This window comes from Styela clava, chromosome 8 (genome assembly GCF_964204865.1).
Source record: "Styela clava chromosome 8, kaStyClav1.hap1.2, whole genome shotgun sequence".
Taxonomy (NCBI): Eukaryota; Metazoa; Chordata; class Ascidiacea; order Stolidobranchia; family Styelidae; genus Styela; species Styela clava.
The window spans coordinates 21,966,285-22,109,810 of NC_135257.1; the positions used below are offsets into that span (position 1 = coordinate 21,966,285).

General features: G+C 36.9%; 14 protein-coding genes and 2 long non-coding RNA genes across 17 annotated transcripts; 7 read left to right on the plus strand and 9 right to left on the minus strand.

Moving 5' to 3' along the window:
* The first annotated feature begins 2,957 nt into the window (after positions 1–2,957).
* Positions 2,958–5,645, plus strand: LOC144425885 (uncharacterized). The gene is made up of 6 exons (XM_078115655.1): positions 2,958–2,964; positions 3,063–3,155; positions 3,349–3,453; positions 3,714–3,797; positions 4,334–4,548; positions 5,205–5,645. The coding sequence occupies exons 1-6, from the start codon at positions 2,958–2,960 to the stop codon at positions 5,391–5,393; spliced, it is 693 nt and encodes a 230-aa protein (XP_077971781.1). The 3' UTR covers positions 5,394–5,645.
* Positions 5,646–10,866: 5,221 nt separating this feature from the next.
* On the plus strand, positions 10,867–13,084 carry LOC120346041 (uncharacterized). The gene is made up of 4 exons (XM_078115656.1): positions 10,867–10,930; positions 11,118–11,237; positions 11,814–12,031; positions 12,593–13,084. Exons 1-4 carry the CDS (start codon positions 10,867–10,869, stop codon positions 12,773–12,775), a joined length of 585 nt encoding a protein of 194 aa, XP_077971782.1. The 3' UTR covers positions 12,776–13,084.
* Positions 13,085–17,439: 4,355 nt separating this feature from the next.
* Positions 17,440–20,851, plus strand: LOC144425819 (uncharacterized). Its single transcript, XM_078115516.1, has 6 exons — positions 17,440–17,718; positions 18,423–18,569; positions 18,761–18,865; positions 19,323–19,442; positions 19,967–20,193; positions 20,599–20,851. The coding sequence occupies exons 1-6, from the start codon at positions 17,517–17,519 to the stop codon at positions 20,791–20,793; spliced, it is 996 nt and encodes a 331-aa protein (XP_077971642.1). The 5' UTR covers positions 17,440–17,516; the 3' UTR covers positions 20,794–20,851.
* A 1,739-nt stretch (positions 20,852–22,590) lies between these two features.
* Positions 22,591–27,558, plus strand: LOC144425887 (uncharacterized). The gene has a single exon (XM_078115657.1). It carries the CDS (start codon positions 22,591–22,593, stop codon positions 27,556–27,558), a length of 4,968 nt encoding a protein of 1,655 aa, XP_077971783.1.
* Positions 27,559–30,696: 3,138 nt separating this feature from the next.
* On the plus strand, positions 30,697–32,685 carry LOC144425888 (uncharacterized). The gene is made up of 5 exons (XM_078115658.1): positions 30,697–30,833; positions 31,392–31,538; positions 31,730–31,834; positions 32,284–32,403; positions 32,546–32,685. Exons 1-5 carry the CDS (start codon positions 30,716–30,718, stop codon positions 32,683–32,685), a joined length of 630 nt encoding a protein of 209 aa, XP_077971784.1. The 5' UTR covers positions 30,697–30,715.
* A 222-nt stretch (positions 32,686–32,907) lies between these two features.
* Positions 32,908–34,000, plus strand: LOC120325458 (uncharacterized). Its single transcript, XM_078114894.1, has 2 exons — positions 32,908–33,155; positions 33,561–34,000. Exons 1-2 carry the CDS (start codon positions 32,955–32,957, stop codon positions 33,753–33,755), a joined length of 396 nt encoding a protein of 131 aa, XP_077971020.1. The 5' UTR covers positions 32,908–32,954; the 3' UTR covers positions 33,756–34,000.
* Positions 34,001–35,480: 1,480 nt separating this feature from the next.
* LOC120346302 (uncharacterized) lies at positions 35,481–40,377 on the minus strand. Its single transcript, XM_039416010.2, has 6 exons — positions 40,174–40,377; positions 39,026–39,155; positions 38,255–38,501; positions 37,584–37,624; positions 37,414–37,513; positions 35,481–35,940 (listed from the first exon to the last, which is right to left on the minus strand). Exons 1-6 carry the CDS (start codon positions 40,290–40,292, stop codon positions 35,777–35,779), a joined length of 801 nt encoding a protein of 266 aa, XP_039271944.2. The 5' UTR covers positions 40,293–40,377; the 3' UTR covers positions 35,481–35,776.
* Positions 40,378–41,038: 661 nt separating this feature from the next.
* On the plus strand, positions 41,039–56,070 carry LOC120345960 (ADP-ribosylation factor GTPase-activating protein 1-like). Its single transcript, XM_039415577.2, has 9 exons — positions 41,039–41,199; positions 45,607–45,774; positions 46,255–46,368; positions 47,503–47,606; positions 48,602–48,720; positions 49,586–49,731; positions 51,488–51,637; positions 53,103–53,173; positions 53,999–56,070. The coding sequence occupies exons 1-9, from the start codon at positions 41,140–41,142 to the stop codon at positions 54,429–54,431; spliced, it is 1,365 nt and encodes a 454-aa protein (XP_039271511.2). The 5' UTR covers positions 41,039–41,139; the 3' UTR covers positions 54,432–56,070.
* A 1,641-nt stretch (positions 56,071–57,711) lies between these two features.
* On the minus strand, positions 57,712–70,560 carry LOC120325622 (nuclear inhibitor of protein phosphatase 1-like). Its single transcript, XM_078115466.1, has 10 exons — positions 70,330–70,560; positions 67,936–67,996; positions 67,010–67,163; positions 65,049–65,159; positions 63,677–63,765; positions 62,971–63,097; positions 62,216–62,280; positions 61,545–61,647; positions 60,629–60,744; positions 57,712–59,757 (listed from the first exon to the last, which is right to left on the minus strand). The coding sequence occupies exons 1-10, from the start codon at positions 70,395–70,397 to the stop codon at positions 59,623–59,625; spliced, it is 1,029 nt and encodes a 342-aa protein (XP_077971592.1). The 5' UTR covers positions 70,398–70,560; the 3' UTR covers positions 57,712–59,622.
* A 5,444-nt stretch (positions 70,561–76,004) lies between these two features.
* On the minus strand, positions 76,005–77,069 carry LOC120325528 (uncharacterized). The gene is made up of 2 exons (XR_013477710.1): positions 76,697–77,069; positions 76,005–76,210 (listed from the first exon to the last, which is right to left on the minus strand). It is a non-coding gene; the product is annotated as an uncharacterized LOC120325528 (long non-coding RNA).
* Positions 77,070–79,721: 2,652 nt separating this feature from the next.
* LOC120345978 (uncharacterized) lies at positions 79,722–84,667 on the minus strand. The gene is made up of 7 exons (XM_039415600.2): positions 84,214–84,667; positions 83,135–83,227; positions 82,524–82,607; positions 82,156–82,239; positions 81,936–82,055; positions 81,162–81,379; positions 79,722–80,202 (listed from the first exon to the last, which is right to left on the minus strand). The coding sequence occupies exons 1-7, from the start codon at positions 84,473–84,475 to the stop codon at positions 80,017–80,019; spliced, it is 1,047 nt and encodes a 348-aa protein (XP_039271534.2). The 5' UTR covers positions 84,476–84,667; the 3' UTR covers positions 79,722–80,016.
* A 3,727-nt stretch (positions 84,668–88,394) lies between these two features.
* Positions 88,395–93,197, minus strand: LOC120346140 (uncharacterized). Its single transcript, XM_039415800.2, has 7 exons — positions 93,160–93,197; positions 92,757–92,819; positions 91,328–91,474; positions 90,717–90,800; positions 90,143–90,262; positions 89,360–89,586; positions 88,395–88,875 (listed from the first exon to the last, which is right to left on the minus strand). The coding sequence occupies exons 4-7, from the start codon at positions 90,724–90,726 to the stop codon at positions 88,690–88,692; spliced, it is 543 nt and encodes a 180-aa protein (XP_039271734.2). The 5' UTR covers positions 90,727–90,800; positions 91,328–91,474; positions 92,757–92,819; positions 93,160–93,197; the 3' UTR covers positions 88,395–88,689.
* Positions 93,198–101,763: 8,566 nt separating this feature from the next.
* LOC144425889 (uncharacterized) lies at positions 101,764–102,693 on the minus strand. The gene has a single exon (XM_078115659.1). The coding sequence runs from the start codon at positions 102,691–102,693 to the stop codon at positions 101,764–101,766; it is 930 nt and encodes a 309-aa protein (XP_077971785.1).
* An 11,934-nt stretch (positions 102,694–114,627) lies between these two features.
* On the minus strand, positions 114,628–118,242 carry LOC120346318 (uncharacterized). Its single transcript, XM_039416028.2, has 7 exons — positions 117,967–118,242; positions 117,571–117,633; positions 117,161–117,307; positions 116,528–116,611; positions 115,948–116,067; positions 115,491–115,699; positions 114,628–115,086 (listed from the first exon to the last, which is right to left on the minus strand). The coding sequence occupies exons 1-7, from the start codon at positions 118,226–118,228 to the stop codon at positions 114,901–114,903; spliced, it is 1,071 nt and encodes a 356-aa protein (XP_039271962.2). The 5' UTR covers positions 118,229–118,242; the 3' UTR covers positions 114,628–114,900.
* Positions 118,243–119,800: 1,558 nt separating this feature from the next.
* Positions 119,801–122,298, minus strand: LOC120325765 (uncharacterized). Its single transcript, XR_005567373.2, has 3 exons — positions 122,194–122,298; positions 121,080–121,169; positions 119,801–120,203 (listed from the first exon to the last, which is right to left on the minus strand). It is a non-coding gene; the product is annotated as an uncharacterized LOC120325765 (long non-coding RNA).
* A 9,450-nt stretch (positions 122,299–131,748) lies between these two features.
* LOC144425588 (uncharacterized) lies at positions 131,749–135,117 on the minus strand. Of its 2 annotated transcripts, XM_078114895.1 has the most exons (7): positions 134,843–135,117; positions 134,447–134,509; positions 134,037–134,183; positions 133,395–133,478; positions 132,815–132,934; positions 132,357–132,565; positions 131,749–131,941 (listed from the first exon to the last, which is right to left on the minus strand). In XM_078114895.1, the coding sequence occupies exons 1-7, from the start codon at positions 135,102–135,104 to the stop codon at positions 131,756–131,758; spliced, it is 1,071 nt and encodes a 356-aa protein (XP_077971021.1). In that variant the 5' UTR covers positions 135,105–135,117; the 3' UTR covers positions 131,749–131,755. The 2 variants fall into 2 exon arrangements, with proteins under 2 accessions (XP_077971021.1, XP_077971022.1); XM_078114896.1 differs by lacking the exon at positions 133,395–133,478.
* Positions 135,118–143,526: the final 8,409 nt, after the last annotated feature.

The window sequence follows — 143,526 nt, forward strand, 5'->3', positions numbered from 1 at the left end:
GCAAAATACTGAAATTAATTCTGCGATGTCATTGTTTATCACATAATGGCCACGCGTCGTCGCTAGTCTGATTAGGTTCTGAAACTGCGTCACGACATAAGTGCATGAAATTTTCTATATATATCCAAATGAGGTAAATTTTTAGGCATAAAAGCGAAGCGGAAAAACATATCAGTATAGTTTGATATCGATTACATAAAAACAAGTAGCTAATGGAACAGTTAGCTAAGTTTTCGAAGTTTGAAAGAAAGTGCTTTGAACTTGGTAATTTTTAGACGTGATTCAAGGACATTTTTAAAAGTAGAATAGTTGCTGTTAAAGTTATACGACTACTTTCGAAGCTTAAAAGACTAAACTATAGGTATATATATATATTATATGTATATGTGTGTGCTATATCAAGAATGTGAGATGCGAAGAATAGCCAAACTTGGTTAAATTCAGACCAAAACTTTAAAAACATCGTCACGTAAGAATTAGTAAGATTGCTATTTCTAGTCTTATGTTGCGTTTGCCTCAGGCGATGAAATCAAACGAAACGATCGGCGTCGTGGTGTACGGTACAGATAGACGGCTGTTTTAATTTATTATTGTTCACATGGCCTGGTCTATAAATGGTCAGGGTCGGCTATAACTACACCGACACACTCTGTGCTATCCGGATTGTCTTTTACTTAAACACAAAATTACGATGTTATTTGTTTACAACCTTCACGAGTCCAGGTATACAGTTTATTAGGAACGTTACGAACCTATATTGATAAAATTTATATAAAGTAAATTTATTAATTTAACCTAGAATCAGCGCCGACCTTATGGGCCCGTTGCGGACCCACAGTTTGCAGTGGCTTATAGCGTGACCTTTAAATGTTATTTGAACATACGCAAAGTTCATCAATTTCCGATTTTAATCTCCAAAACTGCGATCCCACGGGTACTGACATAGGAAAATTCAAAATACCTAGCCAAAAACAATCCAACCAACATTCAACACAATACTTTGAACCACGTTAACAACAGATGAACGTAACATCAAATCGAGTTAAGACAATTAGAAATGAATTCCCAACATTAAATATTTTCAGAACGAGATCTAGGCGATTACTAGAAAAAGTATTGGACATACATAAAAATTTTAGTCGTCAAACTCTCAGATTTTATCCGTAATTGTTCGCTCCACTATTTTATCATCTCAGTGGCCCTTTGCACTTCAACGGTCGCCCACAATTTTGATTAGAGATTAGTTACCTTTGTTTTCAAATGAAATATCATAAGATTAATTTGAGCAAAATTTCCTAAAAGTGATTTTCAAGTTTTAGAACAACTAAAGAGTTAGCCAGTATCGTCATTTAGAACAACAGCAAGCTCGTAGTTTCAACGAGATTTCTGCATTTCCTGACATGTTCAGGGTTATACGTTGAAATAAACAAAAAAATTATTCAACCATTCAGTTATAACGTAAATATCCTGAAACCTTGAGATGAAAATCTCAATCGTTTTTATCTTAATTTACGTCATCGACGCATCCTGGTGTCAAGATGAAACAGTGTTTCACTGCTCTCCCAAGCCTGGTTGCCAGATCGCACAATGTGATCCGGTTGCTGTAGGTTGGGACAGACCAGGCTTCAACATTAATGAACATATGCACGACAAAGAATTTCCGATTACATGCAAATCGAAGAAAACGACAAAGTCCGGAAATAATGGAGACTTGCTTCCTATCATATCTAGAAATATCTTAGGCAAGTATTTCTTACTCGTAACAAAGTCTTGTTGGTCGTTCTTGCAAATATTCTAGACTGCTCAATTAACAAAAGCGAGGTTGAATCTGCTCCAAATTTTGTATGTGCATTCATCATAGCTCGGATCAGAAGCCTATTGATTATGGATGAGTTATGTCGTATATTTAGCGAGTTATTAATTAATTAGTGATGAAAAGATTTGGATTTTTGCAAATCGAGAAAACGATTTTTGCAAAGCGAGAGATACTATGAAGTAAGAGCGGGTGAATCGAAACGTCAGTTTCTGTTTTGGGGATCCCCTGACTTTCGATCGATAAGTCTTCGGTCTCCGACCGATATTCTCGTTTTTAAATTATTTCAATTGGAAATAGTCTTTTCCAATCCCGATATCGGGATTCATGTTTGTAAAATCACGGAATTTCAATGTTTTATCTATAAACGTCAAGACGGTGCCAATATGGGAGGGAATGACGTCCTGTGACTGTTACAAGGAGACTGGATTGTTTTGTGCATCAGGACCAAGCCGATGATGGTAAAACCACTCCTCTATTTTCATGGTCATGTGACAGCAGTGAAGAACCGCAGAGCTGACTTAGCGCAGCGCGATCTAGTTTTTTCATCTGGGTCCGGAGTCCCAACTTAGACGGACTTCGTTGTTCATTGCCGATAGCACCAGGCCTGCCCAAGCGACCAGTAATAAAACGAGAATATCGGTCGGAGACATAAGACTTATCGATCGAAACTGCGGTTTCGATTCATGACTCTATAGTGACACCGCGTGTCCCATCACTAATTAAAAAATAACTCGCTAATTATACGACATAATTCATCCAAAATCAATAGGCTTCTGGTCCGAGATATGATGAATTATATGACAAAATTTGGAGCAGATTCAACCTCGCCTTCTTGAGATATCGCGTTCATCTAACAGACATACAAAGAGACATACAGACAAATACCTATCAACATACTTACCGATCTTAAGATCGATGAGTAATTAGTCAAATATAACAATTCATTAAAAACAAAGAGTGTAAAAAAGGTGACCGAGGTAAACTGTGAGGAAACGTATTTTTTCAACCTACAACAACGTCAAATCACAGTGTCTGGTGTGTTTTCAAGTAATATTTGCCACGAAAGAGGCCCGCGAGACATCCTCAAAAGTTTTTGCGGACCGCCAAGCTCGCAATCTTGACCACCCTGTTACAAACTATCATGGAACGTAAACTCCAATCACCAAAAGTCTGGTTTGATCTGGTATTTATTCGAGCAACTGAGAATTTGTCTATATTTTAAATTTATTGTACTTTTTTCACTTAGATATAAATAACATCAAATCAGAATTCAAAGAGTTGGAGAAAAACGTTGATGCAAAAATGAAAAGCATTCATAGCTTTGATAAAGAAATCTCAAGTTAGTATTAATGATACGATTATTCGTTATCCGAACTTCCTTCTAATGGAGTATTCTCTTAACTTGACCAAAGGTGGCATGAAACAGTTTTATAGTTGGAATAAGTTGAATTTTAACGATAAATTTGAAAACTGTTTTGATGCTTAGTTATTATTGCCAAGATTGTCAATTTCTAATCATATATACCACGTAGAAATTAGGGAGATACAGAATGAAAATGCATGGCACACTTCCGAAATAGCTGCTTTAAAGCAGAGCCGTAAAGAACAATCAACTGAAATCAATGAATTGAAGAAAGGTTTGTTTGATATTTTTTAATATGACATTTGATCCAGTAAAATAAGAATTATTTTTCTGTGTGAAGTCTAAGAAATGGGCACTGGTGTAAACGTGCTTCTATAATATTGACTTGCAAACTTGAAAAATACGCATTGGAGATCGACACTAGCAACAGTACCAAGCAACACAAAATTTCAAATCTTTATAGGAAATGAAAACAACTTGGATTAGATATCAATCAATAATTTAATTATTGATCTACATGTGAGTTTTTATTAGATCTGCTCCGACTTGAAACAATGAACAACAAGCTTCTGGAAGAATTGGACAAACAAATGCAAACAAACAATGAGACGAAGAAAGGTAAAATTACGCAAATATAGCTCAGCAAATGTATCTTAGACAAAATGAAATCATGCCAAGAATTTCACATTATTAAATCATATTTTACAACGGGAATAGAAATTTCCTATTCTCAAGGGTAATGTTAAAAGTTAAATTTACAGAAACTCAAGTTTACTAAGCTCTATGGCTTGCATACCTTCATGTCTTTATCAACAAAATTAGCATTTTTGTGGGTTCGAAGCTGCAGTCCGAGTCAAAATTAACAAATTTCGATTGTAAATTTTCCCAACTTTTCAGCCCTGTCCCGAAAAATACAGTAATAATAACTTCATAACTGTCGTATGAGTATGTCTATAGTTAGCAAGAGTAATTTACTTCTTCCAAAACCTAGCGATTTGTGCTCTAAGAAGAGACACATATTGTGATGTTTGGTGAAATTGCATTGTGTAAATTAGATATGTGATAGAGGCAAAAAGTGCATTTTCAACGGTGGCGGGAGAGTTTTTACACTTTTCAAATTTGTAAAACTGCAAACAAAAATCATTAAATTTTAGAAAACTGCGATCTGAAGATTAGAAATATCTGTTATTATGTTGTGATACGAGCTAAAGAAGATACCAACTACGACAAAGCAGTTGATATTTGTAAGAAACGTAACGCAGATGCTGGTTTGATTCGAGATGAAGAATCCTTCAATGCGGTTATAAAATACTTGGGAAAGGGAGACCAGAGGATATTGATATGGACAGGAATCCGCATTGATCCAATGGTTGGTATCTCATATGGCTGTTCTATTTATACTCGCGAAAAATAAGAATCTGTTATTAGACGGATGAAGGGAGGGAAGGCCGCAGATACAATACGGCAACAGAGATTTGGAAATATTATACGAGCGATTTCAAAACGCAACGATGACATTGCTACCAATCCGGACTTTTTACACATCAGTATAGTTGGACTTGCTGGTTGAAGGAAACCATCAGTCCTGATGATTGTGAAGGAATTATGTGAGCCAAGTGAATTAGGAATCTGTCAAAAGTCTTGTTTTTTGGTTCATTACTGTAGATTGCGCCTATTACCACGGATGCTTTGAGCACAGGGGGCAGACTTGGTTAAGAGTTCATGCTTTTCACATGTTACACGTATGTATGACTGATAACAAATATCCTAATCATCGTTTTAATTAATAATAGTTGTGCAGCATGAACATAGAGTTGTAATTGACAAACATTTAAAGACTAAATGCATTTGAAACTTCAACACGTCTACAAACGAATATTCAAATCAGACTTTACTTTTTATATTAATTATGAAACCATACGAACATGGAGATAAACAGCACTTGAGAGACTAGTGAGAGTTGCATTTGATCAAACATAATCTAATGAAAGTCTTCATCTAATCGTTTTTATTATTTGTTCTCAGACCCGTGACGTCACTCCTGCAGATTCCTTCATTAAATGGCTTCCAAGTCTTCCAAATACTGGAATTATTTATAAAGATTACACAAATGTTATTCTCTATGTTGATCTCAAACGGAGATTGAAAGGAATGGGTAATGCTCTTCCCACTGGGGAAATGAGTGGAGTTATTTGTGAGATCCAGATCTTATAAACGTCTTTGTGGTTTTATTCTAATCCTTTGGATCTATCATATATAAATCATTGATTCCCAATTTGAAATTGATGTCGAAAACTTTATTGATAGTTTGAATAAAAAAAGTGAGCATTTTATAACAGTATAGTTGATCTGTTTACATAGTTGTATCCGTGAAATTGTTCTGTTTAGCCAGTTTGATTACTTTGCATAATGAAAATTTGGTTTTGAAATTCAGAGATTCCAATGTTTAATTTACCAAATTTTAGATATTTGGAAATGAAATATATTACGAACTTGCTTTAGCTCACATGTGATATCTTTTTTGTCATTTTTATGTCTATTTCTCAGAAGAATCCAGATGAGCAAGAATTAGTTTAAATTCATTGAATTGAGATAGCCCATTTAGTTACAAAACAGCTGATAACGTTTCTTTGTACTTTTGATTTATGAAAAAAAAAAGTATGTTCCTGGGGTGATCAATATACTATTTGCGATCAAGTTTCTAATACAATGGGAAATGCTCCTCCTACACGGGAGTTTCAAATGAGATCTAATGAACGTCTGCTTGGTTGAGTTTTGTTATTCAGGATCATTTTATCTGTTAGATTATTTTGACTTTGTCGTTCTAACATTCTTGAATTATGAAGGTAAATATGAAAAATTTAGAGGCTTTAATTCTTAATTTGCGTAATTTTAGAAATCCAAGAATGGAAAAAAGAACACAGTTGGCAGGGGCTCAAGATCTTTATAAATGAACGCAAAGTTCAATTTCGCTTAGAGATCAGTTACTTTTGATTTCGAAGGAAGTCTCGTGAGTGTTTTTTAGGTTTTAGCACCAATTTTAGGGTTAGCGAGCAGCGTAATTTAGAACAGTTGTAGGATAAATAGAATATTTTTTGAAGATTTTAAAGATTATTTCAGACGAAGCTGGTGTAGACAACTGAAACTGTAATATTTTCTGCCAGAAATCCGAGAGAATCGTAACAGAATTGTAGAACTATCAAACGAAACAAATGATTTTCGTAATAACACCCTTCAGCAATCTCGTCAAATTGAAACTCTATTGAAAGAAAAAACAGAACAAAACTCTGTGATCAATGGATTAAAGAAATGTTAGTGACGGTATGTTGTTGTGATTGATATTTGACATCAAATCCGGTGATTTATGCCGTGTCGAAAAGATTCTGTCTTTTCAAAAAGCAGCTTCAGTGTGGCTTGATGGACACAATTTGGACCTGTGAATCGTTTTGTTGCTATGTTGATTTTTTCTTGTTATTGTCGTGAAAAAAACAAAATGATTTTTATTTACCTACTGGACCGATTGATTCAAAATGTTCAGTGGTTAAAGATTGTTGCTATCGGCAAAAGGCTATAACTTTTTGTTATTTTAAATATGTCAGTGTGCTGTAACCCGTTTCCCAAATTGCAGGAACAAATTCCTTCGGAACAAAACTGTTGCGCAAAGCGTCCCAAATTACTGGAAATTTTTGGTGCAATCAGACACTTTTTTACTCAGAAAAGAAATATAAGCTGAGATAAAACAGGCAGATTATTGCATAAAATTTATACATTTCGTATCCATTAAATAATGTTGCATCTCTAACAAACCTGTAGGATCGATGACGTGTTCCAGCATCATAATGAACTTTCAAACATAGCAGCATGATGCTTTTTTAGATTTGATTGAAGTTCAAGAAAGAAATGATAAGTTGATGGAGGAATTGAATAAACAACAGAAAACAAATAATGAGATGAAGAATGGTAATAACTGTTATATTAGTTTATAATTTAGGAGCATTGCGTGGCGCAAAATGGCCGTTGGAGTTAAATGTGAAATATGATATGAAAATATGATCTATGTCCTATATTACTCTGAATATTGCTATATTCAGCGATATCTCGAATTGAACAAATACTTGTTATAATGGAAAAGCCTCAGCCTCTTCAAAACAAACCCGAACTGATCACCAGACCAACAACAAAGCCTCAAACGGCATTAATACCAACTCCTTCTCCAGGTGAATGTTTGAGTCTTTCGACGAAAATTGAAAATAAAAATAAAGATAGCGTTATAGAATCAGTAGACCCGAGTCATGTTAGATACTTTTCCGACAATGCAATACCGAGCCATGTGAACATAAAGATTTTTTTACAGCACATGAGAGGCGAGTGAGGGTTAACCCAACGATAATCTTCATCAAATCCTTTTATTTTTTTGTTCTCAGACCCGTGATGTCAATCCTGCAGATTCAATCATAAAATGGAGTCCAAGTTCTCTATTCACCGGAATTAATTATAAAGATAACACAAATGTTTATCTTTATATTTATTCAAACCCGATATATGAAGGAATGGTGAACGCTGATCTTCACACAAGGCTTGCTGGGGTTATTTGTGAGATCAATATTTAATGAAAAGTCTGCCCGGTTGCATATTGTTCCTCGTGATCTATAACCAATGAAATACAGACCATTGAATCCTACTTTAGTGTCCATACGATTGACGTTTTAAATCAAATTGTTGTTAAAAATCCGCCAAAAGTTAAATTAAAAATAGCAACAATTTAAACAGTCATTCAACTGTTAGTTTAGTTTGTCTTTGTCGATCAACTTTTTTGAATTATGGAGGTAGAGATGAAAAATTTAGATGCTTCAATTCTTAATTTGCGTAATTTCAGAAATTCGGAAAATTTTTATTTTACGAATTTGCCTCATAAACTCGAAATAAATTTAGCATTCATGTGATATTTTTTTTGTTGTTTCACCTGTTTATAAATAGAATAGGGTTGAACAAGAAATAGTTCAGTCATTGGTTTGAGGTAAGTTATCACACGATAATAGAGATTGTCTTATCACATTGATTAGATAAATGGAAATTCGCTCAATTTTTATTTAACATTCATAGGTAAGTTTTCAATATCTCTTACCATCGGTGAGCAAGAAATCATCCAATATTATTCGGGCGTTCATTCTAGATTGAGTTAAGCTAGAATCATTTGTATGACCAAGAGACCTTTGTAACATGGGTGGGGGGATGGGCTGTGAGGAATAGAGCTGTGGGTCGAGGAGAATTTAGAACAGTTGTAGGATAAATAGAATATTTTTTGAAGATTTTAAAGATTATTTCAGACGAAGCTGGTGTAGAAAACTAAAACTGTAATATTTTCTGCCAGAAATCCGAGAGAATCGTAACAGAATTGTAGAACTATCAAACGAAACAAATGATTTTCGTAATAACACCCTTCAGCAATCTCGTCAAATTGAAACTCTATTGAAAGAAAACACAGAACGAAACTCTGTGATCAATGGATTGAAGAAAGGTTAGTGACGGTATGTTGTTGTGATTGATATTTGACATCAAATCCGGTGATTTATGCCGTGTCGAAAAGATTCTGTCTTTTCAAAAAGCAGCTTCATTGTGGCTTGATGGACACAATTTGGACCTGTGAATCGTTTTGTTGCTATGTTGATTTTTTCTTGTTATTGTCGTGAAAAAAACAAAATGATTTTTATTTACCTACTGGACCGATTGATTCAAAATGTTCAGTGGTTAAAGATTGTTGCTATCGGCAAAAGGCTATAACTTTTTGTTATTTTAAATATGTCAGTGTGCTGTATAGAACCCGTTTCCCAAATTGCAGGAACAAATTCCTTCGGAACACAACTGTTGCGCAAAGCGTCCCAAATTACTGGAAATTTTTGGTGCAATCAGACACTTTTTTACTCAGAAAAGAAATATAAGCTGAGATAAAACAGGCAGATTATTGCATAAAATTTATACATTTCGTATCCATTAAATAATGTTGCATCTCTAACAAACCTGTAGGATCGATGACGTGTTCCAGCATCATAATGAACTTTCAAACATAGCAGCATGATGCTTTTTTAGATTTGATTGAAGTTCAAGAAAGAAATGATAAGTTGATGGAGGAATTGAATGAACAACAGAAAACAAATAATGAGATGAAGAATGGTAATAACTGTTATATTAGTTTATAATTTAGGAGCATTGCGTGGCGCAAAATGGCCGTTGGAGGTAAATATGAAATATGATATGAAAATATGATCTATGTCCTATATTAATCTGAATATTGCTATATTCAGCGATATCTCGAATTGAACAAATACTTTTTATCTCTAAAATTAAAAGAACCCCGATATTAGTTGATAAATGGCGCGACAACTCTTTCAATTGTCATGGTGCATTTCATCTATTCGTCTGGATCACCAGACATTGTATAATCGTGTTACTTTGTAGACGTTTGTTTATGATCAATGTTTAATATGTATTGTTGCTTTGTGCCAATGTTAGCAACGAAACAAGGTGTCAAAAGTGGGATTCGAACCCACGCCTCCATTCAGAGACCAGAACTTTACCTATCAGAGTTTATGAAAAGTTACTTTCAAATTTTCTGTAGCTTTAGGTTATTCCTTCCAGATATCTGTTCAGAAAACAGAAAATTTATTTATTTTTCATCAGAAAATCGCGACTCTAGCAAAATCAAAGAACAATCTGCAAGATACGCAAATGTTTTTTTAAATTACGACAGCCGCAGCCATTTGAAACTTTTCCATTTCATGTTACTATTGACTGACTGTTTGGGTGATGAAACTACTGATGCTACAACCACTAAAATTAGATTAAGCCATTCGAATGTTATTGTAAACTACCATGAATCGTAAACGCCAATCACCAAAAGTCTGATTAAATCTGGTATTCATTCGAGAAACTGAAAATATATCAAAATGTCAAATTTATTTTACTTTATTTCTCAGACATCAGTAACATCAAATCAGAATTCAAATGGTTGGAAGAAAACGTTGATGAAAAAATGAAAAGCATTCATAGCTTTGAGAAAGCAATTTCAAGTTCGTAATATTGATACGATTATTCGTTATCCGAAGTTTCTTCAGTGTTTCTAACTTGACCAAACTTTGCATAAGTACGTTTGATAACTAAAGGAGGTGGAATTTAAAAAAAATCTACTTTGAAATCTTGCTTTAAGGTATTACTGCCATGATTATTACTTTTAACTGTATATGTCACGCAGTAATTTGTGAAATACAGAATGAAAATGCGGAGCAATTTGCCGAAATAGCTGACCTAAAACAGAGCCGTAAAGAACAATCAGCTGAAATCGTTGACCTAAAGCAGAGCCGTAAAGAACAATCAGCTGAAATCAGGGAATTGAAGAAAGGTGTGTGTGGTTTATTTTAATCTAGTGAAATAGGAACTCTTTTTCTGTATGAAGTCTAGAAAATGGACGCTATTGAAAACATGCTTCTATGATTTTGACATTGAAATTGAAAAATCCGCATTGGAGACCAACACTTAGCACAATACCATGTCACACAAAATTCCAAATATGTACAACGAACGAAAACGAGTTGAATTAGAAAAATGAATAACAATGAGTAGACTCGGCAATTCACATGCATCCAGTGTTTTATGTAATATTTCTTTCTTTAGATTAGTCCGACTTGAAACGATGAACAACGAGCTACTGAAAGAATTGAACAAACAAAAGCAAACAAACAATGAGATGAAGAAATGTAAAATTGCGCAAATATACCTCAGCTGATGAAATAAAATCATACTAATAATTTCAAATTTTTAATTCATAGATTTACAACAAAATGGAGTACCATATGTACGTGAAAATTAGTACAGATAGATCTTAAAGACTTTTTGCTGTAATGCTGGAAATAGACTCTAACTTATGTATATTCTTCTATTCAGCAATGGAGCGGATTGAAGAAAAACTCTCTGCAACGGAGAAGCCTCGACAGGTTCAATCTGGAAACCAACAGATACCGACGACAACAACCAAAACTACATTGAAACCGACTCCTTCCCCAGGTAAGCAATTATAATCAGAGGCGCTGTGAAGATCTTATTCAGGAGTTTGGAGTCGAACTTGGTTTCACCGGAGTCGAGACTTGGGTAACATTTTTAAGCTTCCGGATTTCCCCGAAATTCGGGATTAGAAAATTCATTATTTCAATGGCAATAGTGAAAAGTCTAATTTTACAGAAACTCAAGTTATCAAGTTTACTTACCGTTGTTAACTTGACTATGCCCATGTCTTTCAACTCAAAGTCAAATTTTATTTGACGCTGCACTCGATTGTGAAGTTTCCTACCTGCACATCCCTGTTCAGAATACCACACTAATAACAACTTCATAACTGTCGTAAGAGTTTGTTTATAGTTAGCAAGAGTAAGATACTTTCTCTAACACCTAGCGATCTGTGTTCTAAGAAGATGTCTAACCAGACACCTATTGAAGTGTAATTTGCAATGTGTAAATTAGATATGGGAACCAATTATGGAGACAGAAAGTCCACGTTGATCGGTGCGGGCAAAATTTTTATTATGATCAATAATAACACTGTTTGAGTATGTAAAACTGCAAATGAAATTTCCTACATTTCAGAAAACTGCAAATTGAAGATTAGAAATATCTGTTATATTTTCGTGATACAAAGAGTCAACTACGACAAAGCAGTTGATATTTGCAAGAAACGTAACGCAGATGTTGGTTTGATTCGAGATGAAGAATCTTACAATGCGATTATGGATTACCTGAGAAAGAATATTCTAAAGAGAAGGCCGTGGATCCACATATGGACTGGAATCCACTTTGATCCAATGGTTATTGTCATATGCCTGTTCTATTTATACTTTCAAAATACAATGATATGCTATTAGATGGGTAAAATGAAGGCAAATGCAATACAACAACAGATATTTGAAAGTATCACACTAGCGATCTTAAAAGGCAACGATAACATTGTTACCAATCCGAGATATTTTATACATTAGAATAGTTGGACTTGCTGATTGAAGGAAACCATCTGTCCTGATGATTGTGATGGAAATATGTATGTCAAGTGTATAAGGAATCTGCTAAATGCTTGGTTTCTTCTTTTTCATTACTGTAGTTTGCGCTCATAACACATCAGATCCTTTGAGTACAGGGGTCACTGTTTGAGGGTCCGTACTTTTGAAATGTAATACGTATGTACGAGTGATAACGAATATCTTAATCAGTGTTTAATTTTCTAAGAATTGTGCTGTTCCTAACAAGTTAATACCCAGCCACATGAACCTAAAGTTTTTTTCACAGCATATAAGAGACTATTAAGAATTACAGTTGATCATGAATAATCCAACGATAATCTTCATCTAATAATTTTTACTGTTTGTTTTCAGACTCGTGAAGTCACACCTGCAGATTCCTTTATTAAATGGCGTCAAGGTTCTCCACTCACGGGAATTCATTATAAAGATTCCACAAATGTTTATCTCCATATTTGGCACATGTTTGGATTACAAGGGATGGACAATGCTCCTACCTTTAAGCATCATGGAGTTATTTGTGAGATCCAGATCTAATAAACGTATGCCTATGATATATAAACCATTAATTCCCACTTTGAAATTGATGTCGAAAATTTATTGAGAGTTTGAATAAAAATAGCAAAAATTCTATAACAGTATGACCTATGTGTTTACATAGTTTTATCTGTCATATTGTTTCGTTTTACCAGTCTGACTACTTTGCATTATAAAAATATGGTTGTAAAATTCAGAGATTTTGATATTTGATTTATGCAATTTTAAAAACTCGAAAATGAAAAGTATTACAAACTTGCCTCATTAATTCGAAATAAATTTTGCTCCAATGTAACATATTTTTCTTTGTTTTTTTCGTCGTCTTTCTCAAAGGAATCGGGTTGAGTTAAAAATAGTTCAGACTCGTTTAATTAAAAGAGCTTATCACATATAAATAGTAAATATATTATTGGGACAATCCGCCAAGAATGTTTGACTTTCCCATAAGTTAAATAGGATTCGAAGCTAGACAATACATAGGAGGGATGGGGGAGGTAGGGCATTAGGTCGGGGATAGGAAGTCTGGAGGCGATAGGGCAGTTGGTGGAGGAAAGGGAGGCTGAGGGAGATAGGGCAGTGGGTGGAAGGCAGATAGGGCAGTGGGTGGAGGAAAGGGAGGCTGAGGGAGATAGGAAAGTGTGTCGAAGACAGATAGGGCAGTGGGTGGAGGAAAGGGAGGCTGGGGAGATAGGAAAGTGTGTCGAAGACAGATAGGGCAGTGGGTAGAGGACATGGAGGCTGAGGGAGATAGGGCCGTGGGTGGAGAATAGGAAGGCAAAGGGCAGTGGTTCGGGAATATGAAGGACGGGAGAGATAGGGCGGTAGGTCGGGGATAATAGGGCTAAGGAAGTAAGGAGCAGTGGGTCTAGGATGTGAAGGCTGAAGGAGATAGAGCAGTAGGTTGTAACTGAGAAGGATGACAGGTATAGGGCAGTGAGCAGAAGATATGGAGGAGATAAGGCAGTGAGTTAAAGATAGGAGAGCTTAGGGAGTTAGGGTAGTGCGTCGATGATAGGAAGCCTAAGGGAGATAAGGCAGTGGGTCGAAATCGGAAGAATGAAGGAGATAGGGACGTAAATCGGAAGGACTTGGAAGATAGGGTAGATTATAGAAGATAGTAAGGTTGAAAGAGATAGAGCAGTGAGTACAAGATATGAAAGCTGAGGGAGATAGGGCAGTGAGTCAAAGACACGAACACTGATGGAGATAGGGCAGAAAGAAACACACGCGTGGAGTTGATAGCAAAGAACGCATTGTTCGCTACTAATTAATTTTCGTATGTAGTTGGAAATAAATTACGTGCACGACTAGTAATAATTAAATATATCGTATAAAACTATATTTTTCATACATTTGCCTATTCGGGAGTTACATGCCTTGTTTATTTCAATATTCGATCTCATCATATGATGATAATTTGGGCGCTCCAGAAGTATGTGCACCATGATGGCGGTGGACACCGGAATGTCGCATGTGTACCAGGTTAGAGACAGCCATAATTTTATTTCAATTTTCCTTAATTTAGTTCTAGTGCGAGTTCGGTGATTAGCCAAGTGACTCCCGTAATAATTGTACTTAAAATTATGGCCTAAACCTAACCTGGTACACATACGACGTTCCGGTGTCCGCCATCTTGGTGCACATACTTCTGGAGTACCATAATTTGTGCATGCTAATATAATATCGAGATTGGCTGTTCATATCATTACTATTACAAACTGACCGCCAATAGAAGTCATGTGTCATCTTAAATATATCTTGGCAATTCGATTTATTTCTTGTATATACGTATTCGGCTATATCTGCTTTTGCAATGCAATAACTCGGACTTGAGAGGTGATTGTAAACGAAAACGATTTTTTGACAGCCCTGCCTAGTTTTTATTACTAAATCTCCGCTATAGGAGACCCTTATTATCGTTTTTTTTGTCTGTCTGTCTGTCTGTCTGTCTGTCTGTCTGTGTGTCTAAGCAGTACCGTCTAAACGGCTGGGCCGATTTAGATGAAATCTCACACGTGGGTTATCTTGTCACCCTAGTAATGTGCGTTTTATAGAAAGTCCGGATTGGATATTCGTTTCCATGGCAACAGCGAAAAAACGCGCCAATCGTTTGGTACACTGGTACACGGCGCGGCTCATTGTGCTAAGCGTTAGGAAACGCTCGCCACCGCATCTCTAATTACTCTGCGTGGGTTCGCAGGTTCGAATCCCATGCGGTTATGTGCGAGAGGATTGCTGGACTCCTCGCCGTCGTAGGGTGGTTTACTTAATCGCTGGACGGTTACGGCTTCCTCCACCATCAAGTACATGCTTGACTAATCCCATACCCGACATGGACTGGTAACCGGACGAGAGGCCGTGGTTCACCATATGGTTAAGCCGTCTTATGAGCTTTCCCCTCCCCCGGGATAAATATGTAAATCCTATCCTATCCCACTTTTCTCGGTACAATGACGTCACCGTATTATCCTTTAGTAAACTGAAATTACGCGGGCCTCAAGTAATGGCGGAGATCCATATTGGGCGCCTACCGGCTTGTTATAATAAGCAATACAAAGCACTTATAGCAGAAATAGCATTTCGAGCTGAATTTTAAAAAATAGGTCACCGAAATGAGATTAAAGAAAAAAGACTACAAACTATTCTATTGTTGTAAAATTGCACACACTAAACCACTTGTTGTCAAAGAAATCTACCACCTACTGAGCCAATTCAATGACAACTTCGGATAAACCAAATTTCGAATGCGACTCCAGTATAAAGATAATTTTGGGTCAAACTCTAAATAAGCAGGCGGTAAAAACAAAAACTTTGTAATTGAAGTCTTCGTGAATTATCTGTAGCTACTTTATACTGCCTTGGAGTTTCTGTAGGCTACATTTCTCTCCTTTCAGTAACTAACTACGTCTAAGTTGCCATTTCCACAGAGGTTCAAACATCCTTGTTCACAAAATTACCTACAGAAATAATAAATGATATATTACCTAAAAGTTTGGTAAGTTTGATGTCCGCTTTAGCAGTGTACGTCAGCTTGTATAATCATTCAACTTTTCCATTCTCTCTTAACTTACAAATAATTTTAAATAGCTTTGCGTTGAAATTTAATAGCATATGAAACTCACTGCGATTTCTCTGAAAATAGAATATAGCAAACAACTAAAATTGACTCTGCGATGTCATTATTTATCACACGACATCGGTAATCCGAACTGCGTCAGGAGATAATTATGTGTATTCTGCTATATATATCCGATTGCGGTAAATTTTTGGGCATAAAAGCGAGGCGACGAAAACATATCAGTATAGTTTGATATCGATTGCATGGAGACAAGTAGTTAATAGAATAGTTAGCATGATAGAAAGGGGTTTGAACTTGGTAATTTCTAGACGTGATTTACTACGATAATACCTTTCTGAAAGCAGAATTGTTGCTCTTCAACACATTTGTTTGCTTTCGAAAAGTTAAAGACTGAAATATGAGTTTATATATATGTATTATATCTAAATTATGAAGCGACAAAAATGGTCAAACTCAAAAATAGACGAAGCGACAGGTAAGAATTAGTAAGTTTGCTATTTCTAGTCTGATGTTGCGTTTGCCTCAGGCGATGAAGTCAAACGAAACGATCGGCTTCGTGGTGTACGGTAAAGATAGACGGCTGTTTTAATTTATCATTGCTGACATGGTCTGGTCTATAAATGGCCAGAGACGACCCTTACTATAATTGGCCCTTTACGAAACGGATTGCGCGGGCCCAATCTAAGTGGAGACAAGAAAAATAACCGAAAACTAAAGATTTTGTAAAGGAGAGCAATATAGTGCTTACGTCCTGTTACTTTTTAACTGTGTATGGAAGCAGAATTCAACCTATTTAGCCCTAGCATGAGCGCGAAGGCCATGGAGCATTGCGGACGTATAGTTTGCAGTGGCCTAAAGCCGGACATGGATGTGGTCTATAAATATGTGCATGGTTGAAGTGATTTTACTTTCTCAAGTTGCGAGTACACATAAATTGCCCTGAAGAAACTGAGAACCAGTGGTACCTTATAGGTGGTGAACACCTCCATCCTCTGAAATTTGAAAAAAAAATTCATTCTAATTTTCAGGTGTGGCACCAAACTCCAATTCTTGGGTAAATAAAAATGTATACGAATATTCGGAAAGTGGCTCATATGGCGGTGAAGATCATTCCAATAACACATTTTTATCAGTTACAAATAGTTTTATCACTAATAGCAAAATATTTACTACCCTCTAAATTTCGATTAACAATTAAAATATAAAGCTGGGGAACGTACTAATAAGAAGTAACTAGAAAAAAACACGATCCAGTCAACACACTTACTTTGAACCATGGTGCTCCGCTGGCTTTCCGAGCGTGCCAGGGATCATCAATCTTCTATGGAGCATCTGGACAATGCAGTAAAATACCGAACATTCGGAAATGTTAATATTGCAGCACAGTTGGATGAAGGACGCGCGGTTTCTATTCGTCGACACAACCAAAACGTCGAGAAAAACCGCCATGTTCTTGGTCGATCGATAGATGTTTTGAAGTTCATTGGTTGTCACGAGCTGTCCCTCCGTGGGCACGATGAACGGGCTGGCTCATTAGAGTGGCAACCTCCTCGTGGAAGTTTGAATGAGATTTGCAGCATTTCAGGGTTACGTATTGCTTTGGAATAAACACAAACAAATTTTATTCATTCAGTTATAACGTAAATATTCTGAAACCTCGAGATGAAAATCTCAATCGTTTTGATCTTAAACTACGTCATCACGACATCCTGGTGTCAGGATAAAACAGTGTTCCATTGCTCAGACAAGCGCATTGATGAAAATCTGCATGACAAGGAATTCCCGATTACATGCAAATCTATGAACGCTACTGAATCAAGTAATACTGGCAACTGGCTTCCTGTCGTAACTCAAAATAGTTTAGGTAAGTGAGAACTATTGAACATCATTTTAAAATAGTTTAGGTAAGTAAGAACTATTGAACATCATTTTAAAATAGTTTAGGTAAGTAAGAACTATTGAACATCATTTTAAAATAGTTTAGGTAAGTAAGAACTATTGAACATCATTTTAATCGGCGCTCCAGAAGTGTATCTACCAATTGGGGGGGGGGGGGGGGGGGGGGGGTAACTAGTATTATTCGCCTACTTTACATCAAGTTGTATTAAGTGACTGAAACCCATAGGCATGGTGTATATTCACATGGCTAACACGAACAGTCCCGAGACTCGTAATAGAGCTAAAATAAGAGAAATCGAAAAAAAAAAAATATTAACCTTACATTAACTTAGTACACACGCTACGGGAGTTGTAGTTTTCAAACAGTTTGAATAGTTTATAATATGTATATACAAATTGTATAGTCGGCTAATGCTAAGTTAAGAATATAATAATGCTACAGCTGAACATGAAGCACAAATTTTTTTCCTAAAACATCAAAATTTCTTTCCTAGGGAGAATTACCATCTGGTTTAATAGAAATTTGGATTCAAATTTTTTTAAGAGTTTATATCTGTTCTTGAGTAAAACGATATTCATTAGAGATTAACAAGATTACTTCCAGGGGAAACATTCATTTCTCTGGGAGGAAGAATTATAGGAATCTGAAAATGTCATATTTTCCACCAGAAATTCGCGAGAATCGTAACAAGATCGCAAAACAAACAAACGAAATGAAAGATTTTCGTGATAGAACTCTTCAGCAATCTCGTCAAATTGACAATCTACTGGAGGAAAACAAAGAACAAAACTCTGAAATCAGGGACTTGAGGAAAGGTTAGTAGTGCGTTGTCAAAGATTGACCGTTAGTTAATTATTGTTTCATTAAAATCTAGGACTTTTACAATTTAAATCTGTGAGAATTTGAAGTTGACCTTGATATAAACATTCATACGTTTGGAAATATGGTTTAAAATAAGTATTTACGATACTATTAGAATACTTTCATAACTATATTCATCTTACAGAAAGTCGCGAGTTACGGAATAAACTTGTGCTGCAATCAGCCGAAATCGTTGACCTAAAGAAGAGCCGTGAAGAACAGTCAAGAGAAATTGGGGAATTGAAGAATGGTTTGTGTGACATTTTTAATACGGAATTTAATCTATAGTGATATGGAAATTCTTTTTGTTGTATGAGATCTCGGAAAAATGGGTCATATTGTAAACATGCTCCTATTATTCCGATATTCAAACTTGAAAAAAAAAATGTGCAGTATGGAACTTATACTGAGTGCAGTAATAGGTCACACAAAATTCCAAATCAGCATAACGAATGAACACAACTTGAAATAGAAAAATGAAGATCAATAAGTAGGATTGGTAATTCACTGCACCCGTTGTTCAATGTGATCTTTCTTTTGATACAAAATAATTTGCAAAAAATTAGATATTTTATTCAAATTTAGAGTATAGTCGAGTTACAAGATCAACTGCAAACAAATTGGCTTTTTTGAGGCTGAATTGGACGACATTTTGTTTCTGGTAATCCTGGAAATTGACGCTAACTTATGTATATTCTTCTATTCAGCAATGGGTCGGATTAAAGAAAAATTCTCTGCAACGGAGAAGCCTCAACAGGTTCAATCTGGAAACCAACAGAGACCTACGACAACAACCAAAACAACATTGAAACCGACACCTTCCCCAGGTAAATTACGTAGTCACATATCCAGAAGTAGGCCTATATGTACCAATATAGAGGTAACTAGTTTTGTTTGGCTACGTTACATCAAGTTGTGTAAAGGGACTGAAACCTATGGGCAGGGGTTATATTCACTTGGCTAACGCAGACAGTCCTCGAACTCGTAATACAACTAAAGTCGCAGAGCCGCAGTCGGAGTCAAGTTTGTTTCAACCCGGAGTCGGGAAAAGATTGTATTTCCCACGACTGCACAGCTCTATCCAGGAGACCAAACTGACAACTTTATGAGTGACAGTATGTATATAATTGGCGAAATTAATTTAATTTTCCCTAAACGTCGCGATTTGTGCTTTAAGAAGATGTCTGGCCAGACATCTACGAATGTGGAATTTGCCATGAGCAAAATTAGACTTGGGAACCAAGTATAGAGGCAAAAGACATATTCATCGGGTCTGTCAAACTTGTTGTTGTGTTCAATAATAAAACTTTTCAAATTTATAAATCTGTAAGCTAAATTTTTTACATTTCAGAGAACTGCAAATTAAAGATTGAAAATATGTGTTATTTTGCTGTGATACATGATCCATGGGATGTCGACTACGACAAAGCAGTTGATATTTGTAAGAAACGTAACGCAGATGTTGGTTTGATTCGAGATGAAGAATCTTTCAATGCGATTATGAATTACTTGGTCAAGTATACTCCCATGGGATTTCGGGGGATGATTATATGGACAAGAATCCGCTTTGATCCAATGGTTAGTGCCATACGTATGTTCTATATATAATCGAGCAATTTTTAAATGCAACGATGACATTGTTACCCATCCGGGACTTTTTACACATCAGTATAGTTTGACTTGCTGATGATTGTGATGGAATTAGGTGAGTTAAGTGAATTAGGAATCTGTTAAATATCTGGTTTGTTTTTGTTAATTACTGTAGATTGCGCTATTTAGCACATCAGATTCTTTGAGTAGAGTGGGCACTGTAGTTCCAGGCCTTTTAAATGACCTACGTCTGTCCGAGTTATAACGAACATCCTAATCAGCGTTTAATTTTATCAATCCCATGCAGCATATAAGATAGTAGTGATAGTTACAGTGGATCAAGCATAATTCAATGATAATTTTCATTCAAACATTTTCATTGTTTGTTCTCAGACCCGTGACGTTACTCCTGCAGATTCATTCATTAAATGGTCAAGTCCATTTGACTCTTTTCCACGGATTGGAATTAAAAATAAAGATCGCACAAATGTTTATCTCCATGTTGATTCGAAACTGATATGGCACTCAATGGGTAATGCTTCTCCTACCTTGAAGCTAAACGGAGTTATTTGTGAGATTCAGATCTAAAGAAACGTCTGCCTGGTTGTATTTTGTTCCGCTTGATCATATATTTTAAACCATTTGAAACTGCCTCTTTCGCTTCATTATATTTTTTGTTGTTTACCACTGGAGGCGCTGGTGGTACATACGTTCACAGATTTTAGTGATTGTGACATCATAATACCCCGTGCGCGTTTGCTGCGCGCGCTGCTTCAGTACCTTGATTCGACCTTCTCAGGACTGTGGGATTTGTGGTGCAAGGTTTTCGTTGTCTGGAGATTTGTAGTTCCAAGGTTTTAATTGTATTTTCATATATTTAGATTTAATAACATTAACTTAATTTCAATAACTGTCCCAATCAACTGTCGATTGTTTTGTAAGCTGAAAGCTACACTGTCAAAAAACCGTACTGCCGTACTTCCCGTACACGTATTGATGTACTCTCTTACTGACGTACTCTCGTATCCACGTATTGTCGTAATCACGTACTGTTGTATTATCATACCTATAACATCGTACCGACGTATCTTCATACACCTGTACTTTCCTGACAATAAACGACATCAACTTGTACTGTTATACGCGTCTTTTTGCATTGGAGTGACAAAATCAGTTTACTAAAACAGATCGACCATCTAAGAAATACACCTGGTGTGGGCGCTAAAGGCACTCCAAATTTGGCGTCTACATTAGTTTTTTGACATTTGCAATACTGCAACAAAGTTTTTGAAAATATGGCCGAATCAAATGACAACATCAATGAACCAGCTGCCGCTGATGAACTAGTGAACAGAGACAATGATATGTTAGAAAATATGTCGGTTACTGGATCTTCTGAAGCAACTGAAAATAATGTAATTGCTTTGCAGACTATTCCAACACAAGATATAATTCCTGTTTTGCCTAATGAAAGTCAATCAACTTCTAAAGATTGTCATAGTGCGTCAATCAAAGATCTGTTCCTAAGAAGTCCTGATGTAGAGTCAGATGTCCAACCAAGTTCAGAAAAGAACAACCAAGGAGCATCTGTAGCATCTGGCCTTGCTAAAGAAGGATCAACAAATGCGCATGCTATGACAACAAGGTCGAAGACAAAGACAAATAAAAGCAGGACTTCAAAAATAAATAGTCAGCAACATAGATCAGTAATGCGAAGTTTGATAACATCACGCAGTGGTACAATTCGGTCGCGATCTTCACGCTCAATAAGAATGTCCAATTTGAGTGATTCACAAATTGAGAATATATTCGAAACAAGAAAGCTGAATCAACAAAGGCGCACAGAATTGGAGAAACAACAATTGCAAAATCGCCTAGAAAGTGAGAAACAAATTTGGGAAAATAACAATCAAGTTGAAAACTTAAATTTAGACAATGAGTGGCAACAGATTCTACAAAAACAGCAAGCTGAAGAGCGTAAAAGAAAGGCCGAACTGGAAGCTTTTCAACATCGTCGCCAACAAATGCTACAACGAAGAAACATCGAGATGGAGCAGTTCAACAAGAGGAAGCAGATGAACCTACAAGAAATTGAAGACAAAAACCAACGTGAACAATTGGAACTGGACACTAATTTAAATGAAACTTTAGCAGAAAGAGGCGTTCTTATAAATACGCCCCCTGTTGCTGCTAGTATCGAAATCAGTCAGCAGCCAGCCGAGTGCATGTGTGACTGCTGTTGAATCTGTGTGTGACATGGCCCAAATACCGTTAACATCTGAAAATTTGTTTGTGAGCTCTTGTAGTGTGGTGAATTCTGGTTTGACTTCCTGTGTACCTGCATCATGTGTATCTAAGCCAAGTTTAAGGTGTTGTGAAATTCCAATGTCATGTGTGGGTGATAACAGACAATTGCAGAGCAATGCAATTTACACTGGGGCTGGAACGAACCACAGTGAAATATTAACGAAATTTCCAACTTCATTCAATACTATTCCATTGCATACGACTAGTTCGGCTGTTAATATGAACCCTACATTACCAACACTAATAGATAATCCTGGCAGAATTGAAAATGCAGAGGCAATGCACTCAGTGAATATTGGCTCAATTCGAAAGCCTATTGTGGGCAGTCAACCAAGTAATGCAAATGCACAGAATGACAATATTTCGAATCAACAAGCAGCCAACCCTCAAGTTATATATGTGCCTCAAACTTTAGGTTTGCCACCATCTGAACCCCCTGTATTTTGTGGTAATGCAGGTGAATATAGGGATTTCATTGATATTTTTGAAACCGTAATTGGTAGCAGATTACAAAATCCAAAGCACAAACTAGTTTATCTTCTTCAATATACAAAAGGCCCTGCTCGTGCTTTGGTTAAGGGATGCCAGCACAGAACAGATAGCTATGATGAAGCTATCCGATTACTTGAAGAAACTTATGGTCAGAAATTTCAAATTGGCGAATCCTGCATTAATTCCATAGCAAATGGTCCTCGACTGAATTTGAGTAACAAAGAATCATTAACTGTGTATTCAGCAGAAATCATGTCATGCAAAAATACGTTGATAGGGGTTGAATATAAAAATGTTGCCCTTATGACCATAGAAAAAATAGCTTTAAGAATGCCGCCTGAATGGAGATCTGGGTGGTTATCAAAGATGGACAATGTACTACAAATAAAGAAAAAAGACCTAACAATAGAGGATCTTGCTGATTACGTCCGTAAGAAAACTAGAGAAGTATGCAATGTTCCCTCTATCGAATTTAATACTTCAAAACAAATTATTCCCACAAGAGGCTCGAGGCCATACAAATCCTCATTTGCAACTACAGTTCATAATAATAGACCTGTACGCAGATGTGTAAAATGTGATGGAGATCATTACTTAAATCAATGCGATGAATTTCGAGGCATGACGTATGATAAGAGATTGGAGTTTGTAAAAAAGCAAAAGTTGTGTTTTTCATGTTTATTATCTGGGCATTGGGTCAGGGAATGTAAACGAAACAACCCTTGCAAAAATGCAAACTGCAGAAGAAAACACACAACACTTCTTCATCCTCCGGATAAGGAACCAATAAAAGTCCCTACATCAAGTAGTCATGAAAGTACTACACAAACACATAATGATTATAGGACACAGATGTCTGAAACCAAATTTAATGCATTCCTAAATGCCTCTGACGAACAAAAGGTTTTGCTCAATGTTGTACCTGTTAAGGTACGCATAGCTGGTAGAAGAAATGCTGTTATAACCAATGCATTCTTTGACAATGGATCGACTTGCTCTTTTATAAGCAATTCGCTGATGAATAAATTAAAGGTCAATGGACCAGTTACAAATCTGAACATTCGTACGATAAATAATACTGTGGAACACAAGCAATGCACTGTTATAAAGAACCTCGAATTAGCAGATTTCGAGGAGTCAAAATATGTAAGGTTAAATCCCTTGTTTTCAAACGATCAAATTGGTGTTGATCAAACAGATATCCCTACACAAAGTGATCTTGATCAATTTAAAGAATTTAATGGTATTGTGATACCCAAAGTAGAATGTGATGTGGAGCTCTTGATTGGCAAAGATAATCTTGGTTTGCATAAACCATTGGAAGTGATTTATGGCCCAAACAATTATTTTGCATTGAAGACAATTGCTGGATGGATGGTTAACTGCCCTGCGAAAAATGGAAATACCAAAAATTCTACATATTTCACCAAATCTCAACTAAATCCTTTGTGCCAAATGTGTGCAGATGTTGTTGATTCTGCAATTAATGAAAAAGATGAAGTTTCACCAATTCAACAAGTTTTTCTTGACAAAGTTAGTAAGTCAATTAAGCTCAGAACTGATGGACATTACGAAATAGGTTTACCATTGAAGAATCCTGATGTTAAGTTGCACTCAAATAAATATCAAGTTTTGCAGCGAGCAGAATCATTAAAGCGTCGTCTTCACAAGGAACCGGAATTTTATGCAGAATACAAGGATTTTGTTGCAAATATGATCACAATGGGTTATGCTGAAGAAGTTCTGGATGCCAATGAAGAAGAAGGAAGGACTTGGTACCTCAGTCATCATGGAGTTCGTCATCCAGAGAAGAAAACATTGAGGGTTGTATTTGACTGCTCTGCAAAATCAGAAGGAATTTCATTTAATGACATCCTGTTACAGGGGCCGGATTTAACAAATAATTTAGTTGGAGTCTTGTCACGCTTTCGCAAAAATATTGTAGCTGTTCAAGGGGATATACGGTCCATGTTTCATCAGGTAAAGGTGAAAGAATGTGATAGAAATTTCCTCCGTTTCTTCTGGTGGGAAAATGGTGACATCACTTTACCCATGAAAATTTATAGAATGGCGGTTTTTCTCTTTGGAACTGTGTGCTCTCCCAGTTGTTGCAACTTTGCTTTGAGACAAACTGCAATAGACAACAAAGATGATTTTGAACAAAGTGTGATTGATGCAATTAATGATTCATTTTATGTTGATGATTTTTGTGATTCTAAACCGGATGCTGCTAGTGCCCTCCAACATATAAAGAGTGTTACTGAAATTGCTGCTAAAGGTGGTTTTGAAGTGACGAAATGGGTGAGCAATGACCGTGAAGTATTGGCCTCAATTCCAGAAGCTCACCGATCGAAGGAAGCAAAGCGTTTGGATATCTCTATAGATGAATTGCCTGTTGAGCGAGCTCTTGGCATGATATGGAACGCAAATGAAGATACAATAAGTTTCAGTACTAAATACACTGAACGACCAGCTACCAGACGGGGTATGCTGGGTGTTGTGAACTCAATATTTGACCCTCTTGGCATTGGCCAGCCGGTCATTCAACCTATGAAGGTCCTTATGCAAGGATTGTGCAGGAAGAAGCTGGGATGGGACGATTCAATTCCTCCAGAGTGTGAACAGGAATGGCTAAAGTGGATATCAGAATTATCCAAGTTAGAAGATTTTAATATTCCAAGATGTTTTTTACCGCCTGATTTTGGAAAAACCACAGAAATACAAATTCATCACTTTTCTGATGCATCCGAAAAGTCTTATGGTGCTGTTTCATATATACGTTTAAAAAATTCGTCTGGACAAATTCATTGCTCAATACTGTGTGGTAAAAGTCGATTAGTACCTCTCAAAGGCTCAACGATTCCCAGGTTAGAGTTATGTGCAGCAACAATATCTGCGCGAAATGAAAAATTCTTCCGTAAAGAACTCAAGCTCCCAATTGATGCATCTATATTTTGGACGGATAGCACCACCGTATTACGATATTTGGCAAATACTGATAAAGTTCTAAAAACTTTTGTTGCAAACAGGGTGAATGTTATCAAAGAAGTTTCTGATGTGAATCAATGGTACTATGTGCCTTCCAAATTAAACCCTGCAGATGTTGCATCTAGGGGCATGTCTGCTGATCAATTTTTGAACTACCCACAATGGAAATTTGGACCAGAATTTTTATGGAAAAATCAGGAAGAATGGCCTAAACAACCAGATTTCCTGCATACAATGAATGATAAGAATTTGGAATTTAAAAAGCAGAGTCCAGATTCACAGATGTGTTTTGCTCTAAATACAGATATACCTACTGTATTAGACCAAGTTACTAATAAATATTCAAATTGGTTCAAAATGAAGAAGATTGTAGCATGGGTTTTACGTTACAAGCGAGCACTGCTTTCCAAGGTCAGAGAGGATGTTTCTTGCAATTTGGGGAGTGAAAATAATAAATTTTTATCTGTGGATGAAGTGAACTTGGCAGAATTGGAAATAATCAAAAATGAACAATTCAAATATTATTCAAAGGAAATTAATGTATTGACCAAAGGTGAACAATTGCCAAAATCAAGTTCATTGTGTAAATTGCAGCCTATTATGAAAGAAGGTCTTCTCCGTGTTGGTGGAAGAATTGGAGCATCGAGTCTTCAATATGACGCAAAACATCCTATAATAATTCCAAACAAGAGTTCTATTGCTAATTTGATTATTGAACATACTCATCAAGTTACAGGCCATAGTGGAAGAGAATATGTAATTGCTGAATTACATCAAAAGTTCTGGATTATAAAAGCAAATGCAATGACACGAAAGATTCTCAACAACTGTATATCTTGTCGCAAGAGACAGCGGGCACCTGAATCTCAATTGATGGCCGACCTCCCAGAAGACCGATTAATACCAGACAAGCCACCTTTCTCTTTTGTCGCTCTTGACTGTTTCGGTCCATTTCTTGTTCGTCAAGGACGAAGCGAAGTAAAAAGATATGGTGTTATTTTCACTTGCCTAGTGACCCGTGCAGTGCATGTTGAAATTGCACATAGCCTAGATACAAGTGCCTTTATAATGTCTCTTAGAAGATTCATTTCAAGAAGAGGACAAGTAGTTGAAATAAGATCAGATAACGGAACAAATTTTGTCTCTGGAGAACAAGAATTGAGAAATTCTATCAAGACTTGGAATCAGAATCAAATACATAGGTTTTTGCTGCAAAAGAACATCAAGTGGCTGTTTCAAACTCCAGCGGCTTCTCACCATGGTGGAGTTTTTGAGAGACAAATCAGAACAATTAGAAAAATTTTCAACGCTATTTGCAGAGAACAAAAATTAACTGATGAAAGCTTAATTACACTTATGTGTGAATGTGAATCCATAGTGAATGGAAGGCCAATAACAACTGTATCCAATGATCCAAAAGATTTGACTCCTTTGAGCCCGAACAATTTGTTGTTGTTGAAAGAAGAACCGATACTTCCTCCAGGAGTATTTGATGCTAAAGACTTGTATGTTCGTAAGAGATGGAAACAAGTACAATACTTAGCTGATGTGTTTTGGAAAAGATGAAGACGAGAATACCTTCCTCTGCTTCAAACAAGACAAAAATGGAACAAAGTTCAAAGGAATTTAGCTAAGAATGATGTTGTACTTGTGATGGATGAAAATTTGCCAAGAAATGCATGGCTGTTGGGTAGAATCATTGGAACGTTTCCCGACAACAAAGGCCGTGTACGTTCTGCTACGGTGCAAACCAACCATTCAATCTTAGATAGGCCCATTACTAAATTAATTCTTCTGTGTGCAAGTGACTCTGATTGAGTTGTGTGCAAAACCCATTTCGTTTGACTCTAGTTGAATTGTGTGTATGTGAGATCAATTCCGTTTTTAAATTTTGTGATTTTGTTTTTGAGTGTGTAGAAATTTCAAATTTGTGGATGGCAAATTCTCAATTTCTAAGGGGCCGGGATGAAACTGCCTCTTTCGCTTCATTATATTTTTTGTTGTTTACCACTGGAGGCGCTGGTGGTACATACGTTCACAGATTTTAGTGATTGTGACATCATAATACCCCGTGCGCGTTTGCTGCGCGCGCTGCTTCAGTACCTTGATTCGACCTTCTCAGGACTGTGGGATTTGTGGTGCAAGGTTTTCGTTGTCTGGAGATTTGTAGTTCCAAGGTTTTAATTGTATTTTCATATATTTAGATTTAATAACATTAACTTAATTTCAATAACTGTCCCAATCAACTGTCGATTGTTTTGTAAGCTGAAAGCTACACTGTCAAAAAACCGTACTGCCGTACTTCCCGTACACGTATTGATGTACTCTCGTACTGACGTACTCTCGTATCCACGTATTGTCGTAATCACGTACTGTTGTATTATCATACCTATAACATCGTACCGACGTATCTTCATACACCTGTACTTTCCTGACAATAAACGACATCAACTTGTACTGTTATACGCGTCTTTTTGCATTGGAGTGACAAAATCAGTTTACTAAAACAGATCGACCATCTAAGAAATACACCTGGTGTGGGCGCTAAAGGCACTCCAAATTTGGCGTCTACACCATTAATTCCTAATTTGAAATTGCTGTCGAAAATTTATTGAGAGTTTGATTATCAGGATTTTTTGTTTTGCAGATCTAACTACTTTGCATTCTAATGGTATAGATGTGAAATTTAGAGATTCAATGTTTAATTCGGGTAATTTTAGAAATTCTGAAACAAAAATATTATGTACTTGACTCATTGATTCAAAATAAATCCGGCTTCCATAACAGGTCTCTTGCATCCTAGCCATCTAGACAGGGGTACTAGGTTTTCGAACGACGGGCCAAACATTTCGTCCACCTAGACTGGCTGACTGACATGTAAGTGTGACATGAAAAGTGAACATTTTATGAACAATATAGTGGAGAACAATAAGCCTCGTGCCCAAACTAAATTTTATTGCAATCTCAATCCCTTGAGCTATTTTTTAGCTGAAACATCAAAATTTAGTTTAGTTCGGATGTGGAAGCATCAGGCAGGTCAGATTGAATTACCCAAAGGATCATATTTGGGCCGCAGGACGTAGTTTGCCCATGTTAGATCTAGATGCATTCTGATATGATTATGTAGGTAAGGTAAGTTGTCCTTCAGCCCTCACAACGTCTCTACATGAAAATCGGTTGAAACGACGAATATATTCAGATATTAGTCAAATCCTTAAACGTTTGGTTTCTGTGATCACGTGCGTGGTATGAAAGCATTGTTTATATCTAAAGAGGAAAACGATACGACGGCTCAATCTTATGGCGAACCATGGCCTTCTTTCAGTTACCACTTCATATCGGGAAGGGAAATTGTTAATCGATTAGTTGTTGCTGATGAATGAACTTCATTAAGGATTATTCGCTATTTGATTAAGGCGACCCCAGAGCAGAGCCAGGGTTAGGCTCTCGATAGTGAAAAAGACATGAAGTTGGATACTCCGCCGCTGTGTCGTCGATTCCTGCTACCTCGTCGTGTACCATAATTTTCTTCCGATTTTCCTTATTTTAATTCTTTTACGATTTCCCACACAGTCTGTGTTAGCAAAGTCAATATAACACTGCCTGTCGTAATCTTTCCTTCACACAACTTGATGTAAAGTAGACGGACAAAATTAGTTACCTGCATAAGGTTGCAAAATTGCGTATGTCCCCAAGTCATAACCACATTTCTGCCTAAGTCACAGTGCGCCATTATGACGTCACTTAACTGCGTCATACAAGTTAACTTAAATCCGGCTACGATCAAAAAATTGAACCATGGCAAATTATTGACTCTCAATGGCATAACAATATCATTAGGAAGTTTTTTACGTTTTTCTCAAAACTGCTAAAAATGATTTACGCAATTCGGTTATTAGCGTGACGATATGATAGTTGAGTTTAATAACTTACACTTAGAATGAGCGCGGATGCCATGGAGCATTGCGGACGTATAGTTTGCAGTGGCCTAAAGCCAGCCATGGATGTGGTCTATAAATATGTGCATGGTTGAAGTGAATAATAATTTTACTTTTTCAAGTTGCGAGGACACATAAATTGTCCCGGGGAAACTGAGAACCAGTGACCCCCTATAGGAGGTGAACACCCCCGTCTTCTGAAATTTGAAAAGGTGTGGCACCAAACTTCAATTCTTGGGTAAATAAAAATGGGGGCTCCCGAAGTATGCGAACCAAGATGGCGGACATCGGAATGTAATATGTGTACTAGGTTAGGGTTAGGCCATAATTTTAGGTATAAATACTACGGGAGGCTCTTGGCTAGTCTTCGAACTGATAATAGGACTAAAATAAGGAAAATTGAAAAAAAATTATGGCCTAACCCTAACCTGTTACCCATGTTACGTTCCGATGTCCGCCATCTTGGTTCGCATACTTCGGGAGCACCGTTTTATCACTAATAGCAAAATATTTACTACCCCCTAAATTTCGATCAACAATTAAAATATAAAGCTGGGAAACGTACTAATAAGAACTAACTAGAAGAAAATACGATCCAGTCAACACACTTACTTTGAACCGCGAGTTTCAGAACAACGAGTTACGAGTGGCGTCATTTATTAGAGTAGCAACCTCGTGGAAGTTTGAATGAGATTTGCTGCATTTCATGGTTACGTATTGCTTTGGAATAAACACAAACAAATTTTATTCATTCAGTTATAACGTAAATATCCTGAAACCTCGAGATGAAAATCTCAATTGTTTTTATCTTAATCTGCGTTATCACGACATCCTGGTGTATGAACGCTACTGAATCAAGTAATACTGGCAACTGGCTTCCTGTCGTAACTCAAAATAGTTTAGGTAAGTAAGAACTATTGAACATCATTTTAATCGTCGCTCCAGAAGTGTATGTACTAATATGGGGGGGTAACTAGTATCATTCGCCTTCAAGTTGTATATATAGATTGAAATCCATGGGCATGGTGTATATTCACATGGCTAACACAGACAGTCCCGAAACTCGTAATAGAGCTAAAATAAGAGAAATCGGAAAAAAATTATAACCTAACATTAACTTAGTACACACGCTACGGGAGTTGTTGTTTTCAAACAGTTTGAATAGTTTATAATACGTATATACAATTTGTATAGTCGGCTAATGCTAAGTTAAGAATATAATAATGCTACAGCTAAATATGGAGCAAAAATTTTTTTTTCCTAAAACATCAAAATTTCTTTCTTAGGGAGAATTACCATCTGGTTTATTAGAAATTTAGATTCAAATTTGTTGGAGAGTTTATATCTGTTCTTGAGTAAAACGATATTCATTAGAGATTTACAAGATTACTTCCAGGGGAAACATTCATTTCTCTGGGAGGAGGAATTATAGGAATCTGAAAATGTCATATTTTCCACCAGAAATTCGCGAGAATCGTAACAAGATCGCAAAACAAACAAACGAAATAAAAGATTTCCGTAATAGAACTCTTCAGCAATCTCGTCAAATTGACAATCTACTGGAGGAAAACAAAGAACAAAACTCTGAAATCAGGGACTTGAGGAAAGGTTAGTAGTGCGTTGTCAAAGATTGACCGTTAGTTAATTATTGTTTCAATAAAATCTAGGACTTTTACAATTTAAATCTGTGAGAATTGGAAGTTGACCTTGATATAAACATGCATACGTTTGGAAATATGGTTTAAAATAAGTATTTACGATACTATTAGGATATTTTCATAACTATATTCATCATACAGAAAGTCGCGAGTTACGGAATAAACTTGTGCTGCAATCAGCCGAAATCGTTGACCTAAAGAAGAGCCGTGAAGAACAGTCAAGAGAAATTGGGGAATTGAAGAACGGTTTGTGTGACATTTTTACTACGGGATTTAACCTAGTGGTATGGAAATTGTTGTATGATATCTCGGAAAAATGGGTTATATTGTAAACATGCTCCTATTATTTCGATATTCGCACTTGAAAAAAAAAATGTGCAGTATGGAACTTATACTGAGTGCAGTAATAGGTCACACAAAATTCCAAATCAGCATAACGAATGAACACAACTTGAATTAGAAAAGTGAAGATCAATAAGTAGGATTGGTAAATCACTGCACCCGTTGTTCTATGTGATCTTACTTTTGATACAAAATAATTTGCAAAAAATTAGATATTTTATTCAAATTTAGAGTATAGTCGAGTTACAAGATCAACTGCAAACAAATTGGCTTTTTTGAGGCTGAATTGGACGACATTTTGTTTCTGGTAATCCTGGAAATTGACGCTAACTTATGTATATTCTTCTATTCAGCAATGGATCGGATTGAAGAAAAACTCTCTGCAACGGAGAAGCCTCAACAGGTTCAATCTGGAAACCAGCAGAGACCAACGACAACAACCAAAACAACATTGAAACCGACACCTTCCCCAGGTAAATTACATAGTCACATATCCAGAAGTAGGCCTATATGTACCAATATAGAGGTAACTAGTTTTGTTTGGCTACGTTACATCAAGTTGTGTAAAGGGACTGAAACCTATGTGCAAGGGTTATACTCACTTGGCTAACACAGACAATCCTCGGACTCGTAATACAACTAAAGTCGCAGAGCCGCAGTCGGACTCAAGTTTGTTTCAACCCGGAGTCGGGAAAAGATTGTATTTCCCACGACTGCACAGCTCTATCCAGGAGACCAAACTGACAACTTTATGAGTAACAGTATATATATAATTGGCGAAAGTAATTTAATTTTCCCTAAACGTCGCGATTTGTGCTTTAAGAAGATGTCTGGCCAGACATCTACGAATGTGGAATTTGCCATGAGCAAAATTAGACTTGGGAACCAAGTATAGAGGCAAAAGTACATATTCATCGGGTCTGTCAAACTTGTTGTTGTGTTCAATAATAAAACTTTTCAAATTTATAAATCTGTAAGCTAAATTTTTTACATTTCAGAGAACTGCAAATTAAAGATTGAAAATATGTGTTATTTTGCTGTGATTCACGATCCATGGGATGTCGACTACGACACAGCAATTGATATTTGTAAGAAACGTAACGCAGATGTTGGTTTGATTCGAGATGAAGAATCTTTCAATGCGATTATGGATTACTTGGTCAAGAATACTCCCATGGGATTTCGGGGGATCATTATATGGACAAGAATCCGCTTTGATCCAATGGTTAGTGCCATACGTATGTTCTATGTATAATCGAGCAATTTTTAAATGCAACGATGACATTGTTACCCATCCGGGACTTTTTACACATCAATATAGTTTGACTTGCTGATGATTGTGATGGAATTAGGTGAGTTAAGTGAATTAGGAATCTGTTAAATATCTGGTTTCTTTTTGTTAATTACTGTAGATTGCGCTATTTAGCACATCAGATTCTTTGAGTAGAGTGGGCACTGTAGTTCCAGGCCTTTTAAATGACATACGCCTGTCCGAGTTATAACGAACATCCTAATCAGCGTTTAATTTTATCAATCCCATGCAGCATGTGAGATAGTAGTGATAGTTACAGTGGATCAAGCATAATTCAATGATAATTTTCATTCAAACATTTTCATTGTTTGTTCTCAGACCCGTGACGTTACTCCTGCAGATTCATTCATTAAATGGTCAAGTCCATTTGACTCTTTTCCACGGATTGGAATTAAAAATAAAGATCGCACAAATGTTTATCTCCATGTTGATTCGAAACTGATATGGCACTCAATGGGTAATGCTTCTCCTACCTTGAAGCTAAACGGAGTTATTTGTGAGATTCAGATCTAATGAAACGTCTGCCTGGTTGTATTTTGTTCCGCTTGATCATATATTTTAAACCATTAATTCCTAATTTGAAATTGATGTCGAAAATTTATTGAGAGTTTGATTATCAGGATTTTTTGTTTTGCAGATCTAACTACTTTGCATTCTAATGGTATAGATGTGAAATTTAGAGATTCAATGTTTAATTCGGGTAATTTTAGAAATTCTGAAACAAAAATATTATGTACTTGACTCATTGATTCAAAATAAATCCGACTTCCATAACAGGTCTCTTGCATCCTAGCCATCTAGACAGGGGTACTAGGTTTTCGAACGACGGGCCAAACATTTCGTCCACCTAGACTGGCTGACTGACATGTAAATGTGACATGAAAGTGAACATTTTATGAACAATATAGTGGAGAGCAATAAGCCTCGTGCCAAAACTAAATTTTATTGCAATCTCAATCCCTTGAGCTATTTTTTAGCTGGTTGTGGAATCATCAGACAGGTCAGATTGAATTACCCAAAGGATCATATTTGGGCCGCGGGCCGCAGTTTGCCCATGTTAGGTCTTGATGCATTCTGATATGAATATGTAGGTAAGGTAAGTTGTCCTCCAGCCCTCACAACGTTTCTACATGAAAATCGGTTGAAACGACGAATATATTCAGATATTAGTCAAATCCTTAAACCTTTGGTTTCTACGATCACGTGCGTGGTATGGAAGCATTGTTTATATCTAAAGAGGAAAAAAGATACGACGGCTCTTATGGCGAACCAAGGCCTTCCTTCAGTTACCACTCCATATCGGGAAGGGAAATTGTTAATCGATTAGTTGTTGCTGATGAATGAACTTCATTAAGGATTATTCGCTATTTGATTAAGGCGACCCCAGAGCAGAGCCAGGGTTAGGCTCTCGATAGTGAAAAAGACTTGTTGGATACACCGCCGCTGTGTCGTTGATTCCTGCTACCTCGTCGTGTACCATAATTTTTTTCCTATTTTCCTTATTTTAATTCTTCTACGATTTCCCACACAATCTGTGTTAGCAAAGTCAATATAACCCTGCCTATCGTAATCTTTCCTTCACACAACTTGATGTAAAGTAGACGCACAAAATTAGTTACCTGCATATTGGTACACACACTTTTGGAGCGTCAAAATTCCTATATATATATATACGTTTATGTATATAGCCATTAACAATTACTTAATCATCGAGGCTATGCGAAAAGGAGACTGCTTAGGCTTGAGAAATGAATAAAACGTCAAATTTAAGAAATCGCAACATGAAGCATATCCACGGAAGTTCGGCCCACTGCGGCCGCTTAACTTGCAAGGGACGCCTATACTTCGAGCAAGTTTGATATCCCTATAGTCCTGGACACGTAGTGGACCTATGGATCGTTTTTGGACACGAAGTGGACATAACGATCGTTTCAAAATTTTGTTGTTATTATTATTGTTATTTGTCTCCGTCTCCATTTTAAAAAAATCGCTTTTCTCTTCGAATACTGGACCAATTGCTTTGAAATTTTCAGTGGTTAAAGATAAAATTTTTCTCCAGAAGGCTATTACTTTTTTTTTCGCTATGACGTCATCAAAATTATTGCCATTGGGTGGCGCTACGTGTCCATATATTTGAGCATAGCTCTCTTGTGTTATCATGCTGTTGTATTTGTTGTTCTTTGGCACATATTTAAAAAACCGATTTTCTCGTCGATTACTGCACCAATTACTTACACTGAAATTTTCAGTGGATGAAGATGGAATTTTTCTCTAGAAGGCTGTTGTATTTATTATTTATTTCTAAATTTCGTATGAATTCTATTCTATTTGATATTTTGTCCTAAATTTCGCTGTATTATTTTTATCCATGGGAACACGGATTTTAGTCCGCGCGTTGACTGGCTGTACGTTTTGTTCAGCAAATTCTTGAAATTCGAAATTTTTTTTAAGGTACCGTTAAGGTGAGCTAGGCTAGACTACTGCTTCGCTTTGCTTTGCGTATCCATATATTTTAGCATTACTCTCTTGGTATTTCAATAGACAGTAATACTTTTTGACAGCATGGGATTTCTTCGTTCGATTAATGTTTCTCCGTTTATGATATTGTGAACGTTTCTCGGTTTTTCGATCTTCAGTTTTATCGGCAAAGGTTTCCGGGTGAAAGTTGATCTGGTTGTTGTTGTCATTGGTTCAGATCCTGATAAATAAAGTATTGATTACCAACAAACCCCGATCCCGACCCGTCATCCAAGTCCCAAGTCGCATCGCAAGTCGCCCATGGCGCGGCGGTGTGGCTCAACGGGCTAAGCGTTAGGAATACGCTCGCCACCGCACCTCTAATCACTCTGCGTGGGTTCGCAGGTTCGAATCCCATGCAGGGATGGTTATGTGCGAGAGGATTGCTGGACTCCTCGCCGTCGTTGGGTGGTTCACGTAACCGCTGGTCGGTTACGGCTTCCTCCACCACCAAGTCCATGGTTCCGAAAACAAACAATACAGTAAAACTAATCCCATACCCGACTTGGAATGGTAACCGGACGAGGGGCCGTGGTTCGCCATATGGATAAGCCGTCTTATCGGCTTTCCTCTCCCCCGGGATAAATATGTAAATCCTATCCAATCAAACATTACATTTCACTGGCGCTTAGTTGATGACGATTGGATAGGATAGGATTTACATATTTATCCCGGGGATAAGGAAAGCCGATAAGAAGGCTTAACCATATGGCGAACATGGCTCTTCGTCCGGTTACCATTCTATGTCGGGTATGGCATTAGTTAGTTATTTGTTTTCGGAAGCATGGCCTTGATGGTAGAGGAAGCCATACCCGACCAGTGGTTACGTGAACCACCCTACAATGGTGAGGAGTCCAGGAATCCCCTCGCACACCTCTATCGGATTGAAACCTGCGAACCCACGCAGAGTAATCAGAGTCGGGATGGTCTGCGTATTTCTTACGTTTAGCACAATGACCGCCGCGCCAATGCTTTTGAATTTATCATCGATTATTTCCAAATATCAATTTCCTTGTATTTTTCTCACCAAAAGGGCAACATTGACGTAACAATTTAAATAAGTGAAGCAGAGGGATTTTGAGGCGTGGAAGTTAAGACAAACATCCATTGAGTTAGAGAAGTGATAAATCAGCTTCAAATGCATGTAAGCCGTATTTTCATTTCCCCGAAATCAAAAGTCAAAACGTTTACCAGAAACTTAAATTTCTCGGAAAATATAACTTTTAGTGTTTCCTATTAAACTTGGTTTTCCCAGATTCTGAGCGGATTTCGAATAATTCGGAGAAGGTTGAAACCTACGACCGCAAATGAACATATCTATTGAGGAGTTGAATTTTGAATTCCGAGTCTATTTTTTGATTGGCTAAAGCAGGATAAAAATTTGACACCGCCGTTTCACTAATATAAATACAGTCGGAGTTCAATTCCTTTTCATATCGGAGTTTGTTTTATTGCATAATTAGAATCCGGAAAAAATTCGGCCTTCGCAGTTTAAGCGATAGTAGTCATTGTGCTAAACTGTGGGTCATTGTGCTAAACGTAAGGAATACGCTCACCATCCCGACTCTGATTACTCTGCATGGGTTCGCAGGTTTCAATCCGATCAAAAATCCGGTTTGAACTCACAAGGCTTCGATAAATCAACACTACATACCTATGTTGTAACCCCAGTTGTGAGTTGTTATCACTGGGAATCTTCGTCGTCTTGGATTCATTTTCCAGGCTAGTGACGTCATAAAGTTAACATCTTCCTTCTATAATGAAGTATTGATATGATATATAATGACGCAACAGGAATGTTTATTACATTATGACGCCACATACCTGGCAAGATGGCAGAATTATCGTTCGCTCAGACGGTCCGCCTGAATAAATTAAAGTAGTTTGAATGGTATTCCCGTAGTATGGAAACCAAGATGGCGGTCACCGCAACAAAGTATGTGTACCAGGTTAGAATTAGGCCATAAATTTAGGTACAAATATTACGGGAGTCACTTAACTAGTCCCCGAACTCTTAAAAGGACTAAAATAAGGAAAATTGGAATAAAATTATGGTCTAACCTTAACCTGGTACACATACTACGTTCCGGTGGCCGCCATCTTGGTTCACATACTACGGGAGCGCCGTTTAAATAGATGACAGGGGCACTTTTAAGTACGAAAAGTGTTTAGGAAGAATGAATGAGAAGATTTGGTGCTATACTATAGCGTGAGATCTACCTCCACTAAGTACCATGCGGAGACCTTGAGTACCGTACCTCCGTAATACGTGTACCAGGTTAGGGTTGGCCATACTTTTATTTTGATTTTTCTTATTTTATTTCTATTGCGAGTTTGGGAACTGTCTGTGTTAGCCAAGTGAATATACCGCCTGCACATCATAGGTTTTCGTTATTTTACACAACTTTATGTAACATAGGCGAACAAAATTAGTAACTTCCATATTGGTAGTTTGGTACACATACTTATGTAGCGCCAGCCCTTGTTCTACTCACCACATCCTGTTCTTGATGGGATTGGTAAGATTCCTTTCGCAGGTGATCTTTTCGTCCATGGATGTTTTACTCCTTGCCGTGACAAATTTGACAAGGTAAAATCTATTTTGTACGCCGATTGACAAGTTGATAGTGGGGTTTTGTCTTCACTCATTTTGCTGTTTATCACGTTGTTACTTCGGTTTTGTATTTGCCTCGAAGTGACGTCACACACTGGTCGATAACATATCCGTGCCAAGTGAATTGCCTTTTGTAAAATGAACAACAGAGCATAACTCAAATCTCGTGCACGGAGTTTGCTGAAGGGATCGCCAGTCAAGCGATATGGAATCCAAAATGTTCTCCTTTGTTTATTTAAGTTAATACAGCAAAATTTTTGCTGAAATTTCGTGCCCAATAGAGATTTTAAAATGAAATTAAAAGCTGTTTCCCATTCCTTGCAGAGAGAAGTGATTTTTCCCAACAGCAGTGAAAGTAAACCCCAATAAAAACAAGCGAGAATTTAGCAGAATAATACATATGCAAACTTCTTGTTCAACAAGAGAACATTGCTTTACAATGTCGTCACGAAAGTAGTACCGGCACTATACATACTGAAATTAGGCCCAAATCATATTTATTGTGGACAAGATTAAGGCAAACCTATTATTATTTGGATCTCCTGAAGTATGCGCCCCAAGATGGCGCACAACCTGCACTCAGATTGTGTACCCGGTTAGGGTTCAGGTTGTGTGCCCATACTTCAGGAGTATGGACACTGTAATAGCTTACCTTGTGCGATTGTGGATTATGGCGTCGTGTTGGTGACGTAGGGCGCATCAATGTTTTGCTGACTATTTTATGAATAAACTGATCGTTGTAATTTGAGACCGGCGGCTTAAGTTGAAACGTTGCAAGTAAGCTAAAACGGTTATGGTATATTTTAGGAAACAGTTTTTTTTTTCTTTGTATCTCATGTTGTATGAAAGTGAAATATCTAGGTAACGTATGGAAATGATAGGCTTCTTCCACAAATACGGTACTACAAATTTTGAATTTTATTGTTCCATTTGTTTAAAAGGAAAGCAATTTTTCATAACCCCAATAACATTTTAGCAAAACTCTCCATAATTTCTGTCCGATAATTAAATGTTATTGCTATTTTTCATCGATCAAATAAAGATGAAAAGCCAGTTTTTTGAAAGACTTGTGAAAAACTTCTAATCGGTGCATTTATCACATTTAAATGGTAAGGCATCCTAGACAGCAAGATTTATAATTAAACTGTTTTATTAGCTTTCTTCTTTGCGAAAATATATTTTCCATATAACAAAACAAACACTTTTATTGTGCAAATACATATTTATCAGACATAGCCATCCAAGGCTAATAAAATCCATATTCGATTTTTAGTTTTCTATGATGCCTATATTGTTAGCATATATTCCCGACCAAAAATATGGAAATCCAGATAATAATTTAGACTGCCAAGAACATCATTTAAGCTTCGCTAGTTGCCTCAGCTAGCTATAACACTAGTCAATTCAGTGACATTAGATGATGTAACAATATGTCAAAAGATTTTTCTGATTAATTTTATTACGAAACAACACGAAATGCGATTTTTTGATTACTCTCCCAATGTGACGCGGGCCACATATAATGAATCCGCGGGCCACATGTGGCCCGCTGGGTTTGGACCACCCTTGGCCTAATGTATAGATCAGGTAGTGCTTTGTTACCTCGACTTTAACCAGTAACGGTATTACTTTAAAAACCGTTGCTTCTCATATCACGATGCGCCTTATGCACGAACAAGAACGCAATCGATGCGCCTTATGGTCGTAAAATACGGTAGTTAACCGGTTCATCGTTTCAGACATGTACTGCACATAGCCAAATAGAGTTATTTTAATTAAAAGTGATTCTTTTCAACTTACTTGTTATTTTCTTTTGCAAACGGGTATACAAACGGTCGTTGAGCAGAAAGATTCCCGTCTTTTCCCGACTGATTAAATTGCACTGAATTTGGAAATTGACGAAAGTCGATCACTGACATTTTGATTAGCTAATATTTCACGATCAATATGGAATTAACTTTTATGATTGTCCTATCGATTTATGCATTTTTCTTTTAATTAAAATAATTTTGATTTTGCACGGATTTTTATTGATTTAACATTGATTATGACGTGATACTAGTGCATATGCTTTATGTGTATTCACGTAAACTAAGCTTTTCCCAGCTTTAGTGACTAAGGAAGCGAATTGTTTTACTTACCTCAGATGAAGTAGAAGAATTGCAGTGTCTACTTATTATTTATTCATTGTTCACGCAATAACTGTGAATAAAGCGTTGGTTTATATTCGCAAAAGACTATATTGGCCGTTTTATTGATGACAAAGCTAGAATTTTCATATTTATCCCGGGAGAGAAAAACAGATAAGACAACTTAATCATTTAGCAAATCACGGCCATTCGCGCGGTGACCAGTATCTGTCGATTATGTAGGTATGGGAATAGAAACCAGTTTTTTATTTCAGATGAATAAACTAATAAGTCTTTAGTTACGTGTTTAATATACCTAAAATCGTAGGAACATGAACTTAGTCGTCAGAAAGATTATGAATAATAGAAAACTTGTGGTATGGGTTAGCCAGATTTCATGTGAATATGCATCTCCAAATAAAATTAAAAAAAAAGTCATCATGTTTTCATATTCGGATTGAATGCTTTTGTCTCCGACTACCACGCTTGAAACACGTCACATGTTTAGACATGCATGATTGATCTCAAAATCGATTGCGACGAGCTAGGATACATTTTTTAAAGTCTAAATTCTGGTTCTGTTTTATTTTCTTCGCTAACAAGTTAGGTTTTATTTATTTTATTAAACACAAGAGGCATGGCAAGCCCTAGAACACGAAGAGTTTTAAAGGAATTGAAGCCAAAGTACGGCAATAAGGTATGTGTTACATTACTGTAAATACTGTCGGGTTGATGTCTGCATGTAACGTTATGCCTATTTCGGTATTTGCTGTGTTCTGGTACACATGCATTTTAAGACCAATTGAAGTAAATAGAGAATATCTCATCTTTTTTCATTTAATCTAGAGTCCCCTCGCCGTTATGCGATCATTTTTACCAAAATGCTTCTAATATGCTTTGTAGTCACAGAAAACACTTCATTTTTTCATTAACATACTCTACAAATCCATCTCAATCACTTCCCTCAAAATCATGCCGGTACCGTGACCGGAAAATCGTTTATACCGCCTCTACTTTCACCATGTCAGTGGGGCAATTGCGATCAACAACGTATATTTGCGATCACTAAAAATCTCGCCAATCGGAGCGCCGACGTTCCTGTTTTAGACCCTACATAGGTATGGAAAATGTTTGCGAAATCATCTTTTGGGTGTGCTGACGCGAATACTGTCATCCGACAAGCTTATTACAAACGTTTTTTTTTCAACCGAATCTCACCAACCCGATTACTGTATTTGATTCTACACGGGACAAATAAAATTGAATAGCATAGCGACTCAACCTTGTCCATTCGATAAACCGATAATAATACCCTTACTTTTTTATTAGTGATTACAATAGGTAGGTACTTAGGACGATGGTTTGTATTCAATCAACATGTGTATACATTTGCAGTATGGCGAACAGATTCCGTGGGTGACTGGAAAAACAGCCTTGTCTTGTCATATGATTAATTACGCACATCTCTTCACCCCATCACGGCGATGTGTACAAAAATCTTAATCTTTCGGTAGAAAGCCGGTATGTTTACATTGCAGAGAACAATGTTATCAAATTTATTTTTGCGCTCAAAATTATCGCTTTACAAATGCCAAGAAGTAGTGTTTTCATACAATTCAATGTGATCAAAGCCCCAAAGATATACTATTTTTGGCTCCGCCGGAAACGCATTGCTGTTCGATATAATGAGAGGCTAAACCTATATTTTCGATGACTCCCAATGTGCTCTGCAAGTAGTCTATGTCAACTCCTAAACTGATGAATTTAAATAATTACAAATGGTGCTCGTAAAATTTTTTTGTTAACAATAATGAAATTTGACATTGGCGCTGATACATTAGGAATCATGAGGTCGGTCAAAAACATTTAAATCAACAAGAAACATTCAGAGCAGACATGGTTGGTGTAACCTACGGCAAATACAGGGCAGGTAAATTTAATTTATTACGTTATTGACCCCTCAGTGATTGTTTATAAATTGATTGTGGGGAAAGATGTGATCTAATTTCGGAAATCTACATATCATGCAATATTTTTAAAACGAATAATGTGAAAAATAAGAGCTTTATTGTATTCTGGAGTTTTCTTGATACGTTGTCTACACCATTCGAAGTAAATGGGCTTTCACTCGGGTCTCGATCTTACATTTTTGCTTGATCGCAAATGTGACCAAAGTGGAAATCGCGAGCGCCCTTTTTCACACGTGGAATTATCTGCGATGCAATAAAGATAGAGACTCATTACTCCGGCGACGAATAGGAGAGAATATAAGTTGTTCCCACTCCAATTTTCACGGCTCTATCTTTATTTTAACCTCCCCATATGCTTCCGTTCTTTCTGAAATAGAAAAAGAGGTTTCGTGCTCTAAAATTGGTCATTTTCGACCACTAGTGGCGTTTTGACCCAGAAAAATCTCATTTTTGGACGAAATTTGACGAGAAGCGAGCTGTGGGTAGGCGAGTAGGTTTGTATTATGTATACCGAGCGGGAATCTATCACTATTTCTAGTTTGGCCAAAACAGGACGCTGAAAGGCAGTGATCGTAAATGTGACGTGAACGCTTATCGGGGAGGGGACTCTATATTCAATCTCATAAACTGAGCTTGCCCATTGAGTTCTTATACAATTTCAGAATTTTATTCCTCATGTTTTGAACCTCATTTAACTCCGTAACTGTTTAAAGTTTTAACAACTTTACTGAGTTTTGGCCAGTGCATTTGTCTTGTGTATTATTATTTTTCTCTTAACTAACACATCTGCACATAGTAAACTTCTGGGGTCTAGTATAGTTCCAGTCTGGATTTCATGGCCTTTTTGAACGAGAAATCGGGCGTGCAATCAGAAATTCCCGCGTGCAAATAAGAATTCCTGGCGTGCAATTATAGCTCACGACGTGCAAAACAACTGCACTCGCGTGCAACTGACTTTGACATCAGATACCTCTCAATACATCCGCGTAAAATTACCGGTATCGGATAAAAAATACGTTGAATCAGAGAAAAAATGGACGTTCGACCTTTGACCCCAAACATTATTTCTACAGTTTGTCGCTAATTTTGAGAGTGTTTGTGCGACTTTGGATACCGGTACTGTTCAGTACATCCGCGTAAAATTATTGGATAAAAAATACGTTGAACCAGAGCAAAATGGACATACTTTGTCATTAATTTTGGTAGTGTTTTTACGTAGAATTAATGGATAAAAAATACGTCAAATTAGAGCAAAATGGACGTTTGACCTTTGACCCCAAACATTATTTTCATACTTTGTCACTAATTTTGGGAGTGTTTGAGCAACTTTAGATACCGGTACTGTTCAGTACATTCGTGTAAAATTATTGTATGAAAAATACGCTGAATCAGAGCCGTACTTGGCCATTGGTGCGGAGGCGATCTTTTCGTCCATAACTATTCTCACGGGATTCCTATTTCCTATCATTCAACACGATATGGACCTTTCCCCGAGCATCGACTTCCTTGTTTACTTCGTGACATTGGCCAATCAGCAAGATGCAAAAAAGGACGTAACAATGAGAGGAATTTTTCGCGGGTCAAAGGTTGGGGAAAGGTCCATGGTCTTTTTGCTTCGCAATATTTCGATCAGACCAAATCTTGCAAGCTGGTATTTGTCGACAATTGTGGAGTTATAATATTTTGGCATCTTTATATTACTGGATTATTGATTTTAAAACCATTTAAACCGATTTACATTGGTGAGCAATTGCAAATTTTCGGCGTGCAAAATTGATTTCGCTCGCGTGCATTTTTGCGGAGCGCTAGCGCCCTCGGGCGTGCACCTGCCATGGAATCCAGTCTGGGTATAGTTTAGTACCACAGGTACTTCCAGTGGGCGTAGCATGACGAATTTTGCATATGTTATTCCTAACCCCCACCTGACTATGCCATCCAAAAATTACGTCACTACGATGTCACCATCACGTCATAGGGATTGCCAAAGTATAATTACGATCGCCCGAAATGACATCTGCGCGGCCAATAACGAACTCGCTAAAGCCAGCGATCTCTCTCCTATCGTGATCGTTGTGACGAGAAAATGAGAGAGATAGCTTGCTCGATTTCGGGTGCTCGTCTGCGCGTTTTGGACGACCATTCGCATACTTTGGTGGGCATTATTACGCCACTGTGTCATCGTAATGTCGTATTTTTTGGGTGACGTAGTCAGGTGAGGGTTAGGATTGACATATGCAAAAATTGTTGAGCCAGGCCAACTAGAAGTACATGTGATACTAAACTATACCAGACCAAACTTCTGTAATCAATACCTGACTGATCTATTTCTCTGACTTGCTGAAGTCTGTTCTGTTTGTCTTCATAAGTACTGAACTATAATTTATTTGGATAATGAACATAACAGATAATTGAATAATTATGTAATTGACATAACACATTTCTGAGTCTGGATAGCAAACAATACCTTTTGTGAGGTTTAAAATTGTTATTTTTGGTACAGTTTGCTGAGGGCGGAAATCAAAATTAATTATTTAATTAAGACAAATAAAAATACAACTATTCCTTTTTATTTTAAGATAAGATAAGTTTATTTTGACTTCATAATCAGCATAAAGGCAATAAAACGGTTGATAAAAACAAACAAATAAAAACTGATTATGAAATCAGGAGAGTAAACAAAACCTTGAATAAGGTTTAAAACGTACAGAATATGGGATGGCAGGTGTTGCCCAAAAAGTGGGACGTGTTCACTCGCCCAAAAGTACTGAGATAATTCATACACACTCGCACACACATACACAACCATGGGTCATTAGAAAAAAGAAAGAAGCTTTAGATAAATTATATGGTAACAAAAAAATAAATAAATAAACACGTAAAAAAGATATTAGAATAAAAGATAAGAAATGTAATAAAAAATAAGAATTGTTGGCCGCACCATTTTAATAATTTTATAAAAATTCCCAAACAAGAGTGAACATTACTTGATATAGAGACAAAAAAAAAGATTTCGCCAAGCTGATTATAATTGGAGTCAAATGCCGAATTGCCCAACCAAAGTTGCCAAAGTTGAGTACATGAAGAGTATATATCTGTTCTTTTCTTTGTATTGTGATCTACATCCTTTTTTTCAGACTTGTTTTGAATGTGGTGCTCTGAATCCGCAATGGGCATCAGTTACGTACGGAATATGGATTTGTTTAGAATGTTCTGGAAAACATCGCGGGCTCGGAGTTCATTTAAGTTTTGTACGTTCTACTACAATGGATAAATGGAAAGATATGGAGCTGGAAAAAATGAAGGTTTGTAATAATTTTCTCTATTTCGAAGAACTGTCAGGTCATCCATTAGTAAATTTTGTTTTTGCTTGCCCGGTGAAAAAAACGTGGTGCAAAGGTGGTCGTGAGGCGCATTATGTACCAAATTTTAGCGATTCGTAATTTGGCCGAAAAGCTCTTCGAATAATTTGCGATTCGATTCGATTTTGAATATTCGGTTCGCTTGGACAGCCCTAATCTTAACTTAGCGGTTGTGCTAAGCATTAGGACTATGCTTGATAACACACCTCTAATCACCCTGCGTGGGCTCGCAGGTTCGACGTAAATTCAATGTATTTTTTCCTCTTTTTAACAGTAACCTATTAATATGGATATTTGTGAACAATCACATTGTGGTTCTTGGATTCTTTCAAATTTCTTCAATTCAACTCACTCTCCACTACATATATTCCAATCTAGTAGGCTATTGAATATTTTAACCTGTTTTCTTTTTTGCCACGACAGGCCGGTGGAAATGAAAAAGCCAAAGATTTCTTCAAATCACATGATGATTATAACGATGGTTGGGATTTACAGCAGAAGTACAACAGCAAAACAGCGGCTTTATTACGAGATAGGGTAAGATTTGATTGGATTATTATTCATTCCTATCGAAGCTAAACTATTCCCATATTTAGCATTGCCTGACTACAGAACTATTGGCCATGGCTGAGCATATAATTAAGTCATCTCATAAGATGTCGGTTTTACTCTAGGACAGGGCTACTCAACTATTTTCACTAAAGGTCCGTTTACAAAATTACTGGGGTTCGCACATTTCATAAAAATTATTTTATGAAATAAACAAATGCATTATTAAATTAAATACAAGAGCAATGAATAGCTCACAATTACCGCAAATTGGTACCAGTACGGCAAACTGTATAGGAATATATGCTAATAGTATCAAAATCGAGACAATGCTTATGCTGCAGACGCGGTCCATATTGAATGGTCGAAAGATCCGGATTCGAACCGCGGTCCGCCAGTTGAATAGCCCTGCTCCAGGATACAGTGAATATAAAATATCCTGTGCTATATCTAGGGATGAACAATTCAGAATATTGCATCTGGGGGATTCGAATCTGAAAAGATAGGATCCTAGTATTCGGACCAGTGGACGAACTAGAGCAGGGGTTCCCAAACCAGGGGTCGCGACCCCAAATTGGGTCGGAGTGATAAGTAGGTAGGGTCGCAAACAGGTCATGGGGTCGGTGGGGTCGCTGAGGTATGGTAGAGGATGGATGTACAACACATCTAAGATTTGACAAACCAAGTTAAATTTAGCATTTTGTACCATGGCTTACTGTAAAACAGGCTCATAGGCATCGCTCTAGGCTTATTCTATAGAAAATGTAGGCGCATATTGTGAGAACACTGTTTGGTTTTAGCTTTTCTTACTTAATACCACCACATGATCAAACTCAAAAGTCCAGTGAAACAAGCTCTAAAGTTTCATGAAAAATATATATATATTGACCCGGGGTCGCACTGGAAACTTGAAAGTTGTATTTGGGGTCGTCCTGAAAAAAGCTTGGGAACCCCTGAACTAGAGGCTGTGCTTGCTATAAGATTGATCTGTCTCATTGCTTCATTTGTGCCAGGATAGGAATAGGAACTGATTCTCCAAATAATTAAGCCCCCCCTTATATGATCGCTCAGAAATTATGGATTGCTCTACTGCTATAGTTTAATAATACTTTCTATTCTTAGATTTCAACAGAAGCTCGAGGTGACTGTTGGGACGAATCAACATCAGAAGCGCAGAAATATATTGCGCCAAAACCTGGCGGGGGAGGACTTTCTATGACGCAGAGGTATTTGTCAATCTGTTGTCGTTTTCTTGACTGTGTGGACTTGAAATTTGTTTAGTGGATCGCTATCTCTTGGTTACTTCTACCGTCTAACTCTTCTATCAGTACTTTTTTCGTTTCAAGTAACTGGCTCAGGACCTTGCTTCGAGGAAACCTGCAACTCTTCTATCAGTAACACTACTGCTAAAAATAAGCTACAATTAACAGATAATAATGCGAAAGTAATATAACAGATAAGTTGACAACAACTAAACACTAAAACGAGAATAACGGTCGGAGACCGAAGACTTATCGATCGAAGGTTAGGGGATTCCCCAAAACAGCGCTCTTACTCCATAGTGACACTGTGTTCCATCACTAATTAATTAATAACCCGCTAATTATACGACATAATTCATCCAAAATCAATAGGCTTCTGGTCCGATATATGATGAATGCACATGCAAAATCTGGAGCAGATTCAATCTCGCTTTCGTGAGATATCGCGTGCATCTAACAGACATACAGACAAATACCTATCAACATACTTACTGATTAAAATCGATAAGTAATAAATGCTAATATCCAAAATAAGGCGGGCAAGATCAAATTAAACAAATATTTTTATTTTTTTTCCTTCCCACGCCATTCTTCTGGGATGCGCGTCCCACTCTTTGGAACCACTGCTTTCAACATTCATTTGAGTCGGGGGTTAAAAGCCATCGGTTCATCTCTAGCGAAAATTAACCCAAATATAATTATAACTCGTGAAATCTCTGCGATGGCTCGTGTGACTCTTCAATCTATCTTCTATAACATAAATTAAGAAAAGCCAATCCAAAACCATCTCTATCAAGAATGAATCTAAATATAATGATAATGGTGCATGCATTCAACGCTTTTTTAGCCGTTACTCTTTTTAGTTTTAATAATTGAAACCCAGAACATCACTTTAAACAAATTTGCGGAAATTGAATTCCTAACACGAACGAATTTTTTCATTTATTTCTTGTACTCAGATCAACAGCTCAATCATCGATGTCTGGCAATGCCTCGTCGTCTGATTTTGATAATTTTGAATCGTGGTTAGACAGCGATACGTCAGCACAACTCTCGTATTCAAGCAACACTAACACAGGTTTGTTTTCTTGTTATTGTACATGAAATATATCAATTTTCCATGGACCCTCAGGGCATCGCAAGAGAATTTTCAGGGGTTCATAAACTTAACATGAATATATAATATGGAATAAAAAAATATCAAAATGGAATTACTTGGCTTCTTGGCCTAAACGTCGAATAAAGTGCAATTGTATAAATGAGGAAAATCAGGCAAAGATGAGGGAGAGATTTGACATTTTGTCTTCATTCTTTAGGCCTACATTTTACATGCTTTAATAAGGTGTAAAGTACTCATTAACTATCACAAAAATTGGGGCTCCCGAAGTATGCGAACCAAGATGACGGACATCGAAACGTAACATAGGTAACAGAACAGGTTAGGGTTAGGCGATAAGTTTTTTCCAATTTTCCTTATTTTAGTCCTATTATCAGTTCGAAGACTAGCCAAGAGTTTCCTGTAGTATTTATACCTAAAATTATGGCCTAACCCTAACCTAGTACACATATTACATTCCGATGTCCGCCATCTTAGTTCGCATACTTCGGGAGCCCCCAAAAATTGTTAATGTCATTTGAAGGCAGCAATTTTTCTTTCATGTTAGTGCGCTGTGAGTTTTTCCCAGACAATTTGGTGCCACAAACAAAATGTTTGGGAAGCGCTCACCTATCTTATCAGACTGGAATTTTTCCTTTTCAGCATTGTGTATATATATCAAAACCTGGCATAGGCGGTTGGCATTGGTTTTTGAATCAAAAACTTTCAACCTGTGATGGCAGCATTGTTGAGTACATTGCTTAAACCATCAGGCTATCACGCCTACCTTAGCAAGACTTAGATCAATCTCTCTTCATATAAAATAATAAGCTTCACAATTATCCAGGTTCACGATACGTAGGAATAGGAAACACACCCATGCCTGAGAAGAGAGAGGACGATCTCCTATCTGGTGCTATGTCTTCGTTAAGCATGGGCTGGCAAACTGCGGCGAAATGGACAGCTTCTGCTGCAACGGCTGCTAAAGAGAATGTAAGTGACAAAGTTTAAGTTTATGGATTTAAAATTGCATGAAATTGAATATAAGAAATGATTTGATTTGTCAGTTTCCAGGAAAACTCCCAATGCTCGGGATGACAATTTTTCAAATAAAATTATTCTGAATTCTTGTTGAAATTAAGAAAATGGAGTAGAATTTCCATATTCATCTTGAGAAAGGAAACACAGCTGTAATAAAACAGCTTAAACATATGATGAACCACAGTTTTTCATCCGGTTACCAGCCTATACAGGGTATAGGTATATTTGTCTCAAATGCATGGCCTTGATGATGAAGGAGTCACCCCTATGGCAGTGAGGGGTCCAGTAATTCATATTATATTATCTCCCAGTCACATCCAGCCAATTTTCTAATTATCAATCTGAACAAATATTTCTCATCTAATTCAGTTTGGGCAACCCATATATTGACCATAGAAATAGTGTGAAAACAGTTAATCAACTCCAACCCCCGGAATATAAACATGGTTGTCTGCATTTATAAGAATATTAATTCTTATTCAGACACGCACATTCTCGACTTTTCTGTCATTAACTACCGAGATAAAATGTGTGATTATCACTCACATGTAATATTTGCTGCTCAAACATCTTCGTTGGCGAAAGGAATTGTCTATTTATGTTCGTGGTAAAACAACTTAAAAGCAAACAATGCAAATTGTTTTAACTCATCAGTGTGAAAAATTATTTTGATTTTGCACATGAAGACTGTTCTTGATTATAATATACCTTGTTAATTTGAATATAGACAAGGTCTGAAACAGTGGTTCTCAACCCTTTTTCTTTTCTTGCCCAATTTCGTTGCAAGAAAAATCGGGCCCATCAGCTTCTTCATACAAGAAATAAACTAAGAAAAAAATGGAAGAATTTTTTCCACAAAAATAAACATTTCCACCTTTTTTTAATCAAAAAGAAAACGAGAATATCGGTCGGAGACCCAAGACCTATCGATCGAAACTGCGGTTTCGATTCATGACTCTATAGTGACACGGCGTGTCACATCACTAATTAATTAATAACTCGCTAATTGTACGACAAAATTCATCCAAAATCAATAGGCTTCTGATCCGAGCTATGATGAATGCACATGCAAAATTTGGAGCAGATTCAATCTCGCCTTCTTGAGATATCGCCTTCATCTAACAAACAAACAGACATACAGACAGACAGACCAATACCTACCAACATACTTACAGATCTTAAGATTGATAAGTAATGACCATTCAGTTCCAAAATCAGTATCATCATTCATCGCTACTTCAATCAAATTATCAATGTCCATGACTTCAGCCATTTTCAATTGGTTAATGGCCCGCCCGAAGATGTTTCTATGGCCCATCAGTGGACCATGGCCCACTGGTTGAAAACAGATGGTTTGAAAGTAGCGCCGTTAAATAACTAAACTTTCCTGTCTAGTGCTGTGCAAGTGAGGACAGAAAACACACTTTACTCCAACAGAAGCACAGACTCAAATGTATTGTCGTAAACAAATTCACACAACTACAGATCACTTATCAAGAACGCGCGCTCAATAATAACAGAAGAAAGCATAATAATCATTTTAGTACCAATCTGGTGTAGTACAGTTCATGTTCCGCACATTCTCTCTGTATAAGACTTAAACGAGTAATCATTGACACAAAACATTTTTCCTGAGTTTAGGCATTTCAGTTTTATATACTACTTTGGGTATCCCAAACTAAATAATTCTTTTCTTTTTTACATGTAGGCTGTAAAGCTTGGAGCACAGGCATCAGCTGCAGCATCTGACCTGGGTTCGAAGGTCAATGAAAAGGTCGTGAAACCGACACAAACTAAAATGAAAGAAGGCAAAATGATGGATGATATAACATCCAGCATGAGTTCCTGGGCCAGTAAGGTAAGGTTACTGTTACAAATACTTTCTTCAAATTTTTCCCAAGTATGGCAGTGGTTCCTATTCTTTTTTAATATGATATTCGCTTTCCCCCCATTTTAAAACTTCAAATTACCCTTCCTAGGAACTTTTAATGGGTATCCCATAGCTATTATGATACATCATTATGTATAACTCTTCTCAGTTTATCGGTAAATCTTAAATGTATTGCTTGTATTCTTACTCAGAGATAGAAATTCTTCACTTCTGAGTTAGTGCATGCGCTCTTGCTTTTTCTTGCAAATGAGAGGATTAAAATTAAGGAATGTTCAAAAAATTTAAATTCGGAACTCTCTTTAAAAAAAACTTTGATGAATAACGAATATATTCTAAAATGGACGGAAAAATTTTAACAGAGAAATTTTACCATTGTAAACTCATAGAATTTTAACTTGTAACGAAGAACAGGGGTTCCCAAGCTTTTTTAAGGACGACCCCAAAGACAACTTTCAAAGTGCGACCCCAGGTCAATATATATATATTTCATGAAACTTTAGAGCTTCTAGACTTTTGAGTTTGGTCATATGATGGTATTAAGTAAAATAAGCTAACACCAAACAGTGATGTCACAATAAGCACCTACATTTTCTTTAGCAAAAGCATACGGCGATGCCTATGGGCCTGTTTTACAGTAAGCCATGGTACAAACTGTTAAATTTACCATGGTTTGTCAAACCTTAGATGTTTTGTATATCCATCCTCTACCATACCTCAGCGACCCCGCCGACCCCATGACCTGTTTTCGACGGTACCTACTTATCACTCCGACCCAATTTGGGGTTGCGACCCCTGCTTTGGGAACCCCTGTTTTAGATGGACATTGTTTCAATTAATATTCTTTCATTTCTCAGTTGTTTCTAAAACTTATTTTTTTCTTTCTGCTTTTCCCAGATGAAAGTAAGAATTTAATTTTAGTGTGATGACTTTATAAATGTATCATTGAATTTCTTGTTTGGTCGGTCTGTCTGTTTGAGGTGTTTGTACTTTTTTTGTCTTTGTCTCTTAGTTTTTTAAGGCTTTTCATTCATCCTGGGGGGGGGGAGTTGATAAAGCTGTTTAAGCAAGGTGAAATAATTTCTAGATCAGCGTTTATCGCGATCTACTTGTCACGGCCAAATATGTTTGCGACCCCAGGAACTAAATGTAAACTTTGATAATACAGAAAATATTATAGAAAATAATTAATTCTGAGTGAGTGAGCGTAACTTTGCTCAGAAATGTGTCTCTGTTACTTCCAATATCCAAATGCGTAATGATATTTTTCTTAAAAGTGTATTTGATTTCTTGCATGTAGAAGTAAAGGTATTGTTTATTGTCTGCTGAGCAAATTATCTCAAATAGTGTAGAAATTAATCAATTATTCAAAACTTTGCCAAAAAAACAGTATTTTTCGTTCTTTTTATCTGTATAAAAATTCTTTTCATTCCAGATCTCATCGTACAGTAAATCTGGATTCCAAAATATAAGCAGTGCAATGCAAGGACAGGAAGATCAGAAAAGGTAACTTTGTTATTTACTAACTAGCATAGAACATGTGCTTTCGAATGGGTTTCTGCGAAACTTAACTGTTTTTAATGCTTTTGTGTCGGCGGATCTGTATGTCTATAATGCAAGGATGCTGTAGCAAGAGTAAAGATATTTATCCTGAGTGATTCAAGGGTCTTGCTGCACACTAACATGAGTTTGTCTTGACCCAATAATGATTGCATAAAACAGGGGTGTACAACAGGCGACCTGTACCACTACCCGTCTAACATCCAGATTTTTTCCCATTAAGCATGAAATCCCAATCCGACAGGTTATGTTCATGAGGGCTCTCACATGAGTAAAATACATAATGTTTTTTGGCTCTTGTCGCTCCCTAAAATATTCCGCCATTTTACCCGGTGTCTCCTTCAAATGAAGTCCATCAAATGCAGATGTGGAAGTTGACTGATGAACCCTTACCAAGTCAGTTGCTACAACTTCTGTCAAAGCTGATGTTAACAAACTATGCAAGAAAACGTCCCACTAAAATGTTAAATAAATGAAATTTTTCCTAAGAGAATTTTTTAATTCGCTGTGTACATGGAAACAATTTTTTTGTGTGGCCCAGCTAGATGTTCGACAAAAATGTCGCACATCCTTGACTCGGTACGTTTGTAATAGTGTTCATGTAGTCCTATCCGAACATATCGCTCCTTATCAATTATCAAAGAAAGTTGTACAGGTCACTGCTGGAGCAAAAGGTATATGGAACCTTGAACTGAGCATAAATAAGAAAATGGTTGCTGTGATCTGCAGCACACTAGTTTAAAATATTTATTACTATCGTTTATTTTTCAGCGAAAACGTCGATACTGATTTCTGGGATCATTTTGGAACTTCGGACGATTACAAGACCTCTGTGACATCACAAAGCACAAAATATGGCAGCCAATCAGCTCCTCCGTTAGAATTTGAACTTACGAACCCTAAGAAACCAGCTGTGAAGAAAAATGCGGAAACGGATTGGGACCTGGAGGCGTGGCTTAATAATGATACTTCATCAACCAATGAGAAAGACTCTAAAACAGAACCGACCAATGATGATGAACTAGAGGCGTGGCTCAATGATGATTCTCAAAATTCATCCAATCAGAATAGTAGAAATGAAAAATCAACCAATCAGAACGTAGATAGACAAGATTCGTGGGGAGGGGGTTGGGACGATTCTGGCTGGGATGATGTAGAAACAGAAATTGACAGTACAAGTAAAAAAACATCGAAAGCAGACTAAAAAAGGGGTTGTAAAAAATGTTAAATGTAACATGCATTTTGTGGTAAATAGTCAACTTTGCATTTCCAAGACGATAAGATGGTTTAATCATATGTCAGTAACTACTTGGGTTGGTAACCGATCATCTCCTTATAAGACCATCTTTTCTATTTCCCAGTTCAAATATCAAAATATTCTGAGGGTCTACATCAGTGGTTCTCAACCTTTTTTCTGTCGTGGCCCATTTTGTTGCACAAAAATTCCGTGGCTCATTACCTTTTCCATGCCAGGGTAAAACTATAAGAAAAACAAATAATATTTCCCGCAATATAAACACTGTTGTAACTTTAATAATTAGAATGGATATTACCACTCTGCAGCAAATAACAGCATCATCATTTATTGCTACTGCAATCAAAATTTAGCTATTATTACACGAATGGAACTAAATTTACCGACAACTCTTGCTATTTTTAATAGGCTTGCGGCCCACTTGAAAATGTTCTTATGACCCAGCAGTGAGCCATGGCCCAATGGTTTGGAACCGGTAGTCTACATGGAAGGACCACTGATAGCAAAGTTACGAGCGTTTACAGTGTCTCACGTAATCTATATTCTCGTACCAAACTTATACTGATAGGGCGGACGAGAGTTTGCTATAAAATTTTTCGCAATTAGCTTCCATTTTCCAAAGGTGAATATTCATTAAAATCCTGGCCTCGCCATCTTAAGCCACAAGACTCGAGCTTATAAGAAGTACTAAAGGAAGGCTACCATGAGCATTTTATTAACTTTACTCTCCGCTGTCAATCTAGCTACCTACCATAAGGTAGAAGAGTTGCAAGAAACCACTGAGAGGTGCTTTTAAACATTCCCATGTTTTTAGTGCATTGTACAATACATAGACAATTTTATCTTGTTTTGTTTTAGATCAAATTGTGTTTTTATTTAATATTATAAGTTGTTGTAGATATGAGAATGAAAGCTTGCCATCGGGAAAATGAGAAAAAGATTCATTTTAGAATTTTAAACCTCTCTAACTTATTATTGTAATACGTTGTGAATGTTGCTCTAAACTTTGATTAGAAAACCGACTCGAAAACCAGCTTTTCCTCTGTAATTTTCTCAAAATTTCAATATTCGCTTTGTCTTGAAACCGACATACAAACAAACTACTTATGGAAAATTTTTTTAAACTTTTAGAACACACTTTCATGGCAAATCCTGACGTGACAGTTTTAGAACGTGATACTTAAAGAACGCAGCCTGTATTTAAATTTAGTTAATTAGTCGAATTACGCCACCCCGTAACTTCGATGCAATTTCAGTCTGAGTTTGAAGTCTAATGGTTCCCGAATATAATATGATTTAGAAGAAAAATAATACTAGAGATTTGAGAGCATTCACTTTTGAGCCATATTTGGTCCAAATGCTAAATTCAAGCATATTTTTCTGAATATAGGAAATTTAAGGGTTTGTCACAAATAAAATATAATTCAGAAGTTATTTGAAATCCCAAGTTCGACCGAATTAAATTTTTGGTCCGAAATTATGCTTTGGCAAGCGTTTGCGAACTGCTATTTTATTATTTTATCTATATTGTATGTCTGTAGGTAATATTGTGATGTTTTATTTAAATAATATATATTATGAAATGGTGGCTTTGACTTTATTAACTGTTGTACTGTACAACTGTGGTGTCAAAGGTTATGAGGCGGTTGGCACATCCGGCTAAGCATTTGGAATACACTTTGTCATCTTAACTCTGATTACCCTGGTAAGTCTGAATCCCATCAGGAATATTTGTGGTTGACAGGTTGAGAAACCTTGATCTAAATCAGGGTGATCCAATGTTGTGGGCTCTGCGGGCCACAAAATTATTTTGGCATTGGTCGCGGGCCACAATAGTACCAAGAATAGGTAAACAGTGCAATACAAAACAAGTACGTCTATTGTTTAAACACATAGTGATCAGGCATTGCCAACCTAGGCTAATAGAATCCGCATCCGATGTTTAGTTTTCTATCATACCCATATTGTTGCATATATTCCCGACCAAAACGATAGAAACTCAAGTAACAATTTAAACTGCCCATCGCTTCATTCAACTTCGCTAGTTGCTTCAGCTAGCCATCATACTAGTCTATTCAGTCACAGTGGTGATAACAACAATATGTCAAACAATTTTTCTGATTTATTTTATGAGAAGCAATTTAAAATACGATATTTTGATTACTCTCAGAATGCCCACATGTGGCCCGCGGGCCTGGGTTTGGACCGCCCTGATCTGAATAATTTGTTGGACTCCTCAACGCAGTAGGTTGGTTCACGTATCGCTAATGGGTTGCGGCTTCCTCTATTATCAGATCCATGCTTCTGAACACAAATAATTGGCAAACCAATCCAAAACCCGACATGAACTGGTAACCGGATGTTCGCCATCTGATTTAGTTGTCTTGTTGCTTCTTCCGTCCCAGAAATAATATGAAAATCCCATCCAATTCAACATCTCTCGATGGCGAGCCATGACCTTTTTGTATAATATAACTGTTGCTGTTTTTCGTGATTGTTTTGACATTGCCTTTGAGTCTGGCGTCAATTGGTATTTACTAACACATAATTCTTCACAATATTTTGTTGGTCATAGCACCTTAGGATAGGATTTACATGGGGCTCCCGAAGTATGCGAACCTAGATGGTGGACATCGGAATGTAATATGTGTACTAGGTTAGGCCATAATTTTAGGTATAAATACTACGGGATGCTCTTGGCTAGTCTTCGAACTGATAATAGGACTAAAATAAGGAAAATTGGAAAAAAATTATCGCCTAACCCCAACCTGTTACGTTCCGATGTCCGCCATCTTGGTTCGCATACTTCGGGAGGACCATTTACATAATTGTCCCGGGAAGAGAAAAGTAGATAAAAGCACTTGATCATATGGCGAACCATAGCCTCTCTCCCGGTTACCAGTCGATGGGATTAATTATTTCTGTTCGGAAGCATCAAATTAAAACATTGCGAAATAGGGGCCCTTCTTTGGGGTTGAGTAATAACTCAGTCTTTAAACTAACCCCAAAAAAAGGGATAGACTTCTCATATTTTTCCCAGGATGGGGACGGGCTTGATTAAAAAGTAATGTGTGATGGCCAGCGCAGCTCATGTCACACAGAATGATCTGCCAACCATAGAGCATTTTTTTGGTTTGTTAAAAATCGACTTTCACTGTTGAAAACTATACTTATCCTCTTCCAAGCTTTGCTCAACTACACCACCTATATAGATAATGACACATCACAATACCATTTCTTAAAAGTTTTATTACTAAATATTCAGAAATCAACAAATTGGTTTAAGACTTCCATTACATTTATCGAAGTTTTATTACTAGACAGCAGTTTTTATTTTCTTCAGATCGGAATGCACAAATGCCGAAACAGTAAAATATATGAAAAGTGGGAGGTAAGCATTGAATTTGTGAATTTTGCCTTTTCTTGATGCAAATCATATTATGGGATTCAGAAAGTTAAAGCTTATTTGTTCATACTAACTTAATTCTCGGGTAAGAAGTATCATGTTACAGACTTTTCATTAGCTGCGATCTGGCTCTCATGGGTATTGGAGTTCCCTCAGAAGTTTCAAAGAAAGCTAGTCACCATTTATTGAAAATTCAAAGTACTTTGTTAAAACAAAATATCGTTCAAATTTCAATGATTGGCCGGTACTAATACCCACCATTACCAAAACAGAGCTAAGATTCGACCACTTTTTGTGAAAATATGCAAGCACATCGGTCCATTAAATGTAATGTCAGTTTTTTTAATTTTTTTTCACATTTTCTGTGTTATTGAATTTTACTTACTTTAGTGCCTGGGGACGCAAAAAAATTTGGTCGTGCCAAGTGGGTTGAATAAAAAAAGTTTGAAGGACACTGATCTAAAGGAATGGCTCGGACTTATACTCAATTAACTGCCAGTAAAATTGACCCAGTAATTCAAAGCTGAACAATTGGCCAGTATCCAACTTTTCTCAGCCGAAAGTAGAGTCTAAAGGGTGACCCTTTACTCATTTGAAACATATTTCAGAGAGAATATAACTTTTGTGTTAATCCTGACAAACCGAAGTGTTCTTAAGTTCATAGAAGTAATCAGAAAGTTTGATTTTTTTTTTTGAATGGGGGGGGGGGGGGGAGGAATGGAAATGTTAACAAACATGATAAGCCCTGGTTATAGAGGATATCCATACTGTCTGATTTTTTAATATTTCCTCTTTCCATTGAAAATTGATTAATTTCACTCTAACCAAATAATTTCATTTTTGAAAATATACAAGAGTTAAAGTTTGCAAATAATCAAGCACCTAGATCACTGGTTCTCAACCAGAGGGCCACGAACCCACTGCTGGGCCATGGAAAATTTTGTGGTGGGCCACAGTACTACTGAAAAGTGCTAGTTTTTTTTTTGGTATTGCTGCACACTTACACAAATATATTTCTGTAATGTAAGCATTTTACAACGCTTTACAATGCTTGTCTGAAGAAGTCAGATCCCGGACAGACGAAACGTTACAGAAATATATTTGTGTAAGTGTGCAGCAGCTCTTGAATTGAAGATTTTTTTTCCCTCTTGCTATAGCATCCTTGCGCAATACGCATACGAATCCATCTGCGCAAAGGCATAGAGCAAGGAAAGGTAGTTAGTTTCACGTAACCCAAACTGTTAGTTTATTTGTATCACTATCCTTAATTTTGATTGTAGTACCAATGATTGATGATGCTGTTTTCTGCTACTGAATGGTAATTTTCATTTCAATTATTAAACTAAAAGCGTCCATTTTCGCAGAAAGATTATGATTTTTTCTAATCCATCACAATAAAAATTCAAATGAGCCACGAGAACCACGAGAAAAAAGGTTGAGAACCACCGACCTTGATTAAAAAACTGTAATCAAGGCCGACTAAATGGTTAAGGTTAAAAAACTTCAGAAAAATATTCAGAATAAAAAGCGAATAACTGTTTTAACATTATTAAATTTGCTCAAATCAAGCCATGATTCTTAATTCCAAAGCTCTGCAAAAGTTGTATGTTGATAGCATATCTGAACATGCTGAAGCCCAGTATGTAATTCACAGCGGGCAGTCTCTCTGTTAATCAGAATCCGATTCCACCAATGGGATTCAAAGCAGTGGTCATCTGATATTGAATTGACCAATCAGACAAGCAATGCAGGGGTTGGTTTTCTTCCAGGCCACGCCTCTTTAATATATTTCTTCCTGGGTCGAGTTTCATCTTGTTCGGCCCGCATGCGAACAGCTGGCGCCACCTTAAGGGCAGTCTGTATCTTAACCTGAATAATAAAAGAATGAATAGATTTTGTTCAGTATTTATTATTGCGCTGGGAACAGGATTGACATCACACCACTGGTAAACCTCTGTGGGTTAAAATCCCTGGGAGGATAATTATATTGCTGAATTCAGACCTATTTTTTTTACCTTGCGTTGTACACCCTAATAAAAAGCAAAGAAGCATAAAATAGACTGAATTTTCCCTGCAAATGGATAAAGGTACCCAAAGGAGAGTTACAGCTTACAGGGACCAATTATTAATGTTATAAAAGTACTAAATTAGGGCTTTTCCTTCTGTAAACGCTTGTGGATTTGTGAGACAAATCTAAAAATAGTGTAAATACTTATGGAAGAGTTGAAAACCGTCCAGTAAACAGTAGTTTATTTTCTCCCCATACTGAAAGCACACTTTATGTACAGAATGCAATAAATAATTAAAAGGCATTTCAGGGTGAGGGGAGTCGCGAGAAACCAAATTTGGTTATTAAGCAGAGCGACACTCCATTCCCTCGAAGCCCCTGATTGCGTCGGAAATATCAATATGCAGCAATTGAAAAGACTTAAGTAATTTTAGGACAATACAGTTAGAAAAATTGAATATTCAACTTCAATCAAGGGTATAGCCAGCGAGGAGGGAGTTGAGGGTCGGACGCCCTCTTTCTTGAAATGTGAAAAAAAGATTTTTCTGTATCATAAATAGCAATTTTTTCTCAGCTTGAAACGCATCAAGGCTTAAAAACCGACGTTTTCTGGCATCTAGCTGTTACAATCTAACTTGGCAATTAGAAATCTCAGAACCACCCTTTGAGTACTCCTGGCTATACCTCTGACTTTAAAAAATAAATTTTAAAATTTCAAAAAATATTGCATACCTCTGGTTCCATTTCTATATCCGGAGCAGGGTTTGGTAAAGGAAGTGAAAAACCAGCCATGCCTGACGAAGCTGATGGTGATGTCACAGTAGCAGGTTTAACAGCTGATTTTTCATCTGTGTGACATTATAATAGGATTGTAAGTAATGGTTTAAAACTAATACAGAAAATTCAAGAAGTCCAGTGGCAAAACCTTGAAATAAGTATCGAACACAGATAGGATTTTTCATCTAGTTCACTGAGAGGAAAGCCGATAAGGCGGCTTAATCATATGGCGAACCACGGCCTCTCGTCCGGTTACCATTCCATGTCGGGTATGGCATTAGTTACTTATTTGTTTTCGGAAGCATGGACTTGATTGTGGAGGAAGCCGTAACCAAACAGCGGTTACCTGAACCACCCTACGGCGGAAAGGAGTCCAGCAATCCTCTCGAACATGATCATCCCCGCATGGGATTCGGGAACCTTAAATGCAATGATCTGAATTTCACAATCAAGCATCACATGACGTGTTATATATAAACAGCCTCTCTTTTAATTGGCAGTCCAGTGTGGTAAAAGCTAGCCATGTAGCCGTGGTTCACCATTGGAAATAAACCTCCTTAGGTTTCTTATGCCATAAATAATTTCCCTTTCCTCCTTGATATACTTTAAAAGGATAGGATTTACATATACATTCCGGGGGAAAGAAAAGCCGATAAAACAGCTTTGTCATATGGCGAACCACGGCTCTCGTCCGGTTACCAGTCCACTATCGGTTTCGTGGTCCACCCTATGGCGGCGGCGAGTCCAGCAATTTTCACGGACATAATTATCCCCATATATTGATGACCGCTGCAATGTGATAAGCATATGCAGTACTTCATCATAATGAACAATTTTTAATTTAGTTATTTCATTCAACTGAAAATCTCACCAGAGTCTAATGATTCATATAGACCTTGATTATAAAACTCTTGGACTCTTTTGTTGATTTCTGATGTGTTTGGGATCAATCCTGACCCCTCTCCTCGAAATTTCTGGAATAAATAAGATGTGAAGAAACTTTTTATACACGAATTAAGAAATTCTGTAAGATGTTGTTCAGCTTTAAACAAGACCTAATGTAAGGAGCTACCACGTTTTGACGTACCGAAAATCTCAGGTTGAACCTCGCACCAACAGTAGTGCACAAGTGTGCAACCGCCGGCCGAGGGTCACGACCAGGCCCACCAAGCCATTCAGTGTGGCCCATTTTCCCATCAAGCATAAAATCCTAATCAGACAGTTCAGCTGCGTAAATCTTTCATCGTTTTGCCCAGTGCCTTTAATACTGTAAGGCCAAGCGATAGCCACATTCTTTTCCCTTGCCTTTCCCAGAGCGCTCTGGTTGTTGCTAATGTATTTAGGTTTCTAATCAGTTCATTTTTTTGTGTATCCCAGGTAGATGTCGTTGGTCAAATATGCCCACAGACAAAACAAACCCCTGGCATAAGGCAATGCATTGCAGTAGGCAATACTGGATAACTTTTTACGTATCCGAGAATGCTCCAGAGCCTTTTTCGATGTGAGAAAACACTGTATAACAAAAGAATAGAATGACTTTACCTTAGATGGTATGACTTGTACTGAGACCATGTTTCTGAATCGACCAACATTTGGGTCTACGTCCTCTGTGAAATAGAATAGTCAATTAGGAGTATCATATGGAATGATAGTTTGGCCGCGTGCACACAGCCGTGTTCAGAGCAAAAGTTACAGAAAGTATATGAGTCGTGAGTTTGAAATGTTTGGGAAAGTATTTATTGTGTGACTTCCAGGCCTTATTATTACCTGAATTTGAAATTTCAAAATTATCTGGAGAAAGGAAAAACGATAAAGCGGTTTAATCAATGACGAACCACGACCCTTAACCCATAACTGACCACATAATTAAACCCCATGAAATTTAACTTGCAAGTCCACGCAAGGGTTAATCGTGGGTGTGATGGCACTGGGATTCACACTGTCTCACAGTTGGCTTTACTAGTTTTGATGACTTTATGTTTGAGTTCTAAATTCTGATATTCAATTGATATTCAAGACAGCAGTTAATGTCCCCATTACATGAAAGTCAGTCGCAACCTAAAATACATTTTACACAGACTTCGATCATAATCTAGCAAGCCTATTGCACCTTACAAATTTTAATAACAACAACTTTATAGTGAATAAAGAATTGGTTAGAAGCAGAAATTTATGGCAGCATCGGGCGGGCCAGATTGAATCATCCAATGAACCGGATTTGGCCTGCAGGCCATAGTTTGTCCATTTCAGCTGTAGATGCTTGTTCAGGGTCAAAGGTGAAAAATATCTGTACCAACCTGGATTGATAATTATTTCTTCATCATTGAAAGAGATTGATTTCCTTTTCCGTTTTAATTTGACCGGTTCGTCCACCGGTAACGTTGTGACTCTCTTGTTATGTGCTGTATTGTATTCCGTCAGATTCTGAAAATATAGATTTTAAGAATATATGGGTCACTCTAAAAAAAGACTCTGTATGAACTATAAACACTTACAAGGACCAGAATTTCTCCGTCAATTTATTATATAACTGAGTCAGGTGGTGGGTATGGGGTTTAGGATAGGATAAGGATTTCATATTTATTCCTAAGAGCCGATAAGATGACATAACCATATGAGAACCGCCTCTTCGTGTCCAGTTACCAGTCCATGTCAAGTATGTTAACAGTTGACCAGTTGTTTCAGATACATAGACTTCATGGCATGGAAAGTCATAACCGACAAGCAGTAACGTGAACCGTCCTACAATGGTGAGGAGTCCAGCAATCGTCTCGTACATAATTATCTTCGACAGGACTGGCAAAATCATGCAGAGCAATCAGAGAAAAGATGGCAGGTATATTGACATGATTGACAAACGGTTTCGTGAACGGAAAGTGGCGATCTCCACATAATTAACACCAACAGAATTTGAACTCAAGCAAGGTAATCAGAAGTAATGACAAAAGTATTCCGCACAATTCACCAATATTTTTCACTCAAAAAATAAACTCAAACTCTCACATCTAGTTCATCTTCTTCGAAAGGAAGTCCAAACTTCAATTCCTCTTCCATTTTTGCTTCTTCCTTCGCAACAACAGCAGGAGGACGTTCTAAAAAGATTTCGATGGCAATTCAGAATATTAGAAACTTGCTAAACTGAAAGCAACAATGCTTAGAATCACTCAGAAGTCGAGCAATCACTCATTATTGGTTCTCTGAGATAAACAACACAAAAAGTAAACAAAATGCAGGGATAACTAGGAGGCAAGGATAACTTGAAAAATGCACGAGTACGTAATTACATAATACATGTAATTAAACGAGGTAATTAAACGAGTTACAGCGAGACTGAATTGCCTAGAGCTACTGAAATCATGATGGTGCTTTACATGCACTCACTCATAATTAGAAGAGACTCATCTCTGAGAAAAGTTACGGGTACTCACTCATGAGTAGAAGAGACTCATCTCTGAGAAATGTTACGGGCACTCACTCAGAGGTGAAGAAGACTCATCCCTGAGCAAAGTTACAATACTCCCTCAGAAGTCAAGGAGATTCATCTCAGAGCAACTAGACTGAAATATGCCTGTGCATTACATGCACTCACTCACAGGCAATTAAATGAGACTCATCTCTGAGTAAAGTTACGTATACTCACTCAGAATTAAAAAAGAGATTCATCCCTGAGCAAAGTTACATGCACTCCCTCAGAAGTCAAAGAGACTCATCTCTGAGCAAAGTTACGGGCACTCAGAAGTAAAGCAGACTCATCTCTGAGCAAAGTTACGTATACTCACTCAGAATTAAAAAAGAGATTCATCCCTGAGCAAAGTTACAGGCACTCCCTCAGAAGTCAAGGAGATTCATCTCAGAGCAACCTGACTGAAATATGCCTGTGCATTACATGCACTCACTCACAGGCAATTAAACGAAACTCATCTTTGAGTAAAGTTACGCCAACACTGAATTGCCAAGAGATACTAAAACTTCATGAGAATTCACTCAAAGTAAGGTCTCTCATAATCACACAGAATTAAAAAGAATTCTTTCAGGAAAAAGTTAAAGGGCAACAGACCACTGGATGCCAGAGTTGGCAGTCTTTGTGTAGTCCATGGCTACGTATTGTTATCAAATTATCACAGAAGAATATACAGTGTGGTCGCTGGAAAAACAGTAAATTTGTCAAACAGCTGTTTATTCTTACAAATGATGATTTGAAAACAAGCTTGGAATGATATCCTACAACGCTACAAGTTAACCTTCAAAATTGCTAAACAATGTCGGTCTTTACACGCCTTTATTAAAAAAAATTTGTAAATGTTATTCTTTGTAAAAATAGCAAGCTGTTTTACAAATTTTCTGTTTCTCTAGCAACCACCTGTATATCAAATACCTTTCAAAACATAATGCCTTGTTGAAGCTCCGAAATGTATTGTGCTGTCAAAAGGTACAGGAGTTGGTTTCCGACCTTCAAGACGAATTCTTCCTATCATGGATCCGTGGGCTAAACAGGAGAGAAATGATCAAATATGTGGAAAAGGAGAATAAAAGAATGATAATTTGATCATCATTTGTATCAGTCTACTGCTGACTTCGTTTAACTCAAAAGTACTGAAAATTGAAAATTATTATGGCCAATTAGTTTCAAAAAAGAAATTTTTCAGGCATATTTCTCAAAATTCTCATTCTTTAAGGACATTTGAGTAATAGGTCTGGGGCGCCATTCGCTAAACTTCGTAAAAAGCCGGGTTTACGATCTCGTAACTGTGTCTCTCAGAATCGTGATAGCGGAATCTCGTTAAATGCGATTCACCAAAGACCTCGTAAGCACTTGACGCACGGTCACTAGCATTCTCTCGAAATCTTACGCACGGTCGCAGTTGAACAAAATGCACTGACTGATCACTCAGCCGTATCAGTTGTCGCCGCTTACGGTCGAGCGTCTTTCGCCTTCGCGGTAACCTATCGGCTTTCTCTGCTTCACCTTTGCAGCCTGCGTTTTGAAATTTTGTTCATATAGCAGTGGCGTAATCTATAGACTGACGGATAGGCTACATGGAATAAATGCTGAAGTTACACAGAGAGAGATTTATTGCCACAAAACAAATTACATATTGTGAACTATTTGTGTAACAGACAATAAAATCAGTGAGTTGCCAAAGCTTGTTAAGATTCCATATTTTTAATTTTTCATTGAGGTTATAGTCCTCTATTAAGGTCCTTTCATTTGCATCTAGCTAATTTTTTTCTTTCGGATACGACATGGAGAGATTGTTGGACTTTTCTTCTGCAAGCTTCAATATAGGTAGCCATTTTTGAATCTGTGTTCATAATACTGTAGACCAGTGCTAGAATAAACAAAAAACAATGACTTCAACAACTGAACAATCTCTGAATCTCAACCCTAGTTTAATCTGTAAATGCGGCAGATATTCCACAGCTAAGTTAACGGCACTAGACTACATACACGCTTACCTGAGTAAGGCCCCTTGATACTATGCCAATTTTTACAAAGTATGCTAACGTCCCAACGAGCCTATTTTAATCACTGCTGAGAGCAATCCGAACTGTTAACGAGGCGAAGATTGTTCTCGTTAGCTAGCGAGCTCTTCAGTGGTTAAAGAACTTTCGTGAATACCGATTCTCGATAAAATGTGAGAAGAAGGCACTTTACGAGACGTCTCATTTGGCGCCAAAAAAACTCTCTCGAATAATTTCTCTCGAATATTTACGAAGCTCTGTGAATACCATTTTTGCTTTTCACGAGAAAGTCGGTGCTTAACTAACACGTTAAGCGGTAACGAAGCTTTGTGAATGGGGCCCCTGGTCATGTTAACTTGTCTTGTATAATTTGCGGGCTTGCTTCATTTGTGCTTTATAAATAAACACTACAGACAATACCCAGGGTATGATGATTCTCTATATTTCTAAATGCTAATAGCACCTTACATTTCAATGGCTGGGTTTACAAGGGATTGTTTAGAACAGTGGTTCCCATACTGTGGGCTGCGGACCAATTACTGCCAGCGTAACAGTACAATATGGCCGGCCAACTTGAATAAAACACTTTAACACTTCGTGTTTTTATCTTTTTGCGTTCCAGATACGGCCAATTGTTACATAATTATCACAGTTTAAGCACGTGTATATTCGTAACAATTCAATTAGACCGGCATCACAATCATACGTATCAGTACCGGTATCTGCCCCTAGTGGGCGCTTCCCCTCTCCAAGCCCACAAATATTTTTCCGCGTCTAATTTCGGCCTCCGATCAATCAACCTTGGGAACCACTGGTTTAGAACGAAAGAAAAAAAATACCTAAAAAAATTCTTCCTATTTTCTATGAACTTACTGCTTCCTAAGTCAATAATGAACATTCTCTTCAGATGTTTGTGATAAACAAGGACAGCATGAACTCTGGAACAGGATGAATGTTCAGTGATGAAATCACATGAGTCAGAGTTTCGCCCGAAAACGTAACATTTTTTCTCGTCAATGATGAGTTTCTGCAAATATAAAAATAAAATTTAAACAACTGTTTCAAATTTTATCAATTGGGCAAGATGAGGAACATTGCACTTTTTACCAAATAGGTCAAAAATTTCGAAATAGGAAATTTGATATAGAAAAGAAGATTAGGGAAAATAGAAATATATATATATAATCATTGAAAAACTGGCTGTTGCAATCTTCCACAAGTTTCATAATTTTGCCGTAACAGTACGGCACACTATACAAATCGGGTGACATTCTCCCGTTTCAGAGAAACCCATTTTACAGATGATCAGACACCCCTCCTTTGGGAGACGTCTGGACATTGTTGTCCCTCAATATCGGTAAGAATACAGTATAATGAAGTTGCGCAAAATACTACAAAAAAACGCAATACAGTAACGTCATCATTGAATTCCTTGGGAAAAACTACTCCGATTTACCAAAGGAAAATTTTTTTACCGTAGCATTCGAGAGTTTTTAGCAAAAAATGGTCATATGATGGCCGCAATTAACTTAGATTATTATTGAGACGAGCATAGTGTGATATGACGCATCTGACATGGTCCCAGACACCCCTCGTTTGTGAGACACATAGAGTGTTCGTTTTATAGAGCAAAATGGAGGGAAATTCTTGGAATTTAAATAGTGTGGTATACTGTATGATAAGTTATTGAATTTTATCTCCATCAGTAAAATACATGAGTCCTGCACAGTGGAGTTCAACACTTCAAATGATGCGCCTCGGCAATAAGTTGTTGAAAATAAAATCTCAGGCAAACACACCTCAACCAACTTCTCTCCTTTCATGACATTCAGATGTGTTCCAGTAGGTGCTTTTCCTGCCCTGAACATAATAACATAGAATAACTATAGCAATCTATAGTTTGATAGTACAGTATACTTCCTACTGCTGTACTGCTAGTTGAAAGCTTATTTTTGTATTTGGCTTGACAGTCAGCGCATTGTGCTAAATATTATTACACGACTGACTGGACTACATAAGTTCGGATTATAACATAATTATGAAAGTTACAATTATAACAGGATTTGATGGACTCTTCGGAGCCGCACATATGTTATGGTACCGGTACTGTACCGCTGGTTGGTTACAGCTTTCTCAACCATATGCCCATCAAGTCCATGCATCTGAAACAAATGTGGGTAACGGGTGAAGGATAGGATAGGATTTACATATTTATCCCGGAGGAGAGGAAAGCCGATAAGACGGCTTATTCATATGGCGAACCACGGCCTCTCGTCCGGTTACCATTCCAAGTCGGGTATGGGATTAGATTTACTGTATTGTTTGTTTTCGGAAGCATGGACTTGGTGGTGGAGGAAGCCGTAACCGACCAGCGGTCCAGTCTGGATTTCATGGCCTTTTTGAACGAGAAATCGGGCGTGCAATCAGAAATTCCCGCGTGCAAATAAGTATTTCTGGCGTGCAATTATAGCTCACGGCGTGCAAAACAACTGCGCCCGCGTGAAACTGACTTCGATCTAGGATACCTCTCAATACATCCGCGTAAAATTACCGGAATAAAAATGGATAAAAAATATGTTGAATCATAGCAAAAATGGACGTTTGACCTTTGACCCCCAAACATTATTTCTACAGTTTGTTGCTAATTTTGAGAGTGGTTGTGCGACTTTGGTTACCGGCCAGACTGGATTCCATGGCAGGTGCACGCCCGAGGGCGCTAGCGCTCCGCAAAAATGCACGCGAGCGAAATCAATTTTGCACGCCGAAAATTTGCAATTGCTCACTAATGTAAATCGGTTTAAATGGTTTTAAAATCAATAATCCAGTAATATAAAGATGCCAAAATATTATAACTCCACAATTGTCGACAAATACCAGCTTGCAAGATTTGGTCTGATCGAAATATTGCGAAGCAAAAAAGACCATGGACCTTTCCCCGACCTTTGACCCGCGAAAAATTCCTCTCGTTGTTACGTCCTTTTTTGCATCTTGCTGATTGGCCAATGTCACGAAGTAAACAAGGAAGTCGATGCTCGGGGGAAAGGTCCATATCGTGTTGAATGATAGGAATCCCGTGAGAATAGATATGGACGAAAAGATCGCCTCCGCACCAATGGCCAAGTACGGCTCTGATTCAGCGTATTTTTCATACAATAATTTTACACGAATGTACTGAACAGTACCGGTATCTAAAGTTGCTCAAACACTCCCAAAATTAGTGACAAAGTATGAAAATAATATTTGGGGTCAAAGGTCAAACGTCCATTTTTTTCTCTGATTCAACGTATTTTTTTCCGATACCGGTAATTTTACGCGGATGTATTGAGAGGTATCTGATGTCAAAGTCAGTTGCACGCGAGCGCAGTTGTTTTGCACGTCCTGAGCTATAATTGCACGCCAGGAATTCTTATTTGCACGCGGGAATTTCTGATTGCACGCCCGATTTCTCGTTCAAAAAGGCCATGAAATCCAGACTGGGTTACCGGTACTGTTCAGTACATCCGTGTAAAATTATTGTTTGAAAAATACGCTGAATCAAAGCCATAACTGGCCAGCGTCGGTGAGGGGGCGATCTTTCTCACTGGATTCCTGTCATTCAACACGATATGGTGTTTTTTGCTTCGCATTTTTCGATCAGGCCAAACTTGCAATCTAGTATTAGTCGACAATTGTGAAGTTATAATTTTTTGGCATCTTTATATTACTAGATAATTGATGTACAAACTATTTAAACCGATTTACATCAATGAGCAATTGCAAATTTTCGGTGAACAAAAATGAATTCGCTCGCGTGCATTTTTGTGGAGCGCTAGCGCCTTCTGGCGTGCATCTGCCATGGAATCCAGTCTGGCCAGCGGTTACGTGAACCACCCAACGACGGCGAGGAGTCCAGCAATCCTCTCGCACATAACCATCCCTGCATGGGATTCGAACCTGCGAACCCACGCAGAGTAGTTAGAGGTGCGGTGGCGAATGTATTCCTAACGCTTAGCCCGTTGAGCCACGCCGCCGCGCCTATACCCATATCTGCATATTGGACATGAACTGATAACTGGACAACAGTTCAAGGTTCGCCATAGCAATAAGCCATTTCCATTCCTCCCCAACCTGCTAACAGGCTGAATATCAAAATCCTATATGAAACATGATATCTTAAGTCATACTGTCAGTAAGTAAAAAACAAGGAAACTCACCAAGAAGGAACTTCAAAATCCACTTTCGCTGGATTAGCAAATTTCCCGGAAGGTTTAATTGCCGTCATTTCAATATCCAAGCCTCAATAACTAAACCACTCTCTCAAACGTGCAACATTTTCCAAGAATCTAATCGAAAGCTATCCAAAATATCTATCAACATGCACACACAACCGAACTTGCAGACAATATAGAGGTGGATGGAGTCAATATATATTGGGAAATGAAAATTCCATTTTGTTTGAGTTTCATAAGATTACTGTTAGGATTAGGAAAATATTTCATGATTATGGTGGAGAAAGAAAGAACTGATAAAATTACGATATTGCCATCGACGGCCTTTTTTGTGGGTTCAAATCCATGTTGCGCATGGTAATATTTACTCGTTCTAGATACATAGACTTGCTGATAAAAAACTGTAACCGAGTACGCTGACCATTTCGATCATACAGTACATATTTATATTTGCGAGATTCGAAGTCAAGCATTAAAAATCAATCGTACACAAATTACGAGCAAATAAATAAGTACACATTTTTAATGGAAAAGGAAATTACGGGGACAACCAAGGTTCAAAAATCGCAGTAATCAATTTCAATGTCGCAACTACTGTATTTGCATCAGGTGCGACAAGGGTTGGGATTTCGGAACAAGTTTTTGAAATCCCGGTATCGATATATCCCGGGATTGAGCCGTATAAAGTAAAGATTGAAACATCTTGCATGACAATAAAATCATGTATTTCTTTCATGTAATATCGACGCAGAAATATTAGGGCATCTAGGGCAGTGGTTCCCAACCATTGTTATATCGTGGCACACTATTTAGCTCTTTAAATATTCGCGGCACACCTATCACAAAACACGAACATTTTCTACCCATAAAGAGTGCAATAGTCGAACGCGAACAAATGGTTAACAGTTACCGATATTAGAACTGTTTTCTTAAACATGAATGAGAGCGTCTTCGGAGCACCTCACATTATTCTAAAAGTAGCGCGGCCTCACGGGTAATACGTGGTCTTCAGACGCACCGCCGATCACGCGCTTCGGTTTTGCTCGCCCTTCCCTGTTCCATGTTACGCCCTTATCATTATCACATGTATTCTCACTTTTTCACAACCTTATTCATTTTTGTTACAATTCAATATTTTTCTCCCATTACCAAAAATCATTCAATAGAGCTATTGTCGGCAGTTGCGAGAGAATTGAAAGTGGCAAACAAACTGTATTTCATTACAACAATTAATTATTATCGCTAAAAACACTAAATAGGTTTAAAGTTGTTATAAACGATTTTTACAGCTGGACATATCTTTTCACGTTTGGAATTTCCGATTTTGGAAAGCCCGAACATAAATTTGATGGCAAAGATCATAGCATTTACTATGTCGAAACGCTTATTCAACTTTTCAGACCGCAGAAACTATCTGAAAAAGATGACCGTTTTTGTGTTCGAGGTATGGAATAATCGTAAATTCCACCACGCTTTTGTGAAGTAGTGCAATTTACTAAATTCATGGAGGATTTATTAAGTTTCATTGCATCAGTGTTTGGACTACCACGCGTTTTAATATTGGTTTTATTACTATTTCTTTTATTATTTACTGGCGTGATTACAGATCGCAAGGGTGGTCAAAATAGTATATTTTCATCTAATAATTTTAACGAATTGTCAAATATCGGGTTGAATTCGAGATTTTATTCCGATTTTCAACTTTTAGGTCGGTTTGGATCTTTCTTGTCACCGTTTGTAAACTAACTGTCCCAATTTTAAGCTAAAAATATTATCATTTCTGACGCCGGAATGCGGATATTTATGAAGACGATAGTTGACCTTCTTGACTTCACTTTTCAACTGTGTGGCTGTTTTATTTTCGTATATAGTGAATTAAAACACTGCGAAGTCATTGTGTGCATCCTGAATGCTATTTTGAGTTCAAATTATAATTAAATAAGTCGGCAATAATGACAATTCTACTAGTCAAATAATAATTCCTTGGCACAATTTGAGGAAAATTTCACACAATAATTCTACTTCCACTCAAACTGTGAGCGTGGATTGTTTTTTTCAAAATAAGTATTATATAAAATAGTATAACCTACCATCTGTGAGAATATCTATAGGTGGATAATAAAGCCTTAATTAAATTCTCGGGATATTTAGGAAATAATTGCGGGATCGGGATTGAAAAAAACAGTCCAAATCCCGGGATTCTTAGGATGTATATATTTTATACCTCATTCATGTTACTTTTTAGGCTAACCTGTAACAGCGCTGTGGGTATCGCTGCTTGAAGACCTCCATACGTCCCTCGCGACTCCGGTCACACAACTAACATAATTAGTACTATTATTTATTTATTCATTGCATCAGTTTTTATTTGAACTTGTTTTTGTAATGACAAATAAACGATTGGCTGATTGATTGATTAAAGTTTAGGAATTTAAGCAGTTAGTACTGTTATTGGACACGAAATGGATTTTTTTTCATGTTGTTGTTGTATAAATTTTGCCCTACGGTTTCACGGCGCGGCGGTGTGGCTCATCGTGCTAAGCGTTAGGAATACGCTTGCCACCGAACCTCTGATTACTCTGCGTGGGTTAGCAAGTTCGAATCTCAAGCAGAGATGGTTACGTGCGAGAGGATCGCTGGACTCTTCGCCGCCGTGGGGTGGTTTCCGTAACTGCTGGTCGGTTATGGCTTCCTCCACCATCAAGTCCATGCTACCGAAAACAAATGACTAAGTTAACTAATCCCATACCCGAGGCCGTGGTTCGTCATTTTGGTAAACCGTCCTATCGGTTCCCCCCCCCCCCCCTCGGGATAAATATATAAATCCTATCCTACCCTATTAGTGGGCCAATCGCTTAGAATCAATTAGGCAATTGAAAGTGGTTAAAGATTGTTGTTGTGCATGAAGCTTATTACTTTCGTTTTATTTTAAAATTTCCATGGGTTTTATGGGATTCGTTTTACCACCCTGAAGTTTTGTGTGACGATGTCACCAGGATTAAAAAAATTGCGCACCGTGTGGCGGTTGCTCTCACCATCGCATTTCAATGATATGATACCATTGAACTGAAAAAACATGGAACGATCTTCTCTCTCGTTTTGCGTTGTCTCGCCGCGGGATCATTTGATCGCCGCCATCTTGGCATTTATGCTGCCAAAGTTTCTTCGTGTTGCATATGGTTTTGGCCAGTATTTCGTCTATTTTAGTACTCAGTGTCACTTTTGGGACCCGGAAATGATAAGTCGATTTGCCAGACTCGTTTTATTGAGAATATTCAAAACGGTTGACTAAAATATAAATGAAATATTTAGCACCAAATAAGTCGAAGACAAATGATACAGAATATAAAACTGATATCAATTAATCAATCATCATTTTATTCGTCAGCACAAAATAAACGTATCATAAGAAAAAAACATTTCAAATACAATATGAACTTAACTTAAGTTGTGTGACAGGAGTCGCGAGGGACCTCATAAGGTCTTCAGGCAGCGACACCTTAAAAGCTCGCTGATTCAGGTTAGTGAGCACAAAAAGTTAATGAAACACCAAAACACTTCAAAAAATATTATAAGAAAAAAAAAGCAGCATTTTCGGAAAACATAATATTAACAAATATGTTTCATGAATGGTTTGCAAAAGCAAAACATTCCAGTTATGAGCATGTTTCTTAAAATCCACGACCAACGATGCAACTTAATGCACTGTACAAATTCATTAGATATATAGAAAGGAAAATAAATAAAAAATAATATACTGTATTAATTACTCAAGCGGGATCAGCCATTGTCCTGATCACTGGCATGGTGTAAGCAAGCAATTAAAAATTTGATTCTCAGAAAGTCAGACTCCACGCACATCTGATTTTCCCGCAGAACAGAGCGTGGATAGACAGAATCGAATGTTTGGTCAGAAAAATAGGGCTTGGGGGTTTGTTGCAAAGAAAAGCAGTACAGGTACCGGTAGTGGTTAATTATCAATTCAAAGAAAGGTAGTCACTAATGTACTTCATTTTTAGTTCTCTTTTGAAACCATGATAAGAGAGTGATCTTAGGGTACCTGATATATTGTTCCATAACTTCACACCAATGTATTTGATGGATTTCTGCGTTCTACATGTGTGTATCTGGATACATGGAAGGCACCTTGTGATCCGATCTTGTGCAATACGAATGAACGCTAGTTTGCTTGGTGAAATACCCTACAAATGCTCTTGGAGGTTTGTTGTCAAAGTACTGGTTGATAAGTTTCAATACCTCGAATTCATGGACGTGGCAAAGTTTCATTACTTTAAATTTATGGTACAAGTGGTCAAGTCTGGATCGTAAGGGTGCATCACCTATAGCTCTGATCGATTTATTTTGCAACACCTCCAATCTGCGAAGTAAGTTGGAGGATGCGCTTCCCCATGCTACAATACCATACTGAAGATATGACTGAAAGAGCGAAAAATAAACTAATCGCAAAGCCGATGTGGTGAGAAATTTTTCAAGTTTAAATAATATACCTGCTTTTCTACCTAGCTTGCCAGCAATGTAGTTGATGTGTGTTGCCCATTTTAACCGATTACCAATGTGTATGCCCAAGTATTTGTAGGAGTCCACATTATCAAGTAAAATGCCATTAATTAATGGAAATTTGGAACAAGTACCTACTTCTGTCATTTCTATTGGAGTTAATGAAAAGGGATTTGGATTTTGCAATATTTAGTTAGTTTATTGATAGTCATCCAGGTTGCAATATTTTGTATTTCAGAGTTCATGTGCATTTTCAAGTTGTTTGGTGAAACTGAACTACCGAATAATCCGGTATCGTCAGCAAAGAGTTTGACCAATAATTTGGTGGCATGAGGAAGATCGTTGACGAATAATACGAACATTAATGGGCCGATTATTGTGCCCTGTGGAATTCCGCATTGCACAGTTGAGAATGTGGAGCAATTTGTCCCTACTTTGACATATTGCTGACGTGAGCTTAAATAGCTCTGGAAGAATTTTGATGCATGACCGCGAATGCTATAATGGCTCAGCTTTCTAACTAGTATGTGATGGTCAACAGTATCGAACGCCTTTTTAAGGTCGAGGAATATTGCACCGATATGTTCTTTTTCCTCAAGTTTGTCATAAAAGTAAGTTATCATATCTAGTATAGCATGAATGATAGAGTGCTTCTTTTGAAAGCCAAATTGAGATTTATTTATGATTCTATTTCGATCTATGAATTGTGTTAGTCTGGTGTGTAAAAAATAGTTTTTTGAATACTATTTCAAATGGGACGATAGTTGGTTGCACATTCTTTGTCCCTAGCTTTGAACACCGACGGTGAGACTTTCGTAATTTTCAAACAATTGGGGAAAATACTATGGTCTAGGGAGGCATTAAATAACTTACATTACATGGGGGACACTATATCAGCTGCATGTTTCAAAAATTTGGTAGATATATTGTCATATCCCACTGCTTTGCCATCTGAAAGGCTTGCTATAGTGCCAAATACTTCATTGATTGTCGCTGGTCTAAGAAATAAGGACTCTTTCACTGGATTTTTGAGATTAGTCAAAAACGAGTCATTAGAATGTGGAATATTTTCAGACAGTTGAGGGCCTATAGAGGTAAAATAATTGTTAAGGTAATTGGCAATGCACACTGGATTACTTACTTTAGTCCCATTCTATATTTTTTTCTCCCTTTGGAATATTACTTCTCAAGTAATTCATAACCGCATTGTAGTATTCTTCATCTCGAATCAAACCAACATCTGCGTTACGTTTTTTACAAATATCAACTGCTTTGTTGTAGTTGACATCATCTTCAGCAAATATCACAGCGAAATAACAAACATTGCTGATCTTCAATTTGCAGTTTTCTGAAATATAAGAAGGGATATATTTTTTTGCAGTTTTACAACTTGCAAAAGTGTTGCTGTTCAACATAGCAAGAAGTTTGACGGATGCGATGAACTTGTACTTTATTCCTCTATACTTAGTTCCCAATTTTAACTCTGCAAATTGCAAATTACTTTTCCATAGATATTTGGTCGGACATCTTCTTAGAGCAGAGATCGAAGTTTTGGAAAAATTAAATTACTTTCGCTAACTATATATATATGATACTCATGCAGTTGTCATTTTGGTCTCCTGCGTAGAGCTGTGCAGTTGTGGGAAACAACAATCTATCCCCGACTCCGGGTTGAAACAAACTTGCCACCAACTGCAGCACCGATCTCATTAAAAATCAACTTTGGCGTATGCAAGCGACTCCAACTTCTGACAGTTTAAAAACTCCATTCCAGGAAAAACGTTCCAAACCTCGACTTCACATACCTTTCACTACCACTGACTATAAAATTTACCTGGGGAAGGAGTCGGTTTCAATGTTCTTTTGGTTGTTATCGTTGGTCGATGTTGGTTTCTAGATTGAACATGTTGAGGCTTCTCCATTGCAGTGAGTTTTTTTTTCAATCCGGTCCATTGCTGAATAGGAGAATATACCTAAGTTAGCGCCGATTTTCAGGATTACCGAAAACAAAATGTCTAATTCAGTGGCAGAAAGGTCAACTTGGTTGCGGTTGCGCGCGTTACTCGACTCGGTGCGCCATTATTTTGTGAAAATCTAAAACCTTTTTTGTTCTAGTGAGCGCATCTACGGAATTTCAGACGTTTTGCAATGCTGTGTGTAAACCATGAGGTCTGAAATGTTTGTTATGGTCTTGTTTGGAAGAATAGCTTATTCCGACCCAGGAATATAAGAATAAACATTATATAACATTTGGAAGTGATAAAATATCGCTTACATTTCACGCGTGTACTTCCCGCTGCGATAGAAAAACGTCGCACGACAAGAAAATAATTCAATAAACCTTGGCATTGCGCACTAACCAATAACAAAAGCTAGTATGATAAGGTCTTATTTTGAAGTTCATTTCATATGCTTCGTAACATAATAGAGTGGGACTCTCACAACATCAGGAAGTTATAAAAATATCGAGTCGTTTAATTGCAGCTGCCTCATAGAAAAAAGTGAGTTCACATAAGCGTTTTATTGCTCAAATTATCCTTGTCTCACGATTATAAGCTTTTATGAGTCATAATAAATGTTTTATTATGAATCACAAAAGCTTTCAACGTGATAACGCAAAAAAAAAAACAGAACGATTGATCAATCATAGTCTGGCCTGATTCGATGCGTGACTTTTCCAAGGAAAAATTTTTATCACGCTCGAATGACGCGCGTTATCGGCACTGTTTCAGTATCATATAAAAGAGAAAAACCAATACGCAGTCAACTGTATAGTCACATTTGAGCTTTACAAGAGAATAACCCGTCCAACAGATGATAGAATGAGAGAGGTGCAAAATATTTTTGGTAATTTTTTAGGTTTCGAGAGACCTCATCAACACGGGTTTTAGTTTACGTCCTTCAGTGACATCTAGCGTATAGTACTCAAAAGACCTTTCCAATAATATATAATTATTGTATATTGGGTAAATTTTGGAGGTCGTATGACATGAATAAAAATGGGTATACAAAATTGGGCCCAATTGCTCGTCTAGACCAGGTTTTAAAGAATTTGAAAATCACGGCATAATTCATTTCACCTCAGGTATATTTGGTGAGCTATAACTGCATTTTACCTTTTTTCATCTCAGTGTTTGGTTGTCAACTTCGCTCAATTTGTTTAATGACAACAAGAAAAAGAAACCACGAACTGATTTTTACCTCTCTCCGTTTAAACTGCATAACTGGACTCGTTGAATTGTGTTTCCATACACAGTTGAAAAGTAACAGGACGTAAACACTATATTGTTTTCCATTACAAAATCTTAATCTTCGTTTATTTTTCTTATCTCCACCTAGAATAATCCCGCGCAATCTGTTTCGTAAACAGTCAGTTATAGTTAGGGCCGACCATGGCCATATATGAGATATATTGAAACAGCCGTCCATCTCCATTTGTTAGGGTTACCATATTTTTTTAACTTCAAAGCGGGACGCCTCCAAAGACACGACCCCCTAGCTGTGATCCTGTAACTTGACAGTTTCCAATTTTACTACATAGGCCTACATTTAAAGCCATCCCGGCTGTTTTCGTTGACCATATTGTCATCGAGAGTTCATGCGCATATTTTCTGTCCAAATATCGGGTTCAGTTCGAAAAATAGAAAGGAATTGACGCTAACGATACAAACGATCCGAATTTGGATTTTTTTAGGTACTTCAAAAAGAATATTGAAATAGTCTAACGTTTTCATGAATTGAGAATTTACTTATTCGCTCAAGCATGTGTTTTACATTCATGTGGACGTACGAACAGGACCATTTAGAATTGATTTTATATGTGATACGTTTGCTTACAATCTTAGTGGGAAGCAACGAAACTAACAAAATAACGCATTCACCTTCAGTAAGTACGCTAGCGTTGCGCTACACAGCAACAACAGTAACGAGAACATGTTCGTGTATTATGCTGGATGGCATTCCAAAGCGGGACTTATGACTGACTTGTTGGGATGGCGGGACAAGGCGCTGAAAAAAGCGGGACGTATGGTAAGCCTATCCATCGTTCACCACGGCGACGATCGTTTCGTTCTACCCCTGACGAAAAATTATGACATAATCCGGGCATCGGATGCAGAAAACTGCAGTTTTACACTCACACATTTTTTCACAGATTTTAGGCATGATGGTAAACATTAGCTTTGTTTTTGTGACCTACGGGCGTATGCGGCCGAATATTTTACATCTTTTCAGAAAGTCGTGCTCTGCTTAATTAACAACTGAAGCTTTGGTATACAGGTACCACTGCGTGATATTGAGATTTGCTCTTGTATTTTATTTTGTCAAACGATGCATTAAAATAACTTTCGGATATATATTTTGGACTTTTCTTTTATTTGGAATGACCAGACCCCTGTAATTTGTCAATTTTGTGTGCCGATCATTGGTGAAAATAGTTGAGCAGCCCTGCCCAAGGCCAAATCACTATCCACGTGGCAATTGGGCAATCAGTTCCCTAGTCATAAAAGGATTCGAGCTCTTAATCAAGCTTGCATGAGCGTCGAAAGCTTTATTGGGCGTCGAATTAGTGTTGACTAATAGCACACTGACAATAAAATGAAACCTGATTTACTCTATTCCCTTCATAAGTTTCCTGTCATTGCGATGTTTTAAAAACTTGAGCGCAATTATTAAATTAATATTTAGCTCCCCCGTAATATATTTTCTATGTAATTAATATAAGAAGGCCGCTTATCAGTCTTCCTCCTATGTGTGTTATCGTGTTATAAAGCTATCTTTGTTCAACGAGCCTGAACTATTTTTTGCCTAACCTGATTCTGTTAAGAAAAAGACGTGGAAACAACAAAAGTATATCACATGGAGGTTAAATTTATTTTGAATCAGTGAGGCATGTTCGTATTTTTTTCTATGCTTAATTTTAAAAATTACCCAAATCAAACATTTCAATCTCTAAATTTCACATTTATATCTTCATATTGCAAAATAAATAATGTGATTGCCAAAACCGAAATGTTTGCTATTTCTACTCTCAATGAATTTTAAACAATAATTTAATTTATTTGAAATGTCAATCGGATGAACTCTAAAGTAGGATTCAATGGTTTATATTTCATTGGTGATGGATCCAGAGAATACAACCGGGCAGACGTCACATTAGATCAGGATCTCACAAATAACCCCATTAAGGTCCCAGGTAGGAGAAGCATTCATCATTCCTTGCAATAACGGGTTGGGACCAGCAAAGAGATAAACATTCGTGTGATCTTTGAAATCAATTCCAGTATTGGGAATACCTTGATCCCATTTAACGAATGAATCTGCAGGTGTGACGTCACGGGTCTGAGAACGAACAATGAAAATAATCAGATGAAGATTATCATTGGATTATGCTTGATCAACTGTAACTCTCACTAGTCTCTCAAGGGCTGTCTATCTCCGTGTGGTCTCATAATTATTAAAAAAAAAGTCTGATTTGGATATTCGTTTTCACTTCGTAGACGCTTTAGATACATTTAGTCTCTAAATGTCTGTCAAGTAAAACTCCATGTTCATGCTGCATGAAATTGATTTGTCCAAAACTGCTCAAATATTATAAATTTAAACGCGTATTGGGATATTTGATCACTCGTACATACGTATTACATTTCAAAAGCACGAAACTTTAACAATGCCCCCTGTACTCCAAGCATCTGATGTGCTAATGAGCGCAATCTACAGTAATGAACAAGAAGAAACCAGATATTTAGCAGATTTCTAATTCAATTCACTCACATCGTCCCAACCGCCAGGACAGATGGAATCCCATAACCAGCAAGTCAAATTATGTTGAATAAATTTGACTTTTCTTATTATTATCAAAGTATGAAGTTTTGAATATCGAATTTTGGGTTCCGATAAGTTCAAGGATTTGACGCCAGCCCCGACTCCGGTAGAATCAAAATCAACTCCAAACTCCTGAATGAAATCTTCACTGCGTCACTGATTATAATTAGGACCCAATTATGTTGATGTGTAAAAACTTCTGGATTGGTAACAATGTCATCGTTGCCTATTAAAATCGCTCGTGTAATAATCTCAAATCTCTATTGGGATCTCCAGAAGTATGCGCACCAAGATGGCGCACAACCTTGTGTGTGTATTATGTGTGTACCAGTTAGGATTCGGGTTGTGCGACATCTTGGTGCGCCTACTTCTGGAGCACCCTTTATTGTATTTACTGCCGCCCTCCTTCCTTCACCTGTCTAATAGCAGATCCTTATGTTTCATGAGTATAAATATAATAGGCATAGGACACTAACCTTTGGATCAAACTGGATTCCTGTCCACATTCTAATCCACGTATAACTCTTTGACATACCCTTTATCAAGAAATTCTTGATCGCATTGTAGGATTCTTCATTTCGGATCAAACCAACAACTGCTTTACGTTTCCTACAAATATCAACTGCTGTGTCGTAGACGACAGTTTGTTTGACAAAAAAATAACATATATTTCCAATCTTTAATTCGCAGTTTTCTGAAATTTAATAAATTTTTTGAAAAGTGTTATCACTAATCATAGCAAATATTTTGCCGGCACCGATGAACGTGTACTTTTTGCCTCTGTAATTGGTTTCCATATATAATTTGGACTTTGCAAATTTTACGAAACCTCATAATTAGTATCTGTCTGCTTAGACATCTCATTAGAGCCAGCTCGCTAGGTTTTAGAGAAAGTATCTTACTCTTGCTTACTATAGACAAACTATTACGACAGTTATGAAGTTGTTATTACTGTGGTATTCTGAACAAGAATGTGCAAGTAGAAAAATTCACAATCGACTACAGGGTCAAGAATATTTGACTTTGAGTTGGGATAACTTTTGACTCCATCCGCAGCTTTGAACCCCCAAAAAATATTATGCGAATGCAGGCCTCTGTTAACGCTTAGTAAATTGATAACTTGAGATTTGTAATAAATTCGACTTTTTTTATTACCATTGAATGTATGAAATTTTGAATATCGAATTTGGGGATCCGATAAGTTTAAAAATTTGACTCAAGCCCCGATGCTACTGATTATAAGTGCTTACCTGGTGAAGGGGTTGGTTTCAATGTTGTTTTGGTTGTTGTCGTTGGTCTCTGTTGGTTTCTAGATCGAACCTGTTGAGGCTTCTTCATTGTAGAGAGTTTTTGTTCAATCCGCTCCATTGCTAAACAGAAGAATATACGTAAGTTAGAACAGCATCTACAAAAAACAAAATGTTTAAATGACAGAATCTCCAATTTGACTTATATCTGCGTGCTTTTTACCTTTCTTCATCTCACTGTTTCCTTGCTTCTGTTCTTCCAATTCTTTGAGAAGCTTGTTGTTCATTGTTTCAAGTCGGATCAAGTCTAACAAAAAAAGATCAAATAGAGCGTTGGACGTCTGTGAATGCCAATCCTACTTACTAATATACACATTTTCGGATACAACTTGCATCCATTCTTTGCACAGATTTAGCATTTTGTTCAGCTTGGTACTGTTCCTAGTGTTGGTTTCCACTGCGGATCTTTCTGGTTTGTATTCCAGTATCATAGAAGTGCATTTACAATAGCGCCCATTCCCAAGATTTTGTACAGAAAATGAATTCCTATTACATTGGATCAAATGCCACATTGAAAAACATTGCACAAACCTTTCCTCAATTCTTCACGGCTCTGCTTTAGGTCAGCGATTTCGGCAGAATGCTCTGCATTTTCATCCTGTATCTCACGAATTCCTGTGTAATATATATATATATATATACCGGTAGTTGGAAAATTGTAAATATTAATCTTGGCAATAATAGCTAAGCTCCAAACCAAGATTTCAGTTAGATTTTTTCAAATGTCAACCTGCTTTAGTTATCTAAATTTCTTATGCAAAAACTTTGGTCAAGTTACGAACATACTCCATTTGAGGAAAGTCGAATAACGACTAATTGTATCATTAATACTAACTTGAAATTTCTGTGTATTTTGCAGATTGTTTTTCGATTTTGCTAGATTTGCGATTTTCTGATGGAATAAATAAATTTTCTGATTTTCTGGATATCTGACGTAACGATACAACTTAAACAGTCACCATAACCAAACGTCTACAAGGTAACACGAGTATACAATGTCTGATGACCCAGACGAATAGAATTAAAAGAGTTGTCGCGCCATCCATCAATTATCAATTGATACCAGGACTTCGTTAAAAAAGATAAAAATCCTGTTCAATCAAGCAATTCGGGATGACAAATTAAATTTTGTAAATTCTAACCGGAATATTTCTGCTCCAATGCTTCAATATTTTTTGTGTTTTTATTGGAGTTTCCTTCCAGCTCTTCCAATTCTGATTTAATACTTCCAATATCTGAATGATTTTAAATAGATTATTACCTAGTAGAATATATTCAAATTGTTTGGAACAATTTAAATACACGAACTCATTGAAGTGATGAGTTAACTACATTAGCATAAACTGGTTAATCGGTTATAGCTGAGTGATAGATTGAGTTTACCAATCCAATGTAGTATTTTATGAAATTAATCTGAGAAGGGTGAAATTTTTGGATAAATATAATGTCATAATAAAATTGGGGGTAAATTTGATTCTCTGTTTGTATTCAACTTTATAACATAACATAAGATAATCCATAATATAAATTAAGTGTATGTAATGAATGCACGATAAAGACAGGCAGTCATGGACCTTTCCCCGACCTTTGACCCCTCGAAAAACTCTTCCTATACTTTACCATTGCAAAATTTTCGGGGCTATTTTATGAGTGCTTTTGCGAGTTGGCGCCTGTAAAATGGGGTATGTGTTTCAAACCATCATTATGATTCATCGTATGCAACAATCTGTTTTTTAAAAGTACCGGTAAAGAATTTTAGCCTAGTCTAACACAGCTATTTCTACACTAATTTTTTATTACTGCAATTAAATTAGAACTCCTAGAAAGACAGAGTGATCATTGGATTATCATATTTATATTTAAGTTTCCGAAACACAACAGAAAACCAACGAATAGAGTTAAAAAACGCGAAAACGAGGTAATGTTTACGACTACATTTGAAAATCTGTCTGAGTGAGAAAAGTGTCTGAGCGGATGCGAAAAGGGAGCATTGTTACGTCACTTTTTGCATCTTGCTGATTGGCCAATGTCACGAAGTAAACAAGGCGGTCAATACTTGGGGAAAGGTTTAAAGGATGAGGCTTTCATCACCAATACGTAATTCATCGATCCAATGTCAAAACAGTAAAAAATAGAGACTCGACTATATTGAGCAATTTTTGCTCGACTCATTTTTGGGCCAAGTAATCTAAAATTATCAAATTAAATAAAACCTAAGTACCCATAGTATTCCTGGATACGAAGGGAAACAGATTGACAGCATTTTGAGGTTGTACCGTGCTCTTAGATTTGCACGTAATAGGAAACTCTTTGTCATGCAGATGTTCATCAATGTTGAAGCCTGGCCTGTGCCATCCTACAGCAACCGGATCACATTGTGCAATCTGGCAACCAGGCTTGGGAGAGCAGTGAAACACTGTTTCATCTTGACACCAGGATGAAGCGATGACGTAGATTAAGGTAAAAACTATTGAGGTTTTCATCTCGAGGTTTCAGGGTATTTACCTTATAACTAGAAAAATCAAAATTGTTCGTGTGTATTTCAACGCAATGCTGAATATATTTGAAAGAAGTTTCTTAGGGAAATTAGATGTAAGGATTAGCGCACTAACTCAGAAAAGATTTCTCAACTGTAAATTATTCTCCAAGCAAAATACGGGCTACCACTGACGTCTAAGAGCTACTGTGACCATATACTACATCAGGGGCCAAAATGCTAAGTGCAAAATGGATTTTACTTTTCACTTCCCAAGAAAACCTCCAATTTTTTTCTAGTTTTATATAAGGTAAAATACCACTATAAATAATAAACAGAGGGGCCATGAGTGCGAAAAGGATCGGGAAACAGGCCCTGAGCTATGAAAGGTTGGGAACTACTGCTGTATATATTTATAGCGTCGAGTTACATTCCAGTTGAGGATTGATGACGGGATAAAAAAACAATTTCTCATAACTGAAGTTCTTGAAGAAAACCTAAGTAAACGGTCAGTAAACGGCGATAACTCACTTTTTCACGGCTAAAGTTTTCAAATGTAAATTTTGAAGGATTCTTTACTAATTGTCTTTATTAGAATTAATTGTTATTTATTAGTCTTCACGGTGCAGTGCCTGTGCATCGCAGTTTTGTAAATCAAAATTTGAAATTTTGTGGGCCATAGCTGATTCTAGGTGTGGATTATTAAATTCACTTTTTATAAATTATATTCATATAGGTCAGCGTTCTTATACTGTATACCTGGACTCGGAAGGGTCGTAGGGAAGTTACATCGTAATTTTTTATTTAGGTAAAAGGCAATTCTTATCGCACAGAGTGTGTCGGGATAGTTGAGGACCAGCCTTTACCAATTATACACCAGGCCATGTCAGCAATGATAAATTAAAACAGCTGTCTATCTTTACCGTAAACCACGACGCCGATCGTTTCGTTTGACTTCATCGCCTGAGGCAAACGCAACATAATACAAGAAATAGCAATCTTAACTAATTCTTACTCGACGATGTTTTTAAAGTTTTGGTCTGAATTTGTAACCAGGTTTGAATATTGTTCTCACGTCACATTCTTGCTATAGCATATATATATAAATATATAGTTTAGCTTCGAAAATAGCTGAATGACTTTAACAGCGATAATTTTTTTACTTTTAGAAATGTCTTATTATATTAAACCACGTCTAAAAATTACCAAGTTCAAACCCTTTATTCAAACTTCGAAAACTCAGCTAAATATCCTATCAGCTACTTGCCTTAATGCAATCAATATCAATCTATACCGTTATGTTTTCGTCGCCTCGCTTTTACGTTCAAACATTTACCGCAATCGAATATTTATAGAAGCATACGCGCAGTTATGTCGTGACGTAGTTTCAGATCTTAATCGGATTAGCGATGTCGCGTGAGGTTGATTATGGGACAAACAATGACATCGCAAAATTAATTTTAGCATTTTTCTCTTTTTAAAGAAATCGCAATGAAATATAAAATATAAGTTTACATATGTCATTAAAATTTAATGCAGATAAATCAAAAATATCTGTAAGGTAAGAGAAAATGAAAACTTGTTTATTCAATCTGGCGTATACTGCCAAAGAGACATTAAAAATCACCCAAACTTCTAGATACTGTATAATTTTTTTCTTTAGTTAATTTTGGGAACAGGGAGCTCTGAAGCTCTGGTTACCGCTTGTTTTTCTTAGAGTTTCTTTGCAAAAGTGAACACTCTTTTCATCCTCTTTCAAATAAGAGATTTACGCACTAAAATCTCTATATGTCTGTGCATGGCGGCCAAATTGGGACTTCGCCGTGGTCGACCAAGTATTGATAGTGTACACCCATCAACACCAAAAAGAGCTGCGAGTAGAATTCTTCCACAAAGGGTGCTCGTTTCGATAAAGAAGGGGTTGGCGTCTTGTGTCAGCCAATAGAATGCGTTGCAGAAAAAGGGGAAGTCAAATGAAAAGCAACATGAACTGTGCAAAATGTGATATATATCTTTGCCTGAGACAATCTCAAAACTGTTTTTGAGAATTCCATCGATAGCATGTACTTCATGATTATTCTTTTTAATTTCTTCCAATTTCTAATATTGGAATTGTTCTGATTTGTCAATTTTAGATTATTTTTGATCAACATGCCGAAAATGATGCTTTTCAAGAATTCCAGTTAGACTTTAATCTGGTTTAGACATCCTAGGGTAGACAATATATACAAAAGTGGTTACTAAAAGTAATGATTGTTTATTTTCATACCCAATATTAGTTTTGCCTGATATTGCTGCCTAAAAAATGATTTGTTTTACGTTACAAGATATGCTGCAGTTTTTCCGTGAATGCATGGAGAGTCAAATATGGCACATGTGAAATTTACTCTTCCCCACGGGAGTAGATAACGCAAAATAAAAAAATAAGATGATATTTCATACCCCATGCTACCACTAGTAATTTTTTCATCAAAATATGTGACATCATGCATTAAAGGGTTTTAAATAAGCTATTAAAATTCAATAGTGAAGTTAGCTGAATTTAATAGTAATTAAAAAGTAAAACAGTCAGTTTGTAGCTTTGTAAATGCTTATAAAAGATAGGCGCCGAGATAAAAGTTATTTTTAAATAAAAAATATTTTAATTTTTGAATATTCGCAATGAACTTTAAAATATAACTTCACATCTGCTTTTAATCATTAGCACTTCTAAAAAAAAAAATTTTGATTAAATAAAGTCAGTAGTTTTTTTTTTTGATCGAACACAACATTTATGAATAGTATTGCAACTTTTGGATGCGGATTTTGCGGTCAACAGTATCAAAGGCTTTGTTCAGATCGAGAAACATTTTTCGATCAGATTAAATTGGAAACAAAAATCGAGCATTCTTCAATATAAAATATTTTCTATGGCACGGCTGTGCATCAGGCTGTTCTACCAAGCCATTTAGTATAGCTCTTTTAAACACTCAGATTTTTCCCATCGAGCATAAAATCCTGACTCGATAGTTTATGTCAGAGAAGGCGCTGACGTGGATAAAATACATAAAGTTATTTTTGCTCTTGTCGCTGCATTGAATTTTTCGCCGTTTAGTCCGGTGCATCCATTACTGTGATGGTAACCGATTGCCGCTATATCGTCTCTTGTTTTTCCCGTTATTTTTTTTGTGTGGCCCTGCTAGATCTCAAGTTGGTTATATTGCCCATTGACAAAACATTTTGCACACCCATGTTCTAGGATAATTTCAATAGATCGTAGGGTGGAAAATCAAATCAAAATTATATTTTTGTTTGTATTTTCAAGTATATTTTAATTACTAATTATGACATCATATTGTAGAAGAAATTCTTAGAACCCCACAGTGAAGTTGGTAGTAATGGTCAATAAGCGAGACCTATATTGATTGAGCACGTGTGCTTTATCATAGTTTCGTCGCCTCGCTTATATGCCTAAAAATTTATCGCCTCCGAATATATATAGAAGCATACGCGCAGTTATGCTGCGACGCATTTTTATATCTCAATCGGATTATATACTTTCGTTTTGAAAAAATGACATCGCTGGATAAACTGTTATTTTTTGCAATAATCTATTTTAAAAAATATCGTAATGAATTAAAAATATGAGTTACATATGCTATTATAATTCATCCTAAACTATTTGTTCTCACCACTTGACTTTTTTGGAGTTCGACCATAAAATATCTTTAAACTGAGGTCACATCCGAATTTTTGGTCTAACCTGAGTTCTAATCACGACCCATTGCCCTATCTTCCCCAGACTTCCTGTCCGCGGCCCACTACCCTGTATTATCACTACATGAGCTATCTCAATTCAGTGAATTTGGAATTTTTTTGCACAGCCTGATTGTTTTGAGAAACAGACATGAAAACAAAAAAAGATATGACATGGAAGCTAAATTTATTTCTAGTTAACGAGGCAAACTTGTAATATTTTTTATTTCAAAATTTCTAAAATAAAATTAAATATTAAAATATGCGAATTTAACATATATACCGTCATAAAAGTTCGATCGAAAACGGCAAAAAAATCAAACAGACAAATGTTCAATATTTTTAATCTGACTCTCAATAAATTGTTGACAACAATTCAATCTAAGTGAAATGTCAATTGTAAAAATTTCAAACCAATATTCAATGAGTTATATTTTACTAATACAATATAACCTGGGGACAGAATGCAACGAGACAGATGTTTCATTAGATCTGGATCTCACAAAGAACTCCATGAGCCTCCGAGACACGACGAACATTTATCATTCCTTGCACTTTCGCGTTGAAATGAACTACGAGAGAAACATCCGTGAGATCTGTATATTCAATTCCAGTGCGTGGAAAACTTTGACTCCATTTTATGAATGAATCTTCGGGTGCGACGTCATGTGTCTGAGAACAAACATTAAAATGTTTAGATGAAGATTTTTATTGGCTTATGCTTGATCAACTGTAATTCTCACTGATATGTCATATGCTGCATAGAATTGATTCATCCAAAACTGAACAATTATTATAAAATTAAACTCTGATTAGGATATTCGATGTCACTCGTACAGACTCATGACAATTCGAAAGCATCAGACTTTTGAACAAGAAGTAACCAGATATTTAGCGGATTCCTAATTCACTTGACATACATAATTCTATCACAATCATCAAGACTGATGGTTTCCTCTAATCAGCAGGTCCAACTATACTGATGTGTAGAAAGTCCAGGATTGGTAACAATGTCATCATTTACTTTTAAAATTGCTCGTGTGATATTTTCAAGTATTTGTTGCTGTATTGTATTTGCGGCCTTCCCTCATTCATTAGTCTAATAGCCGATTCCTATGCCTTACGAGTATAAATAGAATATGCACAGGATACTAACCATTGGATCAAAGCGGATTCCTGTCCTTATTGGCATCCCCGTATAACCTTTTGGAATATTCCGTCTCAGGAAATCTATAATCGCATTGTAAGACACTTCTTCTCGAATCAAACCAACATCTGCATTACGTTTCTTACAAATATCAACTGCTTTGTCGTAGCTGACATCATTTTCAACTCGTACCACAGCAGAATAACAGATATTTCCAATCTTCAATTTGCAGTATTCTAAAATTTAATGAAATTCGTTTACAGTTTTACAAACTTAAAAAAGTGTTATTATTAATCGTAACAAAAAGTTTGCCGGCACCAATGAACGTGCAATTTTTGCCGCTATAATTGGTTCCCATATCTAATTTACACCTTGCAATTTTCACGAGACTTCACAATATGTGTCTGGTTGGATATATACTCCGTCAATTACTCTTGCTAACTAAAAAACTCCTACGACAGTTATGAAGTTGTTATTTCTGTGGTATTCTGAACAGAGCCGTGAGCTTGGAAATATTTACAATCGACTCCTGGGTAGAGAAAACTTCAAATTTTGAGTCAAAATATCTAATTTTGGTAAGAAAGACACAGGCGTATGCAGGCCTCTGTTGATACGGCGTAGTAAACTTGATAACTCAAGTTTTTGTAAGAAATTTGACTTTTAATATTTCCATTGGAAATATGGGGGGAAATCCGATAATTTAATAATTTGACTCCAGCTCCGATGAAATCAAAATCGACTCTAAACCCGCCCAATGAAATCTTCACTTCGCCACTGACTATGGAGGTTTACCTGGGGAAGGAGTCGGTTTCAATGTTGTTTTGGTTGTTGTCATTGAAATCTGTTGATTTCCAGATTGAACCTGTTGAAGCTCCTCCATTGCAGTGAGTTTTTGTTCGATTCGATCCATTGCTTAATATAAGAAAATAGAAAAGTTGGCGTCTATTTGCCAGCATTAACAAAATCGAAATGCTGTCAGTGGTAAAATTGCCAATTTGGTTGCAGTTGAACTTTGTAGCCAACTTGACGAAAAGAGCACAAGTCTTTAGTAGAGTCTATCTATACTAACTTTCATATACAGTACCTAACATGACTCGAATCTACTAAACCTATGAAGCTAGCTTTATATTTAAACCCATTTTTCGTTAAAATATTCGAAGTTTCCCCGTTTTTGTAAGTTTTTGTTCAATTCGAGATATATCCAGACCAATATTCAGATTATAAGACATATTTGCTCCGCCTAAACACGCAATGTTTCATTCCAATGTCAGAATATTCTTGCTTGTTATTTTAAAGTTTATTTTTTAACTACAGCGGTTAATCGACACCAAGGAATGCTTTAAAGACCTAGAGTAACAGTTGCTACCTTTTTTCATCGCATTATTTGTTTTATTTTGTTCAATCAATTCTTTCTCCAACTTATCATTTCTTTCTTGAACTTCGATCAATTCTAATAAAATGAAATGATTTGTCAAAAAAATGGCAATAATACTGGAAAACGTCATGGTTGTCAGAGATGCAATAACGTATCATGTACATGAAATGCATAAACTTTATGTCACATCCTGTCTGGTCTATCGCAGTTTGTTTGAGACTAACTTTCATGATTACTGGAACTACACTAAAATCCTCTAAGTCAAAAAGTGTTTGATTGTACCAAGACGATCCAGAACGAACTTGTTTATGCATTTTGGTAAACGAATTCTATACAGCACACTGACAAATAACAAAAAGTGATAGCCAACTAGCAATAGCAACAATATGTAACCACTCAAAAATTTTAAATCAATTGATTCAGTAGATGAATAAAAGCCGATTTTTAACAAAACAAGAATCAACATAGCAACAATACGAAGCAACAATACGATTCATAAGTTCAATTTGTGTCCAATAAGCCACTAGAAAGAGTCTTTTGGGACGACGTAGATCATATGACTCAATGTCAAATATCAATTGCAGAAACATAATGTCACTGACCTTTTTTCAATTCATTGACCACAGAGTTTTGCTCTTTGTTTTTTTTCAGTAGAGTTTCAATTTGGCGAGATTGCTGAAGAGCGTTATTTCGAAAATCTTTTATTTTGTTTGATTGTTCCGCAATTTCGCTACGATGCTCTCGGATTTCTGGCAGAAAATATTATAGTTTCAGTTTTTCTATACCAGCTTTTTCTGAAATAATCTCTAAAATCTTCAATAAATATTATTTATCCCATAACTGATATTATTTATACTTGAATCCGTACATATTAACAAGGTGGACGATGTTGACCATGTTTGCGCATTAGATATTTCCTATTCAAGCTGAGTGTTTAGCCCAAATTAAGTGTACTCACGGACCGGCAAAAAATTGAAATGACCGGAACAGAAAGAATAACATATATTTGCGTAATATAATGCAATGTTAGGCACTCAATATGCTTCTAAACAAAAAAAGCACACCTAAAAACATTTCACACAAAGAAAAACTATCAAATAATGTGCCGGGCACTCAGTACGGTGCTTATGCGTAAGGAAAAAACACACTCCACATAAAAACATGTGCATGCCAAATCATGTACAAACGCAATTAACTCTAGTGGGAACTTTGCTGCTGTTTCGTTTCCAATATAGGATTGCAAACGATGCCTCAAGGAAGTTTATGAAACACGTAGCTCTGCAGTGTCGTGCAACTGATTATTTTGCTCGTTTTAATTAAATCTAGTCATTAAAAAGTTTTTTTTCGCATAAGGCATAAGTAACTGGTTTAAAATACGAACAAAAGTTTGATTACTCGATTACTTAGGAATGGGTAATCGTTATCAAGAGATATCCAAAATTGTGACAGTGACTATTTTTAAATCTGGACTGTAATTTAATCAAGCTTTTGCTTTTTCATCGGGTTTACCATATGATTGACGCCTCCAGCGAAATGAAGTACATTACATCACAAACTTGGCACCAGGTTCAAATTCTATTGTGCCTGCTTAAAATACCCGAAAAGATCTCTGCGGCCAATGCATGTTTGCGCGTCTCGTGACTACCTGCAGGGTGGCAACAAGTCCATATCTCTTACTGGAGTGTTAAACTGTTCTCGACTGTATCCTGGTTTATCATATTAATCAGGAAAAGCACGCAGAACAGAAGAAGCACGCGTGCCTACTTTTAGGTTTCTGAATAAAGCGAGATTTGTGAATACTCGGAGCCAAGCAGACGCGAAAGACGTCGCAATATGACGTCGAAAGAGAAATTGCGTAATAAACCAACGCAACTTCGTCTCCGGTAAAGCGATTGAGACGGAATAAAAACAACGAAATTTCTCGCGGACCGGCAAAAAAGCTTTGCGGACCGGCGGTTGGGAACCACTGGTATACGCTACGGATGTGTTGGACGAAAATAAAAAATTGAATACATTATAAAATTCACTGACCAGAATTTGTTCTAGCAAGGTCATCTTTTGATTCTTCTAACTCTGATCTGATATTTCTTATATCTGCGCAGAAAAAGACATACGAAGTGAAAAGCAACAATTCAAAAAGCTCAATCACGTCGACCGCTGAAATGTCAAGTGCTATCGAAACGATATGTCATAATGGCAGCTAATAATAAAGAAAACTCATTTCTGAATGAAGTTATGGCGACCACTGAATGTCAGAAAACTGTATAGAATTATGATATTTAAAATAGAATTCCATTGTATGCTTTTAATTATCATAGATATGACTTTAGTAATACATAGTGATCAGAAAGGACAGTAAAAAAGCTTAATCAATATGTTTCGCCGCTAACACCAACTCTGATTACCCACGTGATATTCGACCGTTCACACTTACCTAAAATATTTCTAGTTACGACAGGAAGCAAGTTGCCAGAATTCCGTGTTATTCATAGATTTGCACGTAATCGGAAACTCTTTGTCATGCAGGTGTTATCAATGTTGAAACCTGGTCTGTCCCATCCTACAGCAACCGAATCACATTGTGCAATCTGGCAACCCGGCTTTGGAGAGCAATGAAACACTGTTTCATCTTGACACCAGGATGAAGCGATGACGTATATTAACATAAAAACGATTGAGATTTTCATCTCGATTTCAGGATATTTACGTTATAACTGAGTGAATAAAAATTGTTTGTGTTTATTTGCACATGAAACCGTGGATATATCAGGAAATGCATTCAATGACGTTCAAACTATGAGCTTGCTGCTGTTTTTAATGACGCTGCTCACTAACCCTTTAGTTGTTCTAAAATCAGAAAAACAGTTTTACAAAATTTTGCCCAAATCAAGCTCACGATATTTCTTCTGGGAACAAAGGTAACTAATCTCTAAGAGTGCGGGCGACCGTTGAAATGCCAAGGGCCACTGAGATGATTAAATAGTGCATCGAATAATTCCGAATAAAATTTGAGAGTTTGACGACTAAGATTTTCAAAATGTTTGTCCAATACATTTTCTAGTAATTGCCTAGATCTCGTTCTGAAAATATTGAATGATAAGAATTCATTTCTAATCGACTTCATCGCAATTTTCTGTTACCTTTACCTGTTGTTAACGTAGTTTAAAGTATATGTGTTGGCAGGGTCGTTTTTATGCTCAGTTATTAAATAATCTTCCCAGGGAGTGCCCGTGTTTATGTTTCGTAGATTAGAAAACTAAAATTTAAATTTCGTGAACTTTGCATACGTTTACGTGATATTTAGTGGCCAGGCCCTAATCTATTACTGTGCGTCCTCAATCGGCCATACGCTCCACGTTAATTCTACACGCAAACTATGAAATTCACATTTTATATTCCTATAGATAGGGCAGCGTTTTTATACAGTATACCTGGACTCGTAAGTAAGTTACATCGTAATTTTGTAATTAGGTTAAAGACAATCCGGCCCTAACCATAGAGTGTGCCGGTATAGTTATGGACCGACCCTGGCCATTCATGGACCAGGCCATATTAGCAATAATAAATTAAAACAGCCGTCTATCTATACAGCACACTGCGACACCGATCTTTTCGTTTGACTTCATCGCCTGAGGCAAACGCAACATAAGACTAGAAATAGCAAACTTACTAATTCTTACCTGACAATGTTTTTAAAGTTTGGACTAAGTTTTCAACCAAGTTTGACTATTCTTCTCATCTCACATTCTTACTATAACATATATATATATATATATAGTATATATAATTTTATATTTAGTCTTCCAAGCTTTGAAAGTAGCCGAATGACTACAGCAACAATTCCAATGTCAGAAATGATTATCGTATCGAATCACGTCTAGAAATTACAAAGTTGAAACCGTTTCTTTCAACCTTTGAAAACCCGGCAAACCATTTCATTAGCTACTTGCCTTTAAACAATCGACATCAAACTATACTGATATGTTTTCGTCGCCTTGATTTTATGCTTCAAAATTTACCGCAATCGGATATATATAGAAGATACGCATAGTTATCTCGTGACGCGGTTTCGGTTTGCTGATGTCGCGTAATAAACAATGACATCGCAGAATTAATTTTACTTGTTTGCAATATTCTATTTTTAGAGAAATCGCAATGAATTTTAAAATATGAGTTACATATACTATTAAATTTCAACGCAAAGTTATTTAGGTTTATATGTGAGATGAGGGAGAATGGAAAAGTTGATTATACAAGCTGGCGTACAATATATCATTTATTATTTCTGTAGGTAATTTTGTGAATAAGTAGCTCTGAACCTCTGTGTGAATGGGAACTATGACGTAATTAGTTACTGAAAGTAGAGAAATGTAGCCGACAGAAACTCCAAGGCAGTATTAAGTAGCTACAGATAATTCACGAAGTTTCAATTATAAAGTTTTTGTTTTTACCGCCTGCTTTCTTAGAGTTTGATCCAAAATTATCTTTATACTGGTGTCGCATTCGAAATTTTGGTTATCCGGAGTCGTCTTTTAATTGGCTCCAAAGATGGTAAATTTTTCCGACTACATGTGGTTTAGAGCAGTGTTTTTCAACCGGGATGCCGTAAAATATTGTCAGGGGTGCCGTGGGAAATTCTCCAATTTGTGTGTCTATGCGGTGTAGTGCCCGGCAGAGTAATCATGTAGTACTGTTAGTTATCAGAAGGTGGCAGGAGCAGGTGGCCAGTTGCCTTGTGCTTGCAGACGAGAAAAATGGTCACGCATGTATGCAGTGGCAGATAGCTGTAATGATCAATTTATTTATTGTAGAATTGCCATTATTGCCGACTTATTTAATCATAATTTGAACTCAAAATAGCATTCAGGATTCCACGCAATAACTTTGCAGGGTTTTAATTCACTATTTGATACGAAAATAAAACTGCCACAATAGAATAGTAAAATCATGAAGGTCAACTATCGTCTTCATGAATATGCGCATTCCGGCGTCAGAAATGATAATATTTTTAGCTTAAAATTGGGACAGTTGATTTATTTACAAACGGTGACAAGAAAGATCAAAGCCGACCCGAAATATAGAAAATTTAATAAAATCCCGAATTCGTTAAAATTATTTGAATCGATGAAAATATTTTCCCACCCTTGCGATCTGTAATCACGCCAGTAATCTGGCGAAACGCGTGGTAGTCCAAACACTGATGCAATGAAACTTAATAAAACCTTCATAAATTTAGTGAATTGCACTACTTCATGAGAGCGTGATGGAATTGACGATTATTTAATATCTCGAACACAAACGGTCATCTTTTTAGGATAGTCAGAAAAGTCGAATAAGCGTTTCGACATAGTAAATGCTATGATCTTTGCCACCAAATTATGCTCGGGCCTTGCACGAAATTCACAACGTGAAAAGATACGTCCAGCGGTGAAAATTGTTTATAACAACTTTAAGCATATTTAATGTTTTTAGCGATAATAATTAATTGTTGTAATGAAATACAGTTTGTTTGCCTCTTTCATTTCTCTCGCAAATGCCGACAATAACACTATTGAATGATTTTGGCAATGGAAGAAACATATTGAATTGTAACAAAAATTAATTAGGTTGTGAAAAAGTGAGAATACATGTGATAATAATAAGAGCGTATCGTGGAACGGGGAAGGGGGAGCAAAACCGAAGCGCGTGATCGGCGGTGCGCTGGGTGACCACGTATTACCCGTGCGGCCGCGCAACTTTTACAATAATGTGAGGTGTTCCGAAGACGCTCTCGTTTACATTAATGTGAGAAAACAGTTGTTAATGTCGGTAACTATTAACCATTTGTTGGCGTCCGACTATTGCACTCTTTATGAGAAGAAAATTTAAAGAGCTAAATAGGGTGCCGCGATATAAAAAAAAAGGTTGGGAACCACTGGTTTAGAGTGTAGAATTTGAATCTTATAAACTGGTTTGAAATGTTTTTTCATCACATTTCAGTGACATATTCCCTACTCAAGTTCAGCACAAAATACAGTTTGTAAGGTACTTTGTATTTATGATAATAAAAATCAAAACAATTGATTAAGCAGGTCAGTCAAAACTCGTTTCCATGAACAATCACCTCTCAAGTCTGAGTTGTTGCATTGCAAATGCAGATATAGCCAAAAATATTTATATACGAGAAATAAATTGATACGTCGAATAAAAGTTTATTATTAAAGTAAATAACTCAAACATACAGATCACATGCTCAACATAGCATCAGGACAGACTGTCCTTTTACAACTGAATGAACACTATTTATACAAGTGTCCAGTGAGGCATGCAATGAAATAAAGACATGACAGTAATGACTACTGTAAACAAAAACTTAAGATTCATGGAAAACTATTGAACTATCAAACTCATTTTACTTTCAATTCTTTGAAATACAGTTTTTCATGGGTTCATGTTTTGATTAGATTTAAAGATGAGCATCCCTTTTTCGTCAGACAATCTGCGAGTTGTTCTGTTGAGGAGCATTTGTGAATCTTCGAAATTTGCCCAAATTCTATCATCTGCTTCAGGCTACTGATTTCAACTGTCAATCTCTTTTCCGTAACAGTCTTGTTGGACCGGAGTGCTTCATAAAGAGATTTGCTGTCAATAAAACATTCAATAGGAATATTAGGCTTTTTCGAGTCTGACATCAGCTCTGTGTAGATGTAGAGGGTGGCTAAATATATTGCTTTGTCCATAGCATCAGACTCTTCTGAGCAAAGGGGTGAATCTTTTGGTATTTTGTTTAAACATTATTCTTCGAAACCACGAATCAGCCAAGAGTACATACCCATCTGCTTGACAAAGTTTTTTGCCCTTCATTCTGTACAACATTATATACCTAATTTTCCTTCCAACTGTCAAGCTCCTTATGTGATCGTATTTTTTTCCGCGTGTTCATGATTCTTTGTTTTTCTGTTTTTGTAATTTGTTTTGATTGTATTTTTTTCCGCGTGTTCATGATTCTTTGTTTTTCTGTTTTTGTAATTTGTTTTGATTATTTCTCTCTGATTATTACTTCTCGTCGAACGCGAGGACGAGAAGGCATCGTCTTCCGCGCTCTGGCGGTGACGAGACGAGAGAGTTTGTGTTTTGCGTGAGAAGTTTGAGTTCTAGCTATCCATTTCAAGTTGCATTATTGTCGTTTTAAATAAAGAATAAAGCCGCAGTCGAACCTTGGTTCTTCTGTTTTTATCGTAGCAGATGTTTTAAAGAGTATAGGAAGAAAAAGCTGCGACACCTATGCTTTGCTTCTAAAAATGTTTGACGTTTATAAAGCTTCTTGAGGGGAATTACAATTAAATACCCCATTTTCAGATCCATCCACAACTTTAGATGGCACTTGTTCAGATATTACAGATAAATTCTCTTGCCTACTTTAACAAAAGCAATAAAAGAATTTCGACAAGCTTCAACATCGGACTTGAACACTTTAACATTATACCAATTCTTATAGTTTCCTGTGACTTTTCCAGCACCACCCAGAATTTTTGCCTAACGCATGGATTCATCATTAGGAATGAAGAAACGCACCATCTGTCCCTTCTTGAAATTCACAACAGATTTATTATCGGTTATTCTGGCCTGATTATCAATAAAATTTGGGTTATCCATGTTAGTATCATCAACATGTCGGTAAATGTTTGGTGTGCTAGATTCAGGTTCTTTGTTCCCAGTTTTGGTCATAATACTTGGGAAATTTTTTTCATCATCAGGTTTCGATTGTTGTGAATCACAAGAATCACATTTGTTCACCAACCTTTATTAATCTGCATCTGTGTACTCTCACAACTATACCTCCATGCCTTACGAAAACCAAAGATCCATCACAACCAATAACATGCCCAGGTCCTTTCCATTCCAATGAATCATCCCTTTATAATACACTCTGTCACCTGTATTGAAATTTTCTTCAACACATCTCACATGTTTCCGCAAAGCACGTCGGATACGTTCACGTGCTTCAATGCAAATTGTTAAATGCAAGTATTTTATCAATCATAACAGATGGTAAAAGGGCGTCAAACACGATTTGATATGAACTATAACCATATACATTATGAAGTGAATTAATGGTTGACAATGCCCAGATAAGGGCAGTTTCCCAATCGACCCTTTCACTGTTTTAGAACTTTAGCAACATCTCAGCCAATGTGTGATTATGTCTTCCTACCATCCCATTGCTTCAAGGACTTGGGCAGGCGTAGTACTAACCTCAATAGCAAAACATTCGGCCATATCTCAAAATTCTGCACTGTTAAATTCACCCCCATTGTCACTGTGAAAAAGCACCATAAACATCAATCTATGTGGTCATGGGTTTTCTTACAATGATGTGGTCGATTTTGTGCGAATAACACATGCTGCTGATGAACGATAAAACATATCAATCATATGAAAATACCACAAACCTGGTACAATCTCATGCAAATCCATTGCAACAGTGTTATTGAAATATCTAGCCATTAGAAGTTTTACTACTGGTCTTGGTGGAGCTTTTGTTCTTCTCTTGCACACGTCACATTTTTCACAAACTTCTCCCAAAACCTAAAAACATTTTCTGATACCCCAGAATTGATCAAAAGAGATTTTAATTGATCATACAATGCATGGCCAAATTGTCTGTGGAGTTTAAACAAATCAGTTTTAGAAGTTTGCATTGACCGCCAAAATTTTATGTGGACCGGTTTTAGATAAATTCCTTTCTCCCCTGGACAAGAGATTAACATAATAGTGACTTTTTGCGCCTGCAAGTAATTTAACTAATTTTCCAAACATCTCAATACCATAATTACCGAAATCAATAATCGCGCTTATTTCAAGAGCAGCTTCAAGTGCCTGCTTGCTTGCTTTCAAATGTGTCACAAGTTTCCATAATCAAGCTCCTAGTAAATTAAAGTGTCGTAAAATGGCAAACAAGATCATTTAAAATAGTCCGTAATAATAAAACAAAGCAATACCAAAATAACAAAACTAATTTTTTTTTTATTATGACTATAGTATAGCATATATATCTAACAAACAATATATGATAAATAAAAATAACATAATCTCTTTCCACGAAATATCAAGTATATTTATGAGCTTTCGTTAGATCATAGTCTAACTTCTTCAGATAAAACAAGATATGGCTGCAAATTATAAAGATCAGTAATTAGTTAAAAATTGTGAGATAAAAATCCCAGAAATACATTATACATTGGTTGGTTAGGTCTATCTCTCCTGTGCCGGTTTAGAAATTGATACTAGGGGTTTCCTGGGGCCCCATTCGCCAAACTCCGTATAATGCCGCGTTTAAGAGCACGTAACCTTGTCTCTCAAAAATGCAGTTACGAATTCTTGTCAAGTGCGATTCACGAAACATCTCGTAAAAACTTTACGCACGGTCACGCAAGTTCTCTCGAAATCTCACGCAAGTTCGTCGTTGAACAAAAACCACTGTATGATCACTCAACCCATCACTCACTGCCGCGAGCCGCCCGGCGCAGATAGGCCTATTTTGCAATGATCTCTGTTTTACATTTTGCAGCCTGTGATTTAAAGTTTGGAGAATATTGCAGTAATCTATGAATGAATGAAATAAATTTTGAGATACATATCGTTAAACTACTTCTGTAACAGACAACTAAATAGATGAATATGTAATCCCATATTTGATGTTGGTACGCTGTTAGTTGGCATATATGGGTGGGTCTACAGCTACTAGAATACAGGCACTCTTACCTAAGTTAGAGATTTTTGATACCAATTGCTATGCTCATTATCTCATAGCAATTGCAATCACCACAGCATTTGTTGGGGTGCATGTCGCACATAATTGTCTTAGGTCAGTAAGGTATTGAACATGTATCCCGTCTTAGTTATACCGTTTAATTATTATGTAGATACGTTACAAATAAACACACATACATTTTAACTTGAATTCATGCTATGAACATGCCGAACTACTGTTAACGAGTAAAATAATCCCCTCGTTGGATTGCGAGCACGGTGCGTTAAAGAACTTTAGTAAATACCGATTCTCGGTAAAAGGAGAAAAGAAGGCACTTTACGAGACGTCTGTTTTGGCGCGCAAAAAATTCTATTGAATAATTTCTCTCGAATATTAACGATACTTCGAGAATACCATTTTTGCCCTTTACGAGAAAGTGGGTGCTTTACTAACACGTTGAACGATAAAGAAGTTTGTCGAATGGCGCCCCAGGTTTGTCTATTTATATGTGTTCCAATGTTTGCATTTGAACCTTTTGTTTGCTTTGTTGTTGTCTGTGTTTGTTTTGAAGTCTTTTTATTTGCGTTTCAGTATTTTATGTTGATTCCTTGTGGTTGCCGTGTTCCTAGTTTGCTGATCCAAAAGTGTTCTTTGTTTTTCCTGTATAACTCACAGTTGTTGAGTGCGTCTATTCCCATGACACTGAAATCCTTCATGGTGTGGCTTTTGCTGTTGAAGTGATCTACAACTGGTGTTGGGGCCTTTTTTCGGATATCCCTGATGTGGTCAGAGATCCGGGTTTTCAGTTTTCTACCGCTTTCGCCTACGTATTGTAATTGACATTTTTTGCACGTAATTAAGTATATAATATTTTTGGTGTTACAGCTGATAATTCTCAAAAGTTGGTATTTTTTGTTTGTTGATGAACTCCTGAAGTATTGGGTCTGGGTTGAGTGCAGACAGGTTGTGCACTCTTTTCTTTTGCATTTAGTGAATCCTGTTGTGTTGTAAGTTTTTGATATTGGTTTCAATTTGGCGCGCACTAGCAAGTTTCTAAGAGTCGGGCATTTCATATAACCTATTATTGGGGAATTCGGGAACAACTTTTGTAGTGTGGTGTCACGGTGTAAGATATACTGGTATTTCTGGAAAATTTTCCTAATTGGTGGGAGAAATGGGTGGTTAGAAGCGCTGTTTGGTCTTTTTGTTTTTTAGGCACTTTTGGTACGAGTATTTCTTTCCTGTCTGTTTTTCTCGCCCGGTCGATGGCTTTATCTAATAGGTGTTCGGGATAATTGCTTTTTATCAAATGTTGTTTGAGTTTTCACTATGTTTGTTGAAAAAATCCAGATTTGAGCAGATTCGTCTGATTCTGATTGCAAGACCGGGGGGAATGTTCCGGTGTATTTGCTTCGGGTGGCAGGATGACGGCAAAAGGTACTGATGGGTGTCTGTTGGTTTCGAGTAGAGTTTCGTTTCGAGTTTGTTGTCTATTATATGGACCATTGTACCCATATAAGGTAATTTCGTCTGAGAGTGTTCGAAGGTAAACTTAATGGATGAATGAAAAGAGTTTGCGAATTTTATAAATTTCTGCAAGTTTTCGAGTCCTGATGTCCATATTAATTTGCAGTCGTCAATGAATCGTAGGTATGTTAGCGGTTTTAGTGGGGATTTTTCAAGTATTTCTTCTTCTAATATTGCCATGAAACAGCATGCGTATTTTGGTGCCATTTTTGTTCCCATAGCTGTTCCCTGTATCTGGAGATAGTGACAATTGTCAAATTCAAGGTTGTTGTTGGTTAAGACACATTCAGCTGCTTTAGTAATCCAGTAGATCATTTTTGGGTCTGTTCTTTTTTTTTCAAGCATTTTTCGTAAAGCGCGTACTCCTTCCGTGTGGGGTATGTTGGTATATAGTGATACAACGTCCATTGTTACCAAGAGGGAGCCTCCGGAGCTATTTGAAAAATGTGCAATTCTCTGAATTTTATTGAGGAAGTCGGTCGTATCTTTTATATATGACGGTATGTAGTTGGTGTTCATGAGGGGAGTTAATTGGTAGTCTACAAATGCTGATAGTTTTTCTGTTGCGGAACCATTTCCAGATGTGATCGGTCTAGATGGGTGATTTTGTTTATGAACTTTTGGTTGTAGTCTTAGTCTTGCTGGTTTCGGATCTTTTGGGAGTATTGCCCGGTACAGCTTTCCGTCTATTATTTGGGCATCGAACATAATCTTGCTTATTCTGGTTACTGATTTTGCAATTTTATTGGTTATATCTTTGTCGAGAGCTTGGTAGATGTTGTCGTCACTTAGTTGCCGATGTCCTTCTTTGATGTAATCTTCTCTTGATGGTAATTCATGTGCCCCCCCCCCCCCCACTTATCTGCTGGAACTATAACGATTTCTCTAGCGGCCCTATCTTTTAATTCCTTTAACGCAATTTGTTGTTCTTTTAGAAGGTTGGAATGTGCCTGTTTTTCGGTATGTTTGCCATGATTTCTGTCTTTATTATTTTAGCATAATCGTCAAGATCAATACTGCGTAATTTTTCATCCATATCATTGTTTGTATGCTGGCTGGAGTCGGAGTTGTAGAAATATTCTTTTAGTCGGTAGTTCCGGATTGTGTTATCTATATCAGCAGCTAGTTGAAATTTGTCTATGTTTGAAGGGGTTACACTAAATCCAAGATCTTTCTATAGAAGTTTGGTATGTGCTTCGCTTAATTGGATATTTGATAGGTTGTAAACATTGACCTGTACCGGTTTTATGTCTTTAAGCTGTCTTTTTTTTACCTCTGATGAAGCGGCGATTTTTTCTGCGTCGAGACTCATGAGAGGCACTGGTTTCTTGTTGTTTCGTTTTTGAGTTTATCTTTTTTGTTCTGTTGTAGTCAAGTTTATCGTCTAGTTTTGACATTGTGGTTTCTAGTTTTTTGGTAAGGTGGTTCCATTTGGAGATGCTGTAATACTGCCTAACCTTTTTCTTGTAAGTGTGAATTTGGTTCGAGATGTCTTTAATCGCAATTCTTGCTTCTCTGAGTGACTGTTGTGTGAGTTGTTTGGAAAATTCAATGTGAATGTTTTTCCATTTTTCCTTCCTAGAGATTGGTACTGCACAAGTTTTCTCCGTGATTGATAGTCCTTTTGGTATGATCCCCAATTTTGTGTATTGTGCCAAGTTCTTTTCATGGTGGAGTAGTTTGTTCGTTTGATTTCCAGTTTCCGTAATTAATTAAAGTAAAAGTTTGTTTTCGGTTGATCTTTGTCATTGCGGTCATTGAGTCCGGGCAGTGCAGGATCCATGGTTGGATACTAGCAATACACAAAATATGCAAGGATGCCAATATGGGGTGTACTAGGGTATTGTGTATTGCAGGTTCTTTCTCCTTGTTTACTTTCTACTCCGGATCCGTATGTGGCTGTTGCCACAAGGATGCGTGACTGAGATAGTATTATGAAGATAAATAAAAATAACATAATCGCTTTCCACGAAATATCAAGTATATTTATGAGCTTTTGTTAGATCATAGTCTAACTTCTTCAGATAAAACAAGATATGGCTGCAAATTATAAAGATCAGTAATTAGTTAAAAATTGTAAGATAAAAATCACAGAAATACATTATACATTGGTTGGTTAGGTCTATCTCTCCTGTGACGGTTTAGAAATTGATACTAGGGATTTCCAGGTTTGTCCATTTATATGTGTTCCAATGTTTGCATTTGAACCTTTTGTTTGCTTTGTTGTTGTCTGTGTTTGTTTTGAAGTCTTTTTATTTGCGTTTCAGTATTTTATGTTGATTCCTTGTGGTTGCCGGGTTCCTAGTTTGTTGATCCAAAAGTTTTCTTTGTTTTTCCTGTATAACTCACAGTTGGTGAGTGCGTCTATTCCCAAGACACTGAAATCCTTCATGGTGTGGCCTTTGCTGTTGAAGTGATTTGGAACTGGTGTTGGGGCCTTTTTTCGGATATCCCTGATGTGGTCTGAGATCCTGGTTTTCAGTTTTCTACCGCTTTCGCCTACGTATTGTAATTGACATTTTTTGCACGTAATTAAGTATATAATATTTTTGGTGTTGCAGCTGATAATTCTCAAAAGTTGGTATTTTTGTTTGTTGATGAACTCCTGAAGTATTGGGTCTGGGTTGAGTGCAGACAGGTTGTGCACCTTTTCTTTTGCATTTAGTGAATCCTGTTGTGTTGTTAGCGTTGCTTGATTGATTGGTCGAATAATACCCAAGTACAAATGTAAATATTAATTATTTTGTGTATTTTTCATTTGGAACCTATCATACGGAACCTATCATGGTGCAAAATTAGATCAAATTTAGCTGTTCTGGGGAACAATTAATATAAGAGGTTATACTTCATATATGGAAATTATAAACAAAGCTGAGTAACTATTTCTGCGATAATGGCAAAAATGTTGTTGCTTTCTTCTATATTGCAAGTAGCAGTATCTCAGAAATCAAAAGTAAAGTAGGCGAAACAATTCAATAGTAAAAGACTTTTAAATAGATAAGAGAACATTTTCAAGACATAAAAGTTATTGCGCATATTTGATAAAAAACTCATGCACAAATTAACTATAAAAAGCTACTCTTGAAAGACAGGTATATGTAACTTTCGCTTCCCATGTCGAGCCGAGGTTTGCTTATTAAAACACTGTCTATCCAAAGGAAAAAATACGTATAAATAAATCATCAAGATGATTTCACATCTCAAGATTTCATGAAATTATATTAAATTCAACAATTAATTTAGACAAAATACGAAGTTTGGAAATAAGGCATTCAATAGCAAAGCAAAATTACTCTAAGTGGTTTAAATTAAATTGCACAACTACAACGGCGGATATTAGAAATAACACTTATGTCCGTGAGTTTCGGGATAGTCTCTCCATACGTCAAATCATTACGATGTGCTATTTCATTTTTCGGTTCGCAAATAGAAGATGGATAGGTGTGTGTTATTTGTAGATCATTCATGGAGTTCTTCTATGTTTTCGTCTTTCACTTTTATGAGATAATGAACGATACTTTCAGGAACGAGAACTTCTTTCACGTATATATATATATATATATACGATGTGCTATTTCAATTTTCGGTTTGCGAATAGAAGATGGATAGGTGTGTGTTATTTGTAGATCATTCATGGAGTTCTTCTATGTTTTCGTCTTTCACTTTTATGAGATAATGAACGATACTTTCAGGAACGAGAACTTATTTCACGTATAGAGATATATGCTGCATGTCTGATTCCAACACTTCATTTAATTTCGTGCCCATGGGAATTGTGATGACACTGATCTTTCATGCGCACTTGAACGCAAAACTTATTTTTCAGATACTGCTGAATAACATAGAGCAGTGTTGCACTGATCCCGTATTTTTCGTAAACTTCTCTTCTGTTTCCTGATTTCAATTCTTTCGTACAAGACGTCAAAAACAAGCAATGACGAAACCCAGAAAATGTATCGGCAGCTTCATTTATTGATGTTTTTGCTAGATTTTTCATTTTTCCTAATATGTATCTTAACGTTTCAGGTTTTATGGTTTACCATGCTATGTCTTCAGATTCATATTTAGGAATGTATTCACGAGTGGTCTCTCCACTTACAGATGTATTTATATTTCTTGTTCCGCTTGCTTTTCTCGGGTCACTTTTTTAATTCCAGGTGAATCTCTTTTTTTTATGAACATAAAATAAAAGAACACAGTTTTTTTCCATAATTCGTTTATCCTCTTTTATTGATTGGACAGATACTTTGGAATCGTCCTAGATGACAGCTACGTCGACGTCAGGAAAAAGAGAATAAGAAACGTAATGTCCGGAATTAGCTTCATCTCCCAAATGCACTATAACACTGCAAAGTTGGTAAAAAGCAAATGTCTTTGTGGAAGTATCATATACTATCAGTTTGTCCTCAATAAGTACTTGCTGAAGGGATTTGTTGGTGTCGACGTTGCGTACTACGTTTAGCACCAATAAAGAAGGACAACTAAACAATGAAAGATGAGACATTTCTGATGATTGAATACAAGTGCACGATCGTGTTTGCTGTTTCATGTGTTGTTCCATATAGCTGCTAATTGAAAATAAGTTTCAATGTTGAATTGAAAAAGTGAGACAGTTGGTACCTACAGGATCAGTGATTTTACACATACACTCACAACATGCTGTCTCACAAGGAGTATATAATTCCATCATATTTCAGAAATTGTTTCCAAGTAATCCCATCACATATTCGCCCACTTCCTCTTGATCTCCAACTGCCCACCCATGTTCAGCACAAATTTGTGTGATAGCCATTGGAATTGCTTCGTTACCAACATTTCCATATCGCTGTACAGACAGCAATATTTTCAGTGTGTTTGGCAAACTCGGTAAGTCATGATGTTTCACATAAAACTGTCTTTCGGAAGTGATTTCGTGTTTAAATGATTTTATACCCGCGACAAAACTTTGTATAACTGAATTAAACCAACAATTGTTCCATTTGTTCAACAACCCAATGCTGATGTTGCTTTCAACGAGAGTTGTAGCAGCAATTGCAACTCGTCTGACTGCGGAAACGAAATCAGTGAAAAGCCGATGTAGATCACAATAACGAAAACTTCCTATCAAATCTTCCGTGTGCGCTATTGGCAGTTCAAAATTACAACAAATCAGGTCAACAGCAAGACAAACGCAACTACCACAACTATCCAGGTCTTTTTGTTCAATTAAGCAATGGGTTATAAAGTTAATGTCCGTATCTTTCGCAATTGTTGTCTTTAAAAATGGTATGAAATATTGGTGAATTCTACTGATCAGATTTGGATTCGCTATCTTTTTGGAGTCTAATAAAGTAAGACTATTTGTTAAGTTGCAAAAATACAGAATAGTGAAGTGATGATCGCAGAGTACAGGAAATATAAAAAGACCTTGAAAATCGTTTACATTCCAATGAAATGTACCGTCCATTGCACTTGAATGGATTTGTAAATGTTTTTCCGGATAAAACTTCGTACGACAAAATGGTATCACTGCAAGCAAATAGATCGGTGTTTCTATTTCTGTTTTCTATAGACACAGTGAGATGAGTAAAACAATTTACAACATTTTCAGTTAACCATCCTGGATTATACGAAATTCCTGTTTTTAACAAACTCGATGTTCTTGATGCTTTTTGCACTTCATTTGTTGCAGCCGAATAAGACCGGGGACAAATGGAGTAAACGTCTAGCCAATATATTGTTGCATCTGATGATAATATAAATGCTTTTGTGTATAAATCCGTTTCAGAAAATATATTATGCCACAATATTTCCGAAAATCTTCTAATAACTGTCAAATTCACGTTCCACCGAGGTGTATGTGACGTAATTGATGGTATAATGAGCCCAGATACGTTTATTTTAGTAGGCACGGCTGACTGGTACAATTCTCGATCATTGAATACCTCCCCGACATTTGGCACATTTCTGATGTCAAAGGTCGAAATAGCGATTTCCCCTTCTGGAAAACTGCTAGTTTTGTTATCAGAAGAAACTTTAGTGAGAGAGATACAATAATCATGATCGGCTGAAATATTGGATATTTGTCGTTCCAGTGAATAGGAGTCGGCTAATTTTTCATGTACGTCATGACTGGCTGTACTATTTTTAGTGTTGTAGTTTTTAAGTTTTTATTTGAAGAATTGAGGTACCTTTGTCTCGTCGTTTTCTTTTTTTGAATTTCACCATAGATGTCTCTGGCGGTTCAGGTCTATTGGGGTTTAATACAGGCATTATCTTCTTTCTTGTTTTTGGCAATTCGATTGTATCCTTCGTGCGTGAGAATATCTTGAAACTGTTTTTCTAAAAGTTGCAACGCTTGTTAGTATAGATGAACGAAATGATCAATACCAGACGCGCTTTGGTTATTTAGAATGATATGCTTCAAATACCAGAAATGCTGTTCAATGCAACTCTGAGTTCTGGTATTACATGAAATGTCCTGAACGGAAAGTTTTCTCGAAACTTAGGAATGCGGTGGCATGGCGCGACAGATCACCTAACATAAGCTTGGAAGTTGCTTATATCCAACTAAAAATCACTTGTACAATTTTATGGCAGAATTTTTCATCCTAATAATAATTTCCAGCATCTGTTTTTTTAACAAATTCATGTTCTTTGTAAGTATTTGACTGACGGGAATTGGTAGTCAATTTGAAGTATGGTTGGAAGTCATCCGACTTACTTGAAATAAAAAATTCATCTTCATCTTGTACCAAATCATCTTCATCCATGTCCGCATTTGAGAGAAAGTTTTGTTTGTGTCCCCTTTGCCCAAGTTGTCATCGACTAAAGAAGATGTCCTTCGACAATTTGTTATTATAACAAAGCTCTTGAGCTCTTGAACATTTCATCAACTTCTGGCAATGTTTCGCAATTAAAAAACCCACTTATTCACTTCATGACGGTACTGTTAATAATCTTCGTATGTTTTGAGCACATTATTTTTGCGGCTTTCATTGCGTGACTGTAACAGTTCTGCACTATTGTTAGGTTTAAATCCCGTTCATTCGAATAGCCACAAACAATACGAAAACAGCGAATATAATATTGGAGCCTCGATTCATTACTGAAGCACTTCAGTACACTATTCCACATAGCCTTCGAACCATCTATCATAATTTGGAATGGACGAACTCTGGTTTTACGAATTTGTAGTTGAAGTGCGAGGAATTCCTGAAGAATAATGCTAATGTTGAGAACTCTATGCCGGGTGGTAAGATTTACTGCAACAGGCAAAGAAATGTTTCCACGGTACGGATTCCTCACCAACAGCGTTTGAGGTTGGAAATCAGGAAGCCCCGCACTTCGCTTCATTATTTCCCCAGTAGAGTCGAAATATATGATATCCTGTTGACAAAATGTATTGTTCTAATTGATTTTGATTAATTATTCTGACATGGAGGTGGAGCATGGATGTGCCGCGGATATATGGTATTTTCTCCAGTTTTGACATTTTTTCCAAGTTGACAATTGGGAATTCCGTTTTTCTGAAATCCTGTTTTTAGCTCTCGATTTTTCTTAATACAGCACGCGATGATGAAAAAGTATGTGATTCATAATGCTTTTGCGAAGAACTCAATGACTCATAATTTTGTATTGATGGCAATATGTAATGTATCTGTGATTCATGATGAGACCAATATATCATATTTGAAAAAAAAATTTCATACGTACGATCTATTTAGTACTAGTCGTGTACGTAATTTGTTCACTTATTCAATTTATTTCAACTCCATCGAAAAATAAATTAGTGGCCAACGAGTCAGATCACAAAGCGACTTTTGCAACTTATTTTCAAGTGTCTTTCTTTCTGCCCCATCCCCATCCTTTCTATTTTTGTCCCACTGTTCTATCCCCCTCAGCTTTTCTGTCTTCGACTCACTGCGCTATCTCCTTCGTCTCTGTATTTGACTCACTGCTCTATCTCCTTTATTCTTCCTATTTTTGACCTACTGCCCTATCTCTCTCAGCCCACCTATCCTCGACCGATTTCCCTATCACCCTCAAATTCTCGACTCACCGCCCTGTCTCCCTCAGTTTTCTCATTCTCGACCCACTGCCCTATGTCCATACGCTTTCCTACCTTCTACCTACTGCCCTGTCTTGTTCTGCTTGTTATTCTCGACCGACTGCTCTTTCTCTCTTAGCCTTATTATCCTCGACCCACTACCCTATATTCTTAAATCTTCTATATTTGCTTTATATTCCTGACCTACTGCTCTAAGCTTTCCATCTTCTGCCCACTGCCCTATCTTCTTCAGCCTTCCTGTACTCGACGCACTGCCCTATCTATCTCGGCCTTCCTATTCTAGACCTATTACCCTATCTCCCACAGTCTTTTTCTCCTCAACCCACTGCCATATCTCTCTCAGCTTTTCTGTTCTCGATGCACTGCCCTATCACCCTCAGTTTTCTTATTATCGACTCACTGCCCTATTCTCCCAAGCATTCCTATTTTTGAACAACTACTCTATCCTCCCCAGCATTCCTATTTTCGACTAACTGCCCTATCCCCCTCAGCCTTCCTGTTTTCGATCCACTGCCCTATTCCCCTCCGCGTCCATATTTTCAACCCACTGCCCTATCTCCCTCAGCCTTCATACCTTTGATCCACTGCTCGATCTTTCCCAACCCATCTTATTGTGATACTGGTCTTCAGCCTTCATATTCTCGACCCACTGCCCTATCTCCCCCAGACTTCCTATTTTCGATCTACTTCCTATCTCCCTTTTCCTTGCCTCATCGCCCTATCTTTCCCAGCCTTTCTATCTTCGACCAACTGTCCCATCAGCTACTTTCCTCTCTTTATCAAATCCTTCCAAGCATACTTCCAGGTTTTATACGGGGTGAATCTGTCAACGATATGAATGAAGCGTACGCCGAAGAAGTACGTCAACAAGGTTGACTGCATTGGTAAGATATTATTATGTGCATGATGCAAATAGCTCTGGTGACAAAATGTTCAAAATTGTAGAATTGCGTCTTATTTACATCATCAATTGTAAAGCTGTTTATTGTAGGTCTATTGCCTTGAATCTCAAATAGAAATCGACCACCATAATTGGCAGTTTAAAAAAGTACTACTTTTACCTTGATCATCGCAGCTGTATCCAGGGATGGCCATTTCCGAATACTAAACTATTTCGAATACATTCTAAAATAATGTTTTCGAATCTGGAATTCCGAATACATTCTAAAATCGAAAATAACACATTTTTGTTTTCGTTTATTAAAACCCAGTAAATTAGGAAATAAGCTTCAATAGAAATATCAGAATAAAGCCACAAACCAACAGTATATGTACACAAAGTAAATGATAGTTTATAGCTATCAATAAAAAATAACAGCAACTTGTGACACAGTCAGTTTATTAAAATTATTCACTTTGTACAAATGACCATATGAAAAGTTGCCAAGGAGTTGTCTGACGCTTTCTATCATTGGTACCATGATATTACGATAATAGTCAAGTCTATGGACAAAAATACTACTTGTAATCAGATAATTGTGTATATTTTCTGAGAGTGATAAAATTTATTGGAAATACAGGCAACTGAAACAAGCAACAACAATCGAAAATCAGTTATGCCTTTACAAATTCTAATATTTGAGCCTAGAGTTTTCCAATACCTACCAGTATATTTGTATATTAATTTATGTGAATCATATTGTTATTATGTGTAACATATTGTTGTGTTTGAAATTAGAAATAAATTAGTAGAGGATAGCGCGCAGCCAGGATTTTCGAAATCGGAAATTCCCATTGCCGCCTGTAACACCGACCGCGATTCCTCGCTCGTTAAAAGAGCCGTCTTTTCAGCGTATAATGATCATCCTGTTACGTAAAATATTCAATACGTGACAACTACGAGATTCTAAAATATCTTTATTTAATTTATTGTGTCCAACGTAACTCGTGGTTGCTTATTCTTACGTCAAAAAAACATCACTATTCGGTCCACGGCGATCTGTGACCTAAAAGTACGAGATAAACTGCCTGATGTATTTAATTTTAATACGTATTTTTGCAATCTTGCCAACTCGTTATCGCCGTTAGAAAAATCTCAAATAATGATATAAAATCCTGTTAAGTGTAGAGTATAATTCATTTCATACAATGAATATACATATAAAGTTTAGCAGTAAATTAAAAATACATATTCATCGCCGCGATTATGCCATTTTACAACTTTTACAACAATTAATATAACAACGAATATATATTTTTCTGTTGTGCAAAGTGATGAATTCGTGACCGACACGGCATATTTAAAATGTCTTGCTTTATTAATTTGATTGTCCTCAATTTAACCTGCGGTTGCGTCGACAAAATAAAATCCCCACCACTCTTATGTACCATTGCAATCCGCGGTCATAAAAATAAAAACGTGTGGTAAACTGCCCGATTAAATAATGTTTTGATCCGTATTTTGCGAATTCGGCAAATAACACTCGGCAGTTAACAGTGACTCCGCTCAATCGAAAAGCTGTCACTCTGATTATTTTTAGATAAAACCGTTCGAAAAATCCATAAATCTGCTGTAACATCTCAGAGTAAAATTTAGTTCATCACAATAAAATTGATTGAATATACTTTAGATTGATTATATTATATATCGATACATCCTCACAACCTGGGAAAAAGTCGCGTTTCAAACCTTGTATCATGTTAAAACGAAACACGAAATTTTGCGGTTTTCACTGCCTAGAAGAGCGTTTTTTAAATTTTCGCGGCCTTCAATAAAACTTATATTGTTCACGGCTTTATTTTCAGTATTTTAAATTGCCGCTTTTCAATCAAAAAGTTGCGTTGTCTTTAGAAACTCGCCGCTGATGAACGTATTCACCAGATTCCAATTCTGTGCGCGTACAAAAATAAAAAAATTGTCATAGTTATCGTGGAACAAATTTGTGGAAAAATTTCGTTTTAGAGAAAATAACACAAACGTAAAGGCGTTTACAGCCTAAATAACACGTTACGCTGATGAGTGATGAAAACAATCACGCGCAAGTTTTTAACGAGAATGTTTTCATTCAACGGAAACGTCTTGAAAGCGGCGTCGAAAATGTGTGACGTCACACAAATATCCGATATTCTTATGAACGCTAATTCCGATATTCGAATAACGAGATATTCGAATACTTTATTCGAATTGGCCATCCCTGGCTGTATCTATCTCTCGTCTCCAGAATGTGCAGACGCTGGGGGTAAAAAAAAACGCTTGAGGAATTATAAAAAAAACGTTGACGTATGTCTTAACTGTACCTCGCGGTGTCGGTAAGACTATTTTATTTGTTGTCTGCGTGTTGGGCACGCGCTCTTTAGCGACATCTCGCGGAATACTCTAGCACGCGCTTTTATTGAGCCATGAGTGGGGATAATAACAAATTCAAAAAAGACCTTGCAAAATAGCCTCACGATACTCGACAGACACGCACACTCCTATAGCGTATATATATATTCGAATAGCCAATAACCAAACCTTAGGATCAAGCACCTACCCAGTCATCGACAAAAGATTCCGTAACGACCGAGTCATGTGGAGTGCGCAAAGTAGATTAAGTGTGCAACAATCTTCCCATACACAACCGTTCTCTTTATTGTAGTGACAAATGAACCATGATGTAACAGCAAAATGTTCTGAAATCTTCTCGTTGTGTGAATGAAGTGTCTTGGTTGGCTACTGATGTAAGCTAACTTGTGGGAAAGTCAAATATTCGTAGCGGATTGGTCTAATCGACGCCTTGTAAAGATGATTGATGTTAAGTCAGTGTTTCTGGCGAAGGTATTAAACTTGAAAACGTAGCAATTACAAGACTTTTTCTAAACACAAATCACTTTGTTTGTAATCCGTTAGTAGACAATTTTCACACATGCTTTGAATACGGATCTAAGACACGCTCTCATATTTGCGAAGGTAATTTACGTGGAAACTATGCTGGAATATGTCACACCCTGGAGGGACTGTGCAAAGCCTCAACATGTTCAACTCAAGACATCATCATATTTAGTACCGACGATTTAATGAATATGCCATTGATTCTGGAATGAGAGTATGAATCGTTACCATCGACTACTGCGAATCGATAATCGATGCGATTGCTCACTATTTTGAAAAATTAAAAATTTGGACGCTCATGAAAAAATGTATAACAAAGCTCATTTAAGTGATTTGCATTCTTCATTTGCTTCAATACGTTACTCTTAGTATATCGGTCTACTAAGACTACTAGTCATACAAATGATTTGAGCTGAGTCTCGCATGGGCGCACTAATTATTTACTCATCGATAGCAAGCGATAATATCCTGTCATAAGTTTCCTCTTGTGACGATGAATCAAAAACTTCCATACAAGTATTAAATAAGTATTGAACACAATTCCATTTTTCCAATCATCGTGAAAAGAGACGTTTTCAGCTGTATTATCACGTGATAAGTTATCTCAATCCAATGTCTGAACTACTCCCTGCTCAATGCATTGACCCATATCCCTCAGCGTTTTCTATCCTACTTGCTCAACCTGATTTTTTTAAAAACAGACATGAAAACAGCAAAATGTATGTCACACGAAAGCTAAATTTATATCGAGTTCATGAGGCAAGTTCGTAAAAAATTATTTCCGAACTTTGACATTACGCAAATTAAGAATTAAAACCTTTAAATTTGTCATCTCGACCTTCAGTATTCAAAAAAGTTGATTGACAAAGACAAACAAAACTAGCAGATAAATGACTCTTTAGTGTTTGAATTTTGAATCTAAATCTTAATAAATTTTATACAACAATTTAATCTAAGTAAAACATCAATCCTATAAACTTAAAATTAGAATCAAAGATTTATGTTTTACTGATGAAATATCCAGAGGAACAAAATAATCCAGCCAGACGTTTCATTATATCAGGATCTCACAAATAACTCCATCTACCTTCCAGGTAGGCGCACCATTCTCCATTGCTTGATATCTCAAATCGAAATTAGCATAAATATAAACATTTGTGAAATGTTTACGATTGATTCCAATGTGCGGGAAGCCTGAACCCCATTTGATGAATGAATCTGCAGGTGTGACGTCACGGGTCTGAGAAGAATGATTGGATGAGGATTATCATTGAATTACGCTTAATTAACTGTAACTCTCACATGCTGTGAGGTAAATCTCAATGTTCGGACTGTAAGGAATTGGCTTCTCTGAAACTATACATTTATTATAAATTTATCTATGAATGAAATATATGTATGCATTGGAGTATGAGCGTTTAAAAAGCACGGTAATTACCGCAGTGTTCCTCCGTAACTGATTTGATAGATAAAGACCACACTTGCCTGCCTGCACCAGAGAACAATTAGGCATATTCCTAATTTAATTGTCTCACAAATACCTGTCGTTGCATTGGATCTGGGCATGCCCACACTTCACCAGCTCAATAACAGATCCTTATGTTTACGAGTTTAAGTTAAATAAAACATTCATAGAACACTAACCATTGGATCAAAGCGAATTCCTGTCCATATATTAATCCACGGCAAATCGTTTATTGCCAAATATTTTACAATCGCATTGTAAGATTCTTCATTTCGGATCAAACCAACATCCGCGTTACGTTTTTTACAAACATCAACTGCTGTGTCGTAGTCAACTTTTTGCAACACGAAAATATAACAGATCTTTCCAACCTTCAATTCGCAGTTTTCTGAAGTGTAAATGATAGTATTACAATTTTTGAGTCCGCGTAGAACCTGGTGACTTTTATTATCACTATCTGGAGGTTTGAAAGCATAAAATTACAAAATTGGGGATTTGAAATTTTTTTCTTAAAGTAGGCCTTAAATTGTGGATTTGAAAGTTCTGACACCAACTTCGATAGTTTAGACTTGCCAAACCAGTGGAAACATGTCAAATGTCGACTCTATATACGTAGGCCTGAGCATGGAAACTTACCTGAGGAAGGGGTCGGTTTCAATGTTGTTTGAATCGTTGTCGTCAGTCTCTGTTGGTTTCCAGATTGAACCTGTTGAGGTTTCTCCATTGCAGAAAGTTTTAGTTCAATCCGCTCCATTGCTGAACAGAAGAATATACATAGGTCAGCGTCTATTTTCAGCATTACCAAAAACAAAATGTTGTCAGTGGCAGAATGGCCAATTTGGTTTTAGTTGAACATGTAGCCAACTTGACGGAAATAGCATAAGTCTTTAGATTCTATCTATAATAACTTTCAAGTACAGTACCTAACATGACTCAGATCTAAAGAACCTATAATGCTTGCTAGCCTCATATTTAAACTCAGTTATCGTCGAAAGGTTCTCTGTTACACCAAGTTTTTGTTCCATTCTGGATATTACTGAATATAACAATATTTAGATTAATGTAGGACATATTTGCTGTGCTTAAATACAAACCCAATGTTTCATTCCAATGTCAGAGGATTCTTGCTTGTAATTTTATAATTTAATTTATTTTAAACTCAAACGGTTATTCGACGCCACGAAATGCTTCAAAAATATAAAGTTACAGTTGCTACCTTTCTTCATCAAATTATTCGTTTTATTTTGTTCATTCAATTCTTTCTCCAGCTTATCATTTCTTTCTTGAAATTTGATCAATTCTAACAAAATGAAATGATTTGTCAAAAAATTGGCAATAATATGGAAAAACTTCATCGATACCACATGGTCACATTCCACATGTCAGAGATGTAATAACGCATCATGTATATGAAAAGTATAAAGTTTATGTCATATCCTGGCTGGTCTATCGCAGTTTGTTTGGGACTAACTTATGATTACTGGTACTACACTAAAATCCTCTGAGTGAAAAAGTGTCTGATTGTAACAAAACGTTTCAGAACGAACTTGTTTCTGCATTTTGGTAAACAAATTCTATACAGCACACTGACATATTCAAATAAGTATTCAAAAAGTGATTGGCAATAGCAACAATTGTTACCCACTAAAATTTTCAAATCAATTGGTTGATTAGATAAATAAGAGTCGATTTTTACACAAAACAAGAAAAATGTAATATAGCAACAATACGTCCAATTTGTGCCCAATAAGCCACACTGAAGCTGCTTTTTAGAAAGAATCAATTCGGCACGACGTAGATCACAGGACTTAATGTCAAATATCAATTGCAGTAACATAACGTCACTGACCTTTCTTCAATTCATTGATCACAGAGTTTTGTTCTGTGTTTTCCTTCAGTAGAGTTTCAATTTGACGAGATTGGTGAAGAGCGTTATTGCGAATATCTTTTATTTCGTTTGATTGTTCCGCAATTTTTTTACGATGCTCTCGGATTTCTGGCAGAAAATATTATAGTTCCAGTTTTCTACACCAGCTTTTTCATCACTGATCTTTAAAATCTTCAATAAATATTCTATTAATCCTACAACTGATATTATTTATATTTGAATCCGTGTACATTAACATGGACGATGGTGACCATGTTTCGCATTAGATATTTCTTATTCAATTCGGTGTTCAGTCCAATCTCTTTTAGTCATGAATCGTGTACACTACGGATGTGTTGGGAGAAAATAAATACATTATAAAATGAACTGACCAGAATTTGCTCTAGCAAAGTGAGCTTTTGATTCTTCTAACTCTGATCTGATTTTTCTTATATCTGCGCAGAAAAAGACAATAATAGGCAATAATTCAAAAAGCTCAATCGCGGCGACGGCTGAAATGCCAAGTGCTATTAAAACGATATGTCATAATGGCAGCTAATAATGAAGGAAACTCATTTCTGAATGAAGTTATGGCGACCACTGAATGTCAGGAGACTGTATAGAATTATGATATTCAAAATAGAATGCCACTGTATGCTTTTGGTTAGCATAGATATGACTTAATAATATATAGTGAGCATAAAAGACAGTAAAAAAACTTAATCGATATGCTTCGCCGCCAACACCAACTCTGATAACCCACGTGATATTCAATCGTTCACACTTACCTAAAATATTTCTAGTTACGACAGGAAGCAAGTTGCCAGTATTTTTTGATTCCGTGTCATTCATAGATTTGCACGTAATCGGAAACTCCTTATCATGCAGATGTTCATCAATGTTGAAACCTGGTCTGTCCCATCCTACTGCAACCAAATCACATTGTGCAATCTGGCAACCCGGCTTGGGAGAGCAATGAAACATTGTTTCATCTTGGCACCAGGATGAAGCGATGACGTATATTAACATAAAGACGATTGAGATTTTCATCTCGATTTCAGGATATTTACGTTATAACTGAGGAATAAAAATTGTTTGTGTTTATTTGCACATGAAACCGTGGATATATCAGGACGTGGATCAAATGACGTTCAAACTATGAGCTTGCTGCTGTTCTTAATGACGCGGCTCACTAACCCTTTAGTTGTTCTGAATTCAGAAAAACAGTTTTAACAGCGAATAATTTGAGAGTTTGACGACTAAGATTTTCAAAATGTTTGTCCAATACATTTTTTCGTAATTGCCTAGATCTTGCTCTGAAAATATACAATGATAAGTATTCATTTCTAATCGACTTTATCGCAATTTTCTATTACCTTTACTTTACCTGTTGTTAACGGGGTTTAAAGTAGATGTGTTGGCAGGGTCGTTTTTATGCTCAGTTATTAAATAATCTTCCCAGGGAGTGCCCGTGTTTATGTTTCGTAGATTAGAAAACTAAAATTGAAATTTCGTGAACTTTGCATAAGTTTACATGATATTTAGTGGCCAGGCCTTAATCTATTACTGTGCGTCCTCAGTCGGCCATAGGCTCCGCGTTTATTCTACACGCAAATTATCAAATTTACATTTTATATATTATATTCCTATAGATAGGGCAACGTTTTTATGCTGTATACTTAGACTCGTAAGTGAGTTACATCGTAATTAGGTAAAAGGCAATCCGGCCCTGACCACAGAGTGTGCCGGTATAGTTATGGACCGACCCTGGCCATTCATGGACCAGGCCATTTTAGCAATGATAAATTAAAACAGCCGTCTATCTATACAGCACACTGCGACACCGATCTTTTCGTTTGACTTCATCGCCTGAGGCAAACGTAACATAAGACTCGAAATAGCAAACCTTACTAATTCTTATCTGACGATGTTTTTGAAGTTTCGGTCTGAGTTTTCAACCAAGTTCGACAATTCTTCTCATCTCACATTCTTGCTATAGCATATATATATATATTTATAGTATATATAAACTCATAGCATAGTCTTTTACGCTTCGAAAGTAGCCGAATGGCTACAGCAACAATTCCGCCGTCAGAAATGTCTTATCGAATCACGTTTAGATATTACAAAGTTGAAACCTTTTCATCCAAACTTTGAAAACTTAGCTAACTGTTCCATTAGCAACTTGCCTCTATGCAATCGATATCAAACTATACTGATATGTTTTCGTCGCCTTGATTTTATACTTCAAAATTTACCGCAATCGGATATATATAGAAGAATACACACAATTATCTCGTGACGCAGTTTCGGTTTACTGATGTCGCGTAATAAACAATGACATCGCAGAATGAATGTTAGTTGTTTGCAATATTCCATTTTTAGAGAAATTACAATGAATTTTAAAATATGAGTTCCATATACTAATAAATTTCAATGCAAAGTTATTTAGGTTTCTCTGTAAGTTAAAAGAAAATAGAAATTTGTTTATATAAGCTGGCGTATACTGCTAAAACAGACCCTAAAATTACCCAAACTGTCAAGTAATGTATCATTTTTCAATTATATAGTTAACTATGTGAACAAGAAGCTCTGTGTAAATGGCTTACTGAAAGGAGAGAAATGTAGCCGACAGAAACTCCAAGGCAGTATCAAGTAGTATTATTCGTATCAGTATTATTCGCTGTTTAAGCAATCTCCATCATAAATATACTTTCTATACTTCTACTATAACATAAACTAAACCTCAAACCGACAACTTTTGGTTAAATCGATTGGATTACTCCGACACATCGGAAAATATTCAGACTTAAAAAGCAAATCGAAGACGGCAACGAAGAAAACAACAACAATACAACCAATTTTGCATCAATTAGCCTAATGTATATAAAACACTCCAGACCTGATAATATCAAGTAAAAACAAAGACGTTAAGCTGTCGGATAAAAACAGTCTTAAAATAAGGCAGGAAACCTCCAAAACAGTTGAAACTGTACACACAATCCGCAAGATGCCTTCAGGAGACCTGAAAATTGAATGCAAAAGTTTAGAAGATGTAAAAAAAATGACCAGCATCAAAATATTCCAAAACATAGAGGTAAAATGTGATCAATATGTCAAGTATCAAAATACTATGTATAGTTTTACTTTGCTCATATAAATACTTTTAATTGCTAATACAACAAGAACCCAAAAATGTACTGGCGTTGTGAAAAACATGTATATTGACATCAGTATAGAAGAACTAAAAGCAGTGGTGTTTCACAAGTCCGTCGCATCATGAGAACATCGAGCTCCAATAGTGAAAAAACCCCAACAAAAACCGTGGTTGTGACTTTTTACTCAGCACATTTACCATCATACATTTATCTGGGTTATGAACAATTCCCAGTGGAACAATACATCACAAGATGCTACAATTGTCAACGATTTGGACACATTGCTAAATTTTGCAAGGCTACACAACGTTGTGCCAACTGTGGATCGAACCACTCCACAACTTAATGTAAGTCAACCACTAAATGTTATAGATGCCAAGGCAATCATAGTGCTGTGAGCCCCCAATGTCCACAATATACACGTCAGAAAAATATTCAAATGAAACAAATTGTATCATATGCAGATGCTGCTCGTGTGGTTGAAAAGAACTCAAAAGAACTGACAATATAAGAAACAGTCAGCCTCAACAGTTGAGCGATGCCCCATCAACATCAACATTACACACATCGACAAAAGTAAGAGAGCCAAATAAGAGAGATATCGGTAATCAAACAAAATTAAAGAATGTTATATATCACCCTCAGCTCACAGAACAATCTGTACCTACACCTATAATGGATACCATGGTTTTCGTTGGTTTCATTTCAGATATAATAAAAAAAAGTTATGACATTGGAAGTACCTTCAGAAGAGGAGATAGTAACAGTAATCACCAGTGCAGCAGAATCCAGATTCCACATCAACATCACTACTGATGACCTCAAATCTTTGCCTAAAACAAGAAATATAGAATCTATGGAAAATGACAGAATCAGTACAAGCGATAGATACACGAATGCCAATAAAACATTAATAGGCTTTTCAATACTGCAATGGAATTGCCGCAGCATCAGAAACAAGGACTTGGACTCGGTCCATCTTATATACCATATGGCAGAAACACCAGACATTATATGCTATGCTTACAAAAAACATGGCTGAATTTAAATGACACATTTGAAATACTAGGATAGAACAAGAAGAAGAGGAGGTGGTTGTCTCATAGCAATAAAAAATGCTCATTCTTCCAAAGAATTTATCATAAATATCAGCAATATAGAAATACAAGCAGTGGAAATAGATGGGCTCAATATAGTGAACGTATATGGAACAAACTGTAATCAGTAATTTATTTTATCACCAGAAAATACACACTGTACATACAGAACGAGATTAGAAAAGAGAGGAAAATAATGCATTTCGGGGTGGAAGGGGACGCGACAAACCAGCATTGGTTATCGAGCAGCGACACCAATGAATAGTCTAACATTGATTGGGTCATACAAGAAAAAAAAACTTAACAAAGAACAACCTAGACCAAATGCTCAATTGCCTTGGGAGGAGAACTGTACTATGTGGTGATTTGAATGCCCAAAACACTATCTGATATAGCTCACAGACAAACTATAGAGGTCTGGAAGTACAATCATTCATTGAGCAAAATAATCTTGTTTTGCTAAACGATGACTCCACAACTAGAGAAGCCAGAGGACATCAGGTATCAATCATTCATTGATCTTTGTATAACTACAAATGATATTGATCATGCATGTACTATGGAAACACTACAAGAAAATCTGAACAGTGACCACAACTTGCTGTGGATAACAGTGAACAAAATTTCAAATTTAGATCCTGCTTCAAAATCACAAAATGTATCAACGAAAAATACAGATTGGGTAAAATATAAATTTGAATGTTTTGAGAACATAAACGGTGCAACAATAAACGAAAATATAGATGAATTTAATACTAACCTGTCGCTTGGAATAATACAAAGTGTCATAGCCTCTAGTCCCATCCCAGTAAAAAGACACATAAGAAATCCCATACCATGGTGGAATTCGACTTGTAGTAAGGCTGTAAAACAAAAAAACAAGCATATAGAAGGGCCAAGAGAACATGTTTACCACAGGATCTCATTAATTATAAAAATTCGTTTATCTTCTTTTATTGATTGGACAGATACTTTGGAATCGTCATAGATGACAGCTACGTCGACGTCAGGAAAAAGAGAATAAGCAACGTAATGTCCGGAATTAGCTTCATCTCCCAAATGCACTATAACACTGCAAAGTTGGTAAAAAGCAAATGTCTTTGTCGGTGTCGACGTTGCGTACTACATTTAGCACCAAATAAAGGACAACTAAACAATGAAAGATGAGACATTTCTGATGATTGAATACAAGTGCACGATCGTGTTTGCTGTTTCATGTGTTGTTCCATATAGCTGCTAATTAAAAATAAGTTTCCATGTTGAATTGAAAAAGTGAGACAGTTGGTACCTACAGGATCAGTGGTTTTACACATACACTCACAACATGCTGTCTCACAAGGAGTATATAATTCCATCATATTTCAGAAATTGTTTCCAAGTAATCCCATCACATATTCGCCCACTTCCTCTTGATCTCCAACTGCCCACCCATGTTCAGCACAAATTTGTGTGATAGCCATTGGAATTGCTTCGTTACCAACATTTCCATATCGCTGTACAGACAGCAATATTTTCAGTGTGTTTGGCAAACTCGGTAAGTCATGATGTTTCACATAAAACTGTCTTTCGGAAGTGATTTCGTGTTTAAATGATTTTATACCCGCGACAAAACTTTGTATAACTGAATTAAACCAACAATTGTTCCATTTGTTCAACAACCCAATGCTGATGTTGCTTTCAACGAGAGTTGTAGCAGCAATTGCAACTCGTCTGACTGCGGAAACGAAATCAGTGAAAAGCCGATGTAGATCACAATAACGAAAACTTCCTATCAAATCTTCCGTGTGCGCTATTGGCAGTTCAAAATTACAACAAATCAGGTCAACAGCAAGACAAACGCAACTACCACAACTATCCAGGTCTTTTTGTTCAATTAAGCAATGGGTTATAAAGTTAATGTCCGTATCTTTCGCAATTGTTGTCTTTAAAAATGGTATGAAATATTGGTGAATTCTACTGATCAGATTTGGATTCGCTATCTTTTTGGAGTCTAATAAAGTAAGACTATTTGTTAAGTTGCAAAAATACAGAATAGTGAAGTGATGATCGCAGAGTACAGGAAATATAAAAAGACCTTGAAAATCGTTTACATTCCAATGAAATGTACCGTCCATTGCACTTGAATGGATTTGTAAATGTTTTTCCGGATAAAACTTCGTACGACAAAATGGTATCACTGCAAGCAAATAGATCGGTGTTTCTATTTCTGTTTTCTATAGACACAGTGAGATGAGTAAAACAATTTACAACATTTTCAGTTAACCATCCTGGATTATACGAAATTCCTGTTTTTAACAAACTCGATGTTCTTGATGCTTTTTGCACTTCATTTGTTGCAGCCGAATAAGACCGGGGACAAATGGAGTAAACGTCTAGCCAATATATTGTTGCATCTGATGATAATATAAATGCTTTTGTGTATAAATCCGTTTCAGAAAATATATTATGCCACAATATTTCCGAAAATCTTCTAATAACTGTCAAATTCACGTTCCACCGAGGTGTATGTGACGTAATTGATGGTATAATGAGCCCAGATACGTTTATTTTAGTAGGCACGGCTGACTGGTACAATTCTCGATCATTGAATACCTCCCCGACATTTGGCACATTTCTGATGTCAAAGGTCGAAATAGCGATTTCCCCTTCTGGAAAACTGCTAGTTTTGTTATCAGAAGAAACTTTAGTGAGAGAGATACAATAATCATGATCGGCTGAAATATTGGATATTTGTCGTTCCAGTGAATAGGAGTCGGCTAATTTTTCATGTACGTCATGACTGGCTGTACTATTTTTAGTGTTGTAGTTTTTAAGTTTTTATTTGAAGAATTGAGGTACCTTTGTCTCGTCGTTTTCTTTTTTTGAATTTCACCATAGATGTCTCTGGCGGTTCAGGTCTATTGGGGTTTAATACAGGCATTATCTTCTTTCTTGTTTTTGGCAATTCGATTGTATCCTTCGTGCGTGAGAATATCTTGAAACTGTTTTTCTAAAAGTTGCAACGCTTGTTAGTATAGATGAACGAAATGATCAATACCAGACGCGCTTTGGTTATTTAGAATGATATGCTTCAAATACCAGAAATGCTGTTCAATGCAACTCTGAGTTCTGGTATTACATGAAATGTCCTGAACGGAAAGTTTTCTCGAAACTTAGGAATGCGGTGGCATGGCGCGACAGATCACCTAACATAAGCTTGGAAGTTGCTTATATCCAACTAAAAATCACTTGTACAATTTTATGGCAGAATTTTTCATCCTAATAATAATTTCCAGCATCTGTTTTTTTAACAAATTCATGTTCTTTGTAAGTATTTGACTGACGGAAATTGGTAGTCAATTTGAGGTATGGTTGGAAGTCATCCGACTTACTTGAAATAAAAAATTCATCTTTATCTAGTACCAAATCATCTTCATCCATGTCCGCATTTGGGGGAAAGTTTTGTTTGTGTCCCGACTAAAGAAGATGTCGTTCGACAATTTGTTATTATAACAAAGCTCTTGAACATTTCATCAACTTCTGGCAATGTTTCGCAATTAAAAAACCCACTTATTCACTTCATGACGGTACTGTTAATAATCTTCGTATGTTTTGAGCACATTGTTTTTGCGGCTTTCATTGCGTGACTGTAACAGTTCTGCACTATTGTTAGGTTTAAATCCCGTTCATTCGAATGGCCACAAACATTACGAAAACAGCGAATATAATATTGGAGCCTCGATTCATTACTGAAGCACTTCAGTACACTATTCTACATAGCCTTCGAACCATCTATCATAACTTGTAATGGACGAACTCTGGTTTTACAAATTTGTAATTGAAGTGCGAGGAATTCCCGAAGAATAATGCTAATGTTGAGAACTCTATGCCGAGTGGTAAGGTTAACTGCAACAGGCGAAGAAATGTATCCACGGTACGGATTCCTCACCAACAGCGTGTGAAGTTGAAAATCAGATAGCCCCGCACTTCGCTTTATTATTTCCTCAGTAGAGTCGAAATATATGATACCCTGTTGACAAAATGTATTGTTCTAATTGATTTTGACTAATTATTCTGACATGGAGGTGGAGCATGGATGTGCCGGATATGTGGTATTTTCTCCAGTTTTGACATTTTTTCCAAGTTGACAATTGGGAATTCCGTTTTTCTGAAATCCTGTTTTTCGCTCTCGATTTTTCTTAATACAGCACGCGATGATGAAAAAGTATGTGATTCATAATGCTTTTGCGAAGAACTCAATGACTCATAATTTTGTATTGCTGGCAATATGTAATGCATCTGTGATTCATGATGAGACAAATTTATCATATTTGAAAAAATAAGGTACGATCTATTTAGTACTAGTCGTGTACGTAATTTGTTCACTTATTCAATTTATTTCAGCTACATCAAAAAATTAATTAGTAACCAACTAGTCAGATCACAAAGCGACTTTTGCAACTTATTTTCACGCGTGTCTTTCTTTCTGCCCCATCCCCATCCTTTCTATTTTTGTCCCACTGCCCTATCCCCCTCACCTTTTTGTGTCTTCGACCCACTGCTCTATCTCCTTCATCTCTGTATTCAACTCACTGCTCTATCTCCTTCATTCTTCCTATTTTCGACCCACTATTCAATCTCTTTAAGATTTCATATCTTCTACCCACTGCCCTATCTCTCTCAGCCCTCCTATTCTCGACCGAACGCCCTATCACCCTCAACACTCCTATCTTCGACCCACCGCCCTGTCTTGCTCTTCTTTTTATTCTCGGCCGACTGCTCTATCTCCCTTAGCCCTATTATCCTCGACCCACTACCCTATATTCCTAAATCTTCTACCAACTGCTTTATATCCCTGACCCACTGTCCTAAGCTTTCATATCTTGTGACCCCTGCCCTATCTTCTTCAGCCTTCTTGTACTCGACCTATTACTCTATCTCCCACAGCCTTTCTCTCCTCGACCCACTGCCATATCTCTCTCAGCCTTTCTGTCCTCGATGCACTACCCTATCTCCCTCAGTTTTCTTATTATCGACTCACTGACCTATTCCCCTCCGCTTCCTTATTTTCAACCCACTGCTCTATCTCTCCCAACACATCTTATTGTGATATCGGTCTTCAGCCTTCATACTCTCGACCCACTGCCCTATCTCCCCCAGACTTCCTATTTTCAACCCACTGTCCTATCTACCTAAGACTTTCTGTACTCGCTCCATTGTCCCTCTCTTTTCCAGCCTTTCTATTTTCGACCAACTGTCCTATCTCCATCAACTACTTCCCTCTATTTATTGAATCCTCCCAAGCATACTTCCAGGCTTTATACGGTGAGAATCTGTCAACGATATGAATGAAGCGTACGCGGAGGAAGCACACCAACACGATTGGTAATATATTATTATGGTTATGTGCATGATGCAAATAGCTCCGGTGACAAAATGTTCAAAATGGTATAATTGCACCTTATTTACATCATCATTTGTAAAGCTGTTTATTGTAGGTCTATTGCCTTGAATCTCAAATAGAAATCGACCACCATAATTGGCAGTTTAAAAATGTACTACTTTTACCTTGATCATCGCAGCTGTATCCATCTCTCGCCTGATCCGGAATGGCATCATATCTTCCATTTGAAAGGGCTGTGGAGGCAGATACGTTTTTACTCTAAATTATGGAATGTTACTTTCAGGTTATCTTATCATTGCTTTTAGATATTTCGATGTTATTGACTCCAACTGACCCATGCATGCCACACTGAAAATTCTCTTGTGTACCGATAAAATTAAGCAGTTGGAGCAGATCTTCATACCTTGAAAACAGTCGAATCTGAGCACGATGGATTCATGTGAAACACGTAATATGCATTTATAAGCAAAAATGTCCCATCCTGAGCAGCACCGATCCACAGCTTCCTGCCTATGGAATAAAAACATTAGACAAATTGGTGTACTGTGCGCATTCACAAATCTTTGCGAATCAAGTGTGCCTTTCGACTAAGGAAAATTTAGCATTGAAATGGTCAATTTCAATATAAACCTGGTATCTGCAGATAAAACCAATTGTTTTTTAAAATTACATTTTTGATGTGCTTTATTTTTTAAATATAATTTATAATTACTGTAAAGTGTGTTATACATTTGGTACCATGAATACCATTTGCAAAATAGCTTGGGTTACACCCCTCTCGAATAAAAGTTTAGACTCTTAAGTCGTATCTCATAATATTCGATAAACAAAAGGTTGCAGTTAGCCGGCTACCCATCAGAATTTTTTTTCAGATCACAAAGTCGCAATGTTACGTCTCGCTAAGTTTCATTGGCAATTGTATTTGGTTTATCGGTGTCCAACTTTAGACTGAAACCTTCACTACCAACCCATCGAAACAAATTTTTTCTTTTTATAGGGTCGTATTGAAGTTGCTTTCGTTCAAGCACAATGGACACTTTATATCCACCAATCCACAGTAATCACAAGTTACCTTGTCATTACGATAAGCATCAATAAATGGATACTGAGTATGTATTATCAAGTCACGCAAGCTGAGGTCTTGTGCCACTGTGAACTTGTTGCAACTTATACTTTGTCATTCATCTATTCCATGGTTGCATCCATATCTGTAAGATAATGGATACCGATCCATTCGATATCATGATCCTGCACTAGCTTTGTGATAATCGTAGAGTTTTCATAAAATCTAACGATCAAGTGGTGTGAAATTTATGTCCATATTTCACCACAAACACTAGTCGTAAACGAATTTGATTCCGGGTAGCATATCTTTTTTACCAATGACAATAAAAAGACATTTTGGGTCAATTGCACAAGCACCTTTAGGATAGGATTTTTCTGGGGGGGCGAGGATTGCAGGTGCAACAACTAAATCATATAGCAAAAACAGTCTCTCGTACGATTACCATTCTATGTTGGGATTAATTAGCCAGGTATTTGTTTTCAGAAGCATGGACTTGGATGGTGGGGGATGGTCGTAACCGATCAGCGGTCGTGTGAACTACTCTCAGTGGGAGTACGGCTGCAATCCTTTTGCACATAACTATCCCCGCATGGGATTGAAACCTGTGAAACTACCAGGGTGATCAGAGATGCAGTGGGGAGCGTATTCTTAGATGGCGAATTCAATTGAATTCTGGTTATTTTTTGCATGACCACTGGCGTTAAACTTAAGTTATTTATTCAACCTTTCACACTTAGTAATAGATTACCTGCTAACTAGGGAAACAATACCTAATGGCAATCGATGATTAATTTTTTACACAAGTGAAGTCTGCAAGAAGACAAGCAAGTAGGCCTACGCTTACGTCTATATTATATGTACAGCCAACGGAACAATGCGAAATAACCATTTTTCAACAGCCAAACAAAACGGAAACGTATAATCCGACTTGCAACTGACAGGAGCCAAATGGACGTTTTTGTTTTTTTGCCGTCCAGTAAACAAAGTCACGTAACCCGTGCAAGTCCTCTATATATATTCGAATAGCCAATAACAAAACCCTAGAGTCAAGCACCTACCCAGTCATCGACAAAAGATTCCGTAACGACCGAGTCATGTGGAGTGCACACAGTAGATTAAGTGTGCAACAATCTTCCTATACACAGCCGTTCTCTTTCTCGTAGTAACAAATAAACCATTATGTAACGGCAAAATGTCCTGAAATTTTCTCGTTGTGTGAATGAAGTGTCTTGGTTGGTTCTTAATTAATGTTAGCTAACTTGTGGGAAAGTAAAACATTCGTAGCGGATTGGTCTAATCGACGCCTTGTAAAGATGATTGACGTTAAGTCAGTGTTTCTGTCGAAGGTATTAAACTCGAAAACGTAGCAATTACAAGACTTCCGGTTTTTGAAACACAAATAAATCACTTTGTTTGTATTCCGTTAGTTGACAATTTTCACACATGCTTTGAATACGGATCTAAGACACGCTCTCATCTTTGCAAAGGTAATTTACGTGGGAACTAATCAAGAATATGTCACACCCTGGAGGAACTGGGTGTAGCTGTCACAGATAGAATTTTTATTCTGTGTGTTGAAAGAATCAGAAGACTCAGATTCCGGATTTGTGGTTTATTATGAGGCAACTTCACAGTTAAAACAGCATAAAACAGAGAACACAGGAAAACACGTCCGACATCCAACCCAGCCGAGCGAAAAGGGGAGTGAAACTCTTTTTTTCTCGCGACCTGATGGGGGTCTGAGTCTCACAGTAACCGGACCCGGATGAAGTATATCCAAATTAATGGTCCTCGAAAAGCACATCGGCAAATATAAAAGACAAACTAAACTAAAACACACGGATAATAAAATCCGTGACAGAATTCCCCCTTGTTTAGGATGAAACTCCATAAGTTTCATTCTCAAAATTAAATAAAAAACACAGAACAGCCTAATTATTCAAAGATTATGTACCCCTCCCCCTCTTCAAAATATCTCTCTCATAGCCAGATGGTTTAAACAGGATGATACAATAAAAATAGTCATATAAACGAAATTGCTCTTCAAATCCAATTCGATATGGATTTCGCTTGACAGGCTTGGCAAAGATGTCTGGGTAATTGATTAGCAGTGACCAAAGTTGTTTTTTCTCATCTTCATTTAAATGTTACACTACGGATAATAACGGTTTGAGGTGATCAGGCAAACATCCCCCACTTCAGGATCAGAGTTAGGCATATCAGCAATTTGGTAAACCTCCCCCCTTGGGTGAACTATTCCCACTGAGGTACCCTCCTCGACATGCACCGGTCCCTGGCTCACGTTGACCACATAATTTGGGATTCCAACACCCTAGGGCTCCACCAATGAAGGTAACACACAATTCCACTTCTGAAAACCGGTCACAATAATCCAGCCAGCCTCAACCACCGCACACATGCCGGGACCTCCATCATTACACGTACACCAAGGCTCACTCAGCCCACCAACAATGTGGGTATGTTCTGCCTGAGACACCGTCGCTGTCGCTGAGTTGATGAGGGTTCCAGTAAACTCTTCGTCCAAACTGGAATTTAGTTTCATTTCCCTGATCGTCCGAACTTTCGAAGTTGCCGTCAGTTACTTCCGCCAAATCCTGGCGTGCTCGCCATTGTCACAGATAGAATTTTTATTCTGTGTGTTGAAAGAATCAGAAGACTCATATTCCGGATTTGTGGTTTATTATGAGGTAACTTCATGGTTAAAACACTTAAAACAGCATAAAACAGAGAACACAGGAAAACTCGTCCGACATCCAACCCAGCCGAGCGAAAAAAAGAGTGAAACTCTTTTTTCTCACGACTCGATGGTGGTCGGAGTCTCACAGTAACCGGGCCCGGATGAGGTATATCCAAATTAATGATCATCGAAAAGCACATCGGCAAATATAAAAGACAAACTAACCTAAAACACACGAATATTAAAATCCGTGACATTGCCTCTTCCGAACTAAATGTTTAACTCAATATAATCATACTTAGTACCAACGATTGAATGAATATGTCATTCCTTGCAGAATGAGATTATGAATTGTTACCATTGACTGCTGAATCGAAACGATTGCTCACTATTTTGAATAAATCGAAAATTTGGGCGCTCATGAAAAAATGTATAACGAAGCTCATTTAAGTGATTTGCATTTTTCATTTGCTTCAATACGTGACTATTAGTATATCGGTCTACTAGTCATACAAATGATTCGAGCTAAGTCTCGCATGTGCGCACTAATTATTTACTAATTGATAGCAAGCGATATCCTGCCATAAGTTTCCTCTTGTGACGATAAATTAAAAACTTCCATACAAATATTAAATAATTATTGAACACAATTCCATTTCTCCAATCATTGTCGAAAAGACGTTTTCAGCTGATTTATCACGTGATAAGTTATCCCAATCCAATGTCTGAACTATTCCCTGCTCAATGCATTGACCCATATCCCTCAGTGTTTCTATCCTAGTTGTTCAACCTGATTTCTTTAAGAAACAGACGTGAAAACAGCAAAAGGTATGTCACATGAAAGCTAAATTTATTTCGAGTTCATGAGGCAAATTCGTAAAAAATTATTTCCGAATTTTGACATTACGCAAATTAAGAATTAAAACCTCTAAATTTGTCATCTCTACCTTCAGTATTCAAAAAAGTTGATTGACAAAGACAAACAAAACTAGCAGATAAATGACTCTTTAAAGTGTTTAAATTTTGAATCTTATTCTCAATAAATTTTACACAACAATTTAATCGAAGTGAAACATCAACCATCAAACATCAATAAACTTAAAATTAGAATCAATGATTTATACTTTACTGATGAAATATCCAGAGGAACAAAATACATTCAGGCAGACGTTTCATTATATCAGGATCTCACAAATAACTCCATCTACCTTCCAGGTAGGCGCACCATTCTCCATTGCTTGATATATCAAGTCGAAATTAGCATAAATATAAACATTTGTGAAATGTTTACGATTGATTCCAATGTGCGGGAAACCTGAACCCCATTTGATGAATGAATCTGCAGGTGTGACGTCACGGGTCTGAGAAGAATTAAATGATTGGATGAGAATTATCATCCAATTACGCTTGATTAACTGTCCCTCTCACATGCTGTGAGGTAAATCTCCATTTTCGGGCTGTAACCGTAAGGAATTGGCTTCTCTGAAACTATACATTTGTTATAAATTTATCTATGAATGAAATATATGTATGCATTGGAGTATGAGCGTTTAAAAAGCACGGTAATTACCGCAGTGTTCCTCCGTAACTGATTTGATAGATAAAGACCACACTTGCCTGCCTGAACCAGAGAACATTTAGGCATATTCCTAATTTAATTGTCTCACAAATACCTGTCGTTGCATTGGATCTGGGCATGCCCACACTTCACCAGCTCAATAACAGATCCTTATGTTTACGAGTTTAAGTTAAATAAAACATTCATAGAACACTAACCATTGGATTAAAGCGGATTCCTGTCCATATATTAATCCACGGCAAATCGTTTATTGCCAAATATTTTACAATCGCATTGTAAGATTCTTCATTTCGGATCAAACCAACATCCGCGTTACGTTTTTTACAAATATCAACTGCTGTGTCGTAGTCAACTTTTTGCAACACGAAAATATAACAGATCTTTCCAACCTTCAAGTCGCAGTTTTCTGAAGTGTAAATGATAGCGTTACAATTTTTGAGTCCGCGTAGAACCTGGTGACTTTTATTATCAGTATCTGGAGGTTTGAAAGCATGAAATTTTAAAATTCGGAATTTGAAATTTTTTTTTAAAGTAGGCCTTAAATTGTGGATTTGAAAATTCCGACTCCAACTTCGATAGTTTAGACTATCGCCAAACCAGTGGAAACATGTCAAATGTCGACTCTATATGCGTAGGCCTGAGCATGGAAACTTACCTGAGGAAGGGGTCGGTTTCAATGTTGTTTGGATCGTTGTCGTCAGTCTCTGTTGGTTTCCAGATTGAACCTGTTGAGGTTTCTTCATTGCAGAAAGTTTTTGTTCAATCCGCTCCATTGCTGAACAGAAGAATATACATAGGTCAGCGTCTATTTCCAGCATTACCAAAAACAAAATGTTATCAGTGGCAGAATGGCCAATTTGGTTGCAGTTGAACATGCAGCCAACTTGACGGAAATAGCATAAGTCTTTAGATTCTATCTATAATAACTTTCAAGTACAGTACCTAACATGACTCAGATCTACTGAACCTATAATGCTTGCTAGCCTTATATTTAAACTCAGTTATCGTCGAAAGGTTCTCTGTTACACCAAGTTTTTGTTTCATTCTGGATATTACTGAATATAACAATATTTAGATTAATGTAGGACATATTTGCTGTGCTTAAATACAAACCCAATGTTTCATTCCAATGTCAGAGGATTCTTGCTTGTAATTTTATAATTTAATTTATTTTAAACTCAAACGGTTATTCGACGCCACGAAACGCTTCAAAAATATAAAGTTACAGTTGCTACCTTTCTTCATCAAATTATTCGTTTTATTTTGTTCATTCAATTCTTTCTCCAGCTTATCATTTCTTTCTTGAAATTTGATCAATTCTAACAAAATGAAATGATTTGTCAAAAAATTGGCAATATTATGGAAAAACTTCATCGATACCACATGGTCACATTCCACATGTCAGAGATGTAATAACGCATCATGTATATGAAAAGTATAAAGTTTATGTCATATCCTGGCTGGTCTATCGCAGTTTGTTTGATACTAACTTATGATTACTGGTACTACACTAAAATCCTCTGAGTTAAAAAGTGTCTGATTGTAACAAAACGTTTCAGAACGAACTTGTTTCTGCATTTTGGTAAACAAATTCTATACAGCACACTGACATATTCAAATAAGTATTCAAAAAGTGATTGGCAATAGCAACAATTGTTACCCACTAAAATTTTTAAATCAATTGTTTGATTAGATAAATAAGAGTCGATTTTTACACAAAACAAGGAAAATGTAACATAGCAATAATACGATTTATAAGTCCAATTTGTGCCTAATAAGCCACACTGAAGCTGCTTTTTAGAAAGAATCAATTCGGCACGACGTAGATCACAGGACTTAATGTCAAATATCAATTGCAGTAACATAACATCACTGACCTTTCTTCAATTCATTGATCACAGAGTTTTGTTCTGTGTTTTCCCTCAGTAGAATTTCAATTTGACGAGATTGGTGAAGAGCGTTATTGCGAATATCTTTTATTTCGTTTGATTGTTCCGCAATTTTTCTACGATGTTCTCGGATTTCTGGCAGAAAATATTATAGTTCCAGTTTTCTACACCAGCTTTTTCAAAAATGATCTTCAAAAGCTTCAATAAATATTCTATTCATCCTCCAACTGATATTATTTATATTTGAATCCGTGTACATTAACATGGACGATGGTGACCATGTTTCGTATTAGATATTTCTTATTCAATTCGGTGTTCAGTCCAAACTCTTTTAGGCATGAATCGTGTACACTACGGATGTGTTGGGAGAAAATAAATACATTATAAAATGAACTGACCAGAATTTGCTCTAGCAAAGTGAGCTTTTGATTCTTCTAACTCTGATCTGATATTTCTTATATCTGCGCAGAAAAAGACAATAATAGGCAATAATTCAAAAAGCTCAATCACGGCGACCGCTGAAATGCCAAGTGCTATTGAAACGATATGTCATAATGGCAGCTAATAATAAAGGAAACTCATTTCTGAATGAAGTTATGGCGACCACTGAATGTCAGGAGACTGTATAGAATTATGATATTTAAAATAGAATGCCACTGTATGCTTTTGGTTAGCATAGATATGACTTAATAATATATAGTGAGCATAAAAGACAGTAAAAAAACTTAATCAATATGCTTCGCCGCCAACACCAACTCTGATAACCCACGTGATATTCAATCGTTCACGCTTACCTAAAATATTTCTAGTTACGACAGGAAGCAAGTTGCCAGTATTTTTTGATTCCGTGTCATTCATAGATTTGCACGTAATCGGAAACTCCTTATCATGCAGATGTTTATCAATGTTGAAACCTGGTCTGTCCCATCCTACTGCAACCAAATCACATTGTGCAATCTGGCAACCCGGCTTTGGAGAGCAATGGAACACTGTATCATCTTGACACCAGGATGAAGCGATGACGTATATTAACATGAAGACGATTGAAATTTTCATCTCGATTTCAGGATATTTACGTTATGACTGAGTGAATAAAAATTGTTTGTGTTTATTTGCACATGAAACCGTGGATATATCAGGACGTGGATCAAATGACGTTCAAACTATGAGCTTGCTGCTGTTCTTAATAACGCTGCTCACTAACCCTTTAGTTCTGAATTCAGAAAAACAGTTTTAACAGCGAATAATTTGAGAGTTTGACGACTAAGATTTTCAAAATGTTTGTCCAATATATTTTTTAGTAATTGCCTAGATCTTGCTCTGAAAATATTCAATGAGAAGAATTCATTTCTAATCGACTTTATCGCAATTTCCTGTTACCTTTACCTGTTGTTAACGGGGTTTAAAGTAGATGTGTTGGCAGGGTCGTTTTTTTGCTCAGTTATTTAATAACTTCCTAGCGAGTGCCCGTGTTTCTGTTTCGTAGATTAGAAAACTAAAATTGAAATTTCGTGAACTTTGCATAAGTTTACATGATATTTAGTGGCCAGGCCCTAATCTATTACTGTGCGTCCTCAGTCGGCCATAGGCTCCGCGTTTATTCTACACGCAAATTATCAAATTTACATTTTATATATTATATTCCTATAGATAGGGCAACGTTTTTATGCTGTATACTTAGACTCGTAAGTGAGTTACATCGTAATTAGGTAAAAGGCAATCCGGCCCTGACCATAGAGTGTGCCGGTATAGTTATGGACCGACCCTGGCTAATCATGGACCAGGCCATTTTAGCAATGATAAATTAAAACAGCCGTCTATCTATACAGCACACTGCGACACCGATCTTTTCGTTTGACTTCATCGCCTGAGGCAAACGTAACATAAGACTCGAAATAGCAAACCTTACTAATTCTTATCTGACGATGTTTTTGAAGTTTCGGTCTGAGTTTTCAACCAAGTTTGACAATTCTTCTCATCTCACATTCTTGCTATAGCATATATATATATTTATAGTATATATAAACTCATAGCATAGTCTTTTACGCTTCGAAAGTAGCCGAATGGCTACAGCAACAATTCCGCCGTCAGAAATGTCTTATCGAATCACGTTTAGATATTACAAAGTTGAAACCTTTTCATCCAAACTTTGAAAACTTAGCTAACTGTTCCATTAGCAACTTGCCTCTATGCAATCGATATCAAACTATACTAATATGTTTTCGTCGCCTTGATTTTATACTTCAAAATTTACCGCAATCGGATATATATAGAAGAATACACACAATTATCTCGTGACGCAGTTTCGGTTTACTGATGTCGCGTAATAAACAATGACATCGCAGAATGAATGTTAGTTGTTTGCAATATTCTATTTTTAGAGAAATTACAATGAATTTTAAAATATGAGTTCCATATACTAATAAATGGTTGGTTTGGAGATAGTAACAGTAATCACCAGTGCAGCAGAATCCAGATTCCACATCAACATCACTACTGATGACCTCAAATCTTTGCCTAAAACAAGAAATATAGAATCTATGGAAAACTCTGTAGAAATGACAGAATCAGTACAAGCGATAGATACACAAATGCCAATAAAACATTCATGGGCTTTTCAATACTGCAATGGAATTGCTGCAGCATTAGACACAAGGACTTAGACTTGGTCTATCTTATATACCACAAGGCAGAAACACCAGACATTATATGCTTACAAGAAACATGGCTGAATGACACATTCGAAATACCTGGATACAAAATATATAGAAAGGATAAAACAAGAATAAGAGAAGATGGTTGTCTCATAGCAATGAAAAATGCTCATTCTTCCAAAGAATCTATTATAAATATCAGCAATATGGAAATACAAGCAGTGGAAATAAATGGGATCAATATAGTGAACGTATATACCTCTGGAACAAACATAACAAAGAAAAACCTAAACCAAGTGCTCAATTGCTTTGGGAGGAGAACTGTAATATGTGGTGATTTGAATGCCCAAAACACTATCTGATATTGCTCACAAACAAACTCTAGAGGTCTGGAAGTACAATCATGCATTAAGCAAAATAATCTTGTTTTGCTAAACGATGACTCCACAACTATAGAAGCCAGAGGACACCAGGGATCAATCATTGATCTTTGTATAACCATAAATGATATTGCCCATGCATGTACTATAGAAACACTACAAGAAAATCTGAACAGTGACCACAACTTGCTGTGGATAACAGTGAACAAAATTTCAAATTTAGATCCTGCTTCAGAATCCCAAAATGTATCAACGAAAAATACAGATTGGGTAAAATATAAATTTGAATGTTTTGAGAACATAAACGGTGCAACAAAAAACGAAAATATAGATGAATTTAATACTAACCTGTCGCTTGGAATAATACAAAGTGTCATAGCCTCTAGTCCCATCCCAGTAAAAAGACACATAAGAAATCCCATACCATGGTGGAATTCGAATTGAAGTAAGGCTGTAAAACAAAAAAACAAGCATATAGAAGGGCCAAGAGAACATGTTTACCACAGGATCTCATTAATTATAAAAAGATGGAGGCTTCGACCAAAAAAATTATATTGCAAAATAAGAGACAATACTGGGCAAACAAACAACTTCTTTGGTACTCTAAAAACAAATCCTAAAGAGGTCTGGAATGCTATAGTATAAATAGTATGAGAGGAAATACAAAAACCCAAAACCACAAATATTAATCAATGATCGGACAATAACGGATGACATAGAAAAAGCAAACATCTTTGCACAATCATTTGCAGATATTGTATGCAAAGACAATACAGGAGAGACTATTACTATGAACAAAATAATTCGGGAAAACTACTACCAAAATGTTAAACAAAGTATTTTGCAACAAGAGGCTTAGCCACAAAGATCATACAACAGACGTATAACAATATTCGAATTGAACCTGGCGCTTAAAGAAACAAGAAATACAACACCAGGTCTGGACTAAATAACATATCATGTGATAAAACATCTCCCTGTCCAAGTAAAGGAATTTTATTGCATCTCTACAATACAATTTGGGAAACAGGTCAAATGCTTGAATCATGGAAGCATTCAATAATGATACCGATTTTGAAAACGGGTAAACCAAAAGATGACCCAATGTCTTACCGACCCATATCGCTGACATCATGTTTATGCAAAATATTGGAAAAGATTATTGTAAAACGACTAAGGACCTATCTGGAATTTAACGGGAAACTAAACTCAGTGAAAAGCGCATTTAGGAAACAAAGGTCAGCTTTGGATACTCTAATATGCCTACAAGATGACGTACTCAAAGCATTACAAACCAGACAAGTAACATTAGCCATATTCTTAGACTTTCACAAAGCTCATGACACAGTTTGTCCCAGTGGATTGCTGGGCAAAGTAGCAGATTTGGGGGTGGAAGGACATATGCCCAAATTTAATAAAAATTTTCTACGAAATAGATCATCAAATGAAATATCTCTCACCGTACCATACGTGGATTTCCTCAAGGTTCAAGCTTATCTCCTGTTCTATTCAATATAATGATAAATGACCTTCCGTCAATTGTAAATAATGCAAATTCAGGCCAATTTACAGACGATTTTGCTATATATAAAACCCGAAGAGATGTGAAATCCATAAAAAGAACAATGCAAATAAATTTGGACAAAATAAAGGAGTGGTGCAAAATATGAGGAATGGCTCTATCTGTCACAAAATGCGAAGCAATGTTATCCAGCTGAAGAAGATATAATCCTAACATCAACCTCAAAATATCAGAAAAATTTATACCAATAGTTAACAAGACAAAATATCTCGGTGTCATTTTGGATAAAAAACTAAATTGGAAAGACCATGTGGAATATATGATAACAAAACTTAAACAACGATTAATTATTCTTAGATATATCAGTGGAAACAAATGGGGATCAGACTGCATACAATGGTTCTTCTTTATATATCACTAATTCGCTCTGTATTTGATTATGCATGTCAGCTATATTGTTCTGCATCTAGGACACTATTGACAAAACTAGATACAATTCGGAATGATGCATTGCCAATTTGTCTTGGTGCTATGAAAAGTACACCGATTGATGTAGTACTACATGCCTGCTCAGAAATGCCCACTGTAAAAAATGATAAAATTTGATAATATATACACCTCATAAAATTTATACAGTAGCATTTCATCCATTACGCACGTCATTAATACAGTATCGGACCACATTTTATGCCCGCAAAATAATATTAAACAAACGAAAAAAGTGCGCTGGGGAAAGGGTACCTGGCGGAACAACATTATGCTTTATGGTGACCAGACTTACATCAAGCTAATTCAAAACACTTATAATTCCGCTCTTCCTAACTTATATGACTATGATTCGATACTGGACTGGTGGGACTATATAAAAACTAAAATTAAGAAATACACCATTGCATTTTCCCAATCCTATCCCGGGACAAAAAGAATAACATATGTCAACTATGAGAAAGTTTAACAAAACTTATAAACGAGGGCACCAAGGGAAATGCAATGAAAATACAAAACTACAAATCGAAACTCAATACCCTGCTAGAGGAGCGACAGAAATTGGACATCCTGATGGCAAACCTGGAAGACCTGGAGGACGGTGAGAAGCCGACAAGAACCGTCTACGAAAGGATCCAACGAAGGGCCAAGCAAACCACAATAGAGCGCCTGAAAGACCAAAATGGTTGCATGACCACAAATGAGAACGAGGTCATGGCAACAATTGAGGTCTTCTATGGAAGTTTGATGGGAGGCGGGTGCGAGACCGACGCGCAACATCAAAAACACTATCTCTCGCTCATGAGTACTAGCTCGATATCGGACATAGATACCACCATCTTAGAGCAATACGTGACCGCCGACGAGATATATAACGCGATAAAATCTATGCGCAATAATAAGTCGCCCGGCCTGGATGGTCTATCTAAAGAATTTTATATAACGTTCTGGGGAACTATAAAAAAACAATTCACCCAATTGATCAACAACATCATAATTTTCGGCCAACTTCCCAAAACATCAAAACTAGCAAAAGTAAAACTACTGTATAAAAAAGACGAAGAATCGGAACTTAAGAACTGGCGCCCTATCACAATACTCAACTCGGACTATAAAATATTATAGAAAATTTTAGTGAAACGATTGGAACCCGTCCTGGCATATATAATTAGTCCATCACAGAAATGTGCGCTACCGCGAAGGACAATGTTTGACGTTCACTATAATACGGAGGCTATAATTCGATACTGTAAAACTAAAAATATACCTGGATCATTAGTTCTAATAGACAACTTGAAAGCATTTGACAACGTAAATCACAAATTCTTACTGGACATCTTAAAACAAATTGGACATGGAAATCGGATTCTGAATTTAATAAAAAACATATACTCCGCCAATAGGAGTCGCGTGGACGTAAATGGCAGGCTTACCGAGGAGATTACTGTCCGGGGCGGCATCAAACAAGGATGTCCATTAAGCATGCTTTTATATACCGTATGTGTCGAACCCTTAGCCAGATCCGTCATCATGAACAAAAATATACGTGGTCTTAAACTAGGTACGCACGAGCATAAATTAGATCAATATGCGGATGACGTCACCTTTGCTGTATGTGTTCAACCGTCCATCACGGAGCTATTTCACGAACTTGAAAAATTTCAATTCGCATCTGGCCAAAAAATCAACGAGGAAAAGACCCAAATTTTCTGCATCACCAAACGCTCTTACAATTGGATCTACAATTCTACATTCAGGCAACATATTAGAGATGACGTGAAAATTCCTGGACTTAACTTCGGGCAAAAACGGTTGGACAAAATCTGGGAAAAAATTCAAACAAAATTAATTCACAGTTGAGCTGTGCTCAGTTGAGCTGTGCTATTCATGGCATTCACGGAAGCCCTGGGCCAATGTCATGCTATTTGGCACGCTCAGGGCCGAAGTTTAGGCCACGTAATGCAGAGCAGATACGGAAGCCGGGGTGGCGGAAGTCGTGCTGTGTCCTACATGGTATAGACAGAAGCACCGGGAAAAAGTTGTGATGTGATATACAGCATGTACCGAACCCCCGGGGTGGAAGTCTGTGCCGTGCTATGGCGCAGCTAACCGAAGCCACCAATTCCTATGACTGCTGCTTATGCAGTGGCATGCTTATGAAGCGCTATTCCGATAAAGCTCGGGTATGACATGTCTTTTAGACACTGATCCGAATTTGGGAAACTTCTGATCCGTAAAAATTAAAAAAAACAAAAACGACCAGTTCTGGCATACAGAGGCCTTATATGACTTAGGGTCAAAAATCAACATTGTAAACCGGCGGCTATATAATAACTCGATGCCCCATCCACCAGCAATTCCATCAAACTGGAAGGACATCCTGGCCATTTTTCGATCTCTAAACCTATCACCGGAGCAATGGGAGGATGCAAGGCACAAGGATCTATACTATAGACTTAAAAGCAGACACCACAACCAACCCCACGAAAATATCAACTGGGAGGAGGTTCATCTGCTCAGGAATCGGCCCAAATATACGAACGCTGAAAGGATAATATCTTACCGTATAGTAAAGGACGGCTATATTTTCGGCGATCGAATGCGAGGCATGAGCCTTAGGCACGGCCCATTCGGGATCATAAAAATTATGAACTGTAAATTTTGTAGAGATCCGTGTGACAATACTAAGCACATATTTCTGCATTACAAGATCATAGCGGCATATGTTGCAAGTTTAATAGAATTCCTAAATGAAATTTTATGCGGGACCACCACAATCTCTAGAGAACAAATATTCCTTAATAGTTTCAATGGGCCAAACGAGATTGCGGTTACGAAATGTTTCGTGCTACTCAAACAGGCAATTATACATAGGGAAATCTCTCTAGATATAGAAAATCGGTACATCGCTCCCACAGACGGAAATATTACAGATGCGGCCATAACCAAATTTTCGGAATTTCTTCTCGTAATGGAAAAAAGGTTCACAGATATACAATTTCTCGGCATACAAAATAACTGGAAGGAAATACTTAACCGATATCTTCTGCCATGAAACCGAAGCGACAAAAACATCGTCCATTTTTAGCCTATTTTATATCAACATACCCATGACCCCCATAACAGGGAGCATATTCACAGATAAGACCATTATTAACCCCCAACGGAAATGATGAATCGAAAGCTTCACGGTAGATGTCATGCTGTGTGCGTGTTACACGTTTTCACACAGTGTGTACGGAAGCCGCGTCGGCGGAAGTTCAGCTGTTCTATGCATGGCATTGACGGAAGCCTTGGGCAAATGTCATGCTATTTGGCACATAGTATGTACATTAGCTCAGGGCCGAAGTTTGTGCCACGTAATGCAGAGCAGATACGGATCCGGGGTGGCGGAAGTCGTACTGTGTCCCACATGATATAGACAGAAGCCCCGGGAAAAAGTTGTGGTGTGATATACAGCATTTACCGAACCCCCGGGGTGAAGTCTGTGCCGTGCTATGGCGCACCTAAGACCGAAGCCACCAAATCCTATGACTGCTGCTTATGCAGTGGCATGCTTATGCAGTGTCTTTTAGACACTAATCCGAATTTGGGAAATTTCTGATCCGTAATAAAAAAAAAAAAAAAAAAAAAAACGACATTATTGCTGACATTATTCGCTATTTGATTAAGGCCCTCGATAACGAAGAAAACGAAAGACAAAGACGATGAGCTACGCCGCCGCCGCATTCTCGACTCCTCCCACAGAAGAAGTTTCCGCTGCTGCATCATCTCGACCTCGGACGCTCTTCCTGAAGACCGACGAAAACATGGATTTCCACAAGATGATGGACGTCCTCCGGAACAACACCACAACAAGGAGGTTCTGCGACCAGGTGAAAGGGCTGTTCGAAGGCCGCAGAGGGATCTGGATCCTCACCTTTGCGCCAACGGACAGCCCGAATTCTAGCTGCAGAGAGAGTTTTCTTTCTTCTACAGGTGGCCTGATACAAACGGCTGAGAGTAACATCCATGTGACACTACCAAGTAAAGCTCCTGTCCGGATCTCCATACGGGGAATTCCGGCGGAAACTCCATACAACATGGCGGTCACCAAGATCAACAAGCTGGGCTGTGGAACGGAACGGAATGCAGTCCAAAATTGGTATCGAGGGACCGACGTCTACAACGGGCACACGTCATTCCTAATGGACGGTTTTAAAAAAGACCGTTTGCCGGAATACGTGGTTATCAATGGTGAAAGCTGCAAGACCTTCCTCGCACGAGAGTTATACACTCCGACGTGTGGGAAGTGCCTAACCACCGGCCATGTATACAGTGAATGCAAGAACGAAGCCGTCTGTAAGTATTGTAAAACACCGGGTCACTTACTAAGAGAATGTCAACAACGAAAGCGTGATCCAGTCTTCACCAACCCTGTGACAGGATGGAACATG

Excerpts from the sequence above, each read along its gene's own strand:
- LOC144425885 (XM_078115655.1), top strand. Across the intron at positions 3,156-3,348 it reads CTTTGATAAAGAAATCTCAA|AAATTAGGGAGATACAGAAT; the intron begins GTTAGTATTAAT and ends TATACCACGTAG. Across the intron at positions 3,798-4,333 it reads AAACAATGAGACGAAGAAAG|AAAACTGCGATCTGAAGATT; the intron begins GTAAAATTACGC and ends ATTAAATTTTAG.
- LOC120346041 (XM_078115656.1), top strand. The coding sequence starts at position 10,867 with ATGAACAACGAGCTACTGAAAGAATTGAACAAACAAAAGCAAACAAAC. Across the intron at positions 10,931-11,117 it reads AAACAATGAGATGAAGAAAT|CAATGGAGCGGATTGAAGAA; the intron begins GTAAAATTGCGC and ends TCTTCTATTCAG. Across the intron at positions 12,032-12,592 it reads GAATCCACTTTGATCCAATG|ACTCGTGAAGTCACACCTGC; the intron begins GTTATTGTCATA and ends GTTTGTTTTCAG.
- LOC144425819 (XM_078115516.1), top strand. The coding sequence starts at position 17,517 with ATGAAAATCTCAATCGTTTTGATCTTAAACTACGTCATCACGACATCC. Across the intron at positions 18,866-19,322 it reads AATTGGGGAATTGAAGAATG|CAATGGGTCGGATTAAAGAA; the intron begins GTTTGTGTGACA and ends TCTTCTATTCAG. Across the intron at positions 19,443-19,966 it reads GAAACCGACACCTTCCCCAG|AGAACTGCAAATTAAAGATT; the intron begins GTAAATTACGTA and ends TTTACATTTCAG.
- LOC144425887 (XM_078115657.1), top strand. The coding sequence starts at position 22,591 with ATGTCATGTGTGGGTGATAACAGACAATTGCAGAGCAATGCAATTTAC.
- LOC144425888 (XM_078115658.1), top strand. The coding sequence starts at position 30,716 with ATGAAAATCTCAATTGTTTTTATCTTAATCTGCGTTATCACGACATCC. Across the intron at positions 30,834-31,391 it reads CGTAACTCAAAATAGTTTAG|AAATTCGCGAGAATCGTAAC; the intron begins GTAAGTAAGAAC and ends ATTTTCCACCAG. Across the intron at positions 32,404-32,545 it reads GAAACCGACACCTTCCCCAG|ACAATCCTCGGACTCGTAAT; the intron begins GTAAATTACATA and ends TGGCTAACACAG.
- LOC120325458 (XM_078114894.1), top strand. The coding sequence starts at position 32,955 with ATGTGTTATTTTGCTGTGATTCACGATCCATGGGATGTCGACTACGAC. Across the intron at positions 33,156-33,560 it reads GAATCCGCTTTGATCCAATG|ACCCGTGACGTTACTCCTGC; the intron begins GTTAGTGCCATA and ends GTTTGTTCTCAG.
- LOC120346302 (XM_039416010.2), bottom strand. The coding sequence starts at position 40,292 with ATGTCAGTGATCGACTTTCGTCAATTTCCAAATTCAGTGCAATTTAAT. Across the intron at positions 37,625-38,254 it reads CCCATCAAGAACAGGATGTG|GCGGACCGTCTGAGCGAACG; the intron begins GTGAGTAGAACA and ends TAATTTATTCAG. Across the intron at positions 35,941-37,413 it reads CAACTGGGGTTACAACATAG|GATCTGAACCAATGACAACA; the intron begins GTATGTAGTGTT and ends TTTATTTATCAG.
- LOC120345960 (XM_039415577.2), top strand. The coding sequence starts at position 41,140 with ATGGCAAGCCCTAGAACACGAAGAGTTTTAAAGGAATTGAAGCCAAAG. Across the intron at positions 45,775-46,254 it reads TGGAGCTGGAAAAAATGAAG|GCCGGTGGAAATGAAAAAGC; the intron begins GTTTGTAATAAT and ends TTGCCACGACAG. Across the intron at positions 46,369-47,502 it reads CGGCTTTATTACGAGATAGG|ATTTCAACAGAAGCTCGAGG; the intron begins GTAAGATTTGAT and ends TTCTATTCTTAG.
- LOC120325622 (XM_078115466.1), bottom strand. The coding sequence starts at position 70,397 with ATGACGGCAATTAAACCTTCCGGGAAATTTGCTAATCCAGCGAAAGTG. Across the intron at positions 63,766-65,048 it reads AAGGCATTATGTTTTGAAAG|AACGTCCTCCTGCTGTTGTT; the intron begins GTATTTGATATA and ends AAATCTTTTTAG. Across the intron at positions 59,758-60,628 it reads ATATAGAAATGGAACCAGAG|GTTAAGATACAGACTGCCCT; the intron begins GTATGCAATATT and ends TTTATTATTCAG.
- LOC120345978 (XM_039415600.2), bottom strand. The coding sequence starts at position 84,475 with ATGAAAACCTCAATAGTTTTTACCTTAATCTACGTCATCGCTTCATCC. Across the intron at positions 82,056-82,155 it reads AAACAGTGAGATGAAGAAAG|CAATGGAGCGGATTGAACAA; the intron begins GTAAAAAGCACG and ends TCTTCTGTTTAG. Across the intron at positions 81,380-81,935 it reads GAAACCAACCCCTTCACCAG|AAAACTGCGAATTAAAGATT; the intron begins GTAAGCACTTAT and ends ATTAAATTTCAG.
- LOC120346140 (XM_039415800.2), bottom strand. Across the intron at positions 89,587-90,142 it reads GAAACCGACTCCTTCCCCAG|AATACTGCAAATTGAAGATT; the intron begins GTAAACCTCCAT and ends ATTAAATTTTAG. Across the intron at positions 88,876-89,359 it reads GAATCCGCTTTGATCCAATG|ACACATGACGTCGCACCCGA; the intron begins GTTAGTATCCTG and ends GTTTGTTCTCAG.
- LOC144425889 (XM_078115659.1), bottom strand. The coding sequence starts at position 102,693 with ATGTTCGATGCCCAAATAATAGACGGAAAGCTGTACCGGGCAATACTC.
- LOC120346318 (XM_039416028.2), bottom strand. The coding sequence starts at position 118,228 with ATGAAAATCTCAATCGTCTTTATGTTAATATACGTCATCGCTTCATCC. Across the intron at positions 117,634-117,966 it reads CGTAACTAGAAATATTTTAG|ATATAAGAAAAATCAGATCA; the intron begins GTAAGTGTGAAC and ends TTTTCTGCGCAG. Across the intron at positions 117,308-117,570 it reads CTTTGCTAGAGCAAATTCTG|AAATCCGAGAGCATCGTAAA; the intron begins GTCAGTTCATTT and ends ATTTTCTGCCAG.
- LOC144425588 (XM_078114895.1), bottom strand. The coding sequence starts at position 135,104 with ATGAAAATTTCAATCGTCTTCATGTTAATATACGTCATCGCTTCATCC. Across the intron at positions 134,510-134,842 it reads CGTAACTAGAAATATTTTAG|ATATAAGAAATATCAGATCA; the intron begins GTAAGCGTGAAC and ends TTTTCTGCGCAG. Across the intron at positions 132,566-132,814 it reads GAAACCGACCCCTTCCTCAG|AAAACTGCGACTTGAAGGTT; the intron begins GTAAGTTTCCAT and ends TTTACACTTCAG.